This window comes from Moschus berezovskii, chromosome 4 (genome assembly GCF_049115385.1).
Source record: "Moschus berezovskii isolate FMDL1 chromosome 4, NW_MosBer_1.0, whole genome shotgun sequence".
Classification (NCBI taxonomy): Eukaryota; Metazoa; Chordata; class Mammalia; order Artiodactyla; family Moschidae; genus Moschus; species Moschus berezovskii.
In genome coordinates this window covers 38042266-38186444 of record NC_142463.1, presented here as the reverse complement: position 1 = coordinate 38186444, position 144179 = coordinate 38042266, and the positions used below count along the sequence as shown (strand labels likewise).

Below are 144179 nucleotides of genomic sequence, written 5' to 3'. Positions count from 1 at the left end.
CGCTGAAGAACATGAATAAAATGCTGGGCATAGAAAGACATCAGACCAGCAGAAGTAGGGAAAACATAAGGAGGAGGAATTGGCTTTGACCAATGTCTATAGGTGGAGATGATGCTTTACGCTTGATCTTAGCCAAAAGGCCGAGAAGCGATAAGGAGATGATGCTTTTTGGGGTGTTGCAGGCAGTGGGCTCAGTAAGAGCTGAGGCAAGGAGTATAGAGTGTAAGGTGCATCAGAGAAGGTGGTTGTCAGGCAAGACAGGGCAAACGCCTGTGTGTGTCTACAGTGAATGGGTACAAGATGTCATGGGAGAAAATCATGATGAACTTGTAGACATGCTGAAGATATGGGGCTTTCTTGGCAGGCCCTGAAGGGCCACAGACTTATTCAGAGCAGGGAACGAAAGGATCACATTCGAGTTTTAAATGATAACATTTATTGAGCCAAAGTAAATTTACAAAATTTACAACCAAAAAGTTCTCAGGTACTGACTCTCTCAGAGAAGAAAATTTCCCTCTTCCATTAGAATGTGCAAATATACAGACATTGATTTCTATGCCTGGATGAACACGTGTGGGGATGTGCACTAATGAGGAATGCTCTGGAAAACCAATCTGCCTCTTCTCTCCTCGCTTCCCCTTCTTCTTTTCCCTCTCTTTTCTCGCTGTCACTTACCACTTTCCAATTGTGCTTTGCGTGATCATGGAAATGGCCTGTCTCTGCGCTTGTACCCACTGGCCACATGGAGTCACCAAGCCCTTGGAATATGGCTACTATGGCTGAAGAATTGAATCTTAAATTTTATTTCAATAATTTAAATTTAAATAGCCACGTGTGGCTTTTGGCTACCATATTGGACTATGCAGCAACTTTTACTACAACAAAAACAGAGAAGGGACATATGGATGCCAAGAAGTTTTTAGACAGGCTGTTATGGCATATATTGTTAATGAGAATAGTCAGAATAGAGTGAAGATGGAAATGAGTCCTTCTGCTTTTAAGCCAAAAATGTGTGCTTTAACCTATTTGTGTCAAATGGGTCTCTTGGAAAGAGACATGGGAGCCAGGAGTTTAGGGTTCTCACCTTATTTTGATGGGTTACCTTAGACAAGTAAGTGCTAAGGGATGGATTAGAACTAATGTCCAATATACACTGTCATGTGTAAAATATACAGTTCGTGGGAAGCTGCTGTATAACACAAGGAGCTCATCTCAGTGCTCTGCGATGACCTACAAGGGTGGGATGGTGGGAGGGTAGCAGGGTGACTCAAAAGGAAGGAGATATACGTATACATACAGCTGATTCACACTGTTGTACAACAGAAACTAACACAACATTCTAAAGCAATTATACACCAATAAGAAAAAAGAACTAATGTCCAGTGAACATTAGTCAAGTATCAGGCATGGGATGGTAAGCTTCTTTACAGATGACTACGTTTGCAAACCTGTGAAGGAGCATTTTTATTCTTATGTTGCAGATAAGGAAAGGGATCCTCTTAACCTTCACTTGGTCCTCTTCACCTTTAGAGGGTAAGATTAGAGAGGTAAGCCATTTGCACGTCTGAGAATCCATTTCCTCCCTAAGGACATAGGACTCGCAATTCTCACCCTGTCCACCCCCCAAAAGGTGAAGGGGACCAAGTGAAGGTTAAGAGGATCCTGAAATGCTGACAAGGCAAAGGTGCTGAGTGTGCTCAGGGGAGAGAGGTGATGTTTCCTGAAGATACAAACAGGGCAATGTTCTGAGAAGATTTTGCCCTCTCACTGATATTGGAAATACCTTAAATTTTCCATTTAAGAAATGCCTGAGGCCTATTTCAATCATGTAAAAACCAATATCAATTTGGAAAGGTTATCACAGCCTTTCCAATTCCAGTCAACATTAAAAATGCAAATGTTTTCTACTTAAATATAGCCTTTGGCCACCAGCATTCCGGATGGAAGGTAAGCCACAGCCAGCTGCCATTGCCCACTGAGGGCTCAGCAGGAAAGAAGCAGAGGAGATGCTGGAAAGTCCATGTGGTACCAGGCTGATGGAACCACTTCCAGCCCCATGAAGGCCTGGGTCCTCAGAGGTTGTCTGGTTTCAGTTACTGAGTCAGGCAGCCATTCACTAGGAGCTGGAACACTGTTCATTTCTTTGTCCTTGTCTTCCCAGTACCTAGTCCAATGCCCTAAGAGCTCAACGGATATTTGTTGACTAGCTGAATTAATTCATTTATTGTCTCTTTTTTGGATAGCCTATCATGTCCCAGGCACTGTTGGTATTTACTTGCTAAGGCATGCCTGACTCTTCTATGACCCCATGGACTAGAGCTGGCCAGGCTCTTCTGTCCATGGGATTTCCCAGGCAAGAAAACTAGAGTGGATTGCCATTTCCTGCTCCAGGAGATCTTCCCCACCCAGGGGTCAAACCCATGTCTCCTGTTTCTCCTGCATTGGCAGGCAGATTCTTTACCATTGGGCCACCTAGGAAGCCCCTCAGTCACTGTACTACGCCTATACGTTGATACAGAAACAAGCCATTTGGAGAAATCAATCTCAAGTAATTTACCAGCTAAGGATGGTAAGATGTGCAAATAAATAACAATAACAGAAGCTAGTATCATTTCAACCTTACCATAAGTATTAATTCTGGAGGTCTGTCAAAAAACAGGTGTTTGAAAATGTGCCCGATGAATAATGCTCATGTTGTTGGGGATGAGGATTCTGGGTGCTCTGGGAGATGGAGTAGCTGGGCAGTGAGATCAGCAAAGGGAGGGTCCTGGAGGAGGTGCCAGGAACCATTCCCGGGATGGGCTCCTGTCCTTGGTGGTCCCCTCCACTCCGATTGTATGCTCCCTGAGGGCTGGAATGTAGCTTATTCAGCTCTGTACTCCAATACTTCACATGGGGCCGGACACATAGTAAGAAACAGCATATGCTGAAAAAATGAATGAATAAGTGAACGTTAGGAACCCGTAAGGAATCATAAGAAGAAGCATTTGTTGAGAGTTTAGTATGTACCAAACATTAGATATGCATATAAACACATACACAGGGGCCGTGTGTATATATACACACATATATATCATTGAACAATTCCCAGGAAACATAAATAGAATCTGGGAAATAAAGTCTAATTTTTTCCCCTTTTCCTTTGTGCTTAGTCTAGTTTCACCCACTCACAGGGTACTGCATGCACAGAGAGGCCTTATACCAGGCACTTCAGTTCCTTGTACAAAATGACTGCACTCAACACTTCAGCTTGGCAGGCTGTGTGCAGAAGTCCTGCCTACAACACCACACTTCAGAGATGCTGCACCCAGCACTTCAGTCAGGAGCTGCAAGCAGCACAGCTATGCCTGATCCATGAGAACTCTGTCCTCCCTACTGGCAAGAACCTTATAAAGCAGTCCCATTGACAACCTGTTGTGGGGAGCATGTCCTTTAAGGTCCAGGCTCATACCTCTCCAATTTTAAAGAATCAAAGAATAAAGTTTACCTTTGCTTCATTTTAATTTTTATTTTATTTTTAATTGGAGGACTGCTACTGCTGCTAAGTCACTTCAGTCGTGTCCGACTCTGTGCGACCCCATAGACGGCAGCCCACCAGGCTCCGCCATCCCTGGGATTCTCCAGGCAAGAACAGTGGAGTGGGTTGCCATTTCCTTCTCCATTGTATGAAAGTGAAAAGTGAAAGTGAAGTCGCTCAGTCGTGTCCGACTAGTAGCGACCCCATGGACTGTAGCCCACCAGGCTACTCTGTACATGAGATTTTCTTGGCAAGAGTACTGGAGTGGCTTGCCATTGCCTTCTCCGAATTGGAGGACAAATGTTTCAAAATGTTTTGTTGGTTTCTTCTGTACAACAACATGGGTCAGATATAAATGTACATATATCCCCTCCCTCCTGAGCCTCCCTCCCCCTCCATCCCTCGAGGTCTTCACAGAGGACCGAGCTGAGTTCCTTGTGCTAAACAACTGCTTCCCTCTAGTATCTATTTTACATTTCCTTTACTTCAGTATTCTTGCCTGGAGAATCCCATGGACAAAGGAACCTGGTGGGCTACAGTCCACGGGGTCACAAAGAGTCGGACATGACTGAACAACTTCACTTTCACTTTTGCTTCTGAACTGAACTCTAATTCTACTGGGGAAAGCAACACAGGGCAGGAGAACCCTTGTTGGGGATTAACTGAAAAGGTAACATATCTTTTAATTATTAGCAGTCAGGGTGAAACCAGGAGACAAAAGCCACCTTAGTTACTTTAACAGAGTGAATTCAAGATAATGGACTGTTAGCTAGGAAAAACACTGTTAACTAGATAACTGAACAGGTACAGTTAGAGTTATAAAGTGTAACAAAGATAGCAACTGCAGAAAGCAGCAATCACCCTAGGGATGAGGGACCAGAGGGGAAAAAGGTCAGAATTATTAAAATTTAGAGGCTCAGTAGAAGGATGCTGTGAGCTGAAACTCAGACCACTGAGGAGGGAGCTTTGCTGGGTTGGTGCTGACGTCTCTGACTGGATGTAAAGCAGCCAATTCTGTGTTAAAAATATTGCAAACTGGCTTCAGTTACTGTATGGGGAGGTTTCACTGCTACCAGGGTGAAAAAGCGTGGCTGTGGTGATGGTCATAACCATCCAATAAACTCCTCTCCATCCTTATCCAGTTCAGATATCACCTCCACTGAGATGCCTTCCTGATCTCTTCCTTCAGACAGGAAACCCACAGGAAGCAGACAGTAAGGAGTAAATCTCGTCATCCCCCTCCAGCTGTGCAGCCCATTGGCAGAACGCAAGTAGAAGTCAGCCTGTCTGGCAAAAATGCAATTTGCAGTGACCCAACCCCATCACCATAAATCAGAATACAGAGAGTTTTGGAGCTGAGACACCACAGCATCATATCTGGTACAGAAGTCCACCCATCAATGTTGTGATGCAGGAACTGCTATTACGGCCATTATACAGATGAGAAATGAGGGTCTAGAGAGGTCAAGGGGACTTGTCTAATAAGTCAATGTGGCAGCACCCTGATTTGAAGCCAGGTCTATCTGCTCTTAATGGCAATTTTATACCAAGTTTCCTTCACATTTTTATGTGAAGAAAATGTCAGAGGATAAAACAGTCTTGAAGTCCCACTGTTGTTGGGTTGGCATCTGGGGATGAGGTGAGGTGGGGAATTCAGGCATCACCTATAAACCAAGGATTCAGGTGTGGGGCCATCCTGACAAATGTCTCCCAAGGAGTGACTTTAATGTCTCACTTTATCGTCCTTTAAGAAAGTTAAGATCTTTATTCTTTGATTAAAACTTAGCCACCCAGCAAACTCCTTTCCATCCTTCAAGACCCAGCTCAGATGTCACTTCCTCTGAGAAGCCTTCATGATCTCTGCAAAGCTAGCCATGCCCCCATGGTTCTCCTGTGGGACTTGGTGCAGACACCAAGGTAGAGTTTACATGTCTATATGCCACACTAGATTGTGGGCTCTTTGAGGGCAGGCCTGGGTCTACATAGGCTCTGCTTGCTGATACTAATAAAGGCTTGTTTCTTTCAGAAGTGTGCTTCTGTGGGAGCGCTGGCAACTCCAGGACTGAATTTCTGACTCATTTTTCTGCTTTCCAGGAGTTCTCAATCTAGCAGTGAAGATATGTTGAAAAAATATTGAAAAACAAAATCCCCCAGGTTTAACTCTTTACCTCCTGCCTTTTCTAACCCATTCTTCTCGCATCAGTCAGAGGCCCCAGCTAAATCCTTCTGAAGGCTTTCATTGCTCTTAGGATGAAGACTATCTTCTCAGCATTGTTACATAGTCCCCTGACCTCTGTCCCCTTCCACTCAACAGCCTTGCATCTCCCAGTTCCCCTTCCTCCTGCTTCCACTCCACCCTCCCAGCTACTGAACCTCTTCACTTCCCCAAACTCACCAAGCTCTTTGCATCCTGGTGTTTGCAGGCAGGGATTCCTCTACCCAGAACCCTCTCTTCCTTTGCCTGAGTCTCTCTGACTTATCTTTTAGGTCTCGGTTGCTGAGTCACTCCCTCCAGGAGGTTATTGGCAGGGTAACCTGATGCCCCCAGGGCAGCCAGTTCCTGACCACGCCCCTCATCTACTGAATTGCGAAGGTCTGCAATGGCAAGCCACTCCAGTACTATTGCCTAGAAAATCCCATGGATGGAGGAGCCTGGTAGGCTGCAGTCCGTGGGGTCGCTAAGGGTCGGACACGACTGAGCGACTTCACTTTCACTTTTCACTTTCCACTTCCACACATTGGAGAAGGAAATGGCAACCCACTCCAGTGTTCTTGCCTGGAGAATCCCAGGGACGGGGGAGCCTGGTGGGCTTCCGTCTATGGGGTCACACAGAGTCGGACACGACTGAAGTGACTTAGCAGCAGCAGCAGCAGCAGCATGTGCTCATGGAGAAGGCAATGGCAAGCCACTCCAGTACTCTTGCCTGGAAAATCCCATGGATGGAGGAGGCTCGTAGGCTGCAGTCCGTGGGGTCGCCAAGGGTCGGACACGACTGAGCGACTTCACTTTCATACATTGGAGAAGGAAATGGCAACCCACTCCAGTGTTCTTGCCTGGAGAATCCCAGGGACAGGGGAGCCTGGTGGGCTTCCGTCTATGGGGTCGCACAGAGTCGGACACGACTGAAGTGACTTAGCAGCAGCAGCATTTGCTCAGAAGAGCAGCACCCTGCACAGGGCAGGTACTCTGTAAAACCAACTTTGACTGAATTAATTAAAAGCTTAAAGACAAGGAAAAACTAACAGCAGTCTCTCCAAACTGCTTTGGAAGTCATGGCTGCCTAAGACATGGTGAAATAACTCTTTCCCAGTATCTAGGGGCCTTGTGAAAACAGGAAGTCTGGAATGGGGTAGGGGGCTCTTGGGAGTCAGGAGATCAGGTTGAAGCCTCAGTGATCTGGGGAACAGCCAGTTATTGCTGGTTAGTCTGTATAATGGGTATTGTAGGGGAGGAAAAGGGGTGGCTCAGTGACAAAGAATCCGCCTGCCAATGCAGGAAATGTGGGTTTGATCCCTGGCTCAGGAAGATCCCTTGGAGAGGGAAAGGGCAACCCACTCCAGTGTTCTTGCCTGGGAAATCTCATGGACAGAAGAACCTGATGAACTGCAGTTCATGGGACCACAGAGTTGGACACGACTTAGCGATTGAAAAGCAACAACTACTAATGGGAGGAAAAAGCTTTTTCCTCTGTCCTCCTAGGCTTTGCAGCTGGGGCCCAGAAACTGATGAAAAGACAGATAAACAAGAAAAAAATTAGCACAGTTTATGAATGACTGCAGCATGAATGCGTGTGGGAGAAATTCAATGATGAGTGCCTCAAAGGGGCTTATATAGCATCTTAATGAAAAACTATAAATTTGTAGAGCAGTAATAAGACAAAGGAAAGCCTGCGTAGGCAAATACATAGGAAACTGATGGAAGATAAGGATTATTTTAGTAAGATGTGTAATGGAGAGTCTTCATGGTGCCATCTCTGAGCTGTTAAAAGTATAGAATTGTCTCCTGCAATTAAGAGTATAAGAAGTTGTCCCCCTGGGCCCTCATCTTCCTAGCACAGGAGAGGGAGACACCTTTGCAAATAGGAATTTATGTTCTACTTTTAGGCAAATAGAGGGTGAGGGCTTGCGTGCTTGCTAAGTTGCCTCAGTTGTGTTTTACTCTTTGTGACCCTGTGAACTATAGCCTGCCAGGCTCCTCTGTCCACGGAATTTTCCAGGCAAGAATTCTGGAGAGGGTTGCTATATTTCTACCTCCAGGGGATCTTCCTGACCCAGGGATTGAACACATATCTCCTGTGGCTACAGCATTGCAGGTGTTTTCTTCACCTCTGAGCCACCAGGGAAGCCCAGAAGGTGAGGGCAGAGAGATTTTTTAGTGTCTGCTGTTTCTCAATTGTCTTCAGCTCAAAATAATCCTTCTGCTAAAGTGGCATATTTTGAGGTGGCATATTTTGATCCCCTACAGTCTAGACATGCCTAACCTTCCTGATGTACAGGGTTGTGAAGGGATGGCACATATGGAAACTGGGCACACTGGAAAGTACTGTACAGATATCAGGCATAACCAGCTCCATGGACAAAATCCCCAGAACACTGTCTGGGCTGCAACCTCACTGACTTTGTTCACCACAGTCCAGACCTTAAGTTTTCCATCATCTTCTTTCCCAGGGCCAGTTCAGTTCAGTTCAGTTCAGTCGCTCAGTTGTGTCCGACTCTTTGCAACCCCATGAATCACAGCATGCCAGGCCTCCCTGTCCATCACCAATTTCCGGACTCTACCCAAACCCATGTCCATCGAGTCAGTGATGCCATCCACCCAGCTCATCCTCTGTGGTCCCCTTCTCCTCCTGCCCCCAATCCTCCCCAGCATTAGGGTCTTTTCCAGTGAGTCAACTCTCTGCATGAGGTGGCCAAAGTATTGGAGTTTCAGCTTCAACATCAGTCCTTCCAATGAACACCCAGGACTGATCTCCTTTAGGATGGACTGGTTGGATCTCCTTGCAGTCCAAGGGACTCTCAAGAGTCTTCTCCAACACCACAGTTCAAAAGCATCAATTCTTCCATGCTCAGCTTTCTTCACCATCCAACTCTCACATCCATACATGACCACTGGAAAAACCATAGCCTTGACTAGATAGACCTTTGTTGGCAAAGTAATGGCTCTGCTTTTTAATATGCTGTCTAGGTTGGTCATAACTTTCCTTCCAAGGAGTAAGCATCTTTTAATTTCATGGCTGCAATCACCATCTGCAGTGATTTTGGAGCCCAGAAAAATAAAGTCAGCCACTGTTTCCCCATCTATTTGCCGTGAAGTGATGGGACCAGGTGCCATGATCTTAGTTTTCTGAATGTTGAGCTTCAAGCCAAGTTTTTCACTCTCCTTTTTCACTTTCATCAAGAGGCTTTTTAGTTCCTCTTCACTTTCTGCCATAAGGGTGGTGTCATCTGCATATCTGAGGTTATTGATATTTCTCCCGGCAATCTTGATTCCAGCTTGTGCTTCTTCCAGCCCAGCGTTCCTAATGATGTACTCTGCATATAAGTCAAATAAGCAGGGTGACAATGTACAGCCTTGGTGTACTCCTTTTCCTATTTGGAACCAGTCTGTTGTTCCATGTCCAGTTCTAACTGTTGCTTCCTGACCTGCATACAGGTTTCTCAAGAGGCAGGTCACGTGGTCTGGTATTCTAGTCTCTTTCAGAATTTTCCACAGTTTATCGTGATCCACACAGTCAAAGGCTTTGGCATAGTCAATGAAGCAGAAATAGATGTTTTTCTGGAATTCTCTTGCTTTTTCGATGATCCAGCGGATGCTGGCAATTTGATCTCTGGTTCCTCTGCCTTTTCTAAAACCAGCTTGAACATCTGGGAGTTCACGGTTCACGTATTGCTGAAGCCTGGCTTGGAGAATTTTGAGCATGACTTTACTAGCGTGTGAGATGAGTGCAATTGTGCGGTAGTTTGAGCATTCTTTGGCATTGCCTTTCTTTGGGATTGGAATGAAAACTGACCTTTTCCAGTCCTGTGGCCACTGATGAGTTTTCCAAATTTGCTGGCATATTGAGTGCAGCACTTTCACAGCATCATCTTTTAGGATTTGAAATAGCTCAACTGGAATTCCATCACCTCCACTAGCTTTGTTCGTAGTGATGCTTCCTAAGGCCCACTTGACTTTGCCTTCCAGGATGTCTGGCTCTAGGTGAGTGATCACACCATCGTGATTATCTGGGTTGTGAAGATCTTTTTTGTACAGTTTTTCTGTGTATTCTTGCCGCCTCTTCTTAATATCTTCTGCTTCTGTTAGGTCCATACCATTTCTATCCTTTATCGAGCCCATCTTTGCATGAAATGTTCCCTTGGTATCTCTCAGTTTCTTGAAGAGATCTCTAGTATTTCCCATTCTATTGTTTTCCTCTATTTCTTTGCATTGATTATTGAGGAAGGCTTTTTTATCTCTCCTTGCTGTTCTTTGGAACTCTGTATTCAGATGGGAATATCTTTCCTTTTCTCCTTTGCTTTTCCCTTCTCTTCTTTTCACAGCAATTTGTAAGTCCTCCTCAGACAGCCAGTTTGCTTTTTTGCATTTCTTTTCCATGGGGATGGTCTTAATCCCTGTCTCCTGTACAATGTCACGAACCTCTGTCCATAGTTCATCAGGCACTCTGTCTATCAGATCTAGGGCCAGGCTGAGCTTTTTATGGAGAAGGCACATCAAAGCTGCAACCGAGGATTTTTATAGTTCAGTGTTGCACAAGTTTTCTTCTTGAGAGATAAGGAGTCTGGAGGAAAGGAGGGGAAGCTAATCAAAACTTTCTGCTCTCCAGTCCATACCCCCAACCCCCCGACCCCATGCCCGACTCTTTTAAGATGAAGCCTATAGGCTGCTGCTGACTTTGGTTTACATCATTCGTGATCCCCCTGCCCACAGTTTTCCTTTATAGGACTTTCTTACTGTTCTCTGTGGAGGTCAGAGAGACACATCTAATAAAAAGGACACAGGCATCCAAGTAACCCCAGATCCCCAGAGCCATGAATCAAAGGACAGAGCTCTTTGAACATTATCTGGCTGCAGGAGTGGGACATTCCAAAGAATTAACATCCCCCCTGACGCTGACTCCTTAACTGGGCAAAGATATCACGGAATAAATGTTAATGCATCACTGTATGTCAGGTACTTAACATGTTTGCAACACTTAAACCTTACATTAACTATCCTCATTTTATAGATGAATAAATTGGTGCTCAGAGAGGTTTTAGTTAGATGGGTAGGAGGATGGATAGATGGTTAGATGGATAGACAGGTAAATGGATGGGTGGGTGGGTGGCTGGATGGAGAGGTTTTTTGCCAGAGACAAGAGAAAGTGCATCTCCCCAGAAAGTCAGAGCTGCCAAGTCACATGTGGTTTCATATCAAAGCTTATCACAGGAAAAGGCTATGCATGTCACTAGACCAGTAGAAGATAAGGCCATGTGATGGCAAAGCTGTTCCCTGAACCTAAGATTACAGGGAGGATCTTTTAATTTTTAGTTGCAGTTTTGGAGTCAGAAAAATCTGAGTTTGGCTCTACAAAGTCAATAGTGTGTGACCACAGACAAGTCAGTGAACATTGCTGTGCTCAGTTTTCTCATTTGGAAAATGGAGGGCTACCTATCCTTACAGTGCTGTGAGGTTTAAATTGTACTACTCGAATATAAATATTTGTTAAATGTTTTAAACAGGGACTTCCCTGGTGGTCCAGTGGCTAAGAGTGCATGTTCCCAATGCAGGGGGCCCAGTTTCAATCCTTGGATAAGGAACTAGATCCCACATACTGCAACTAAGACCTGGCACAGCCAAATAAATAAATCAATAAAAATTAATAAAAATATCTTAAACAAATATTTGTGTTAAGGTCCGTCTAGTCAAGGCTATGGTTTTTCCCGTGGTCATGTATGGATGTGAGAGTTAGACTGTGAAGAAAGAATTGATGCTTTTGAACTGTGGTGCTGGAGAAGACTCTTGAGAGTCCCTTGGACTGCAAGGAGATCCAACCAGTCCATCCTAAAGGAGATCAGTCCTGGGTGTTCATTGGAAGGACTGATGCTAAAGCTGAAACTCCAATACTTTGGCCACCTCATGCGACGAGTTGACTCACTGGAAAAGACTCTGATGCTGGGAAAGGTTGGGGGTGGGAGGAGACGGGGATGACAGAGAATGAGATGGCTGGGTGGCATCACCGACTCTGTGGACATGAGTTTGAGTGAACTCCGGGAGTTGGTGATGGACAGGGAGGCCTGGCGTGCTGTGATTCATGGGGTCGCAGAGTCGGACACGACTGAGCGACTGAACTGAACTGAACTGATAAGTAAGCTTTCTCCTCTCTGTTGTGTAGGCAGTGTGAGAACCACTTGTGAGATGGGCTAAAAGTGGGTAGACGCTCCCCTGAGGGGATCCCAGACAGACCTGAGCTGCTCCATAGCAGGCCTAGCTATGTTCCTCTGGAACTGAGAAAGGAATCCTTTCTGTCCAGGGAGCCAAAGAGGAAATGAGCTTCCCCTGTTAGGAGGAACGTGAAGGTGACTCCAATTCTGAGAGCCTCTGAATTATGGCTTCATTTCAGTGGAAACTGAGAAACTCAGGTCCAGACCTGCCAGGGCTCTGTTCTTTCCACTGAGAGAGGAACAGGTAGAGGGAAGTGGAGGTGGGCACAGAAAGGGATGAGGGTTGGAGACAAAGCAGCCAGGAAGCTCATTTTCTTTTCCTGAGTTACCCTAAAGAAGGGTATAGAAGGAAAATATATTCCTTAGATAGTATCAGGATGGGAGTGTGTGTGTGTGGCTGTGTGTGAGAGGCTGTGTGTGTGCTTGTGGGGTATGGATGTGTGGGAGGGTGGGGGAGAAGACTGAGTCCAGGGGTGTGCAGAGGTTGGTGATGGGGTGGGTCAGGGTGTGGGGAGGGGCGTGGCCATGGGGTGTGCAGATGTGGGTAGGTTTATGAGGATGGAGGTGGTTTTGGGTGTGGTCTGGCCCACCACACTGAAGGAATGAGCCCCAGCAAATATATAAAATCATCCAGGTCTTACCATAGTTAATAAGATCTTCTTCACTGGAGCTTTGTAAATAAGTTTATTTTCCAAGTATTCACTCACTTATTTTCCAATTATCAACACTGATGTACCATGAGAAAAAATATATTGAAACCCCTGAGGAACTTATACTGTTGTTGGAGAAGGTAAGAGGCAATGAGTTCTGCAAGGACAGTGAACACAGTGCTGGGTGCAAGGTGCTGTTCTAAGCACTTTGTGTGCATTACCTGATGACCTGCTCACAGTGACCCTGCATGATAGGTCCTTTGGTGACTTTGGTCTCACAGATGAGGAAACCAAGGCTTATACTAGCTGGTCCAAGGTCACACAGCTGATGAGTGTGGCTAGGATTCCCATGCGTTCAGTTTGGCTCCTGAGAATGTGCTTTAAGTGTTGCATCAAATCTGCTCCCAGTTGATGTACAGGGCTAGGTTATGTCCCTTGTAAAGGACTGGCTTCCAGAGAGGAATCACCCCTTAGATAATTGGTGCTCTAGCATCTGTGAATGCTTACTTCATTACCCTAGGCCCACTGTTGTCTGGGCCTGATCTCTTCCCCACTTCCTCTCCCTACAGCACTATCCTCTTCTGGATCTCACCTCAAGCCTACAAAGACAGAGGAGAGGAGACCAGTGTAAACCTGAGAGCCCATCTGCGCACTGCCTACCAGCTTCGCCATGAGTTCTGGTGCAGGGTACTTGTCCTGTTGTATTTTTCACCCCAAAGTCCTCTGTCCTGTTGATCCTGGGAGGCAGTGCCCATGACAGACACCTGCCATGTGGATTCTAAGCCAGGTCAGACCCTGTTCCAAGTCTACTAGCCTCAGAGACCAGGACTTCCTGGGAAATAACTCAACCCCACGTCATCAAATGGAGACTGACGCAGAGAAAGACCTGCTATCTCTCCCCAGCTTTGCCCCAGTCTGTCAGCCTCCCTCATCCCCCCACACCCTTGTGCCTGGGTCCTGAGCAAAGTGACTGGAGAGGACAGATTGGAAGAGCAGATGCAATCAAGGGTCCCCAAGCCATCAGAGGTCAGAGCATGGTGATGCCCTTAAGTAACAGGTGACATAATTAGGATGAACGCCCCCTGTGATTGTTTCTTAAATCACCGCAAGGCTTAGGTGTGCTGAGGGGATCAGCAGAGGCAGCCCGGGGAGGCAGACAGCTGCAAAAACGCCAGTGCCAGAAGTGTGTGGGGCGAGAGGACAGAAGGCAGAGGTCACCATCTGAGAGCTCATAAAGGCAGAGAGACATTTTGGTGGGGTAGCAGTTTGAAACAGAACAGGATCGCTGGAGTGAGAGTCTGTTTACCCTACGTCATCATTTCTAGCAGTTAAAGCCCTTATTTATAAATGGATGTGAGACTTGGACTATAAAGAAAGCTGATCGCCAAAGAATTGATGCTTTTGAACTGTGGTGTTGGAGAAGACTCTTGAGAGTCCCTTGGACTGCAAGATCAAACCAATCCATCTTAAAGGAAATCAGTCCTGAATATTCATTGGAAGGACTGCTTCTAAAGCTGAAACTCCAATACTTTGGCCACCTGATGGGAAAAACTGACTCATTTGAAAAGACCCTGATGCTGGGAAAGATTGAAGGCAGGAGGAGAAGGGGACGACAGAGGATGAGATGGTTGGATGGCATCACTGACTCAATGGACATGAGTTTGAATAAACTCCGGGAGTTAGTTGGTGATGGGTAGGGAGGCCTGGCATGCTGCAGTCCATGGGGTTGCAAAGAGTTGGACATGACTGAGTGACTGAACTTGACCGAACTGATAAATGGCTCCAGAAGCCTACGTTCCTGCCTCAGGGCCCACGGAGGTTTTAGCAGCACAGTACAAATGTTAGCCGTTGTGTCTCCTAAAAGGAACAATTCAACAAATGGCCCCAGTTGAAAGAGCTGAGGGACATTCCTCGGCTCTGTTTGTCCCACTCCTGGCTTCCAGTACAGTGGGGAAGTCATCCAAGCCAACTCAGGCTGACTGTTTGCCTATGACCCGTGGCCCAGCCCATAAAGGGAGCCAGGCCAATCAGATTCCCACCTCAGGAATCTGAACCAAGAATGCTGAGGCGTTCAGGCAGTTAGCAGTGGGCTGGAGGACAGGAATGCATTGGAAGGTTCTACATGGTAGAGTCAGAGCTACCATGTGAGGAGAGACCAGGAGGAGACCTGGGCAAGAGAAGGTATGCAGTGAGAAGTGAGACGCTAGAGAAGATGGCGAGAAAGGCAGTGACAGGTGGAAACGACAGAGAAGCCCCTGGAGCCCTTCAGTCTCAGCTCCAGCCCTGACTCTACCACGCTCCCTTTCTGCTGAGAGGCTCTCTTTTTCTTTGAAACCGGGAAGCCAGAGTGTCTGATGGACGAGGGGTGACCTCCCTGCAGGATGGTGGGGGCGTCTGGGTTGAAGGAGACCCGATTTTCTGTCCACAGTGGCTTTGCAGAGTACAACCAGGCATTGAAAGATGGCATGAGCAAGGCACAGAGAGGCCGTGATGATCAGCTGCCTCCTGACTACATCTGAGCTGAAGCAAAAGGAAGGTGACTTTGAAAGCTTTCACACAACGAAATATGCCTCAGAGTGCATGCATGTGTGCTCAGTCCTGTCTCTTTGCGACCTCATAGACTGCAGCCTGCCAGTCTTCTCCGTTCATGGAATTTTCCAGGCAAGAATACTAGAGCAGGTAGCCATTTCCTACTCTAGGGGATATTCCTGACCCAGGGATTGAACTCATATCTCTTTGTCTTCTGCATTGACAGGTGGAATCTTTACCACTGGGCCACCTGGGATGCCCACAATTGTGCCTCAGGAAGGCAGGCAGATGGCAGAGAGGTTATTTCCCCAGGTTTGGCAGCTAGACTGCCTCAATTCCCAGCTTCTCTAACTGTGAGAACCTGGGGACAGGGGGTGGAATGTACTCTTCTAAGACTCAGTTTCCACATCTGTAAAATGGGCATAGAACAGAACCTGCTCCCTCAGGTTGTTGGTAGTCTCACAGGGGATTGTCCAGAAAGAAACTCACTCGGTCTTAGGTGAACTCTCTCCTTTGGCTGCTGTAATTATGTGCATAAACTCCTTCAAGAAGGGCCAGACCTGGATTAGAAGTCAAGGAATCTCTTTCCTTGTAGAATTTTCTACTTGTAATGACCAGCAGGGGTTTGTCTGGTGACAAGAGCATACCCTTCTTGTCACTCACAGGGCCTCTGTGGGGAAAGAGGCTTTCAGAGTCACTCTGGCTGCAGGCAGGCCTTACTTAGTTAGCCAGGCTTATTAATAGGAGTGTGTCCATTTCCGTCTTAAAATAGGCATAGAAAGTTATTTAAAATGAGCTTCTAGGTGGTTGGTCAGATTGCTTTTTATTGTCTTCCTCTCAGGAGAGTTCAAGAACTCTCACATTTTTCTGGTTTATTTATAGCAGAACAGTAATAACAGGAAGATCCATTGCTCTATGTGACTTCCTGAGTCAGACATACCCAGGCTGTCTGAGGGGTTCACAGCCAGGCGCAGCCCCCACTACCGCCCACCTCCCCACTTTACGGAGCTCTAGGAAAACAGTCATCTGCCAGGCCTGGGAGCTTCCTGGCTCCAGTGGGAGAGGCCTGAGGGCGGGGCACTGGACTTGGAGGGCAAGAACCTTGCTCTAGAACAAGGCCCCCACTGCCTACCTAACACAGGCACTTGCCTCTGTTCTAAATATGTTAAGAGAGTCTCTGCCTAGAACAAGGGTCTCTTCCCTGAACTCAAATTCCATGCCCCCCTCACTCCCACCATTTCTTGCCCTGATATTTCTGACTCACTCTATTCTCAAACCCTATTTAGCCATTGCACCCTCAGGAACCCTCCATCCACTGTGAACACATTGTCCCTCTATCCCCAGATCCTCTCATCACCTTCTGTTCTAACAGAAGTCTTTACTTTCTGTGTAGCCCTTCAGGACAAAGTTGCTCACCCACTCAGGCCCATACCCTCTGCCTCTGAGGCAGACACGGTGGTTGCATCGTCCTGGCTTTCCATTGTCACGTCCACACTCCTGCTTGTCAGACTCCTATCTTTCTTAGAGCCTCATGCCATCCAACATCTCTCCTTCCCAACCCTGAAAACTGTCCAGTGCTCACTCACTGACTCATTCATGGCCTGGCTCTCAGTATTCCTCTCCTGTTCAGGTCCTCTATCATCTGAAGAGATTTCAGTGCCCAGGCAGACAACTGACTGGACTGTTATTTCTTAGATCTCTTTAATACCAAGGGACTCACCTCCGCTCTGCTTCAGCCATCATTCCCAGACCCCATCTTGGATCTTGTCAAGACCCAGGGCTGAGTCATTCAGATTCTAGTAACCTCTTTTATGGTTGCATTCTCCCACTCTTTTGGTGACTTCATGATCTCATACCCATGATACCTGTACTCTGACCTCCAAGGAATGCTGACCCTTTGATTCTTCCATTTCCTTCGGTCAGTCATCCCCTGGGCTGGAAGTCCAGACTTGATAGATGATCCTGTGAACTGTACTCACACCAGTACCACCATTTTCCTTACATGCTATCCTGCTGTGCTTTCCTGCCCCAGCAAATTCCAGTTAGTTCTTCCAGTCTCCGTAGAGACCATTTAAGTCCAGCTCTTCAAGTGTGCCCTAGACCTCCCCTGCCATCTCCTCTGTTATAACCTCTCTTCTCTGCTTTGACTCTTATACTCCTCTGATATTTTCCTCTTATCCTATAAATCCGTCCAGTCTGCTCCAGCTGATAAGCACTCTCCTAAGCCCTCTTCTATCCTCCAGTTTGAGCTCCCCTTACTATAACCTATGTTTCCCCGCTTTCCTCACCTCTTACATGTTCCCCGACCCACTGTACTCTGGTGTCTGTACTAACTACTCTGTGGAAACGACTTTCTCTAAAAGTGATTGTTCTAGGTACTATTGTGTTGTTCTAGGTACTATTAGTATTGTGCTATGGAGAAGGCAATGGCACTCAACTCCGGTACTCTTGCCTGGAAAATCCCATGGACGGAGGAGCCTGATAGGCTACAGTCCATGGGGTCGCTAAGAGTCGGACACGACTGAGTGACTTCACTTTCACTCATTGGAGAAGGAAATGGCATCCCACTCCAGTGTTCTTGCCTGGAGAATCCCAGGGATGGGAGAGCCTGGTGGGCTACTGTCTATGGGGTCGCACAGAGTCGGACATGACTGAAGCAACTTAACAGCAGCAACAGCAGCAGTATTGTGCTAAGCGGTGTCTGACTCTTTGCAATCCCATGGACTATAGCTTGCCAGGCTCCTTGTGGGTTGCCATTTCCTTTTCTAGAGGATCTTCCCAATCTAGGAACTGAACCTGGATCTCCTGCTTGGCAGATGGATTCTTTACCACTGAACCACCTGGGAAGCTCTCTAGGCACTGTCACTGTGTAATAAATTACAAATTACTCCAAAACTTAGTGGCATAAAAGAACCATTTTATTATGGTTTTGCAGTTGGAGGGTTAGGAAGTCAGACTGATCACACAGTGTAGCTTGTCTCTGCTGCATGATGGTGACCAGAGACCTATGCATAACCTCTCTCTGTGGTTTGACTTCCTTGCGGCATGGCAGCCTCAGAGTAGCCTGGCTTCATACAGGGCATGCTCCAGTGTTTCAGGAAATGAAGTGGAAGAGGGACTGCTTGCTATGACTCAGAAATTGAGAGTTTTATAGCTTCAGAAGTCCCATAGGATCATTTACACCATGATTGTTAGTCAAAGTGGTCATAAGACCTCCCAGAATCAAAGGGAGATAATATTTACCCTCTCTCTAAATGGGACAAAGGTAAAGAGCATGTGGAATGGGAAATGTGGTTACAGTTATCTTTGAAAGATACAATCTTCAGTTCCAAGGGGTGTTGATCTCTGTTCTTTGAATTATTGTTGATCATTACCTGTTTTGTAAAACCATCAACGTCCATGCTTCTGGGTTACCACACTCTTCCTATTCTAGACAGAGGTCTGTGCACTTCCTCCTTTTCATGAGAACGTTCCCTAAGGGTCTATTCTCAACCCAAAAGCTTATCTCATTCTTTGTCTCAAGGCTTCAGTCACCGTAAACATTCTTTGGTTTCTGTCTCACGGCTTCAGTCACCATCTACATGCCATTAACTCACAAATCTATCCCACCACAGATCTCTATGCCGCAGGCTATAACACATCAGTCTGCTTGACGTGTTCAAAAATACCTCAATTTTGGTGTGTTCAAAGTTGAACCCACCATATTCCACTGTAAATGGTCTCCTCCTCTGGTCCTCTTTATTTTTTTCTCTCTTAGGAATATCCAGTTGTCCAAACTTTGCCTCTTCCTTTTCCCTCACCTCTCACATCTAATTATTCACTGAGTCATACTCTTTTTATCTCTTAAATTGTTCTACAAATTTTATTTATCACTTTACAAATGAAAACATTAAGAATCAGACAGGTTATTTCCCAAGGTTAAACAGCTATTATCTATTTATACTTCCATGTGTTAATCAAACATTTATTGAGTATAGCTAAATTCTGGGAACTGGAGAGATTGGCAAGTAAGCTGTAGATTACTATAATGTGTGATAAATGCTGTGATTCTGGGAAGTGTCGGGTACAACAGGGACAATGAGTCCAGCCTGGAGTGGGAAAAGTGAAGGTGGGGGCTGATTAGTCATCTATTGCTGTGTAACAAATCACTCCAAACTTTAGCTGCTTAAGGGTTTCCCTGATAGCTCAGTTGGTAAAGAACCCACCTGCAAAGCAGGAGAGCCTGGTTCGATCCCTGGGATGGGAAGATCTGCTGGAGAAGGGAAAGGCTACCTACTCCAGTATTCTGGCCTGGAGAATTCCATGGACTGTATAGTCAGTCCATGGGTTTGCAAAGAGTCGGACACAACTGACCAACTTTCACTTTCACTTAGCTGCTTAAAACTGCAAACATGTATTAGGTCACCATTTCTGTGGGTCAGAAATCTGGGTACTGCTTAGCTGATTCAAGGTCTCACAATGTCATCTGGGACTGCAGTCATCTCAGTGCTCAACTTGGGGAGGATTCCTCTTGAATCAATACTCCACTCACCAGGCTGTTGGCAGGCCTCAGGTCCTCACCGCCTGTTGTCCAGACATGTCAGTTTCTTGCCATGTGGGCTACTTACAAGAAGGCACTTGACTTCCTTGAGCAAGGGTTCTGAGAGGAGAGCGAGAGCAAGGCAAGAAGAGAGGGAGCCATGATGGAAGCCACAGTCTGTTTGTAACCTAGTCATAGAAGTGATATTCCATCACTTTGGTCATATTTTACTTGTTAGGAGTGAATCACTAGTGTGGGCCACACTCAAGGGAAGGGATTGCGCAGGGCATGAAGACCAGGAGAAGAGGCTCACTGGGGACCATCTCAGACACTGTCTATCACAAGGGTTAGGTGATATCTGCAATGAAGATCAGGAGAAGAGGCTCACTGGGGACCATCTCAGAGACTGTCTATCACAAGGGTCAGGTGATATCTGACTACACTCAGGGGTTAGCTGTATGATGAGCTATGTAAGACAGTCCCAGGCAGAGAATGGTATAAAGGAAATAACCTGGAGGTCAGAGAGAGATCCTGGGGTTGGAGGAATTACATGTTCAAGAATGTTGGAGTGGAGGCTGCTATCTGTATGGAGATTAGAATTCAAGCTAATGCTGTTGAGATGTGTTTGACAACTAACTCTGCCATCTAATGGATCATCTGTACTTCCCAACTTAATGACAAATTCCTTGCTTAATGTGCTATTGTCCACTCTATGAATTTAATCAAGTTTTAAATAATCGACATTGAATGTTTCACATACACAACAATGCTTCATTATATAAAAAGAGGGATTGAACTTGTAATCTCTTCCTCACAAAACCTCAAAAATGGTCAAAACAATTTTCCAGTAGAACACATTTAAAAATCATTACAAATGTGAAAAGCATGACTAGTATTTCCAGTTATCAGCGGGTAAAGATGACTTGACACTCTGGAATGTATTTATTTAATTTTTAAATAAAAATTTACATTTAAATATAACACACACAGAAAAGGGCACAAAGTACAATTCAATGAATTTTCACAAAGTAACACAATCTTATAAATATCACCCAGATTGGGAAAAGAAAAAGGACAAATTGCCCTTCTCAAAACTCCCTTGTGTTACCTCCTAGTTGCTCTCTCTTTTCCAAAGATACCAGTACACTGATTTCTTTCATTACAGCAATTTTTCCTGCCTTTGAAATTTATTAAATGGAAACAGACAGTCTATACATTTTGTAGCTGGTGCTCATTGTTCATGTCTGTGAAACTCATTCATGTTGTTTCAACGTCACAAAGTTTGGTTCATCCTCACTGTTGCATAGTATTCCATTGCATGACTAAACCACAGTTCATTTATCCATTCTGCACTGGATATAAATTTAAACTGATTCCAGTTTGGGGAAATTAAGAACAGTAGTGCTATAACCATGCATGATTATGCCCCATATTGTGTATATGTACACATTTTTTATTGGGTCTATGCCTGTGAGTAGACTGACTTACTGGGCCATTAGATTCTGACAGTTTTCTTTTTTAAAAAAATAAAAATTATTATTTATATATTTCACTGCACCGGGTCTTAGTTGCAGCACTCAGGATCTTTAGGTGTGTCATATAAACTCCTGGTTATGGCATGTGGGATCTAGTTCCAACCCCAGGGATCAAACCCAGGCCCGTGACATTGGGAGCTTGGAGTCATAGCCACTAGACCACCAGGGAAGTTCCCTGATAGTTTTCTGAGTAGTTTTTAGCAACTTACATTCCAGGAGCAATGTTTATGAATTTCATTTGCTCTATGTCCTGGCCAATGCTTTTTATTATTAACATTTTAAATAAAAGTTCGTCTGAAGAGTGTGCAGTGAATGAAGGGTGTACTTTACATTTCTCTGTAATTAGTGATGTTGAGCATTTTTTCATTTGGTTGACCTTTGAATATCTTTTTTCTTGAAGTGTTAGTTTAAACTTTTGCTCATTTCTCTATGGATGTTTTTTTTCTTATTGCTTTGTAGACATTCTTTATATATTATACTAATTTCCTTGGGGAGTCATAACAAAGTACTACAAACTGGGTGGTTTAAACAACAGAAAAGTATTGTCTCAGTTCTGGAGGCTAGCAGTCTGAGATCAAGGTGTTGGCAGAGTTGGTTCCTGCTGAAGGGTGGGAGAAAAAAATCTATTTCACGATTTTCTCCCAGTTTCTGGTGGTTTACTGGCAATCCTTGGTAATTCCTTGGCTTGTTAATCTCTGATTTCATCTTCACGTGTGTTCTCCCAGTGTACACGTCTCTGTATCCAAATTTCTCCTTTTATAAGGACACTAGACATATTGGATTAGTGACCCACCCTACTCTGATATGATTTCATCTTAACTAATTACATCTGCAATGACCTTATTTCCAAATAAAGTCACATTCTAAGGTACTAGGGGTTAAGACTTCAACATATGAAGTTGAGGGAGAGGAACACAATTCAACTGATAATTTTTTTTTTCATTTTTATTGGAGCATAGTTGCTTTACCAACCCACTCCAGTATTCTTGCCTAGAGAATCCTGTGGACTGAGGAGCCTGGTGGGCTGCCGCCATGGGGTTGCACAGAGTCGGACACGACTGAAGCGACTGAGTAGCAGCAGCAGCAGTTGCTTTACCATGTTGTGCAGTTTCTACTGAAGAGCAAAGTGAATCAGCTATATGTAATCCCCTCTTTTTTGGATTTCCTTCCCATTTAGGTCAGCACAGAACGCAAAGTAAGGTTCCTTGAGCTATACAGTGGGTTCTCATCAGTTATCTATTTCATACATAGTATCAATAGTGTATATATGTCGATCCCAATCTCCCAATTCATCCCACCCTCTCTTTTCCCCCTTGGTGTCCACACATTTGTTCCCTATGTCTGTGTCCCTATTTCTGCTTTGCAAATAAGATCATCTGTATCATTTTTCTAGATTCTACCTATGTGCATTAATATATGATATTTGTTTTTCTCTTTCTGACTTACTTCACTCTGTATGACAGTGTCTATGTTCATCCCAGCTGATAACGTTTCTGAGCATTAGTTCCCATCATCTGTGGCTTGCTGTTACATTCTTAATGGTATTGTGGTAGATTAAAGATGATTATAAATTCTTTTTCATTCTCCCATTGAGAATTGGTGTTTATTACCCCCTTCCTCTGAATCCAGGCTTGCCCTATGACTGCTTAACTGATAAGACATGTTGAAAGCAATGCTGCTGGTCCTAGCCTTTGAGAAGCTGGGCAGTTTCTACTTCTTCCCTCTTGGAAGACTTACTCTTGAGACTCCAGTCTCTGAGAAAGCTGAGCCATGTGGAGAGGCCACGTGGAGGTATTCCGAAGTCAATCACCCTAGCGAAGCTCCCAACCAGTAACCACCATGGATTGACCAGTCATGTAAAAGAGCCATCTTGGATTTCTAGCTCAGATGAGCTTTAGACACCTCAACCCCAACCAGCATCACATGGAGCAGTAGATTTGCCCAGCTGAACGCACTCAACCCCTTCCCTAAGAGGGAACAAAATGATTGCTATTTGTGTCAATAAGCTCTGATGAGTAGAGCTTCTTAAATTTAATGTATCCAAGTTTATCAATATTTCTCTTAAGGGTTAGTGCTTTGTTTAAGAAATATTGGCCTCTTTCTAGGACAAGAGTCTTCTGTGTTATATTCTAGAAGCTTATTTGTTATCCTTCACATTTTAATCTACATTATCTAAATGATTTTTATGACTGCTTTAATGTAGTAGGGACATATTCCTTTTGGATTTAATAATAATGATAACTTTTATGAATTTATAATTATTAATAAGTGTGTGACAGAAAATCCCAACATACTAGTAACTTAACATCACAAGTAAGTAAAAGAAAATCTGAAATCCCCATCATTATTTTGATTGTTCAAAACCTATCTGCTATCCTATCACTCCCCAATGGGTCTCAAGACAATGGAGATTTAGTTACTTATTTAGTCATAAAATATTTATTGAGAGATTTACATTTATATGTGCCATATTCTGAACTAGATGATGAAATACATAAAAGGAGATATAGACCTCTCTTCATGTAATTACAGTCTTGTGGGAGAAATGGGCAATAACACGTAATTTAAATTGTGCTGACTGTTATGAAAAAAGTAGAGATGATATTGGAGACCAGGAACTCTTAACTTAGTCCAGTGGGAGGTTGGGGTCCATCGGAGAGATTCCCTATAAAAGTGATGTTTAAGCTGAGACTCATGGTATGACTATTAATTATCCAGACAAAGAATTTGGAGGAAGGAAAATTCCAGGCAGAAGAAAACGCAATACACACAGAAAACTCCAGGCAAGGAAGAACCTGGGGTGTTTGAGATACTAAGGAGATTATCACGTGGCTAGAGGAGAGAGGATGAGTGTGACACAAGAGGAGCATGGAGAGGTAGGAAGGGGCTAGACTCAAAAGCCTTCTTAAAGGAATCTAGACTTTATCCCAAGAGCAATGGGATGCCATTGAGGGGATTAAGCAGGAGAGTGGTGTGTTCAGAGTTGTATATTTTGAAGATCACTAAGCTGCCTTGTAATACAAGGCAGATGTTAGGCTGTACCTCTCTAACCTGCAAACCTTGTAATAGCCCAGCTGCAAGGTCAAAGAAAGAACCTAGGGACAATGACAGAGACATTAATTATACACTGGATAGCATGTGTTCTTGTGGGTTCAGTCATGTCCGACTCTTTCAGTCCCATGGACAGTAGCCCGCCAGGCTCCTCTGTCTATTGGATTTTTCAGGCAAGAATACTGGAGCAAATTGCCATTTCCTACTCCAGGGGATCTTTCTGACCCAGGGATCAAACCTGCGTCTCCTGCACTGGCAGGCAGATTCTTTACCACTGAGCCACCAGGGATGCTGTATTGGAGGAAACTGTACAAGTCCAAAGTGAAGTCCTGGTGTGGCACCCCACCATGTACAGCAGACACGGGCAGGACAAAATGGCTGTCTTCTGGTTTGGGGAGGGAACCTACCAGTTATGGGAAGTTCATCAGTTACCAGGGAAACCAACAACTGGGGTAGGGGTAAGCACCACAGGTCATTACATTAAGCCATATAATTAACAGGATTTAATAGTCATGTGAGTAGGGAGTAGGTGAAGCAGGGACTGGACAGTAGGGGATGTACAGAGAGCAAGACAGTAGCCATCTTGAGTGGCCTGACCACACAGTAGAACATGAGTGGTGTCTGAGGTAGGCTTTAAAATGACACTGTGCTCCTAAGGATGGAGGAATTCCATTATTGGGGCATCAGGAAGCCCTTTATGGAGATGGTACAGTTGCATGGCTGAATTATTCAGACATGGGAAGACAGCGTGTGTGCATGTGTTGGTAGGCAGATAATAAAGAGTCCAGGCATAGCGAGTGGCCTGCACTCAGTTACAAGCTAGATAAGTGTGAGACATATTTGGAAAATGGTTAACTGTCCAGTTTGACTGGAGGATAATGGAAGATAAACCTTGAGGGATAGCTAGCAAATATTAAGGTTGGAGGGCACACATGGATATATACGTGTATAGCCATTTCTCATAACGTGTGGATTCTATATTTGCAAATTCACTTACTTGCTAACATTTATTTGTAACCCCAAATCAATGCTTGCAGCACATTGCAGTTATGTGCAAAATTTTTACCAAAATTTTGAGTCATGTTCCAAGCAGAGGTTGCAAGGTGACCCTCTGCTTTCATATTTTAGTCTCATGCTGTAAGCAAGCATCCTATCTGTGATCTATTTGGTGGTGCTTTTGTGCATTTTCATGCCATTTGCAGGTGATTTCAATGTTTAAGACAGCACCACAGCAGAGTGCTAAAGTGCTACCAGTATTCCTAAGCATAAGAAGACTGTTTCTTGGAGAAAACATGTGTGTTGGTAACCTTTGTTCAGGTGTGAGTTATAGCATTGTTGGCCATTAGTTTAATGTTAATGAACCAATGATATATATTCAAGATATAATGCGTGTGTGTGTGTATATATATATATAACATAAAACAAGGCTATGTCTTAAAATGTGCCCTAACCTTGTATTTCTCCTGGGATCAATTGTTCAATACTAGCAATTTCAGTGTTTGCTGCCACTTTACAGAACTACCTCCAATAATGAGAATTGACTGTATCTATGCACACATTTCCCCCCTGGAAGCCAGTTACTAAACATTATCAACACACCATTGACTGGGGTGTCCTTTCTCAAAGAAGGATCTGAGTGACCCATCTCCAGGTTGGCTGTAATTTCCAGTCCCCCAGTTAGAGAGGATTTAGTCTTTGGAGTCACCAAGACCCATGTTTGACCCCCATCTCCCCATCTTACTAGCTGTGTCCTCAGGCAAGTGATACTGTGCCTCAGCATCCTTGAGAGGAGAATAATATTAATAATATTAATAGCCATTTCACGGCTTATCTTGTCCTAGTTAGATCATGTATGTAAGATCCTTGACCCAGAGCCTTGCATATTCAAGGCAGATGATGAATACTTGGTAATCCTTGGTAATACTGAGTGTCTGTGTAATACTGAGTGTTTGTGTGTTAGTCACTCAGTCGTGTCTGACTCTTTGTGACCCCTTGGACTGTAGCCCGACAAGCTCCTCTGTCCATGGGATTTTCCAGGCAAGAGTACTGGAGTGGGTTGCCATTTCCTTCCCCAGGGGTTCTTCCAGACCCAGGGATTGAACCCATGTCTCCTGCCTTGCAGGAAGATTCTTTATGGTTGGAGCCACACTTCTTCAAATTTGAGCAAAAGGTTCAAAAGGTGCAAGGAGGCACTCCATTCTCTGCCTGTTGCTCAGTTCCTTGATTATGGAGCTCCAGAATCCAGCAGGGTGGTGTTTTCATTCTAAATCAGATTTCAGACTCACTATATGAAAGGCCCAGGTTGGGTCTTGCAGTTCCGTTCTGTTCAGTCGCTCAGTTGTGTCCGACTCTATGCGACCCCGTGGACTGTAGCCTACCAGGCTTCTCTGTCCATGGGATTCTCCAGGCAAGAATACTGGAGTGGGTTACCGTTTCCTTCTCCAGGGGATCTTCCTGACCCAGGGATCGAACCCAGGTCTCCCACATTGGAGGCAGACGCTTTAACCTCTGAGCCACCAGGGAAGCCCCGGGTCTTGCAGTGGAGATGCCCAAACCTGAGATTCTAGAAAACCAGATGTCTTTGAGGGATCCTCTCTCCCCAGGACTTCCAAGGGTCCACTTTTTAATGTAACCCTTGTTGCTTTCCTAGTCATGACAGGAAAAATAGGCAGCGCTGTAGCCAGTGTCTCTGTGTCCATGGCTTCTGATTTTGTGAGGGGCTGGGGGGGTGCGGGGGTGGATGTATTTGCTTAGTTTCTTTCTCATCCTGTTTCTCAATCTAATCTGGGATTTAGAAGCCGTGGCTGTCCTAGTTCAGGCCTTGTTTTCTCTGACTCAGCTTTACCCTCAAGACACAGCTTCATCTCTGAGTCATCAGGCTGAGCTTTCGAGGACAGCAGTCTGGCACTCCAGCTTCATCTTCCCAGGAAAGGTGCTATGTCTCCACATCCTAGTGCCAGCCCCATGCCGAACTTGGTTCACAATGCCTAGAAATCAGGTGGGGGTGGGGGGTGGGTGGGGGTGGGTGGGAGAGAGATGGTAGTGAAAATCTTGAGATCAGAGGATGCAGAAAGAAAAGGCTCCAAGATCAGGACTCAGACTGCCTAGCTTTCACTTTCAACTGTAGCAATTAGCTTGTGCAACCTTGAGCTACTTAGGGAAACCTCCTGAACCGGGGTTTCCTCTTACACAAAACGTAAATAGTAATCTGTGTTGGGTCCATCCTATAGGGGCCATGGAAAGCCTAAATGAAATCCTGTGAAGTACCCAAGGGGCACCAACCCCTGCTGCATGGGCTGGATCTGTTCCATAAACTAATTTCATTTGACTTGAACCATGTTGACCTATGGGCTTCCGAGGTGGTTCTAGTGGTAAAGAACTGGCCTGCCAGTGCAGGAGACTTAAGAGAGGGGAGTATGAACCCTGGGTTGGGAAGATCCCCTGGAGAAGGAAATGGGAACCCACTCCAGTTTTCTTGCCTAGAGAATTCCATGGAGAGAGAAGCCTGTCTGTGTCCTACATGGGCTACAGCCCACAGGGTCTCAGAGAGTCGGACGCGACTGAATAGAGTTACTATAGCACAGCACACGTTGACCTGTAAATCAAGTGCTTAGCATTTTCAAAATGTTGTTGTTCAGTTGTTCAGTCATATCCCACTCTTTGCGACCCCATGGACTACAGCACTGCCAGCCTCCCCTGTCCTTCACCGTCTCCCAGAGTTTGCTCAAACTCATGTCCATTGAGTCCATGATGCCAAACAACCATCTCATCTTCTGTTGCCCCCTTCTCCTGCCCTGTCCTTCCCAGAATCAGGATCTTTTCCAATGAGTCAGCTCTTTGACTCATTTCCAATAAGTGGCCAAAGTATTGGAGCTTCAGCTTCAGCATTAGTCCTTCCAATGAATATTCAGGGTTGATTTCCTGAGTTATCAATAAATTGGGAAAGTTGACTTAGATATCTGGATTTACATCTTCTCTGTGTCCATCTGGTCATATTAACTTATTGCCCTGAGTGGCAAAAACTGGCAAGAGTTGGTTAGCAGCAGCTCCTTCACTTGGGAAGGAGCTTGGAGCTGCCCTCAAGTTCACCACCCCCTATCATTCCCAGTACTGAGGCCAAGACTGCACCATTTACTGTGACTCCAGGGCCATGGATTTGTTTTTAAGGGCTCCCTAGAGGAAGTAAAGCATCATTATAACCGTGTTTCCATCAAAATGTGAAAAAGAAAGTCCCAGAAGTGTCCCTTGCCCCAAATTATCTCCCCTCCTCACAATTTCAATCTCAAAAATGAAGCACCTTTGATTAGGTTTTACCTGGCACCAATGGAGCCTTCGAAAGGTGCGCATAGTGGCTGAGTGCTGGGGTCTGAGGTCCCACAGACTCATACATTCTACCCCTACCATACTTGCTTGTCCCCACTCGCAAAATGGGGCGGTAGCAACTCGGTTCTCCTGTTTGTCCTGCAGAGTATTGTACTCAGTGAGCAGGTCATTCAAGGTTAGTGACTGAAATGCAAATATTTCGAAGGTGTTGTGGGCAGTACAAGTGTGAAGTGAGAGAGGCCAAAGCAACGGCTGGAAAGCAGAAAAGCATAAGGAAAAGGAAGTGACTTAGGAGAGAGAAAAGTTGGGTTACACTCACTCCCACCTTGCTTCCACTTCTGCAGTGAGAAAACCCCAGAGCGATGTATATCCCCTCGCTGTACCCCGTTACCCAGATTGGGTTCTAGTCCTGGTTTGGTCAAATGATTACCCTGTGTGATGGTGACTTCCCAAACCTAAGAGGATAGAAATGCCCCAACAGTTAGATACTGTTGCAGTGAAGATGAACTAAGATAAATACATACAAAGGCGTTTTGGAAATCTGCAAAGCGTTATAACAGGTTAGGAGTTTTGGGGTCTTTTTTCAAAAAGTTTTTCTTCCAAACTCCATCCAAAAGCTTTTTGAGTTTCCCAAGGCTAAGACCCTCCCCTCGGTTTCGCAATGCCGCCCCTTCCTACACACCAAAGCCCGCGCCGCGTCAGGAGGCTTTTTTTTTCCCCCTGGCGAAGGCGGGGACTCGGTTGGTGCTGGCAGCCGGAGACGCCGGGCGCAGCTTGGGCTGCCCGCGCCCGGCCAGTCCCGCAGCGGCCGCGGTGGGTGTGCCCCGCGGGGTGTGCGCCCCGGCTCAGGCCGAGACCGCCGGCGAGAGGGCGTCCGAAGTGGTGAGCACCCCGGACGACGAGGGTGCGCCAGCCTAGGGGAGCGCGCCCGGGACGCGGACTGTGCACCCGGAGGCTGCGTGCGCCCCGAAGCCCCAGGCACAGCCGGCGCCCCCCGCAGGACTCCCCGCAGCTCAAGGTAAGGCGCTCGGCCACCCTGGCCCTGCCCGTGCCGGCCGGCGCGACCCGGATCTTGGCCCTGGAGCGCGGCCGCCCCTCTCTGTCTGTCACCCGCCTCGTCCCCTTTGCGCGCCGCAGCCCCCGCGCCCTTAAAGCAGAGGCTGCGGCAGCCAGGCGCCCCCGCCCGAGGTCCGAGACCGCGCGGGGAGGGGGCTGTCCACGGGCAGGCGCCACTCGCCTTCCGCCCCGCCCGCTCCCCGCGCCCCTGTGTCGGGGACCCGGGAGATCGAGGAGGATGGGGGAGGCCGCGTTGCCCTTGCGGCTCGGATGGTGCAGCCCCCGCCCAGCGGTCCGGGATGCAGCGTGCCGGACTGGGGCGCCCTGCTGCCGGCTCTTTTTTGTACCTGGAATCGAGCTCTTAGCTTCCCTTCTTCCGCAAAAGCTGGCCCCCGGCTCCTGCCCTGGTCCCCCTCGGCCCCTGGCTGAACTTTCCAGCGCTCCAGTAGGACCACGACCTTGGGTGGAGGCAAGGGGGCCTCTTGCGGGGCCGGATGTGCTGGCCGCCGCCCCTCTGAGGTCGCTTTAACCGAGCCTGCACGCCGCTTGGTGAGATTCCCTCCCTCTCACCTCTCCCTTAAGGTCAAACTTTTGACCCCAAGTACTTTGAACCTGCCGAGTGGCCAGTTGCTTAGCATGGGACTTGGAAAGTCGAACCCCGTGGCCTCTACACCAGGTCTGAATTGGCACTTGCCCTGAGCATCTGCCAGGGCTGCAGGAACCAGAGATTTTAGTTGTCAGACGCTCTAGGGTTCCGGCTTGGCGGGTCAGGAGGAGGAGAGGCAGAGGGAGTCGGAGACCCGTCCTCCTTCTTGGAGGATGACCCGTTGAAGCAGGGCAAGGTCCTGTTGACCAAGTAGGTTCAGGGAGGATGGGATGGAGCCATTGACCGTCTGAGGCTTGGAGAGAAAGCATCTTAAACAGGGTTCCCAGGGATCATCCTTGGTAAACCAAATGTGGGTTCTTTTAGAGTCTTTCAAGACAGGACAAAGGAGAACACAGAGGCAAAAGGAGAACGTTTGGAACAGAGGCAAAGTTCACTCTGATATTGCCTTTTCAAGTCCAACCTTCCCGCTCCTCTCCAAACCTCATCTTCACTGGACCAAAATGTGAGTTATGGGATATGTGAAAGGCAGTGAGAATGGGGAGTGGCTCATGGTCCACACCAGTCTATAATTCAGTCAGCATATTCTTGCTCTGTGCCAGGCACCGGCAAGGGAGTAAGATACAGAAATGTCTGGTCTCACGGAGCTTGCGGTCCAGAGCCGAGAATAAAATCACTCAAATAAATATAGAATTACAAATTGTGCTGAATTGGTTGAAAGGAAAGGATAAGGTGCTATGAGAATCTGTGATATATACTGTAGTCACTCACTCAGAAGGCTGATACAAAGTATGTGTACGTATAGCTGATTCACTTAGTTGTAGCCCAGAAAGTAACAAAACACTGTAAAGCAACTGTATTCCCATGAAAAAGAAGAAGTAACTACTTGAAGAGGGTGGAAAGAGCCTTCTTGGCAGAAGAAGCAGCATGCGAGAGAGCTTTGAGGCAAGTAGCAGAGTCCTTTAGATCGGCTGAAAGACTGTTTACCAAGTGATGACCTGGGGCCCAAATGGGCACGTGCTTTACTTCTGAACCCCATCACCTGGGCTGGTCACTACCTTCCTTTCTCAGCTATAATCACCAGCAGTTGGAGTCGTTCAGTCTGGGAGAGAAGAGACTGACATGCCAGTGCAGAAAAGATGTGGAGGGAGTGGGGTTCTCTCTTGCTGCCCCTGGAGCTCTGGCCTGCCTGCCTCCTGCTTTCTGCAGCAAGACACGTGCTTCAGGCAGCTGGGCCCATGCAATGCCTTCTTATCTGTGGATCAGGATCTTCAATGATTCACTAACTCATGCATTCATCAAAACTGCACTGAGTCTCTGTGTTGTGCCAGATACTCTGCTGATTGCCGTTTATAAGGAAGGGTCATGGATGGTGAGTCATGCATGCACTGACAACCAGCACCTTTGCAGACAGCCCATGCCCACTCAGATTGCCAAGAGGCAGCAGTTCTTTCCTCTAGTTGCTCCCTGTTACCCACTGTGCTCACAAAGGACTAAGGCTTCTGCCAAAATTCATGAAGATTCATTCTGATCATGGTAGTTCATCCTAGACTTTTAAAACTAGAATGAACTCATTGGCTACCATGTAAAGTTTTTTTAGGTTGGTTTATATGGCATTTGCTAATCTGGACCCTCCTTGCCTTTCCAGCCTCATTTCTGGCTTCTATCTCTCCTTCCACCCACCCCTTCCCTCAGTGAGCATCTTCTTTGTCCTACTCACAATTATACTTCAGTTTCTGAAACAGTTGCTGCCCTTTTGCTAAAATACTCTTCCTACTTGTTCACCCAGTGAATGCACACTCAACTTTCAATATCAACATTTAACCTAGGATTCCCCCAGGACCCTGAAGGCCTTTTCTGGACCAGAGTCAAATGCTCCCTCTTCTTTGTTTCTTAAGCTTCTGTCACATCTAGCAGTAAAATGCTCTGAGCTTCGTAAGGACTTTTCCTGTCTTATTTGTGTCTCAAGTACTGAGCACAGAGAAGGGCACATAGAAAGTGCCGAGTAACTGCTTATTGGATGAAAACCATCTAGCCTAGTATTTCTTAACTTTTTTATGGAAGGTGTTGAGTGTTACATACATCTTTGAGATTCTGATGCAAATTATGGATCTGCTCTTCCAAATGCATATAACCTAAAATGTCTTGCATACAATATCATATGATTCACAGCCCTTCTCCCCCCTCACTGACCCCACGTTCCAGAACTTTGGACTTCGATTTTATAGGAAATGGAGGCCCAATGAGAGCCAGTAACTGCCTGCCTACCTACAGCTGGTCAGAAGTATGGACACACACCCCCCCCATCCCAGTCTCCACACATACCACGTCATCCCCCTCCACTTCCTGATTCTCAGGCCAACACCCCTTCCCTCTGTCTCTGCTTCTTGTAGTCAAGTAGCCTCTTTTTGTCCCCGGCCCCTTGTGAAGGCCACTGCTCATAGCTGGAAGATGGATATCTTGGTTTTGCTTCAGTTGAGTAGCAGCCTAAGGTGTGACAGGGAGACAAATCTTGTTATGGGCAGAGTTGACAATTAGGAAGACAGATGGGCCATCTCCCCAGCCTGTTCACTGCCCTTTGCCTGCAATGTTATTACATCTATTTTAGCTGGAGGAGGGTCACGTGTGTGCCACAGTTGTCTTCTGGGCTCTGGATTGAGCCATGTAGGCCAGGTTTGGAAACACTTTGGACAGGACTCTTGAGATCAGGGGCCCAGCTCTCCATCTTTTCAAAGGCTTCATCCTTGTAGAGCTGGCTGGGTGAAGGCATGGAGGGAGTGGGGTTTTCTCTTGCTGCAATTGGAGCTCTGGCCTGCCTGCCTCCTGCAGCTGTGTCTATGCAATGCCTTCTTATCTGCAGATCAGGATCTTCAATGAGTTACTAATTCATGCATTCTTCAAAACTGTATCAAGTCTCTGTGTTGTGCCAGGCACTGTGTTGACTGCAGTTCACAAGGAATGATTGTGGAGGGTGTGCCAGTTATAGATGATGCTGCTCTGTAGGGGAAGGGGAAAGAGGTAACCCTTCTAATTCAAGTCTTTCCTCAGGGAATGGGTAAGAAGGACCGTTAGGGCAGCTAAGAATGTGTTCACTTTTAAAACTCTGGTCTCATGCAAGTTAGGTCATCTCTGGTTTTCTTAACTGTAAGATGGGTTTGATAACAATCTTTTCTTGCTAATCTCTGGGTTGCTGTTTGGATACAGTTATCACATTTCGAATGGCAGATACACTCACTTCTATATGTGAGACAGGAGCAATACAATCTAATAACAGGGTCCATGTGTGTCAAGCCATGGCACATTTCATGCATGCAGTTATCCTAGAGATAGTTGCAGTCGTAATCTCAGATGTATAGGTGATGAAAATGAAAGATGTTAAATGACTTGCCCAGGTGTACAGAACTAATAAATGATAAAATTGGGACTGGCAGAGTTCTCTGTCTCTGGAGGTCACTTGGTGCTATTCTGTAATAGAGTATGTGGGAACCTCCAGGATTGGAGCCTCGATCTACTGCTAACCAGCTGTGTGATTTTCAACTGGACCGATAACCTCTCTGTGCTTCAGAATGCTAATCATCCAGACCCAGAGTTTAGACTGTTTAGTCTAGATTTAGATAACTAATAATAAGCCTTTCTGTGAAGTTTCCAGTCTACATGGATAATATTTCAAAGTACAATTAAAGGAAAGAAGTGCCTTCCCAATGAAAATAGGATTGTCACAGTTTCCTAAGATTTCAAGTAGATGCTTAATGTGATATACTCACAGTTATAGATTGGTGGTGTCTGAAGAAGCTAGCTGAAGGTTCCTTCTCCAAGGGAAAGAAGTCTGTTTTCAAAAGGAATGCCTCACTACCTTGCTGGGCCTCTGGGGCCTGGGGCTTGGCCCTCACTTAGCTTTCTGGGGACACAGGCTCTGTGGGAAAAGACACAAATCCTGATTCTCTTTCTCCACCCATGTTTCCTCCAAAGTAAATAAAACTTATTGGCTGGGGATTATGTGTATATATATATATGTATGTATGTCTTCTTTTATGTTACTATGGCTTTCCCTCCATGGCGTGGAAGGATCTTTGGTGTCTCTTTTGGTATGTGTATGTCTTTCTAGCTTGTTGCTTTGACGTCAAGGGATGAGGAGGAGAGAATTATGACACTGGGGAGAATTCGCTCCATGCAAAGATTAAAGAGCAGCCTTTGGTACCGGTTCTCCTTCACAGCTTGGTTTCTGCCCAGAAGCCAGAGATGCTGACTCTCAGTGAAATCGATTTGGATTTTCATAGCAGGGCACCAGACAGCAGGGTTGAGTGTTTCCACGTGCTGTGTTCATTGGCTGGTCCTTAACACCCCACTGTCGTCCGCCTTGGAAAATATAGCCATCCTACAACTGGGGAAAGGTTTAAAAGACAAGGAATGTCAAGCTGGGTGGTGGCTGAGGAGAGCCTACTGGGGTCAGAATCGTACTTCTTAGGGCAGTACAGATGTGGAGCAGAAGGACATTTCAGCAGTAATGGCTATGTTTTTTAAGAGACTGTTTTCATTTATCATTTGTGAGATTTTAGCTAGATAAATAATAAAGGCCATCACCTCTCTCTTCCTCAGAAAAGGATTACTAGCCCTGTGGGCCCAAGCAAGTGACTCCTGTTGACTGAATTTCAGCTTCCTCCTCTGTACTTGCTGTTGATGATACTGACTCAGGGCTATTCTGATACAGAAAAGAGACCCCCTTAAGCTGGTTCTAATGAAGAGAGTGAGGAACCATGAAATGCAGTATGGTGTCTAAGCAGAGGCCTGGAAGGAGGTCAGGGGTCCTCAAGATGTTGGTGGGAGGTGTGGGGGGGTGGGGGGCAAGGTTCTGAGTTTGCGGTTATTCCCCTGGAACTGTTGGTCACTGGTCTTCACTCTGAGTGCCATCGGCTCAATTCAGCACCTGCACTACATCTGTCTCCTCCTCTCTGTGCCATCACACGATCCTCTCCTTTGTCTCTGAGTTCAAGTTTCAGGGAGAATCCTATTGTCTGAGCTTGATTCTCTGGAAGCTGAGGCTTTCTCTCCAGGCAAGTCTCTGGTCAGCTTTGGCCAATCAGCTGGGAGGGGAGGCCAGAGGAGGGTCATATATGCATAACTTGACCTTCTGAGGCAGGAAGGGCTGTGTGGGTAAAAATCCCTTGAGAAGGAGATGAAAGCGAGCAGGAACTCAGGGATATACCCAGTACAGATACGTATTGAGTTATGAAGGCTCTAATAGAGATTCTTAACTTGGGGTTTGTTAACTTGAGGCTCTATTAGAGCCTCAAGGGGCCCATCTGTGGAATTCAAAGGAGTCTGTGAACTTGAATGGGGAAAAAGTATAGCATCTATTTAGCATTTTCTTCGATGATGAATGTAGGCAACAGAGCAGAGTATTTACAGTACCTGTGACATTGTCACCAGGAGAAATCACAGATATTTTCATATCACATTTCAGCTGCTGCAGATATCTGGAACTATGATTTATGCTCATTGCAGCTTTGAAATTATAGCGGTTATTATACCTGCCGCTAGAGCTTGTTATTTAATGCATTAATAGAGAACATATACTACTGTATTGTGCACTCATTTTGTAAAAATTAAGTTATATTTCATTGTAATTGGTTTCTTTGTGGTCAAGCTATTTTTTTTTTATTTTATGTATTTTAAAACGTTCTGAGAAAGGGTCCAGTAGGCTTACTCAGTATGCTAATGAAGTCCATGGCACACAAAAGGGCTTAGACCACCCCCTCATGGAAAGTCAGTAAGCTTTAGTTCCCAATTTCCCACCCTCCCTTGCTTTAATCTTTCATATACCCATCTATCTCTGTCTAATTAGTACAAGACATTCTTGAGAAGCAGTAAATTTCATTTAATAGTTTGGCAAATTTGCCAAAGCACATAATTTGTGGTTTGGGTAGAAGGTTTTAATATATATCCAAAGATAAATTTACAAATTGCAGGCACACATGGGCAAGTAGTTCAGTAATTGCTATTAGCAGACCCACCAGCCTGAGCTTTGATCACCAATCCCATGCAAACCTGTCCATTGAAGCAGTCACAGAATGGACAGTTATGTTCTTGAGAAGTTAAGAAGCTTGTGTAGATTAAGTGATGAATCACTCAATCAAATGCAAGCTAGGATCCTAGGAAGAAAGAGAAGCAGTGGGAAAGATAGCTTTGAAATGGGTTCTGAAATGGCGGGAATAGAAGAAGGCTGAATGGAGGAGGGAGGGAGTCAGTGAGGATGTGGGAGGACTGACCGGATATTGATTTTGAGGAGGAAGCCTGGAGGGAAGAGGGTCACCAGGAGCAACATTAGACTAGTGGTTGGTTTTTTTTTGCTATCTTTTATTGAATGCTTACCATGTGCCAGACATGATGCCAAGCCCTTTAAACAGAGCAGTGATTTAATCTTTACCAACTACTCAGTAAGGGATAATGGTTATCATTCCCATTGTATTGATGAGTAAAGTGAGGCTCCAAGAAGTTGAATACTTGCTCTAGGTCACTGGTGGAGCCTGGAGTTTAGCACTTATCTGCCTGATTCCAGAATCCTGTGCCCTGAAAAACCGCCCTAGGCCATCGCAGGAGAGTCTGTTTGGAAAAACTATGGCTGCCAATTTGTTTTGGTAAGAAAGTGCTTACTATCCATTCCTGTCTTCCCCACCCTTCCCTCTGGCCTCTTGCCTGTTTTCACACCTCCTTCCTTCCGCTTTCCACCCTGAACCCACTCACACACACACATGCTCCAGGAGTGAGGACAGAATAAAAATGAAGAGGAAAGCTGTGGGGTCAGGGAGAACCGTGTTCTAACTCCGGCTCTGTCACCTGGCTCTGATTGTGCCGACTCTTGGTTTTCCTGTCTGTGAAATGGGGGTAATGGTGCACCCTTCCTAAATTTGCGTGTCTTCTCTCTAGTGCTTCTTTTTGGCTAAGTGCCTCCTCTCTGCTTACAGCGGGACATCGTCCCCATTTTCTTCGCACACGGGCTTTTGTAGAAGGCTTCCCTGAAGCCCCCAAACCTGGCCTGTGGGCAGCAGGCGTCGCTTCTCTTAGTGGAGAATTCTTGAGTGTCACTTGGGTACACGCTCCCTTCCTTTTCCGCGTGCTTGGCGCAGCATCTCGTGCAGAGTCCTTTTCAGTAGAGCCTAGATGAAAGCTAGTGAACATTGTCCTTCAGTCCCCTTTCCAGCATCCCATTTCCCACCCTTAACACTTGTTCTGGGTCCCATCACCTGGAGCTGGTCTCTAGGAAACCTCAGTGGTTACCTGGACCACCCCCCTCTGCTTGCAGAGAGGATACTGAGGACTGCTGTGGGCAGGGTACAGGCCCGGGAGTGTGGACCCGAGCTGGAATGAGACCACAGACCTCTTACACCAGCTCACTGCCTGGTCCTGACAGTAATGCTGGAAGTGTCTCTTCCACGCTGGTGTGCGGGCATGCATGCTAAGTCGCTTCAGTCGTGTCTTTGTGACCCTATGGACTGTAGCCTGCCAGGCTCCTGTGTCTGTGGGATTCTCCAGGAAAGAATGCTGGAGTGGGTTGCCATTCCCTTCTTCAGAGGATCTTCCCGACCCAGGGATCGAACCCACATCTCAAGTCTCCTGCACTGGCAGATGGATTCTTTACCACTAGTGCCACCTGGGAAGCCCTTCCACTCTGGTAAGCAGGCTAATGTTTTTGGGGTGAGGGGACATTTGTGGAGCACCTGGAATCACTTGCTTCTGCAGTTGCTTACTTGCCCCACACTAGTCCCTGCCTCAGGCCTGGCCTTCTGACCTCATCTTCTCTCCCATTCTACCCCCTTGCCCTGGGCTTTGCCAGCTGCTGAATGGAGCCCCGTGTTAGCCAGGCCTGTAGGTGGCCGCCTTCGGGTGATGCCTCGTGGTGCCAAAAGGCTCTTGCTCTAAGAACTCTGCCCACTGGCAGAGCTGAAACCCGAAATTCCTGGCATTAGAGTCATTTCATTCCTTTGGATTACTTTGTCTTCTCCAGAGAGCTATTGTTAAAATGCAAATATGTTACCCTGAAGGGTAACCAGTTACCCAACTACTGTGGCCCCTTGGAGGAGCAGAATGTCCCAGGGCTTTGGTTAAGTCACACTCTCCTTGGCTTCCAGTTTCTCATCTGTAAAATGTAGACAATAAGAGCCTGCTTATGGGGTTACCCCAAGAATGAAATGAGATAGTACGTGTAAAGCGTGTACACATAATACATAGTCAATAAAATTAGGGGGGGTGGTTGTTTGTTTTTTTTTAAGCAGTTAGGATTATCTGTTTAGTTCTCTAGCTAAAGTTTCGGCTCTTATTTGTTTGGTTTTTAAAGTATCTTGTTTTAATGTAGTCTCCTTTCATTTTAAGATATTTTTCCCCTTTCTAATTATAAGATGGTTTTGACCTTCATTTTCTTACTTTTAAAACAGGGTAAAAGATCCTACCTTATTGGTTTATTGAGGATTTACTGAGATAAAGTGCTGACTATGGGTGCCAGGCCTGCCCAAGGCTCTCACTTAAACTGGAGGTGGGCTTGAAAGCCCCTGAGGGCTTGGGGGAGCATCTGGGTGGGTCACTAGGGAGGAGATGGGGGAGAAAGGGGAAAGAGGGGGACTCTGCTTCCTCTGCCCCAGCTGCCTGGAAGTGGAGTCTGGGTGGGAGGGGCCGGGGTGAGGGTAGACCAGGTGACCCTCCCTGGATCAGAAGATCCTTTGCCTTCTAGGCAATTTCTCTGAGGTTATGCATTCCCAGGAGGAGTGGCATCCTTGGCCTCCCTCCCTGGCTCAACTTTGGTGGAGTGGTGGTGAGAAGACCAGAGTTTTTTTCCTTACCCTTCTCGTCTCACTGAGTGGTATAAACTGCTCCTTTGAGAGGCAGTTGGGCTTCCGAGAACATCAACCCAGGTGAGATTCTCTGCAGTGTCTCTGGAGAGCAGGATAGTTCTCTTCGGGCTGGGGCAGGGAGAGGATCCAGGAGCAGAAGCATCTTTGGCCCAGCCTCCTGGCCTGTGAATGAGGAGGGGTGAATGGGTGGGGGGCACAGGAGTTTCCCAGCAACTCCCAGAGCAGGGCGCCATACTTCCAGGGTTCTGGGAACAAAGACAGTCTTCTCCCCATTGTCTGCTGGGTGGTGAGGATTGTCAGCCCTTCCTCGTGCATTGGCCTTCTCCAGTGTGCTTTCCTGCCAGCTTCTGGGGAAGACTCATTCCCACTCTCAATCCATCAAACTGGAGTTATCCTTCCAAAGCAGAGCCTGGCTGATGCAGAAAATCACTTTCCCTCGAGCTGGAGGCCATGATTAAGAAGTAGAGGTGAATGCTGGTTCTTGGGACCCCGAAGCCAAGCACAACCTGCCACCTTGCCACCTGCCTGCCCCACTGTGGGAGTGGGAAAGAAGGGGCTGCAATGGACGTCTTCCGCTTTGAGGCAGAGCACAAAAGAGCCGGCGTCAATTCTAGCCAGAAGTGGGGCTTGCAGTTGTGAAGTTCCATTACACCTCCCATGTGTTGGTGGTCTATGGGCTGTTACTATCCTTTTTATTCTCATTCCCTTTTTCCTCCTCCCCTCCATCATTCCTTCCCTCCTTCCAGCCATCCAATAAATACTGATCAGTTGCTCTGGGCTAGGTGAAGTGAAGTGAAAGGTGCTCAGTCATGTCTGACTCTTTGCGACCCCATGGGCTATACAGTCCTTGGAATTCTCCAGGCTAGAATACTGGAGTGGATAGCCTTTCCCTTCTCCAGGGGAATCTTCCCAACCCAGGGATCGAACACAGGTCTCCCTCATTGTAGGCAGATTCTTCACCAGTCAGGCCACCAGAGAAGCCCAAGAATACTGGAGTGGGTAGCCTATCCCTTCTCCAGCGGATCTTCCCAGCCCAGGAATTGAACCGGGGTCTTCTGCATTGCAGGTGGATTCTTTACTGACTGAGTTATCAGGGAAGCCCTAAGTACCTGGGCTAGGTACTGGGCTGAATAAGAAGTTTCCAGTTCAATAGAGACAAAGAATTAATTAGCTAATGGCAGGACAGTTTGCTGAGTGCCCTGATGGATGTTCTTACAGGATGCTTTTGGTACATAGAATTTGGGGGACAGGAACCCCTCCTGACTGGTGAGTGGAGAAGGGAAGATGCTGGTAGGTAAAGCATCTTGGGATCTTCCCTGGTGGCTCAGACGGTAAAGCGTCTGCCTACAATGCGGGAGACCTAGGTTTGATCCCTGGGTCGGGAAGATCCCCTGGAAAAGGAAATGGCAAACCACTCCAGTACTCTTGCCTGGGAAATCCCATGGACAGAGGAGCCTGGTGGGCTACAGTCCATGGGGTCGCACAGAGTTGGACACGACTGAGCGACTTCAAAAAAAAAAATAAAAGCATCTTGAGGGCTGAGTAGGAGTTACCAAATAGAGAAGGAAGGAGTAAGATTTTGTGTAGAGGGAGCAGAAGGAAGTCTAGAAGATGCACAGCTAGAGGATGTACAGAGAGCTCAAGACCGCCACTGATTCACTGAGTTTCGGTTCTCTCTCCTGTAAAATGAGTACCAAAGTCATAGCTGGCACACACCAAAAAAGTCCTTCCTTTCTTCCAATGTATTTTATTTTTTTACCAGAAAGATTTAACCATGCGGGAAAAATGGCAATGAGAGGCAAAACATACTAAGTGCTGGAGTGAATGGAAATACGATGGCAGGATGTAGCATTTTGGAGGATGGGCATTATTAATTGAGGTTGATATTTAAGATTGGGAACAGTTGGCACAATCTAGGCAGATCCTGGAAGGATGGGAAGGATGCTGGTAGAGAAGGCAGAGAAGGGCGTGTTAATGGGCTGGTACAAGGTGAGCCAAAACACGGAGGTGTTCAGGCACAAGGTGAGGTGTGGGTGCACTTTTCAGGGCCAGAACAGTTGAGGGTGAGGCTGGAAAAGTGGGCTGAGACCACTGTGATCTCTAACTGGTGGTACATAGATAATATCTGGTTTTCATGTGAGTTTTGTTGGATCTGCACAATATTTTTTCTTTTTTTAAAAAAGATCAGATTTTACATAAATCCACATTCCTGACTTCTTTTGAAAAAAAAATAAATCAGATCTGGCAACCCTGGCCCCATGTGACAACACCTGGCTGGAGGGTGAGTGGTGGACGTTCAGGATGACAGTCTTCAGTCACAGGTTGCATCTCCCGCTGGCCAGTTAGCTTGAAATCTCCATCATTCCAATCTTTAAACAGTATGTTCAGAAAACTCCTAATAAAATGCATTACAAGGAAAGATAAAGAAACTAAGCCATTGTAATTCCTTACTAGATTAGGGAATGAATTTTACTACTCCTTGGGTAAATTTTAACTGTGGAGTAGACATTAGGTGGGGAAAACGCGATGCTTGATGCATGATAGCCTGAGAAGGAAACTCTAGGAAGTGAAGGGTGGAAGTGGACAGCTGGAAAGATGGAGGTGGTGGGGCCCTGGTGTGACTCATTGTACCCACTCCTCTCAGTCGTGGCAAATTCTGTCTTTGCTGGGGAAGGACACCAGGACACTTGTCCTTGTCAAATATTTATTGCATTTTAAGACATTTGCTACCTTAGTTTTTTGACTTTTAATCTTAAAAAAATTAGACTCTTGAAGGGCAAGGTGAAATTTGTGTGTTTTTTAAATTGATAAAGAAAAAAAGTGGAAAGGAAAAAATTTCTTCACTTTTTTGAATAATTTTTGGAGTGTGTGTGTGTATGTGAGTGGGTGGTCTTTATACTTTGAAAGGCTCAATAAACTCTACTGTTTCTGTTATTTTTCAGTCACTTAGTCATATCTGACTTTGCTTTTTAATTATTTAAAATATTATACCAGTTAGTCGTAAACATTTAAATTAACGTAAAACCATATGAAGGAAAGAACTCCATTAACTGTCAAAGAATGGTGGTTAGGACATATGGGAGAATTTGGAGTGTCTTGTTCTAGACTTGGATATGGCTATATGTGAGGTGCAAGCTTCCCTGGTGGCTTAGATGGGAAAGAATCCGCCTGTAATTCAGGAGACCCAGGTTCAATCCCTGGGTTGGGAAGATCCCCTGGAGAAGGGAATGGCTATCCATTCCAGTATTCTTACCTGGAGAATTCCACAGACAGAGGAGCCTGGTGGGCTGCAGTCCTTGGGGTCTATTGTTCTAGACTTTGATGTGGTTATATATGAGCTATAGGTATGTCCTTGTATGTATCTAGGTAAATGCTGACATAGATATTTGGATAGAAATTTTTAATAAGAAGGTTTTTACATACTGTCCTGCTATGTGTTTCTCTCAAACCTCTATCTTGAGCATGTTATAGGGCATTACATCACCTCCAGGCCTATGTAAGGAGAGTCTGCAGTGGAAAAGACCACTGGATAGAAAGCGCTCGTTTTGCATCCCCTGCTGTGTTCCTCTGAACCTCACTACTCTCCTCAATCATTCCTTCCTTCCGAGAATCGAATGAGGGTTAAAGAGGACGCTAATGTACTCAGCACAGTTCATTGGATATCGGGTCACCAGAGCCCATTACACCCTTGAGAAGATGTCTTTCATTCCTTGGACTCCTTATTCTCCACCCTTCGCCCCCTTGGGAGAGAGGTGGTCGGGAGTTGGGAGAGATGAAGGTGAATCTGGGGTGAATTACAGCTTTTCTCAATGGAGTTTAAAATCCCCTTTTCAGTGCTGCTGCTACTGCTGCTGCTGCTGCTAAGTCACTTTAGTCGTGTCCGACTCTGTGTGATCCCATAGACGGAAGCCCACCAGGCTCCCCCGTCCCTGGGATTCTCCAGGCAAGAACACTGGAGTGGGTTGCCATTTCCGTCTCCATTTCAGTGCTGGGTAACATTAAAATCTCAAACAGTTCATTAGCAGATGCATTCCAGTTTTGTTTAGGAAGTTTTCTCTGGACTCATGTTTATTTATTCAGCTGCGGGAAAATTCCTGAAGCCAGGTATGTTGGTAGGAGGGTATGTCTGATAGGAAGGCTGTGACCTGCGCCTGTCCTTTGTGGGGGCGTCTTCTTGCTAGTGGGGAAAGTCCGCTGCTCTTAGTACGAGGAGGATTCATACCTTGTCTTTTCAAGTGGCATACCCTCCTGCTACCCAGTTCTCTCTTCCACTTCTCTCCTTCCCCTTCCAGCATTAGATTACCATATTCTCTTTCCTTTGTGTAACACATCGTTAACAAAGACTTCTTACTCCTGATATCTCATGAATCCTCTAGCAAGTAATACACTTAGGTCCGTATAATGGACAAAGGAAGCAGTGGAGGCCCAGAGGAGCTATGATACGACTCGAGCGCACACAGCAGAAACTGGACAGATCGGGATTTCCTGGCTCGCAGTACATGCTAGTCGTGCTGTATCATGTTGCCTGCTTGTCTAATTGTTGGCAGGAGGCTCCTGAAAGGCGGGGGCTGCGGGAGGGGCTCTCATTCTGGCCAGTGGGGAAGACTCTTTGGAATGCATGCAGTCGTGGGGCTTAGTGTACTGGGAGGGACTGCTGAGAGCAGATGAAGGGGACAGGTTTGGAGGTCACCCCAGGGTCAGTGGAGGCTGGGAGCTGGCAGGTTGAGAATAGCCTGGTGCAGAGCCTGGACGGCAAAAGGGAGGCTGGCCTTTGTGGTCACTTGCAGGTCTGTGGGCTTTCCAACCTGATGCAGTCTCATTTTGGGTGTTTAGCCCTTTTTTGGGCCTTGGTCAGTAGTGCACCGTAAAAATCCTCTTCCACATCCCATGGAGCATCCCTTTCCTAATTTAGCTTGCATCTCCTGGGCCCTCTATTCCCATATCCAACAGATCAAAACTAATCAGTTCTGTTTCCCATTCTCTCAGAGAATAGCGGAGAGAGATCTTCAGATAACCTCATTTGCTTCAGTGAGAGTCCTGGCTGGTTCCATTTATATAGCTGTGTTTAGTATCAGAGTAGCCTTATAGACCAGCTCTTCCCAATGGAAATATAATGTGAGTCACATTTAAAATATGCTAGTAGCATATTAAGTAAAATAAAAAGGAAACAGGTGACATTAATTTTAATAATATATTTTTATTTAACCTAATAACATCCAAAATATCATTAATATGTAATCAATAGCAAAAAATTAATGAGACATTTACATTTGTTTTCTCATCTTAAGTGTGTATTTTACATTCAAATCACATTTTAATTCAGACTAAGTGTTAAGTGTTAGTCGTTCAGTCATGTCCAACTCTTTGTGACCCCACGAACTGTAGCCTTCCCGGCTTCTCTGTCTATGGGATTCTCCAAGCAAAAATATTGGAGTGGATTGCCATTCCCTTCTCCAGAGGATCTTCCCAATCCAGGGATCGAACCTGGGTCTCCTTCATTGCAGGCAGGTTCTTTACTGTTTGAGCTACAGGAAAGTTTTAAATTCAGACTAGCCACATTTCAAACGCTCAGTAGCCACATGTAGTTTGTGGCTATGGTTTTGGCAAGTGTAGTTATGAGGCCTTATTCACTGTTAAACCAAGAAGGCTTATTTTGTGATGGTAATGGGGCGCTCCTGGGCACTGCCCTATCTCTTCTGCAGTCCACTGAAGTAGTGAAGAGTAGCCCCACCTGCAGCTTCTACCCTCTTGTCAACTCCGGGCATCTTCCCCCTGCTTTGCTGACACTGAGCTCATGGGTTTTCTCAAGACTCAATACCTTTGGGTGTTTAGGATGCAAGCCACACTGGTTCTTCTTCCTCCCCTGCTCCTCACTGGACTTTTCCCACATTCCTCTCCTGCTCTCTTGCTCTTCACTCCCACCACCTTTATAACCATCACACCAATCATACCAATATGGATGACTCTAGAAGCTACACTCTTGTCTTCAAGCTTCTCCCCTGCTCCAGGCCCACCTTTTCTACTGTCTGCTGGGTCATCCTTGCAAGATAAACCCTTCTCTTTGGGTGAACACACTAGGCAGACACATTCGTTCCTGAGGACAAATGGTCCAGCCTCCAAATGGACCATTAACAAATGGTTAAGTCACTTCAGTCGTGTAGACTCTTTGCAACCGCATGGTCTGTAGCCCGCCAGGCTCCTCTGTCCATGGGATTCTCCAGGCAAGAACAGTGGAGTGGGGTGGCCATTCCCTTCTCAAGGGGATCTTCCTACCCAGGGATTGAACCAGCGTCTTCTGCATTGACAGGCAGGTTCTTTACCACTCACGCCACCTGGGAAGCCCAAGCATTTTGCTATACTTCATCCCAATTCATCTGTACAGCCCTGTAAGGAGGAAGTTGTGGGTGTTTGCTTTTGTTTTTCTGTTTTCTGTTTGTGGACACTGGGGCTGGCTGAGTTTAGGGAATTTGCTGAATGCGTGCTGGTAAGTGGCAGAGCTGGGAATCGAACTCAAGCCTGCCTTATTCTAAAGCCCACATTCCTGATCTTCATGCTCTCCTGCCTCTAGCAGTTCCAGCACTGGGCTATGCTGTTTTCAGAACTGAGTATGTACTGTGTATATACATACTCATCCTTAGAAGAACACATCCTTCTGTGCCTATGTTGTTTGCGTGTTGTTGTTCTACCTGCTCTTATTCAGGCTCATCGCTGGTTTATTTCCGAGTCTGTGCCTTAACCTTTAGTGTTAGTACTTGAAAACCTTCGCTGAGACCAAGTCCCCTGGTGTGAAGTGTCAGAGCCTAGAAGCAGGAATGTGAACACATCTTCCAAGAGGTTATCTGTTTCCCTTTCTGAGGTCTTAGGCTCCTCATCTGTAAAATGAGACAGTTGCTTCAGTTAATTGCAAGAGCCTGTCCCACTCTTATGCTCCACGAATCTGTTTCATGGTTCTGCTTCCCGGGGGCCTACTGTGTGCTCAGCACACGATGGATGCTGTGGGCTGTGCAGAGAGAGCACAGAGATGTCGCCCCAGCTGTCAAGGAGTTGACAAAACTATTCTGGAAGACAAGCCAACATTCAGGAAACTGCCAGCAGTATAAGACATTATGTAATTATGCCTGCAATCTCAGATTATATACATTTGTGATGGTTCAATAAAGGGGAAGAAAAGCGGCTGTTTTCTTAAAAGAAAAAAGAATACATACATAAAAGGAGCAGTTAGTGGAACGCATGAAGTCTGGCCAGCCTGCTCGTCAGATTTGCTCCTCTCTCTTTCCTCTTGAAATCATTCTATAAATATTTACTGTCTACTAATGGGCCAGGCTCTGGGGACACACACCCTCCCTCACTGTAGCTGGAGTTGTATCTGAAACCCAGCCTTCATCTGGTTTCTTCCCTGCAGAAGAACCTTTGCAGCTTTCCAACTATCTAACAGAATAAAACGAGCTGACCTCGAGCTCCTGCCTTCTTCCTTCTGGGTCCCTCACACCTGCAGGTTAGGCCCGGGGCACTGGTCATTCCTCAAGCCCAGTATACCTGTTTTCATCTCTGGGATAGAGGGCTGCTTTCCCAGCCTGCCTGGCAAACTTCTATTCATCCTTCAAAACCCAGCTGAGATACTACACTGTTATGCTTCTGTGGTCCTCCATCATGCCTTTGCCCACTGCTGTGACACCATGTGTCTTTGTTTAGGTCTTCACCTCTTGTTTTGAACCATGAGTTCCTTGAAGGATCTTTATTCCCTGGCTTCTTGATCTGTGAATCCACAGAACCTAGCCCTGGGCCTGAAGAATAGTTTCTGATCAGTGGCTAATTGAACATCATCCATAGAGGCTGGTGTTTGAACAGGAAGCTTCCCTTTCCTTCTCTCAAGCTGCTTGGCTGTTTAACTCCATGCCTTGTGGCTTGCGAAGCAGACTGGATGGCTGAGAAAGCATCACTACTTCCTGTCTCCACACAGTAGTGGGGACACCCCACCACAAGAGCCTCACTATAGCCCTGGAGGGGGACTCTCAAAGGCAGCAGCTGCTGACACTGCACCCAGCAGAGGGCTGCGGTGAAGGAGGCATTTGTGTTGGGCTTGGCAGGCAGGGGGCTTTGTGCTCCAGAGCACAAGTGGGTAAGTATGTCGGGCAGGCTCCAGGCTGCACACGCCCGCCCAGGGCCTGGGCCTCTAACGCCTCCTGCCCTGGGAAGAAAAGGAGGCATTGTGTGCACTGGCTGCCCTCCAAGGGAAATATTCCTGTTGTTCTTCTATTTTGAACTGCTCCCCTTTTAAAGCGGAAAAGTCCAGAAGTGAAAATCTCTCTCCACTCTAACACATCCTGTCTACCAATTCCAGATCAGTTGCTGCCTTTGAAATATTAATTCGTCCATCAATTGATTCATTCCACTGTGACATCTTCAAGGAGCACGGCTATGGGTCATTGCTGTCCTGGGCATGAGGGACACAGCCCTCATCCCTTTGAGGCTCTATTCCTGATTGAAGTGAAGTGTTAGCTGCTCAGTCGTGTCTAACTCCTTGTGACCCCATGGACTGTAGCCCTCAGGCTCCTTTGTCTGTGGGATTGCCCAGGCAAGAATACTGGGGTGGGTTGCCATTTCCTTCTCCAGGGGATCGTCCCGACCCAGGGATTGAACCCGGGTCTCCTGTAATGCAGGCAGATTCTTTACCATCTGAGCCACCAGGGAAACAAGTTCCTGATTGCGGGGTGTCCACATTCTTGTGAAGCCTGGCCCTGTTCCTTCTCTGGGGCCCGATGTCCTTCCTCAGCTTAGCACTCCCACCTCAAGGACTCTGTCTGTCCTACCTGTCTGCCTCCTCTACCACCTAGTCCTGCATAGTATCATCCCCCCAGATGTATGTGTTTTCAGCTAACCACCCTTCCCTCCATCGAGGGCTTGCAGGCAGGTGTGGACAGAACTCAGTCTGGGCATAGAAACTTAGCAGGAAGACCTGATTCAGCCTTAGCTCTGCCTTTCACTGTCTTTGTGACTTGAATCAAGCTCCTCAAGCTCTCTGAACTTCAGCTTCCTAATCTGCAGAACAGGATAAATGACACCTGACCTCGCACACAGAGCTGTTGGGGAGGACGAAGTGGTATGGTGCTGCCTGGCACAGGGCCTGTCCTGCCACGTGGCAGCTCTCAATGAATAATGGCCAAACAGGGAACAGCTATTGAGCACTTATTAGTCCCTTCCTTCCCTCAGACAGCACAGCAACCACGGCTTATGTTGGAGTGTTTTCTGCATGCCAATGCTGTGTTAAGTGCAGGCATGTCGCCATCAGAACATCAGCCTCTAAGGTGTGTGCCACTTTCTATACCCTTCCACAGCTGAGGAAGCTGGCTCCAAGGTAGAGTGACATGGCCAAGGTCACACAGCTTGCAAGCATGGAGTGAGGAATTGTGCCGAGGTCTGTTGGATACCTTCCCATCCCTTCCCAACCAGACAGACACCCGTCACAGGCTGGCTTCTTGGTGCTGGGATCTGCAGCATCAGCATCTTTTGAGAGCTTGTTGGAAATACAGACTCTCAGGCCCTACCCCACCCGCACTGACTCAGCATCTGCATTTTATCAAATCTATTGGTGTTGAATGTGCGTAATACAGTTTGAGAAGCACTGAACTGAGTCCCAAGGTGTTTTTTTAAAAAGTAAGTTAGAGCTGCTGCTGCTGCTAAGTCACTTCAGTCGTGTCTGACTCTGTGCGACCCCATAGACACCAGCCCGCCAGGCTCCCCCGTCCCTGGGATTCTCCAGGCAAGAACACTGGAGTGGGTTGCCATTTCCTTCTCCAATGTGTGAAAGTGAAGTTGCTCAGTCATGTCTGACTTGTAGCGACCCCATGGACTGCAGCCTACCAGGCTCCTCCGTCCATGGGATTTTCTAGGCAAGAGTACTGGAGTGGCTTGCCATTGCCTTCTCCCTAAGTTAGAGCAGGACTTCTCAAACTATAGAGTGCCTAAAAATCACCAGGAGGGCTTGTAAAACATTGACTCCTGTTCCAGAGATCCTGATTTTTGTATTCATTGTTTGTTCTAGTCTTAAAACAATTTTTTTTTATTGGAATATAGTTGCTTTGCAATGTTGTGCCAGTTTCTACTGTACAGCAAAGAGAATCAGCCACATATATACACAAATTGTTTCCCTTTTGGATTTCTTTCCCATTTAGGTCATAGAACATTGAGTAGAGTTCCCTGTGCTATGCAGTAGATTCTCATTAGTTATCTATTTTATACATAATATTGATAGTGTATATACACCAGTCTCAATATGCCAGTTGATCTCACCCTCCTACCTTCTCCCTTGGAACCCATATGTTTGTTCTCTATGTCTGTGTCTGTTTTTCTTTGGAAATAAAATGAAGATCATGGCATCTGGTCCCATCACTTCATGGGAAATAGATGGGGAAACAGTGGAAACAGTGTCAGACTTTAGTTTTTTGGGCTCCAAAATCACTGCAGATGCTGATTGCAGCCATGAAATTAAAAGACGCTTACTCCTTGGAAGGAAAGTTATGACCAACCTAGATAGCATATTAAAAAGCAGAGACATTACTTTGCCAACCAAGGTCCGTCTAGTCAAGGCTATGGTTTTTCCTGTGGTCATGTATGGATGTGAGAGTTGGACTGTGAAGAAAGCTGAGAGCCGAAGAATTGATGCTTTTGAACTGTGGTGCTGGAGAAGACTCTTGAGAGTCCCTTGTACTGCAAGGAGATCCAACCAGTCCATTCTAGAGGAGATCAATCCTGGGCGTTCATTGGAAGGACTGATGCTAAAGCTGAAACTCCAATACTTTGGCCACCTCATGTGACGAGTTGACTCACTGGAAAAGACTCTGATGCTAGGAGTGATTGAGGGTGGGAGGAGACGGGGACGACAGAGAATGAGATGGCTGGATGGCATCACCGTCACTCATGTGGACATGAGTTTGAGTGAACTCCGGGAGTTGGTGATGGACAGGGAGGCCTGGCGTGCTGTGATTTTTGGGGTCGCGGAGAGTCGGACACGACTGAGCGACTGAACTGAACTGAACTGAACTGATACCCCTTTTCTATATTCCACATATATGTGTTAATATATGATATTTGTTTTTCTTTTTCTGACTTACTTCACTCTGTATGACAGACACTAGGTCCATCCATGTCTCTACAAATGACTCAATTTCATTCCTTTTAATGGTGGAGTAATATTCCATTGTATACATGTACCACATCTTTATCTGTTCCTCTCTGGAAGAACATTTCAATTGCTTCCATGTCCTGACTGTTGTAAATCGTGCTGCAGTGAAGATCAGGGTGCAAAGTGCATGAGTCTTTTTGACTTATGGGTTTCTGTGGGTATTTGTTCCATTCTTATCTATTGCCTTCACTTCGTGGGTTCCTCAGAATAGGTGTAGTGGATGTGAGTAGGATCCAGGCAAACTTCTGGCTCACGTCTTGGCCCAAAGCTGCTCCTGGTTTATGTATGTGGAGCCATGAAGGGGAATCTGGGCTGGACTTGGGTCCTGCACTGAGTCTTTGGCAGCAGCATCCCACTACTTTGGGGGGAACTGTTCCACTCTCAGAAAGGGCATCTCTCTCCTGAGTTATATGAGGAAGGAGCTGTGGAGCCCTGCAGCAGCCACATCACCCCCCCAAAAGAAAGGAAATTAATTTGTAACCTAAAACTCTGAAAATACATGTTTGTAATGGAAATTTCGACAGAGCAATAGATCTGCAAAGAGCATTTTCTCTAAAATTGACATCTGTGTAATTTGACTGCTGCTATCTGATTAAATAGCAATTAAATGTTTCAAGACTCCTTGGAACTTTCAAAGATTATTTGAAAAGTAATTGTATTGTATTGATTGAATAATTTTAAGTTAAGCAGAAAGACACTGAATTTCTCAGTCTATTCCTTTGCAAATAAATTCATCTTATTTATAGATCTATTGCATGCTCCCCAAATGTTGTTTATATGTTAATAATCATCTGATATTTAATGAGCATGGGTGGTGATGGAATTAAATGGTAAATTTGTTCCTTTGCTAAATCCTGTCTTGTTCCTTCTCTTTCTATTCTAACTCCACTGGCAACTCACTTCACAGACAACTGCAGAACTAAAACCTGAAAGTCAGAGACCACTGTGGTTAAAAGCTTGGTCTCTAGAGTGAGACATACCTCAATTTGAATTCCAACCTGCAGCTTACTAGCTTTACGTCCTGAGTCTATCATTTGTGAAAAGGATATAATAGTACCTACCAAATATGGTCATTGTGAAATTGAACATTATCACTGTACAACATTGGACAGTGTCTGGCTAACAATAATTTTATTATTATAACAATAGGAGTAGTGACTATTATGATGATGATGCCCCAGTTTTTGAATCTCTAAAATGGATGTGACGGGAAATTAAAAGTGTAAATGCGTGAGTATTCAAAACTTCTTCTTTGCCCATAGAGCCTTCAAGTAATTCCCTTCTAAGAAAACTTCTGGCATAGCTTGCTTGGCTCTTGCCCCTCCATTAGTATGCCAACTGGGGTCATCCAGTGATGAGAAATCTCTGGACAAATGGAGCCAGTATTAGGACTGGGACAAGGAGAGAGAGAGATGGCAGAAGATGGGTGAGTGGATGCCAGAGGTGAGGGAGGGGAGGGAGGGAAGAGCCAGGTGGAGAATTTGCCAAGGGATGCTGGGGAACAGAGCACATGGCTGCTGGAGCAGTTGCTTCGCTGGAAATAGATACTGAGAACAGCAGAGACAGGAAAGAAAAACTTTAAGACTTTGGCTTTGTGCTAAGAATGCACTTCCCCTTTCGTGTTTTCTCTAGAGACTGCAGTGAAGCTCTGGACTGCCTCCAGTTCATTTTTTTCTACTTAACTGCTGTTTCTTTGAACACATCCCGAGCTGAGGCCGGGCCATGAGGTGGCCATCTTTACTTCATTTACAGGGGAGTTGAGCTAGTACCGTTCCAGGGCTGAATGAGGATGGGTCGAGGAACCCAGTACACAAGATGTGCCTAGTCGCCAGTGGCAACTATTTCCTTTGCTGTGCCTGTGGCCACAGGCTGCAAGCAAAGGTCACCAATAGGAGTAAGAGCAGTTCACCTGCTCAGTTTACCCACATCAGTGCATTATCCTCTGTTTAGACTGGGGACACCAGCCACATTGTTTGTTTTCAAAGAAGCCATCAATGTGGTGTCCTACAATGCTACACTGCAGACCAGGGCCATCAGCACGAGGTTTATAAAGGAAAGCAGGAGGCTAGGAGGCAGAATCTGACCTTGGCCTTGCTGTATGGTATGGGCAACTCCTTGAGCTGCAGTTTCCCCGTTAGTAAATGCAGATAAGTTCCAAGGTCCTGTGTCGTGTTTCTCGGCTTCAGGTGCAGTAGATCATCAGAAGGACTAATTGCACACTCCACCACCTGCATTGCTCTGAGCTAGTGCCCTACAGGAGACCCAAAAGTATAAAAAAGGGGCCTCAATTAAAAAAAAAAAACTCCTAAAATCTGACTGGAAGAAAAAATGTGAACATCTTTGTGTTTTTTTTTTTTTAAATTGGAGTTACCTAATGAAAGTCCAACCAGTCCATCCTAAAGGAAATCAGTCCTGAATATTTGTTGGAAGGACTGATGCTGAAGCTGAAACTCTAATACTTTGGTCACCTGATGCGAAGAACTGACTCATTTGAAAAGACCCTGATGCTGGGAAAGATTGAGGGCAGGAGGAGAAGGGGAAGACAGAGGATGAGATGGTTGGATGGCATCACCGACTTAATGGACATGAGTTTGAGTGAACTGCGGGAGTTGGTGATAGACAGGGAGGCCTGGCATGCTGCAGTCCATGGGGTTGCAAAGAGTTAGACATGACTGAGAGACCGAACTGAACTAAACTGAAAGGAAGTCTGGGCTTCCCTGGTGGCTCAGATGGTAAAGAAGTCACCTGCAATGCAGGAGACTCACACTCAATCCCTGGGCTGGGAGAATCCCCTGGAGAAAGGAATGGCAACCCACTCCAGTATTCTTGCCTAGAGAACTCCATGGATAGAGGAGCCTGGTGGACTACAGTCCATGGGGTCTCAAAGAGTTGGACACAACTGAGCGACTAACACTTTCACTTTCAATGAAACTCTACCTGTCGTATGCTCCCAATGTGTAACCATTTTGTGACACCTTTGAGCTGCTATGGGGTGATATAAACATGGGATGTCAGTTCTGAAAACACCTTTCCTTAATGACTTTAAAACAAAACACATCAAAACAAAACCTAAACCAGAATAGCGTATATCCTTCCTTTGTATTGCCAGGTGGCACACTGGCAATGAACCAGTCACCAAGGAAAGTTGAGGTTGATAGAAGTTTCTCAAGCCCTTCTTCTCTCACTGCCTCTCTCTGCTTCACCTTTAATGATGCCCAGCCTGTCTTCAGCCACGTGCTGCTGAGGTTGAATGTTCATTGCCCTTGTCTGACCCACATCACAGGTGCCCGCTCCTTTATCGACTGTGTTAGCTAGAGGGCCAGGCGGGACCTTGTGAAATAATAATAAAAAGCCTTCCAACTTGCCTGAAAAGTTTGGAAACATCACTGGCTTCACCCAGGTATCTGGAGATGACTTACCAGGTTCAGTTTTGTTTAACGGACTTCCTTGTGCCAAGAAAAATCTTCCTCCCAACCCAGAAGGCAGATGCCGCAGCCCACACGAGCCCTAAAGTGTCTGCACCTGCAGCCGTGTTCTGAAGCCAGCCTGATGCCTATGAAGTCTTCCGCTGGACCCTGATCAAGATCGTGATGCTGGGAGTGGGGGCTGCGCAAAGAGGGTGGGTTCAGGGGCACCCTACTGCAGAGGGTGTACATGTGCTTGCTCTTATGATGCTTTCACTGAAGTGACGCAGGAGGGAAAAGAGGCTGAATTCCTTGATTTACTCCCAGTTGTGGTTCCAAGCTCTTTGGACTGTGGCCCAGTTTGGCCAAGCAAAAGACCTTGTGGCCCACAAGGTCCTTAAGCCCAGTGATTGTCACTTTTGGGTGAGAAAGAATTTGGTAATAAAGGACAAAGGGGAAGAGAAAAATCATCAACATGGTCATGCAGTAAATCCTCAGGACAAAACAGTCAGCAGGAACTCTGAAGAGTAATTCTCCAAGTAATGTAAATTAATGGAATAGAACAATTAAAAACCCAGCCAACGCTGATGCCTCATTGTAGAAGTCAAGGGTCACAGTTGCAAACAACGGAACTGATTCTAGCAAGTTTACGTCAAAGAGGAATTTATTAGAGGATGTCAAGTCACTCCACCACCCTCCCCAGAACTGCTTGCCTTCAGCCCTTGATTTTCCAGGGCACTTCCAAGCTGAGGCCTGGCCTGGGAGCCTCAGCATGTTGAGTGCAGGTCCCACAACGGTGTCCTAGCTGTAAAAGAGGCTGGCACTGTAAATTCTGTGTTCTGCCTTGAAGATGTGGAACTCCTAAGGAAGGAAATAACCCAGACATAGGAAGGGTGTTCACATGGTGCTGGGTAGCCCAAAAAATATCTTTTGCAGTAATAACAAAGCACCCTTCCTGAAAACTGCAGGATTTCCAGCTCTTTGCCTGCTTGTGTACACCCTAGTTCTGCAGTATTGTTTACTGATGGATGGAGGTCATATTTTTTTGTAGAACAGAGAATTAATATTCTCAGTAAACTCTTCTAATAAACTAATTTTCATGTATGAATGCCAAGGTTTATTAATTCTCAATAATTCATTATGTTCTTAATTCCGTATAAAAATGAAATCCCATGTATGAAATTTCCTTTGAGGGTAATGAAAAAGTTTAAAATTTGATTGTGGACTTTTCAATAATGAGTTCTGGCAATATTTGAATATTCACATTCCTAAGAATGAAACCTTTATCTTAAGCCTCAAAATGGTTCAAAATCCTAAACTTATAAGCTAAAACTATATAGCTCTTAGAAGAAAACATTGAGGAAAATTTCTATGGCAGTGAATTTGGCAATAATTTCCTGGACGTGTTACCAAAGCACAGGCAACAAAAAACAATTTAGATAAATTGAACTTCATAACCTTTGTGCATCAGAGAACACTGTCAAGAAAGCAAAAAGACATCCTACAGAATGGAAAAAAATATTTGCAAATCACATATCTGATAATGGGTTAATGACATTAGTGATACTAACCCATTACCAGCTATGTGATAAAGAACTCTGACAACAAAAACAAACAACCCAGTTGAAAAATGGACAAAAGACTTGAATAGACATTTTTCCAACTAAGATATACCAATGGTCAATAAGGACATGAAAAGATGCTCAATAATCATTAGTCATTAGGGAAATACAAATCAAAACCACACTGAGTTAACACTGCACACCTACTATACTTACTAGGATTCCTATAGTGATTTTTTTCAGTTGGAAAAAAAAAAACGTGTTGGTGAAGATATGGAGAAACTGGAACCTCCATGTGTTGCTGGTGGGAGTGTAAAATGGTGCAGCTGTTTTGGAAATACTTTGGCAGTTACTCAAAATTTAAACATAGAATTAACATATAACTCAGCATTTCCTTCCTAGGTATATATCCAAAATGAACAAATACTCGTACACCAGCGTTCACAGCAGCATTACTCACAATAGCCAAAAGATGGAAACAGAGCAAGTGTCAACTGATAGATGAATGGATAAACAAGATGTGGTCTGTACATATGATGGCATATTCCTCGATCATCAAAAGAAATGAAATGTCGATGTATGCTGTCACTTGGATGGGCCTTGAAAACATGCTAAATGAAGTAAGCCAGACATAGAAGGACAAATATCACATAATTCTACTTACAGAAGTTACCTAGAATAGTCAAGTTTATAGAGACAGAAAGTAGATTAGGTCTTATCAGGGCTGGGAGCAAGAGGGAATGGGGAGTTATTGTTTAATAGGTTATAGAGTTCATGTTGGAGATGATGAAAAAGTTTGGGTTATAGATAGTAGTGATGATTACAGAGCATTGTGAATGCCACTGAATTCTACATTTACAGATGGGTAAAACAGTAAATTTTATGGTATGTATTAACATATTTTGGGCTTCCCTGGTAGCTAAGTTGGTAAAGAATCTGTCAGCAATGCAGGAGACCCCAGTTTGATTCCTGGGTTGGAAAGATCTGCTGGAGAAGGGATAGGCTACCCACTCCAGTATTCTTGGGCTTCCCTTGTGGCTCAGCTGGTAAAGAATCCATCTGTAATGCGGGAGACCTGGGTTCGATCCCTGGGTTGAGAAGATCCCCTGGAGAAGAGGAAGGCTACCCACTCCAGTTTTCTGGCCTAGAGAATCCATGGACTGTATAGTTCATGGAATCACAAAGAGTTGGACACAACTGAGTGACTGAGCCCACACACACAGCATGTTTTACCACGGACTCCACTTTACGGCTCAGTCGTAAAGAATCCACCTGCCAATGCAGGAGACGTGGGTTCGAACCCTGGGTCAAAAAGATCCCCTGGAGAAGGAAATGGCAACCCACTCCAGTATTCTTGCCTGGAGAATTCCATGAACACAGAAGCCTGGTGCGCTACAGCCCATGGGGTTCCAAAAGAGTCAGACATGACTTAATGACTAAACAACAATATTTTACCACAATTAAAAAAATTAGGTTGTGGCAATGTTTCCACAACTCTGAGTATGCTGCAGCTATTGTATAATTTTTATGGGTAAATTGTATTGTATGTAGATTATATCTAAATAAGGCTATTAAAAAATCCTTTCCAGCTCTGGCAGTCTCTATGATGTATCCATTAATCTGTTTATTTATTCATTAATTCAACACAATTTTGTTGCGTTCCTACCATGCCAGCTGTTAGGAATAGGGAGATAAATAAAATAAATGCAATTCCTGGCCTTTCCTTGCTTAAAACACTGTGGGTTTTAAAAAGTAATCATAGCTAACATTTACTGAGTGTTCACTAAATCCTGAGCACTGGCAAAAGCACTTAAATATACCTTATCTCATGCGGTTCTCCCAATTGTGTATTGAACTGGGCTTTTCTTGAATAAGGACATTTTCTCAAGGTCACACAATCAGAATTTGAACCTGGTCTATCTTACCTTGAAATCCTTGCTCTTAATCATTCATCACCACGTGTGGCAGCTGGGTTCCAGCACCCGAAATTGGGGTATTCCCTGGTGACCTGCCCATAGGCCTGTCTGACAGGCTGCCTGATCTGAGTAGCATTGCAGGGAGGGTTAAACTTAGAGATGAAATGATCTCCAGAAGGAAGTGGGTTTGGAAAATAAGGGCTAAGTCCATGGAATCTTGCACAGCCATTTACAGTAATCACTATAAATCGGGTATCACTATATTTTCTAAATGTTACATGATAAAATTTTAAATACAAAATCAAATTCATAATTAAATTTGTATCATTACGTTAATGGATAATATATTTATCATTTATTAAACAGACTATATACCAGCCTCTAAGCTGCTGACTTGTACTGTTATCTTATTTAATTCTCTGATCTCTGACAGATCAATGATGTGTACAGTGTGTCACTATTCCTATTTTACAAGTGAGGTGGCTAAGGCACAGAGCAGTAGTTAGTAGTTAGTTGCTAAGTCGTGTCCGACTCTTGTGACCCCATGGACAGTAGCCTGCCAGGCTCCTCTGTCCATGGGATTCTCCAGGCAAGAATACTGGAGTGGGTTGCCATTTCCTTCTCCAGGGAAGGCACAGAGAGTTTAAGTAATTTGTCCAAGGTTGCACAGTCATTAGCGGAGCTGGGATTCTAGCCACGGTTTTTGACTTGGAGTCCAGACTCTTAGCCACCATAGAAATTGCTCTTCAATTATGTTAATATATGCAACATAGATGGACATGAAATGAGTTGTATCAAGATGGGGGGATGATGGTGATTTCCCACTTGCCTCCCACCCCAGTAATTTATTGTTTTCCAAGAATACGTCATAATAGTGGTGACTTTTTTAGACCAACAAAAGAAATCGCAGGTCGCTGTGACCTTTTTCATCTTCTTACTTCACTGTTTCATTTTGTTGTATTTGATTTTGCAGTTGCCTGTGCGCATGCACAGACTAAGCCAGAGCAGTTGCACACACAAGCCGGGTGCTGGGAGAAGCCTGCCCCTCTGTGGGCTGCAACTGCCCTGACTCTGCTGCCATCTTCTGGGAAGGGGAGGAGAGTGTCCCCTTATCACACTTTTCAACACTGAGGACCTCTCTTTAAAAAAAAATTGTTTTTCTAACTTGTGAAAGAGTCTGTGTCATACTGTGGTTGAAAGCAAAATGATACCTGGATTCGAATCTTGGCGCCGATGGTCTCAGTAGCTGGGCAACTTCTTTAAGCCTCAGCTGATTGCAGCCATGAAATTAAAAGACGCTTACTCCTTGGAAGGAAAGTTATGACCAACCTAGACAGCATATTAAAAAGCAGAGACATTACTTTGCCAACCAAGGTCTGTCTAGTCAAGGCTATGGTTTTTCCCGTGGTCATGTATGGATGTGAGAGTTGGACTGTGAAGAAAGCTGATCGCCGAAGAATTGATGCTTTTGAACTGTGGTGTTGGAGAAGACTCTTGAGAGTCCCTTGTACTGTAAGGAGATCCAACCAGTCCATTCTAAAGGAGATCAATCCTGGGTGTTCATTGGAAGGACTGATGCTAAAGCTGAAACTGCAATACTTCGGCCACCTCATGCGACGAGTTGACTCACTGGAAAAGACTCTGATGCTGGGAGGGATTGGGAGCGGGAGGAGACGGGGACGACAGAGAATGAGATGGCTGGATGGCATCACCGACTCAATGGACATGAGTTTGAGTGAACTCCAGGAGTTGGTGATGGACAGGGAGGCCTGGCGTGCTGTGATTCATGGGGTCGCAAAGAGTCGGACACGACTGAGCGACTGAACTGAACTGAACTGATACCTGTCCTCAAATAATGGAAATAACCAGTACTACTGTATAGGGTCATTGTGGGAATTAAGTTGGCTGGTTTCAAAATGGACCTAGAGTGCCCGGCACAGTGTAGGGTAGGTAAATTGTATGCCGTTCTGATGTTTCTCTGGCATCTTTTTGATGATTAATTCATGTGGTTAAATATTTTTCTAATAGTAAACACCAGTATTTCTTCTTTCCTGAATTGGTTGCTTCCTTATTTATCTACTGGCCTCTTGATTTTACAGTGTGTTTGAGTCAGAGACTAAGAGCATTCTGGAAGGGTCTCAGTGAGGGGAGGGATGAGGAGTAGAGGTCTCTTCCCTGGGACCCTGATACCTTTCTTTTTCTCCAAGGAGTATTGTTTACTGCAGCCTCCTCACTCCCTGCAACTGGCCCTGTTTCCTCCCTGAGAAATTTTCATCTGCCTTAAAGGGTCAGTCAATTGAACAGCTGATTCCCACTGGACTGCTACACCCACCGATCTCCCACGGGTGATTTCTTTCTGTGTCCGGTGAAATTGTGTTCCGTCAGAATGGCTGTAACCAGTCTGCTCTGAGGCTGCTTCAGCAGCACGTGTCCCTAAGCAGTGTGCTGCTTCCCAGCCCTGTGAAACCGCACAGACTGCCAAATAGCTGACCTCTCTGGGCAAAGTGCAAAAGCCTAAGGAACCGCTTAGATACAAGGCACATTCTTCAGATAGTTCCACCTCTTTTCCCTCTTGCCTGATGCCATCTTGTCTGACTTAGCTGCCTACCTTTCCTTCATCATGGAGCAAAAGGGACCTGGGCCATATAATTTGGAGGTTTCTAATTGCAAAAGGAGTCAAACCTCCCCCCAGACAAATGATCCCTGATGGAAAAGTTTTCTTGGATAAGCGTGTCTGGTCCAGGGGAATTTTCTGGGTAGCTTGGTGTTAACATGAAATTGGCTACTAGTCTTAAGATAAGTGTCTGAGTCAGGTGTAGGGGTAGAGACATGCCAGTATCCCAACATGGTAAGGGCCAGAGGCTATGGAGAGGAAGCTCAGATTTCCTCTCCAAAGTTGTTGGCTTTTCCTATGAAGACCTTCCCTAAATGTGAGATCACCTTCTGCCTTGAGAGCACTAGCATTGAAGCTTACATCCTGGAGTCCTGTGTCTCCTGAATTCACCTACATGCCCAGTTCAGGCTGTGTGATTTAGAGGAAAGAGTATTAGAGTGGAAGACAGAATATCTGGGTTTGAATTGAGGCTTTGCCTTTTCTTAGCTTTGTAACTGTGGGAACCAACTTTGTTTTCTCATCTGGAAGATGGGGATAAGATTCCTGTTTCTGCTCACCTCTATTCTAGACCATGGAATAAATTGTGTATACTGGGTAAAGGCAAAAGACGGAAAAGATGGAAGAATCTCCTCTCCTCTTAGAGACATAGGCAGTCAGCACCGTGCCTGAACAAGTACCTTGTGTGGAGCTCAGAGAACTGAAAGTGCTGCCTGTCTTCAGGAAGAGATCTGGAGGAAGGGAGACTTACGAGGTATACGTGTGTGCGTGTATGTATTTTCCTGTGACTCTGCTGTCCTGGCTCCTGAGCCAAGCTGATCTGTGGCACTGCTAGGGGCTACTATTTCCTTCCCTCATTCTGCTGAGTTTTTTGTTTTTTCAGTCTGATGAGAGGCCTGGCACCTGTTGGAAAGGAGAGGCGCTTTCTTGGTACCTGAGGGAGTATCTGAAGAGGTCACCTGTGTTTATAGCCGTTGGTATCGTGGATAAGTTCAGTTTGACAACCTTTATGGAATGTCGAGCTCGTGATGCTGGTCTGGGAGACAGACAGAGAGGCAGCAATTAGAATTCAGGTGATAGCTGCGGTAATCGAGGGCCGACAGGAGCAGTGGAAATAGGCTGGCTACAGCACTCGGAGGGGGGGTGGCGGGGGGATGCTGAACAGAGCTTGAGGGGACAGATGGGAACTGGCCAGTGCTCCCAGAAGAATGTTGGTTGCTTCAAGAAAGGCTCAGTTCTGCGAGTAAGCCTCTCACTATTTTGTCTTGAATAAGGAAGAATTTATCTTGGGAGAGGAAATGGGAGGGCTTACCTCTGTCACATAGAAAAATCGGAGAGGCAGAGTGGGTGGCTAGAAAGTCATGGGACAGGTGAATGGAGAGCTCTTTTTAACTCAGCTTCCTGGTGAAATGTGTTATGCTTCTAGCCTTTCTCTAGCCAATTCTGAGGGGATGGTTGATGGTCATTTAAAAGCTATCAGAGAGACAGTTTGTGCCTCTGTATATTTTTTCATATAGCCGCAAAGTATATTTCTGATTTATTTTGATTTATTTAGTTTTGATGGTTTGGTCTGCATGCTAGTTAAATACTTTTAACAGTTGAAACAAGTGAATGTTGGTGTTTCCTAGCCTCATGCATCACATCATCCCATGCCCTTCAGTAAGCTTTTTAACCTCTGCCTTGAGCAAGATGCTCTAGAGCCTTCCAAGGAAAGTAAGAAGTGTGATCCAGTGTAGTGGGAAAAACACAGAATTCTCTCCCAGGAATCTTCATTTTAATCCAGATTCACTCGTGGGTGAGCCAAAGAAAGTCACTGTTTCTCACTTTCTTCACCTGTCCAGTGGGGACGCTCAGCCCTGCCCGGCTGCCTTAAGCTGGAGGTGAAGTGCTTTCCCAGTGTCCTGGGCTGGATGCAGTCATCACTTCAGGGTGACACTCAGCACTGGCATCAGTTTCAGTGTGGGTTAAACAGGAATCCGCCCTGGCCTCTGAGAACACATCCTGACAGGCAGTGTCTACAAAGGTCAGAGCTGCTTCGACATGTCTTCCTGATGGGGCTTCATTTCCAAGGATAGCCTCCTTTGGCTATAGCCACGGAAGGTCAAGGGGATAAGGTCCTCTAATCCTTTTGCTGAGATTGTATTTGGGAGCCCAGACGCTTTTCTGGCCCGTTTGGACTGCACCCACCCCCCTGTATCTCCTTCAGGTCCAGTGGTGGTGCTAGATTTGCAGAGCGTCTGTGCCTGCGCCTCACACCTGCCTCTGCTCCAGAGAGCTGCGGCTGCAGTGGGCTGGCCGAGCCTTTTCACGGCGCCTGCCTGGGACACCCTGAGACCTTGCTCTTGCACAGCTGCCTTCTCCCCGGCTCCTGCACCCGCCCTTCTGAAGTCACTGGTCCGCGCTACAGTTGGAAGCCCTGCCTGGAGCTGGATCCTTACAGAAGGTACTTCCTTGCCTTTCTCTTTCTGCCAGAATTGGGTGCGTATCAGTGCTGGGGCATCAGATTCGTAGAGCAGCAGGAAGTGGGGGCTGCCTGTCTGGCCCCAGGAGCTCACGGGTCATTGTTTCTTCCAGCTCTGCCCCATAGACTTCCAGTTGCTGATTGATGAGGGTAGTGAGCAGTCTGGGGATTGCTCACAGAAGCCTTGCTCCGCTGTGGGATCCAGGAGGCGGGTGGGAGGGGGAGGAAGTTTCTAAGAGCCTGGAAGAAAGAGATGCACCAGTGGAGGGTTTCAGCTCTTTAGGATGCTGTGTTCTCGTTAGGAACAATTTTATTAACGAGCCACTCAGGTGCAGGGAGGGAGGAGGAAAAGCATAATTAATTATGACCCCTGTTCCAGTTGAGCGCCTAGCTCTGGGAGAGTCCAGGGAGAAAGGTGTGTGTCATTTCAGCATCTTTAGATGCATCCCTCTAAACTGCTAGCAGCTCTGAGGACGAACTTTCTAATCGAATGATCTGTGCTTTTTTCCTCTTTCTGCAAGATCTAGTATCAGCTTATTGAGCATCACATTCCTTTCTGACCCCAGTCCCCTCTTCCTGAGAGCCAAAATGAAGTCAGTGTTTGCTTTTCCAGCAAGGTCACAGATCATCTGACCAAATCTTTAACAGCTAGGGAGCCAGTGCTGCTGTGCTGAACTCAGGAGCGATCAGCTCCCGTCCAGCAGCAGAGCCCCAGGGAGGAAGTGACTTCTCTGGCTCCAGGCTGGGGTGGGGGGAGGATGCCAAGGGAAGGTACTGTTGTCACTGCTTACCTCCTGATAGTTTTCTCTTCTTCATGAAGCTCAAGATTCAGCTGCTGCAATGCAGACAAAAATGACAGACACGTGCAGAAAAATGTGGGAACGGAGTTAATGAGATTGTGTTAATGTGTTATTTATTGAGCGTGAATTATCTCTTTGTTTCCTGGGTCGGTGGGAAGCGAGCCCGCTGGAGAACTCGGTTGGTGGAAGCTTTTCCAGGAGTGTGTCTCACTCCCTGGGTGCCTGTGCTTCGGCCCTCTTAAGCAGCTCTGTCAGATGCCTCCACATTCTTAGCACAGGGGACATTTCCACTTGGAGGCGTGGGGCCCTGGAGTGGGAAAGCGGGAAGCTCTCATCATTTGGGGAGATCGGTACCAGGTATAAGTAATATTTTTTCCTCTTTTGGAAAGAGTATTTTTGTCTCTGCAAGAGGTCGTGCAGGGATTGACAGATCGCTGTTGGTGCACTACCTTGCTAAATATTTGACTTTGTTAGGTTGAATTCTCCAAGAATTCTCATGGCAATAAGGCTGTGCTTTGAGCCAAGTTTTCTTTTTAAGGAAATCCAAGGTGCTATTTATTTTGGCATGCAGCCTGTTCTGGGATGAAATATGGCATTTTTATTATTGCAGAATAAAGAGACGTTTGAAAGGAACACAAGTACAGAGCTAGGTTTCAGTTTCAGGGCTAAATAGAGGAAGGTTTCTTTGTATTTGGATTTGAGGTTAAAAATAGTATCATTACAGAGAATCAGTGTGGAGGGAGAGGGTGTGGGGATATACTGCTGGAGCTGGGCTGACCCAAGGAAATCCATGCTCCTGGGCATGGGCCGTGCTGGAACTGTTTCTAACGTGGCCAAGTAGTTACACATGGGCCATCACTGCTGTCTGCCCGTGACTGCCTCTTTGGCCGATTTTGAACTGCAAGCCTCAGGCCTCATCTCTTCACTGCACATTGGCTTTGAGAGGCAGGGTGGACTAATGGAGTCCTGCCCCTAATTAACTGGATACATTTGGATTGCCCGCATAGCTTTTTTGTGTCTTTGTTCCTTATCTGTAACTTGGAGATGATCTGCCACATGTTAGGATGGAGGTGGACGGGGGTGGCGGGGAGTGTCTACAGAAATGAATTGTGTAGGAGTTCTGACCTTCACAAGCTTAATAGGGGAGAAAAACTAGAAAAAGATAAAGTTGTGTATACTCAAAACATCTAGATTATGATGAGCTCGTGAGAGAGGTTGGAAGCTAACTGGGCATACTTGATCCTGGGATAGACCATAAACAAATGAAAAGTTACATAACATCACTACGTATTACAAGGTAGAACGTTGGGCAGACAGTTTAACAGAACATGTAATAAATTGCTTCTATGTCAAAATATTAAATGCTCCAGGAGGTTGCAAAATTCCATTTTAAAGGGGAATTCTAACAAAGCTCTTTTTCATATTCTGTTGTATTGCAAACAAAGTAGCGTGTGTTGATATAGTATTTAGTCTTTGATTCCACTCCCCGAACCACATCAAACATCCACTCACTCGGAGAAAACTCCCTTAGCTAAATTCTGAGATGTTCACAGTAAGGACCCTGGGCCAAAGTGGAGAAGGCTGGGGTGGGTGGGGCTGGAAGTGGCATGATGTGGACTTGACAGTACCCCCTTTTCTTTAGAGCTTTAGAATGAAAGCTTGCTTGGCCCTGTTCTTCAGAAAGTTGGGGTATCAGCTCCATTTAATTTCTCTTGCCTTGGAATGATTAATTTTAGCAAAATTCAAGTCTAAGAGAACAATTAGAGGTCTCTATAGAGTTCTTTTTTAATGAAATTTGACCCCAAGTGTGCTGCAAAATTATCTGAAGCTCTATGACCTGGTATATGAAGGACTGAATTGTAATTCTCACCAAGGGCAGTGGGTGTGACTGAACTCCTTGAGGTGATGGTGAGTTTCTGCAGCCGGAGGTTCACCTGCAGCTTCTTTCATAGGAGGAGCTTTGTTACTTGGTGTCCAGCCTCGGAGAAGCAGATCACACTTGGCCAGAAGGACTTACAAAGGGAGCCGTCCTCCTCGTGCTTGCCCAGAAGATGCGTCATCCGCACTGGAGGGAAACGCAAGGAAGCAGAGTCAGGAACATTTTCCCTCACAAAAGAGAGCTAGGGATCAGTCATCAGGCTTGCTTATGTTAGAGGACAAATATTTACAAATCACTTTCGTTCCCAGCACAGGCTTGGAGTTGACGTGACTTAAAAGCAAATCCTACACCAACACTGGCCCGTTAGGTAACTTGGGGCAGGCCTTTAAACTCTCTCAGCCTCAGTCTCCCATCCAAGTACTAACCAGGACCGACGCTGCTTAGCTTCTGAGATCAGATGAGATCGGGCGCATTCAGGGTGGTATGGCCTCAGTCTCCTTATCTGGAAAATGGGGACAATAATAACCCTCTTGGGGTTATGGTGAGGCTTGCATGAGGTAATCTGAGTATGCCAAGTGCTCTGAGCTCTGCCTGTTACTCAGTAATGTTATGAGGTGGGAGGAAGAGGGATACAGAGGGAGAGAAGAAGCTGTGATGATGAATGGGCCACACACAGATCTGTTAACGGACACATAGGCTGTTTCAGAACTTCCTCTTTCTAGCAAGGGTGACACTGCCTCACCCCTGCTTAGGACCTTCCATGACTTTTCATTGTCTGCCTCCTTAGTGGCCACTCTTAGCCTCCAGGACCATCGACATTTATCTTTCTTCTCCCTAATTTCTCTACTCCAGCTCCATGCTGCCCCCCAATTCAAGTACTTGTTGCCACAGGGTAAGTGACTTAGTTTCTGTGATCCTTCTGTAAGGAGTGTCTCTGCCTATGGAAACCCTGCTCCCCTTCCAGGTTCCATCACTCTGCAGTGGCAGAGGCCCTCTGGCTGCTGAGTGGACTGTGGTTACGGGAGAACCAAGACAGGAGCAGGTGATGGCTTTGCAGACAGTGCTCGCTTACAGAAAGAGTGTACACCAAACTTTCCGTCAGGCAGACTTCAGACTTCCTTTAATTTGGCAGGCCTCATATTTCCCAGCCCTCTTCTCCAGTTTGCTTGTTTGTTCCCCATTTTTTATCCTGGGTTGCTGGGGGCTTCCTGTCATCCTTTTCTCACTTCCAATTCCTCCCAGCCTTTCCCTCATCCCTGGTACGTTTTTCTGATGCAGAGGTTGTGGTCAAGCACATCGGAATTCCTAAAACAACCCTGCTTCCACTGCTGAGGTGTCACAGATTATTTATTATTCTGATGTGTGTGGAGTTACAATCATAAAAAGCCAATTTCCTGGGTGATTTATTGTATTGGGGGCAGGAGCCAGGTTGTTTACCTTTTGAAGAAATAATTCTGGAAAAGGATTGAGACTTTGGGGTGAATTTACGATCAAATCTCAAGGGACTCTAATTCAGAGTCAAGAGAGTATTCTGCTTGCATAGTCATCGATGTCTTCTGGCCACCTAGGTTGAATGAATGCCTCCTTGTTCTGCCCATGGTTAGAAATCACACTGAACTATCAGCTCCTCGTCGTTCCTTCCAGTTAGTTCATCTTTGTCTTGAGTCTGATTGGGATGTCACAGATCATTTGAAGGTTCTCTGGTTCCAGTTTTCCACAAAATGGTTTAAAATTCCTTCTCTGTGATGGAAGTGAGTGGATTTCAGCTCCTGATATTATGGGTAGCTGCTTGTTGGAGCCACGGGACCAGTTTCTTCACTAATATGCTGAGAGGTGTTGCACAGAACAATTAACCTCTAAGCCTCAGTTTCCTCATCTGCCCAGTGAGGGAGTTGGACCAGAGACTTCCTTTGGTGTCAACCACTGCTAACATCCCATGAAGACACACCCAAGATTGGACTCTCGGTATTGTGTAAAGGCTTTTAATCTCTCTCCTTGGAGGGCTATGAGCTCACGGGCACCCTAGGAGAAAGGTAAGGAGGGGTCCTCTATACTTATTCTAACTGTAATGAAAATCTCCACTTTTCCTTCCTTCTTCCTTTCAGAACTCTCCAACGAATTTTACAGACTTACCAGATGAAGAGTGCCTGAGAGACTGGTGGTCAACAATCCCTAAGATGGAGAAGACAGATGGTAGGCAGTCTCTTTTGTATTCCCTGGTCTACAGTGAACACTTGGGTTGGAAAGAGATTATTACCATAAATCCTGGATAACTTAGGGGAAATATGGGAGACCTTCCCCATATAGGCGGTGCTGGGAAACCCAAACCATGTATTTCAGGCATGAACAAGAGAAGGTAGTAGGGAATGAAAATGAAACCTTATGTTTATATTGGACTTGTTTGATTTTTGGAGTGTTTCTCATCCTTTCTTGGCACCAAGAAGGGAGCAGGATGACCTTCCTCATTAACCTCATTTCAGAGATGAGGCATGATAGGTAAAAGAGCCAACATTCCTACCTTCGTGATCCTCCAAGGCATTTCACTTCTCTGAGCTTCACTTCCTTCATGTATCAGTTAGCTCTGATGCATAACAAACCACTCAAAAAAAATATTGACTTAAAGGTATTTATTATTTCTCAAAAGATTCTGTGGGTTGGCCGAGCCTTTGTTCTGAACTGGGCCAATGTGACTGATTGCTGCTGGACTTGTTTGTGTGTCCATGGTCTTCTGGGTGACTTGTCCTGATGGTTTAGGATGGCCATATTCACATGTCTGGTGGTTGACTCCACATCACCTGGGACATTGGTGATGATTTGGCTGTGTCTTTTTTGTTGTCCAGCAGGCTGGCTGAAGTATGTTTACCTGTTGACAGAAGGGTTTCCAAGCACAGTAAGAATAGACCAACTCCTGTGTGCAAGCAACTTTCAAGACTCTGCATATGTCACATTTGCTGTTGACCCACTGGCCAAAGCAAGTCACAAAGTCAAGCTAGGATCAGTGTGGGAGGGAAGTACACAAGGGTGGGTGATAATTGTGGCTATTTTTATTAATAGTCTGCCACACCTCATCTATGAAGTAAAGTGAAGTCGCTCAGTCATGTCTGACTCTTTGCAACCCCATGGACTGTCGCCCACCAAGCTCCTTGGTCCATGGGATTTTCCAGGCATGAATACTGGAGTGGGATGCCATTTCCTTTTCCAGGGGGTCTTCCTGACCCAGGGATTGAACCCAGGTCTCCTGCATTGTAGGCAGACGCTTTACCGTCTGAGTTGCCACACCTCATCTATAAGCAGATACTAATACCTACTTCACAGGGATGGCAAAGGACTGAATGAGATAATGTATGTAAGGTTATTGAGTAATCACTATCCAGCCCCACAAATGTCTCAAGGAGTGTTCCTCCTTTCCCCTGTCTAGGAAATTTGCCAAATGTCATCGACTAGACCCCGATCCCCTGACTTCAAATGAAATGTTTTTTTCCAAATCACTGAATGACAGGAAACAGGAGAGCCTAGATGGCCCTTCCCTGGTGTAGGGCTTAAATTCTGGACAGCAGCTCCAGCCCCGCCCTATCCTCCTTTCCAAATGCAGTTACCGTCTATTTCAAAAGTCTGCCTCTCTCCCCAGAGAGCTGCCTTTTCAGTGCATCCCTGGAAGTGGTCCCACAGAACCCCAGCTAATTCCCTTAATGCCCGGGGGGCCTGTCATTTCTGCTTGCCTCATTTGTCCCTGCTCAGCATCCTCAGCACAGCTGCTTGCCACGTGATCACCCACAACCAGCTAAGAAAGGCACCCCTCCCTTCAAGCCCACACATCTCACAAAATAAAGGCAGAAGAGGAAAAAGAGTTTCCGCTGTCTTGGCCTTTTGAGGAGGCTTGTTTAATTCGTCTTCTTTCCGGTTGTAGTTTTGGCCATTTTCTCTCTCCTTTCTGTTTTTCCCATTTCCTTCAGAAACTGAGTATAGACTTTTGGACTTTCCCCATCATTTTAAATGCCTCTAATGGATTCACTTACCTGCCCTGCACTTCACTTTGTCCCTCAGGGCAATGAGTGTGGCACCTCCCTCGTTTCCTTTTCTGCTTCTGATCTCTTTTCTCATGTCTGTGTGCAACTCTTAGGCTCATGACTGCGTCTGCAGGTTCCTTTTCAAGGTCTGGTGATCTGGGTGCTTTCAGACCAAGACTCTCTAGGGAATTCTAGGTGGCTCTGAACCTCATATTTGTTGCCATTTAGTTGCTCAGCACTGTCTGACTCTTTTGAGACCCCATGGACTCTAGCCCTCCCTGCTCCTCTGTCCATGGAATTCTCCAGGCAAGAATACTTGAGCCTCATATATCCTCGGAGAAGGCAATGGCAAGCCACTCCAGTACCCTTGCCTAGAAAACCCCATGGATGGAGGAGCCTGCTAGGCTGCAGTCCATGGGGTCGCTACGAGTCAGACATGACTGAGTGACTTCACTTTCCCTTTTCACTTTCACACGTTGGAGAAGGCAATGGCAACCCACTCCAGTGTTCTTGCCTGGAGAATCCCAGGGATGGGGGAGCCTGATGGGCTGCCGTCTATGGGGTCACACAGAGTCGGACACGACTGAAGTGACTTAGCAGCAGCAGCAGCATATATCCTACTTTTTCCTTCTCCCCTGACTCATTTCCCCAGTTTCTTCAGAGTTGTTTTCTTGGACTCTCACCCCGCTTGAGGCTGTCATCCTAACACAGAGTTAAATACTCCAAGAGAGAGCTCAGTCTCAGTGAAAACCCGCTGTCCTGTTTGGAACCAGCTCATCCTTGTTGTTTGGCCCCTTTGTTGAGTACCTGTGTCATGATCTCTGCTGCATCAGTGCCTACAATCACAACTCTTTGAGTTAGGCATCGTTATTGCTGTGTTACAAATGGAGAGATTAAAGCGTAGGGAATTTAAGTAATTTGCCCAGAATCACAGAGGCAGGAGATGACAGAGGCAGGATTCAACTCCAGCCAGTTTGGCTATGTGTTGGTGTGTCTGATCTGAAGTTCATTTCGAGAAGACAGCCCTTCTAATTAATTCTTGCCCTGGCCCAATGCCTGGAATTCTGAGCTCCTGCATACCTATCACCAGGTAGAATTAAAAGGGGCAGAACTTAATGTGAACACAGATCTCCCAGTATATCAGATCAAGATCCTTCATTCAAGGTCCAGCATTCCTCTTGCACTGGGAGAAAGAGAAGGAGCACAGAATGGTAGGTGGCAGGCAAAGCAGCACAATGTGCTCGTGTGTCTCTGTGTGTGTGTGTGTGAAAGAGACTGAGAGAGAAACATACCCCTACCTTGGGAAGCACCTATTAAAGCCATCATTGTGGTAACTACTCAGTCTTACAGACTTTTTTGGTTCACCCCAGTCTCGCTTGTGGAATACTTTCCCTTTGAATCTGCTGTCTCTCATTTGATGCCTTTTTTGTATTTGTGCTCTGGCCCTGCTCCCAGAGGCTGATGGGCAAATCACTGCATTTCTACCGAATTGAGGCAATAAGCAGATAAATAGTGCAGCCTCTCCTCTGTAGTGTTCTTTGCCTTCTGGGTCATAAATCTGCTCTCTATTTAACTTTAGACAAATACTTCCTCTCTGATTTGGCTTGTTCCTGAAGTCCAGGAGGCTGCTAAGTTGACCAGTAGACTTAAGAGTATAGCAAAGTGCAGCTGGGAAACTAACAGAGAACAATTGCTGTCATTTATTGAGACTACCAGTGTGCCTCTTTGAGGAAAAGTAGGTTGGTTTAAAAAAAAAAAATTATGTGGGTGAATGGAAACTTAGTTGGAATTTTTTGGATGCTGGGGGAGTGTTTACTCCTTTTCTGCCTAGAGTCCAGGTATTTGAACAGAATCTCTGGAACCCAACTTAGACCTAACCCTGTAGATCAGCACCAATGCCTTGTTCTGTTCCCTGTTGTGACTTAATTGCCCACAGGCCCTGAGATTTTACTTAGCATTGAGGCTGGTAGGGTCGACTGTGTCAGTGTTCAAGGGTTCAGACTTCGTGTGTCTACTTGACTTCTTTAGTTTTTTGGAGATAATTGTACTTCCATAAACACAGTTCCTGCACCCCAGGCATGTGACACTGGCCAGAAGGATAGATCACACAGGCAAGTGGGAAGAGCTCAGGCCTAATATGTCATCACCTTTAAGGAAAAAGCAGTCCTATGTGCCCCAGGTAATGCCAGGTAATCCATTCCCTTAGCTTGTTTCACCTGGATCATGTCAGCAGTCTCCCAACTGATCCTTGGGTTTCTGGTTTGTCCATCTTCTAATCCTCTGTGAGAATGATCATTGTGAAGTCACATTTGATCAAGTCACTCCCTTGTGTAAAACTCTTTGATGGCTCCCACTGGCTAGAGAGTAAAGTCAGAGCTTGGTGGCAAGCATACAAGTGGCTCCCCGATCTGGGTCTTGCTGACCTTCCAATTTTGTCTTTTCTTACTCTTCACCCTTCTCTTCCACATTTTAAGTTTCAACCATATGACTGCAATTACAGAACCCTGAATCACCATGGATTTTCACACAAGGGGCTTCCTTTGTGGCTCAGAAGGTAAAGCATATGCCTGCAATTCAGGAGACCCGGGTTCAATTCCTGGGTTGGGAAGATCCCCTGGAGAAGGAAATGGCAACCTACTCCAGTATTCTTGCCTGGAAAATCCCATGGACGGAGGAGCCTGGTAGGCTATAGTCCATGGGGTTTCAAAGAATTGGACACGACTGAGTGACTTTCTTTCACTTTTCACACCTCAATGCATTTGCTCATTTTCTGACATATATCTGATCTGTCCTGGCTGTCTATTGCTGCATAACTAACCACCCCAAAGTTCAGTGGAGTAAACTAATCATGCATTATTAACACAAGCTCAACTGAATGGTTCTCACTTGGAGTCCCTCCTGTCAATGAAGTCAGATGAGGGCTGAGGCTGGAGTCATCTGGAAGTTCTTTTACTTATACCTGGCACCTGAGCCAGGATGTCTGGAACAGCTCAGGCTGGCTAGGCATCTCTCTCCCTCTCTCCACATGAACTCTCTATGGGGCTACTTGGGTTTCCTCACAGCATGGCAGTCTCAGGGATGCTGGATTCCTTTATGTGGCATCTGGCTTCCCACTGAGTGTGCATTCTAAGAGACCCACGTGGCACTTAAGAGGCTTCTTATGAGCTAGCCTTGGGATTCTCTCAGTGTCATTTCTGCCATTTTCTTTTGGTCAAAGCACTCACAGGCCAGCTGAGATTCCAAAGGGTGAAGAAATAGATGCCACGTCTTCATATGGGATTCCCTTGCCTATCTGGAGAAGGAAGGAATTGATAATGGCCATCTTGGAAATATATGGCCACAATGTCCTTCACCCCCTTATTCTCCTGGAAGATTGCTCTTTATTCATTTAATACCCAGTTACATGGGTTCACTCTTGTGAAGTCATCTCTTTCCAACCAAGGCAGAATTAACCTCTAAGTCCAAGAAAGTTATTCTGGAGAAACTAGGAAAATAAGTCAGGAAGGAAGACTGACCCTTGAGCATGTATCTGTTGCCATCCTTGTCACGTTGCATCATACTTGTTGGTGTTTCTCCTACTTGACCATACTTTTTTTGAGAGCTCTGCTATATCTGATTTATCTCTAGTGTCCTTAGGATCTATCTTAGCAACCAACACAGATGCTCAATAAATTAGTGGTTGAGGTAAGTGAACTGAATTACTGCTATTTTGTCATTTTTGCCCCCAGGGCCTATCACTCTTAGAGTCAAGCAACCTGTTAGATACAAAAGAATTTGAGGATCCCCTCCTGTGTACCCAGCAAATCAGCTTCCATTAGAGGGCTTCAGTTCTCTATGATTTGGGCTTCCACAAAGATAGTAACTACAATATTGAGTGTGTATTGAATATTTATCATGTGATAGGAATTGTTCTAAGTATGTTATATGTATTAATTAATCAGTCCACACAGTCTCATCTTCCCTATTATTATTGCCATCTTATGGATGATTAGATGTAGGGAGGGTAAGTAATTTCCTCAAGGTCACAAAGCTGAGATATAGACCAGGCTTCAGGGTCTATTCTTGGCCTCTGTGCTCTTCAATAATGTTCTCTCCTGAGCTCAGAGGATGTCCAGAGGATGTTTAGCAGAATGTCACAGAGATAATAAGGGGTGTCACATGAGGATCATCAAAAAAGCAAAGACTGTTTAACCCAAGGAAGAGGTTACTTGGAGACAAATCCCTACAGATTCAGATCATCAAAGAACTGACTTGTTCTTAGCATCCTCTGTTGGAGTCAAGATCAGTGGTACTTTGGTATGATAGAGAACTTTTCATTGTGCTATTCCCTGATACTTTGGGCTGGCCTGAAAAATCATGAGTCCCACACCTCTTGGAGGATGTTTGTCAATGTCTATTTTTACATTAATTGTCCTGTATTCCTCCACCACTTTTTTTTTTTTTTTCCAGTTTGTGGAAAATGTGATATTTCCTTACCTGGTGTAAGTTTTTGAAAGTAAAACTTGTTCGTTATGCACCATGCAGTTTTCTGGTGAAGAGAGTATAGGCTGAGTGTAACCATATGTTCCCTTTCCTTCTGAGCTTCACATACCTAGAGGCTCAGCCATTACAGGAAGCTTAAATAATGTAGGAGGCATGACTCCTTGATATCTCTGGCTTTAGCAAGATTTACTAGTACCTATTTGAATAATGAAAGGTTCTCTTTTTAATGTTGATAAAATTGTGTATCTCATACTGTGAAAACATCCATATTCACAATTACCAATTAGTACCCTTATTTGGCAAATTCCTGGCTACTTCAATTCAGCAATTACATGACTCAAACCACAGAAAAACAATATGAGACTATTTTATTTTTCTGATTTGCAGGCCCATTCCACAGTCATTGCTGAGATGACATAGTGCAGATTGGAAACTATTCCTTTCACCTATTTCCTTGCAGACATTGACTAAGTCCACAGTGATTTAATAACAGGGTTTCTCAGCACAGCCAAAAGTCCGTGAACATCTCAGCATAATTTAGAGGCTGGAACATTTAGGAGAACGCTCATACAAGAGCAGTAAGTCAAAATCACACGTATTAGGTCTCACCGTCCTGCATTTCTTAATAACTTTGTGCTTCTTTTTTTACGTCTTCTGTCTCCCAGCCAAAGACCAGCCCTCTCAGGGGGATGAAGAGAAAGACCCTCCAAAGAGCCACCCCTACTCAGTGGAGACCCCATATGGCTTCCATCTGGACCTAGACTTCCTCAAGTATGTGGATGACATCGAGAAGGGAAACACCATCAAAAGGATTCCTATCCACAGAAGGGCCAAGCAGGCCAAGTTCAGCACTTTGCCCCGAAACTTCAGCCTTCCCGACAGCGGGGCTCGCCCCCATGCTGTTCTTTCCCACCCGAACTGGTCCCCCACGGTGTCGAGGAAAGTGCTGGGGACAGAGGCCCGAGCCCAGCCACTGCCCCCCGGGGATCAGCCACAAGCCCCACAAGCCGCCAGCGGCAGCGAGGTGAGCTACCACCGGAAGGCCCTGCTGACGGAGACGGCCAGACAGCTGGAGGCGGCTGCTGCTGCTCCCGGGGAGGCTGAGCTCACCTCCGGGAGTGGACGGCCCCAGCTTCTGAGAGCATCCAGCATGCCGGCCACGCTGCTGCAAACCAGGGCCTTGGAGGACCCAAGCCTAAACTCAGGACCCCCCACCCCTCCCGTCCTCCCCCCACTTCAGGGGGAAGGCGTTGTCTGTGACAGTGCCTTTGGGCCCGCGGAAGGATTTGCAGGTATTTCCAACTCCACTTCGCGAGCAGCAACCCAACCGGAAGTCAGAGAGTCTGGAGACCTAGTGCCAGGGATTCCGGAGCTGATCCAGGAGGGGCCTGAGCCTCCAGAAAGCGAAGAAGAGGTTCCAAATCACCTCTCTTTTCCAAGTCCACCTTTCTCGTCCCAGAATGCACTTGTGGTTCTAGAGGATGCAGAAGTCCAACAGGAAAGCAGAGAAGCCCAGGTGGTGGTCACAACCCCCAGCTCTCCAACACCAAGCCCCCCACCTCTGCCGTCACCCATCCCTGAGAATGAGCTCCCCCTAGAAGAAATCGAGCTCAACATCAGTGAAATCCCACCACCACCACCTGTCGAGGTGGACGTGAGAAGCATCGGGATCCGCGTCACGGAGGAAAGCCTGGGCCTTGCCTCCCTGGATCCTGGCAGCATCTCCAGCCTGAAGCAGCAGATCTCTGACCTTGAAGGCGAACTGTCTGGAAGAACTGAGGAACTGGCCCAGGTCAGAGCTGCCCTCCAGCGGCAGGAAGAGGAAATCAAGGCGAGGGGGCAGAGGATTCAAGAGCTAGAGTGCACTGTAGCTCAACTGGTAGAAAAGCTTAGCGGTGGGAACACCAAAGCTGCTCAGGGCCAGAGTGATGCCATGGTCAACACTGAACCCCTGCTCTTGACCAGACAGTCGTGTGACAAGAGTGTTGGGGTCAGCCTTCTGGGCAGCATGGGATCTGAAAACTCGGGAGCTAGGGGAGAGGGGAATGGCCTCCTGTGCAGGCGGGAAAGTCACAAACGAGGGGATGGGAGCCCAGCAGGACTTGTGTCACCACCCCAGCTATCACTGCCACAGCGCTCTGAGACAGTCCTCATGCCTGCTTTACACAGCTGCCTCTCTACTGAACTCAGGATTGAAGAGGGAGGTTCTGAGCAGGCAGGAGGTCCTTCGGTGGGGATTAAGGGTCTGGACAGGGGGGTAGGAGGATCTCCAGGGAGTGGTGAGAGAAAGGCTCCCCCATCAGGGAGGGAGGAGGCTGGTCCAGAGATGTTGGGGAAGGAGCGCCCTGGGAGGCCACCAAGCTCCCCCACTGATGCCACTATTGGGCAATACGTTAAGAAGATCCAAGAGCTCCTACAGGAGCAGTGGAGCTGCCTGGAACACGGGTACCCTGAGCTGGCCCGCGCCATCAAGCAGCCTGCCTCCAAGCTCAGCAGCATCCAGAGCCAGCTACAGAGCTCCCTCAACCTGCTTCTGTCTGCCTACTCGGCCCAGGCTCCAGCCCAGAAGGAGCCCCCAGGCCCCTCCTCTTCCCCACCGATGGGTAAATACTGGTGCCTGAGACTGGGAACCATTTCTCCTTTACTTGAGGAGTCAAAGGGGAAAAAGGGTTTTAATTGCATGCATATGTTTTTTTAAAAAGATTTAAACACATCTGGGAGCCCAATGGAATAAAAACTGATCTCTGTAACAGTGGAGGCTTGGGACCCCTCATCTTGTCCTTGCTCAAACGCTGGGACTGACTGCAGGGCCACCACGTACAGCTGTTCAGATAGCACACGGCACAAAGATGCCAGAGGGTAAATGGGAGCTGAAACTCAGCCCACACTTGCCAAGCCCGCAGCACTGTGTCTGCCCAGAGGGGTGCCTCATCCTCATTTGCATTGTGTGCAGGCCTCCCTGGCCCTGGCTGTGAGTGCTTTAAACCTCTGCCTTCCTTAATTGTTTCTTGGGCTTTTGCATTCCTGCGGTCCTCCCTAGTTCTTGCACATTAGAGGTTTTTTGTAGCCTTGTTTTGGAAGTACATTCTATTGAGATCTGAAATATTTTACTGAATTTCAGTGTGTGTGTGAGAGAGAGAAAGAAAGAGAGACTTCCATACTCACATGTGCAAGTCGACCCTTTGGCTGAGCAGCACTTCTTCCTGTAACAGATCACACACTCTTCCTTGTTAAGTGGAACCATATTTTGCTTTGCTTAACGGGCAGCAACGTGTTAGTCTGCTTCCTGCCGCAGAGCACAAATTGGCTTTCTCATTATTTCGGTGCTAGTTCTAGTCTTAGCCCTTGTGAATTGCCCCCTGTACCTTTGAGAACGGCAAAATAAGATGTGTGCTCCTGCTCATGTGTTTTCCATGCCTGCCCCACATCACAAATATTAACTGACTTGTGAGCCAGGAAGGGCCTCTGAGGTGCAAAAGTGGGAGCTGGATCAGGGGTCGGGAGGCCCAAGTTCTGCTGCTGCTCTGTCATTCACTCAGCACCTCTGAGCCTCAGATTTCCCCAGCCTGAGATGGGGCACAATAATGGCACCCACACCACATGGTTCAATAACTCTCCAGTAACTCTTCTCTGTCATCTTCATGTAGAGGGTTTGCAAACAGGAACAATTTGACTAGCATTGATCAGAAGGCCGGTGCCCCTCAAAGACCCTCAGAATATTTGATTTATATTGTCTAGTTCCTGTTCTACCCCTTCACACACCTCCAGCCTGTGTCCTCTCAAAGCAGGGGTCACGGTTCTGTTGCACTCGGGGGTATTCCCAAGATCATGCTAACCTGTGATGTTGTGTCTGCCTAGAGATCTCCCCGTCGACCAGCCTTAAATCCATAATGAAAAAGAAAGACTATGGCTTCCGTGCAGGAGGTAATGGGACCAAAAAGAACCTTCAGTTTGTTGGGGTTAACGGTGGGTAAGCATCGCTCGTGAAGCCCAGACTGCCCTGCGCACCACCTCTCCACTGCTGTCCTGAACACTTTTCCTAGGGGGAAGCATCTGGTTTTCATTCTTCTTCAAGGGAATTAATCTCAACGGCCCTTTAAAACTCCCTCTCGGGTTTGCATATGTTTGGCTGCCTGCCAGACGTGGTAGTTCTGTTGGATCCTGTGCTCTTAATATGTCTTGACTTTGGTGTCCCCGGGGCCAGGATTCAGTACCTTCTGTGAGTTGGGGGACACATGAGCCCTTGAAGGAAGACATTTAATCTGAACCACAACACTGAGTCGACAAACCCTTAATCTGTAGAATTTAAAATTTCATCCTTTTAATTTTTTCCTTCCTTTAACTAACTTATGGCAAATCAAACTGACGTGTTTTAGGATGAAGAAAAACAACCAATGTCTGTTGACTCAGAACTTGAACCAGACCTTATATGGGGTAAACAGTAAACCACTGGATTTAGAATACTTTCTCAGTCAGTCATTTAGCGAACGTTTATTAAATACCAATGATGTGTTTGGTGGTAGGGATAAAAAAGTTGAAATAAATCATGGTCCTTGCCCTTAACTCACAGTTTGGACCTGGGTAGAGTTGAAACAAAAGTAAAGAGAAAACTTGGACAGGCTGAGCTGAACTCTAGTTGAGAAAGAAGCAGAGGATGGTAGGAAAGTCCACAGGGATGTGCCTGGGAAATGCCCAGGAGAGATTGGAACCCTGGCTAATTTGGGTTAGACCACAAAGAAGACACCACATTCAGACAAGGGTGTCATCACTGCTGTTCCAGGTTCTGTGAGGGAAACATCAGAAAAGATGAAATGGGGTCATAGGTGGGTTGCTGTTCCCACTCCTGCAGCTGTCAGATATTGTGGCCCAGGAGAAACCACTTTTTTCTTTTACCAACTTGTGTCCAGAAAGGAGAGTCAGCCTAATCTCAAGGCCTAAAGCAGGTCCTGCCTCTCCCCCTGCTTAAATACTTGCAAAAGTGCCAGCTTTGTGCCAAAACCTGGAAGTCTGTCTTGTGACTATGGCATTTCTCGCCCCCTCCACAGGCTCTGGCCTTTCTTCACTCAGACACACTGGGTCAGGCTGAGCTCGGGGACTTTGTATTTGCCTTTCCCTCCACTTAAAGAGGAGGAAGTGGCAACCCACTCCAGTATTCTTGCCTGAAAAATCCCATGGACAGAGATACCTGGTGGGCTACAGTCCATGGGGTCGCAAAGAGGTGGACATGACTGAGCAACTGAGCACACACACCATTTAAAGTGCTCCTTTCTTTTTTTTACACATATGTTTAAATTATTTTTATGCATTCTTTTAAAAATATTCTTTTCCATTATGGTTTATCCCAGGATATTGAATATACATATATATATATATATTTAACGGAGAAGGCAATGGCAAGCCACTCCAGTACTCTTGCCTAGAAAATCCCATGGATGGAGGAGCCTGGTAGGCTGCAGTCTGTTGGATCGCTAAGGGTCGGACACGACTGAGCGACTTCACTTTCACTTTTCACTTTCACACGTTGGAGAAGGAAATGGCAACCCACTCCAGTGTTCTTGCCTGGAGAATCCCAGGGACGGGGGAGCCTGGTGGGCTTCCGTCTAAGGGGTCACACAGAGTCGGACACGACTGAAGTGACTCAGCAGCAGCATATATTTAAAGTGCTCCTCTTGCAGATAACTGTCAGTACATGTCACTCTGAGGTGATGGTTCTCAACCTTGACTGAACCTAGGAAACCCTAGGGGAGCCTTGAAAAATATCAATGCCTGAGCCCCTCCCAGATGGAAGACTCTGGTTTAATTAGTCTCAGGTGCAGTACAGCTATTGGAAATTTTAAGTACCCTCAGATAGTTCCAAAATGCAGCCAATGTTAAAAAATTCTGCTCTAAATAAAGTGGCCCCTCCTCCCATCACAGTATCCCATGGCCCATTACTAGTTTATTCATTGCTCTTACGATTATCTGAATACATTATTCATGTGTTTATTTTCTCCCACCCCCTACTTAGAGTTTCAGCTCAGTTAGGACAGGGATTTTGGAGTTTTCATGGAAACAATTCTAAGATAAAGAACTGTTTGGTAAATTTAATGTGTCCCCCCACTTTCTTAATCACAAAAACAAAAGGTTGTTCCAAGCACAGTAGAGGAAGAAATATCTGGGGTTTGAACAAGACAGAATGCGAGCTTACCAGCGAGCAGGTTGGGTATGCAAATCCAGTCAGCACAGGGGCTTTAAACAGGGACCACTATTGAGAGAAGGAGCATGAGGGGGTTCACTAGAAATAATGGCACTGGTCTCGCCTCGTCTCTGTGGAAATGTCCAGTGGGTCAAGAATCTGAAGTCTTCATCTTATCTGGAGCATCCTCCATCAGAGGTCTCTTGTTGACCATCAGCAGAGAGACCAAAAAGTCTTCCAGGACTTTCCTCCATGGTGTCTGGTCTACCACCTCAGTAGAGTTGCATATAACTGAACATAAGGGTCGTTGTTGGGGAGGGAAGGCCACGAGTCAAGTGACCTACACCCACACTTTTGCGCTTCCAAGCTGTGGATGAAATAGCAACTGAGAAAGGCAGGTGCTAGGTTCAGGATTCCCAGCTATTTCCCAGGAGTAGACGCAGATGGTTCCTCCCTTGCCAGGGGTAAGCTGGGCTAGAACAGGGGTCTAAAGGGAGGCTTCACTATCATCCAGAGATGTGAGGATTTGTTAGGCAATTCAGAGAATTCAGGGTAGGGGTCGGGGATGTTTGCCTACATCTGGTTTCCTCTCTGTACAGGACATTAGGATTCCAGAATCAAATGCTTCCATGAGAACCTTGGATTGCCTTTCTGAATCATCTGAATGCGTGGCCAGTTAGGCCATGGGCTATTTGTATGTTTGTTGCAAAGAGCTTAGTTGATTACCTTTACTCCCCAAATGGCCTCTAGTGTTAGAGCTCTTAAAAGCATTCTCCTCTGACAGTAAATTTCCTGGGAGTCCCCTTGCCCAGGCCTGCAGGTGTAGACAATGAAGGGCAAGGTTAGTGAGCAGGCCAACGTTATCTAAAGTCCACTGAGTTATCACCTGTGTTGACATCAGCACTGGGCAGGGAGCACGGAATGAGTGACCCTGTCTCCTTCCGCAGCTATGAGTCCACCTCCAGTGAGGAGACCAGTGGTGAGGACAGCTCCCCAGAAGACTTGTCTGACAGCGAGGCTGAGAAGAAATGTGATGGCCCAGAACCCAGGCAGGGCAAGGATGCCCACCTCAGCTGTAGGGTGGGCCAGGGCACCCCCGAGGGCACCCAGGAAACTGGGCCTGGCGAAGAGCTCCCCCATCCCAAGACCGAGAGGTAAGTTAGATGGGGACCAATGGGGCACATGATCCTTTGAGAAAGAGCAAGTGTATTTCTTCACCTTTGTATCCAGTCATTTGTTTATTTGTTAATTCCTTTAGCCATCTATTCAACGGTATTTATTTGAGTTTCTAGTCTATTCCAGGTACTATGCATTGGTTGAATGAAATAGATCTAACTCCTGCCTTCATGGATTATACTGACATAGACAGAACTCTGCATATGAAGCTAACATGGTCCTTGCACTGAAAATGTAAAGGACTTGACATGCATTTTCTTGATGTAATTAATCCTTTTAACAATCTGTAAGGTAGTAATTATTAGAAGACCCACTTTATAGATGTAGAAAGAGAGGCTTAGAGAAGTTAGGTGACACAACTAGCAGAGTGAGTATTTCAACTTTGGTTCTTTCTTTTGGGCTCCTCTGGGTCTTTATTGTAGCATGTGGGTTTTCTCTAATTGTGGTGTGTTGTGGCTTCTGTTGTGGAGCACAGGCTTTAGAATGCACAGGCTCAGTAGTTACATGGCATGGGATAAGTTGCCCCGTGGCTTATGGGATCGTATTTCCCTAACCAGGGATCGAACCCAAGTCCCTTGCATTGGAAGGCAGATTCTCAACCACCACATAACCAGAGAAGTCCCTCGATTTAGATCTTTTGTAATTCTCCCACATGTTTTTCTGCCTCTCTCATTGGCCATGCTGACATAACCTGGTCTTTTAAAGTGATGAGAGGTCATTTGGCATGATGACGAGAGTACTGTCTTTGGAATTGGACATACGTGCTTCAAATCCTACATCTGCCACAGTATTACTTTAGACAAGGTACTTAAGCTGTGGTCGCCTCAGTTTCCTCATCTGTAAAATGTGGATAGTAGCAACCTGATAGATTTGGTCTGAGGACTGAATGAGAAAAAGTATGTAAAATGCCTAGTGCAGTGCCTGCCACATAGTAGACTCCCTGAAAATGGGAGAAATGAGAGTAGTTAGCACCATTCATTATCATTATCACCATCCCCAGCCTGGTTGCTGAAGAAGAGACAGGAGTGAATGGCAGCTGACTGTCCAGCAGGGCCATAGGGCTGCTCCATCATAGCAGTGCTGTAAGGACTTGATAAAACTGGAGCGTCATGGTGACCAATGCCATTGACTCCCAGCCTCGGCCTCTCAGTGCTAAGCCTGGCCTTTTACCGGTGCAGCAATAACGCGTATCATTGAGAGTGCACTGGTGCCATCAATGTTCATTTGATTGACTCTATTAGTGCTTACTGTATCCTTCATGGAAGAATAATCTGAAGAAATTTGCTGCTGTGGAGTGGGTTCTTCGGATTTTTCAAGTCACTCAGGCGGAAAATGTTTGCTCCAAAGTCAGGAAGATAACCCTCCCTTTCCCAGCATGTCAGGAATGACAGTGGGGTCCATGGCCCCCTAAAATGTTTTGGTGATCTGACCTCATCCCCTGGAAACAGCAGGATTCAAAGGGAAATATGCTTGGCTTGCTCTTCAGAAGAGTTCAGAAGTCAGCCCTGTTCGACAGGAGGCTGTTTTCACTCAGTGTTTCTGAGGAATGCCCCTGACCCTGAGAAGTTACCTAGTTTGGGTGTCTGGGTTGCTGAGAAGTGAAAAATGAGAGTGAAAGTCAAGGTAGGGGATTTTTTTTTTTTTATCAAGATGGAGACTAATATATATGTATATATGAATTAATTTTTTTCTTTAGATATAAACCCTCAGAAGAATTCCTTAATGCATGCCGGGCATTGAGCCAACATCTGCCAGAAACTGGGACGACCACTGACCAGCTCTTGGTACTCTGATTTGTCATCGTCATGTAAAGATTTCCGTACTGTTTAAGTTGTCATTTCTACCCGGGCGGCTTGGGTCTTGCAACTGAGGCAGCTTTGTGGGTGTGCTTGGGATCCCTCTTTGCTGTGTGCTGTCTCATTTGCCCAAACTCTGCTGCCCAGGGTGATGGATTGTGTTGAGAAAGTGGAACCCGTGCGTGTGCGCAGGAACCAGGGCTGGGGCTCAGAGGCATTTACCACGTGTTATTAGGCATCCCACCCTGAATATGTCATGGAATCATTGTGGCTTAGGCTCAACATTACCTCACAGTTTGATGGAACTGTGGGTAGAGAGGCAAAGAGCAGGTGGAATAGAAACCATGGTTCTGTTCCCCGGACTGCCGTCTGTGAGATGCTGAGGGAGTCAGTTCAATGCTCAGGGCTCTGGTTTCCTCATTAAGAAAATGAAGGTGGTGAACTGCATGTCTCCACTTCCTAAGGCCCTGGCATTTTGTTCTGTAGTCCTGACTGTTTTTCTTGAAGTGCACCTGTGGGTCAAGAGACCAAAAGCAAGCAAAGACATCTGTTTGCTCCCTAACACCATCATGGCCCACAGAGATTTAAACATTTAAGGATTAATTTCTGCTTGAATCAAGAGGTACTGATACAGACGCATTTTCCCGTTTTGTGAGAGCCCAATATGTAACAATGTGTAAGCATTTTTAAAGCCCATTTTGTTCTCCTTTGCAGAAAAGCCTTAGGAGTAAAAACGATCGATTAGTCCATTTTCATTAGTATTTTATCTTCGCTGATTTGGCAAATAACTTGTTCCCAGATTGTTAAAGAACCAATATGTGATGTGGATATTGATTAAAACTCCTGCTACTTATTCTTCAATGAATTACAGAGCTAAGTTATTTCCTAGATCTTCAATTAAAATCTTCCACCATGTTCCTTAATATTAGGGTCTTTCTCCATATTCTCCTGAAGATTCCATAGGTAAAGGAGATATTCTGATACATAAAAATTGTTTCAGTCACAAAAGAGTCCACTGTTTCTGCGTAGAAAAGCAATTAGAGGACATGCAAACCTGACATCACACACATGTTAGGATCAAAGCACAGAACACCCCTCCCCACCTTAGAGACAAAGCAGGATGTGCAGGGACCTCATTCGGCAGAGCCTGAGAGGTTGGAAACCAAGTCCTTTTTTCACCCTCATTTTATAGATAGTACGAGAAGGATTCAAAATGTATTAGGACTTCCAAGGTCTTGCAGCTGAGCCAGGACTTGAGCCTGGCCCTACAAGTTTAGTGACTCCCAATCCAGTGCCATTTCTGGAATGAATATGAACCCACCTCTTACAATCATAGCCCCATTGTTTCTCCTCCCCTTTAGGAAAATAATCTAATCATATTCCATTTAAAACACTTAGGTCATGTCACGCGCAGAGTTGGTGTCGTTTGCTCTGGGACTCTCCTTACTTGGAATACTGCAGATAGTGGGATCCTGCCACGGGCGGTTTAACCATTTTCTCTGAAGGTCCTAGCGAAGCTTGAAAGCCAAAAATATTTCAAGCACATCTGTTTGGATTTTACTTCATGTATGTGTTGGGCATGTTGTTTGTCTTAGCTTTCAGTGTGCATTTTTCCCATTAATGTTGTGACTCTCCAGCTATGCCTGTTAAAAACATGCAGGTGCCCCAGTGGAGTCTGGGCTAGAGTCAACGCAGGCTGCTGTCAGTGTGTGAAGGAGGGGCTCGTGGTTATCCTGTGCTTGTGGGGAATGTGATCTAAATGTACAGTGGACTCAAGCTGTCCCCAAGTAAAGTGTCGTGTTACTGGCTGTTGTGCTGCTCTCCCAGACCTCTTGTCTACCTCACACGATGGGGGAGCCAATCCCACAGGTTCAAAGAGTGGTGCTGCGTACCCCTGCACCCTGCTAGCTCTGAGCCCTCCAGGAGTAAATCGCAGTGAGAGTTGGAGGGAATTGAAGGGATATACGTGGAAGGAACCTAAGCTGACTTTTCCCAGTGGAAACTGACACCCCAACTGGAGCACCTGGGTAGGTAACCTTCTGGAATTGGAATGTGTTGATATTTCAGAAGCAGAGCTTGAACACCATCAGTCAAGAGTGGTTCCGCATCACCAGCCGGAAGTCATCCAGCCCTGCTGTAGTGGCCGCCTACCTCCACGGGGTCCAGCCTCACTGCCCACACTTGCTAAAGCTGCTTGTCAATCTGGCTGATGGCAATGGGAACACAGCTCTTCACTACAGCGTGTCCCACTCTAACTTCTCCATCGTGAAGCTGCTGCTGGAGACAGGTCAGAAACACGCGCATCTGTGCCGACTGGGTCCCTCTGTGAAGGGCAGTTCTTGTCACCACTTCTTTGCAGCAAGGAGCTTTTTCACTGTTCTGAATTCCTCCTGTACTCTAAGGGCTGGGCCAGACTATTTTGCCTTTATTATATCATGTATTCTTCACAACACTCGTGATGTGGGTATCGTTATTCTCATGTTACAGTTGAGGAAACTGAGGCTCAGGAAGTTATAAAACTGGCTCAGATCACAGTGCTGGTAAGTGGTCGAGTCAGACTTTATATTCAGTTTGCCCAGCTCCAGTGCTATACCACACTTCCTCTAGGAAAGGTCACATTTTACCATCTTCATAGTACTTTTTAACAAAGGCCATGCAAATGTGCACACGGACATTCAGTTGTGTCCACCTCTTTGCTCTGGACTGCAGCACTCCAGAGTTCCCTGTCCTTCACTATCTCCTGGAGTTTGCTCAAATTCATGTCCATTGAGTCAGTGATACTATCTAACCATCTCATCCCCTACCACCCCCTTCTCCTTTTGTCTTCAGGCTTTCCCAGCCTCAAGGCCTTTTCCAGTGAATCGCGCTTTACATCAGGTGGCCAAAGTATTGGAGCTTCAGCTTTAGCATCAGTCCTTCCAATGAATATTCAGGATTGATTTCCTTTAAGGTTGACTGGTTTGATCTCCTTGCATTCCAAGGGACTCTCAAGAGTTTAAGGCCATAGCTCCATTTAATCAATTTGACTCAATTTGATTCACTCATCCTTCCTCAGATACGTGTAGACTGTGTATGATGTCCATACTGCCTACCAACAGAGATGTGACCTACATGGAGCTCTTGCCTTCCCAGGAGTTTACAGCTTGACAGTCAGGATGGAGCAGGATGATGGCTCCCCAGAGAGAGGTATAGAGTGTGATTTCAGGACTGAAAAGAAGGGAGATAACATTCTGCTGAGAGAGCAGGAAGGGCTTCCTTGGTGGCTCAGATGGTAAAGAATCCACCTGCAATGCAGGAGCCCTAAGTTTGATCCCTTGATCAGGAAGATCCCTTGGAGAAGGGAATGGCGACCCACTCCAGTAATCTTGCTGGGAAATCCCATGGATAGAGGAGCCTGGTGGGCTATGGTCCATAGGGTCACAAAGAGTCAGACACAACTTAATGACTAACACAACACTTAGAGAGCAGGGAAGGTGCACTGCAGTGGATAGTTTCCTGCAGAGAGAGAAATGTCCCAGGCCAATGAAGAGGATCATGTCAAGAAGGAAAAAGATCGTTCATTGGGTCAAATACTGTACTGTAGTGTCTCTGGAAGATGACGCCAAGATTTGGCAGGTTTGGAAAGAGGTCACTGGTGACTTTGGAAACAATTGTTTCAGGGGGTTGTTAGAAGGAAACTGGATTGCAGAGACATGAATATATTTGTTGTCTGAGAAGAATTCAAGAGAGACACACAGAGAAAGAGAGAGATGAAGAGAGGAAAAGAGAGATTAAAGATACAGCGGAGAGAAGATGCTTGATGGAGCATGGTCTTTCAGGAGCTGGAAAAACCTGGAATCCACAGCAAAGACAGATAAGATCAGCCCAGGCAAGCTGCTAGGATATTTATTTTTTCTGAGATGGAAGCAAAAGGAAAGGAAGTGGGCGAAGCCCAGAGAGATGTTGAGGAGGAGAAAAGGGAAGTGAGCATTAGGTTCTTAATTGTTCAGGATCTGGAGAAAGGGAAGACTCTTCCCTCTGGTGGAGAATCATTGCAAATGGCCTTGACCCTCTTAGGAGCTGGAAAAGGCAGTTAAGAGTCAAATAAGATCTTTGTGTCTGCTGATATGATACAACAGGGCTTCTAGTGGAGTTTCAACAGAGTGTGTGACAATATCGAGCAGTCTGGAAGTGGTGGTATGAGTGCAGGGTGATGGGGATGACTGAAGGTGTGCGGGTCCCAGTCAAACTCATCTGTGAGTTTAGGAAAGCTGTATGAAGGATTTTTAGGATGGTACCTACAAGAGATATAAAACCCCAGATGATCTCCATGGATTAGGCCCTCCCTCTACTAAGCATCTGGCACCTGAGATCTCATTTAGTCTTCATAACTACCCCGTTAGTAGAATGATTATCCCTTTTGTATAGACAATGAAAGTGATGCTCAGAAAAGTCAACAGATTTGCTGCAGATCACGCAATGACTAAGCGCATTGCTGGGGTTTGAAGTCCATACTGTGGAATCCAGGAATCAGAGCGCATGCTAGACATGTAATCCTAATTTAGAGGCCACAGGGGACGTTGAAACAGGCATCAGGAAGTCCAGATTCCAGACCCAACAACTTTCCTGCAATGTGTATCTTATTCCCCTCACCCCTCCACTGACTTCCATCCCTCCCATGGCTTCCCCTTGCTCTTGGATCAGAAGGTGGCTTCCTCAGCCTGGCCTTCAGGTATCCCAGATGGTCCAGGCCTGTCTGCCTTTCCTTTCTCTGCAGCCACCATGTACCCTCCTTCTTTCCATTCCAGCCACATGGCCTCAGAGTCACCACACTCATTCCCACCTTTGGACTTCTGCATTTTCTTTCCATCTGGATCCTTTCACCTGGAACTCTCCTCATGACTGGTCCCTTCTCATTGTTCAAGTCACAGCTTAGATGTCACCTCAGAAGGTGATCCATCTAAAGTGGCTGCCCCATCTCTCGCTAGTGGAACATCCTGCTTCTTTCTTTAGGTGATCTCTGCTTGTTACTTCTATCTGAGTTCTAATAGAACTGAGCTAACCCAGGAGAGGCTCTGCCTGTCTCATTCCCTTCAGTATCTCCAGCACTTGGTCCACTTTCTGGCTCATGGTGGGTGTTGAGTGAAAATATTTGTTAGACGAAAGAGTGGATGGATGACCCCTGGGAGTTAGATTAAATTCCAGTAAGTTTCCCATTCTTCAAAATTCTCTTAAGTAGCCTTGAGGCTCTTAACCTGTATGAAAGGTGATGTGTGTAATGATAACCTAAAGTTCTCTCTGCATCCCACATCATCAGAGGAAGATAAAGTTACATTTCTAACATTCTTCATGGATTCATGGATACCATCAAAATGGTAGCTCAGTTGAGAAAGGCACTCACCTATGCCTCTGGGTTCCATTTACTGTGTTCAGTCTTAGGGGTTTTCATTATGGAACATGTATAACAACAACACTACTGCTTAAAAGGCTTCGTGGGTGGTGCTAGTGGTAAAGAATCCTCCTGCCAATTCAGGAGATTCAAGAGACGTGCATTCAATCCCTTGGTCAGGAAGATCACCTGGAGAAGGAAATTGCAACCCACTCCAATATTCTTGCCCGGGAAATCCCATGGACAGAGAAGCCTGGTGGGTTACAGTCCATGGGGTCTCAAAGAACAGATCACCTTTGATTTGGTTATTATAAATTGCTGCTGATGTTTTCTGAGATCCAGTCAATACTCATCAACCATAAAGTGGTTTGGAAGCTTTTCCCTTTAACATGGTGAAATAACTAAACAGCCACAAGCATAAAGAATAGAGTAGGTTGGTTGGGGAGATGGTCTGAAAGTCCCATTCCTTTCCCTCACTGTAGAAGGGGTGTTGAGGAGCGCAGATCTGTCCCACTCCCTTCCCAGTCATTTGTGCAGAATCTGGAAAGCACATTACAAACTGTAAAAGGGTGTACCAAAGTGACTCACCTCCACCAGCCTAGTCCCTTGTGAACTGTACTCTATTTTACCATGACACCTCTGCAGAGGGGAAGCTGGCTGACTCGGAGAATGTTCAGTCAAGAGTCTGCCCCTCACCTCTGGGGCGGGCTAGTTTGCTTACTGGAGCTGCTTAGAAGCATTGCTTTGAAAGTGGGGTGTCCTCAGTTTTTTCAAAGCCTCTGGGGAGGAATTAGTCATTCTGCTGAGTTATACGCGACGTTTCTGACAAGAGCATAACGAGTCAACCTGAGGCTCATTTACACATCTTAAAAGCAAACATAGAATAGTCATGGGGTAAAAATGTTAAAGTCATTAACCAGGCAACACAGACAGATATTCCCATCTTGATCAGAGCAGGGTTATAAGGCATTGAATGGAGCTGATATTTGCCTTTCATAGCTCAGTTGGTCACGACAGTGGTCAGAGAAGCTTCAGTGAGGAAACTGCTGATTCATGAGCACAACCGTATCCATTGGCATCCTGGTCCATCATGACACATTTCTGAAAAATTGTTTGGGGTAGAGGGACTGTCAGCCAAATATTATTTTTTCCTCTTGCACAGAACTTATGAGTAAATCTCACTGATGTTTTGTCATAAACCAGATTTGTTTTAATGAATATCTGAGTCTTCAAGAGCAAGTAGCAAGGATGTGATGATAAGAATACCATTCTGGACAATAATAGCAGTAACAGTTAATGCTCACTGAGTGTTTATTATGTGCTAGCCATTCTAAGTGGTCTTAATATATTAACTCATTGACTTTCACAGGAACCTTACAAGTTCTTTTATTATCTTCCTTTTACAGAAGAAATGCTAAGAAAGTCTCATACTTGCTCTACTGAGATAGTTTTATTACTGGCCTAAAGAGAAACATAGTTTTTCTCCTGAGTAATAGTACAGGGAAGATTTAGTTTTTCATGCTGTGTGTGTGTGTGTTAGTCACTTAGTCATGTCCGACTCTTTGTGACCCTGTGGGCTGTGGCCCACCAGGCTCCTCTGTCCATGGGATTCTCCAGGCAAGAATACTGGAGTGGGTTGCCATTTCCTTCTCCAAGTTATACACCCCTTAAAGGACTTCCCTGGTGGCTCAGTGGTAAAGAGTCTGCCTGCCAATGCAGGAGACATGGGTTTGATCCCTGGGTCAGGAAGATCCCCTAGGGATCTGGAAATGGCAACCCACTCCAGTATTCTTTGGCAGAAAGTTCCATGGACAGGAGCCTGGTGCGCTACAGCCCATGGGGTCACAGAAGAGTTGGACACGACTAAGCAACTAAGCAACATCAACAACTGCCCTTAAAAGGTGGGAGCCTTCAGACAACAGGCTGATGATCTCCTCCATCTCCTTTGGTGGGGACGGATGTGAATGCATATCCCCAGGGTTATGAAGCAGAAATTTCCCTTGAGTTCTCATGTAATACTTCATCTTAAAAATATGCCAGTTTTTCATTCTCTTGTGAAATGTATACTCTTATTTGTTTTACTATAAACATTTGCGAAGTGTTTTTCTATTGTGCTTCTCAAATGAGTTGGTTATTCCCAGAAGATTTCTGTGTTTATTCTGGGGCATTTTTCATGTCCTCTGGTCCATTTCACAAGATATCACTAGGCCTTTAAAGGACCTAGAACTACAGCCAGTAGTTGATGAATTATATGGAGACACAGAGCAAGACCTGAAGTGCACACCTGAGGGCGACATGCGGCTGCAGGAGTGATGGGCTCTAGCGGCAGGTAGACCTGACGCTCAGTGAGCGGGTCCTGCTTGCGACTCTCCTTCCCCGGGGCATTCATACAGTTTCACTCACCTTCTGTGTTCTCATCTGTAAAATATGAATAATGTCCCACTTTAGGAAATAAAGTCAAGGTCATAGGCCTCGGTCATCTGTGACTCTCCTCTGCGCCTTTTTTGCTAGGTGTCCTCAGAAAAGTTGTAAAGGAGGGTAGCCACTGTTAAAGGCTGCTAAAATGTAGAATACAGATTCCACCACTGGGAAAGAATTGCTCTGTTCTGTGGCCCTTTAACCAGTGGGAAGCCTCCTGTTGAACGGGCTAAAGCCCGGCTTCTGGCATTCTAAGAGCTCTTCCAGTTTCAGTGTTTCTCTTGCAGGTGTCTGCAACGTGAACCATCAGAACAAAGCTGGCTACACTGCTGTGATGATCACTCCCCTGGCTTCTGCCGAGACCGATGAAGACATGGCTGTTGTCTGGAAGCTCTTAAGAGAAGGGAATGTGAACATCCAAGCTACTCAGGTAGGAGGAGTGAACATGATCTCCTCTTTAATGAATGCGGACTCCTCCTAGTTTTATTCTGCCAGTGGGGTGAGGAACTCCATGCAGATCCAGTTTTTAGCCCGAGAAGTCTGGGCACTCCAAGTGGCATCTATCCAAAGATTGGACTTCTGGTTTCCTTGGAGCCTCCTGAGGCCCAGACAGGTTGGGACAGAGGTTGTGAACTTGTAATCTATGTTCTGGGCTGAAACTGGTCAGATTCCTTCTGGACCAGACTCTTGGAACTGAAAGTTTCCACAGATAGCATCCGGACAAGGCATTTGCTAGTTGTGATCTGGAAAGCCCCTGGAGATGATACATAGAGGGATCATGAATCACAGAGCAGTTCAGAGGGTTGGGTTGTCTCTGTTCAGCTGCAGGGCCCTTCTACTTGAGAATATGGAACAAAGGTATAACCCTTAGCCAGTAGGGCTTTGAGTCAGATGGAGCTCCATATGGAGCAGTGGGAACTCTTCAAAAGGCCACTTGCCCATCTTTGACCAAGAGGAGAATAAGTGGAGTGCATTCCACTCTCCTTTACCCCCTAGAGTGATCATAGGTATAGCCCTACTCTAAAGAACTATGAAGGGTCTGAGATTGTACTCTCCCTTAAAGCTAACAAGTTAGCTGCCACAGTGTCATGGATGCCGGCAGAAGACACAGGACCCCTATGCCAAAGGACAGTGTGGTACTCACAGTGGCAACAGTAGTCAGAACATCGCTATTTATACCTGTTCCCGGAGTCCCGATAGCTACAGGGCAGTGTGAGGGGGAGCAGATCCCTGCACACAGAGGGGGCTGTGTTACTAGAGAGAAACCCTGAGCTTAGGGAACCTGAATCTTCCATACTGGGTAGTAAGCGTGACTACCCTCTGTTCTGAAGGAACCTCTGTCTCCCAATGCTGTTCACTGTATGTATTTCCTTAAAAAGACAGTGAAACAAAAGGCCAGATAGTGCCTCACTGACAGAATTGCAGCAAACCAAGATACCATAGAAAACTGTCTCCCAGCAATCCATTTAACTCTGCTACCACTCCAGCCCAAAGTGACTGCAGCTAAACCTGATGGCAAAGTCATTTTGTCCACTTCACATAATAGCAATCCTATTGGTGGCAAGAATCAGACATTTATAGCTTACTTTCTGGTTTTTAAAGTATTTTTACTCACCTATAGCTTACACCGTAGGACTCAATAAAGCTGTTTTCACTTCAAATAGTTTTCCATAAACATTGTAAATCTTTTTTTCTCAATTGGCCCTCTTGAAGGCAGAATGCTCACTAATGATCAAAAATATATGCTCTTCTTGTAGAGGAGAAACCCATGCTCTAGGAGAGTAAGGGACCCATCCCACGTTGCCAAGGGAAGAAAGGGATTACAGTGTAGCTGTGCTCTTCAGCGCCCCCTGGGGGTTTTAGGTATTAAGGGGGCCGCAGGCAATCCTGGGTGTTCATTGGAAAGACTGATGCTAAAGCTGAAACTGCAATACTTTGGCCACCTCATGCGACGAGTTGACTCACTGGAAAAGACTCTGATGCTGGGAAAGGTTGGGGGCGGGAGGAGAAGGGGACGACCGAAAATGAGATGGCTGGATGGCATCACCGACTCTTGGGACATGAGTTTGGGTGAACTCCGGGAGTTGGTGATGGACAGGGAGGCCTGGCGTGCTGTGATTCATGGGGTCGCGGAGAGTCGGACACGACTGAGTGACTGAACTGAACTGAACTGAACTGAGGCATCAGGGTAGATAGGAGTGAGCTGGGAGGCCAGAAGTCTCCTGGGCTAAGCTACCTATTTCTCTTGTATCTCCAGGGTCAGCACTGCACCGCACTGATAACAGTGTTCTGTAAATGTTTGTTGAATTAAATGGTATGGATCCAGATCAGGAGGGAGGTGAGGAAGGAAAGGGTCCCAAATCAGGCAGGGGGCAGTCAGGAAGACATCTGTCTACAACATCTGGCTTTCATACCACTTGGAGAGAGGGTCCTGGAGGGACAACTGTGGTCTGGTTAGTACAGTCAACAAGCATTACCTCAGGACTAGCTATAAGCAAACCAAAGATCAAAGAGTCTTCTCTGGAAAGATCTGAGTTCCAGAGAAATGGGGAACCAGGACATCTAACGATACATTCCCACGGTGGTCAGACATTATCTCTAACACTCATAAAGACAATAATAGCTAAAATGTATACAACATTTGGGCTTCTCTAGTGGCTCAGATGGTAAAGAATATGTCTGCAATTCAGGAGACCTGGGTTTGATCCCTGGGTTGGGACAATCCCATGAAGAAGGGAATGGCTACCCACTTCGGTATTTTTGCTTGGAAATCCCACGGACAGAGGAGCCTGGCGGGCTGCAGTCCATGGGATCACAAACAGTGGGACACAACTGAGTGACTAACACTTTCACACACGTAAAATTTGGGCCTCATGAAGGTCCCACAACAGCCCCAGGGGGTAGGTAATATCCTTAAGCATTCCTGTTTTACCAGATCAGCAAAAATCGCCAAGAGGTTAACTTATCCAGACTCACATAAGCAGTATGTGACAGGGCCAGCCTTTTTCTGATTGCAATCCCCTCACTTTTCTCTAAGCCCCAGCCTTCTGGGCAGGGAAACATAATCTATCAGTGACTGCATTTTGGAGCCTTAATCAGTGAACACATCAGCCAACATGTGTAAGACACTGCGCTCAAAGCCACAGGGGATTTGAAGGGAGAGAAAACAGAGCCCTTACCTCATTCTTACAACCTTACAAAGCCTGACATTCAGTCAGAGAGACCCGCCTGACCAGCCTGGAACCCAGGAGAGAATCATGAGTGCAAAATATATAATCAAGTTGTATAAGAGTACTGTGCATATACAGGAAAATCCAGGGGAAATGATGATAAATTTGTTATCAGAAAAAACAGCTACCACACATTTTTATATTTATACCCTTTATTTCATTTGACTTTCACAAATACTCTGACCAAGATTGACCAAGATTCTGGGACACCAAGTGACGTGGCCAGCGTCACACACTAGGAAACAGCAGAACCAGAGCTTTGTCTCACTTTCTGACTCTGATCCACTGCCATGTGTGCTGATTATTACAAGCAAGTGAAAGAGTGTTGTCAATGGCTGTGGGTTAGCGATGACCACAGTACCGTGCAGAGAGCTTGGTGAGAAAAGAGGGCTCTGGGTATCATTCAACTGAAAATATCAGAGGCGTTCAGTGCAATCCCAGGCTTCCTCGAGGAAGTTAGGCTGGGGCAGGCAGTCAGAAGTCATGCTGCTGACTTTTAAGCCCTTCGTTTATTCCATCATTCAACATTTATCAGCACGTACTTGGTACTAGGTGCTGGAGAAAGAGATGAAAAAGACTTAGTCCCTGCCATCAAAGATGTCACAGCCCATGAGAAAGAGAGAGGTTGACATGTTGCAGAACCAAATGGTAAGTGCTGTTATGAAACCTGTGCTTGGGGTATAAGTAGAGGGCTTTAGAGAGGATGTACATTTGACTAGTATCTTGGAAGAGGAGTAGAAGTTTGTAGGCTAAGGAAGATATGTCCCATACCACAGAGATTCAGATCAACTGTCATTTTCCAGAGAAGTCTTTCCTGCTTACATGTAGGCTATAGAGAGGGTCCTTCCCATCAACCACAACCTGACCACACCCCTGCTCTCTGTGTGCAGGGGGGCCAGACGGCGCTGATGCTGGGAGTCAGCCACGACAGGGAGGACATGGTCCAGGCGCTGCTGAGCTGCCAGGCAGATGTCAACCTACAGGACCATGATGGATCGTCAGCCCTCATGCTGGCCTGTTGCCATGGCAACACCGACATGGTACGGCTGCTTCTGGCACATCCAGCCTGCGACAGCAGCCTGACTGACAAGGTGAGACTTATAGGCAATTAACAAGTGGGTGTTTCACTTTCCTTCCTGAAAAGTACCTTGCCAGCCAGCAGAATTCAAGGAAGCATATGGCAGTAGCAACAGAATTAACCTCATAAGGCTGTTATTGGGTTTAAATGAGATGACCCATGTAAATGCTGAGAGACTTGGAGCTGGGAAACCCAAAACTCTAGCCTTTTACACCATTCTGACGGGTTATGTCCAGACCTGCTCTCAGCCCTGAAGCACATCTGATCACGGCAATAACAGTATGTGTCCTTTGAGGCACAGCTTAAGCAAGGAAACTCTGCTGCCCATGGGGCTCCCAAAAGGCAGGAGGAAGGAACCGTGTGCAAATCATGTCCCTTCTTGGACAGTGGCCCACCTTACAGAGGGGCCCGTTTCACGGAGACACCCTGCCTGAAGCTGCACTGCCAGACACAGTCTTCTTGTAAGGTGATGGTGATGGCAATGATGAGGATGGCCATGATGGTGGCGGTGACCATAATGAGATAACAGTAGTGAAGAGTTAACCTGTGCCTTGTGCTGGCTCGGTGCCAGGTACTATACCAAGCAGCGACCTCAGACCATCTTGTTTAAATCCCACAACTACGTTATGAGGTTGACTCTTGATGCCACCCATTTGCTCATGAGGAAATAGAAGCACCAAGTGGTGAAGTAACATATGCAAGGTCACACAGCTAGCTGGTAGAACCAGCTCCATCAGACTCCTAAGAACACTCACAGAAACTAACTCTTTCTGTGCATTACCTCATGAATCCTCTCAATAATCCAGTAAGCGGACTTCCCTGGTGATCCAGTAGCTAAGACACCATGCTCCCAATGCAGGGGGCCTGGGTTTGCTCCCTGGTTAAAGAATCAGATCTCACATGCTGCTGTTAAAAGTTTTCATGCCACAGCTGAAGATCCTGTGTGCCAAATGAGTAAATAAATGAATGAATCAATCAATAAATATCAAAAAGATCCAGTGAGGTAGAGCCTGCCTTCCCTGTTTTGCACTGACAAGGATGCAGAGGCCTTGAGCGCTTATGTAGCAGTCATAAGTCCCAAGCTTCTTATTCTTGGAGTGAGAATGCAAGCCCAGGTCTGACTCCAGTGTCCTTAACGCTGGCATTATAATTTAATGCTTTAAACAGACTTCTCTGTATTTTCTTAGCATTCACAGTTCAAAAGGGACAAAGGCCTGGGAAGGGAAAGAGAGCCCCCTCCCCACCCAGGGACAGCCTGTCTTACTAGGCTACCTCTGAACTCCCCACCATTATTCCATCAGTGATTCAAGCTGCCAGTTCCCTCCCACCACACTCAGGCAGCAGGTAGGCCCACCCCTTATCTTCAGGTCCCCTGAACCCCAACTCTGTCCAAAGTCATTTCTGTGATCAGTGGAGAGCACAGACCCTCTTGAAATGCCTGTGGGAACAGTGGCGGGCTCTGGAAATAAGAGCCTCCTTTTCCAGATGGGATACAGTCAGACAAAGGCTCTGTGTCAATGAGCTCCCTGAAGGGTTGGTCTGGGGCTGAAGTAGGTAGCCCCTTAATCTGGGACAGGCCCAGGGCCCTTTTACGGGTATCCACAGCAGTAGAGGAGGCCTGAGAGGGCAGGCCTGCAGGACGGGGGACAGAAGCTTTGCAAATTCCTGGTTAGCGGGTATCATCAAGCAGTGAGACTGAGGGTATCTTGTGGAGTCTGCCACAGACTAGAGAGCTCAGTGGCTGCTTTCAGGAGGTGGAGGAAGAGCCATGGCAGGAGGACTCCAGGGTTCTTCCAACAAATTGAGTGACGGTTAGAAGCATGGACTTTTAAACACCCATGAGTTTGATACTGGGCTGTGTAACTGTGTGCCTTTGGGCAGGTCACCTAACCACTCTGAGCCTCAGTATGCTTGTCTGTAAATGAGGATAGTAATAGACCAGACCTTAATATGGTAACATTTATAAAGCCCCTATTAGACATCTAAGAAATATTTAGTTAATGGCAACTGTTATTGTTGTGAATAGGTGAACTGTGATAGCAAATACAAAGCAGCCACCGCATGAATGAGTAGGGACCAGGGCATTTGCGGGCAGTGTCTGGAGGGAAGAGGGAGGATAAAGGCCTGGAGTTAGGAGGGGCCAATCAGAGAAGATTGACCCTCAAAGAGAGACATGGCTCTCATTCGGGAGTGATTTTCCCTCCAGGGGAGATCCTACAGTGTCTGAAAACATTTTTATCTGTCATAAGTATGTGCAGGGGTCAGTTCTGGCATCTGGTGGGTAGAGGCCAGGGTTGTTGCTGTACATCCTACAATGTATGGCAGCAGTGAAGAATTACAAATTATCTGGCCCAACACATCAGTAGTGCCAAGGCTGAGAAACTCTGGTATAGGTGAATACTGAAGTACTGAACTTCTTGGATGAAAAGTCATCCAAGTCAAGTGCTGGATCAGGAAGAGCCCGAGCGGGGTTGAGGACCAGGCTGGCTGCAGTTTGGGGGAGGGCTGGAAGCTGGGGAAGTAGGAACGGGGCAGCTAAACCGGAGGTGGTGACAGAAGCCTGTCCTAGGGGAGGGTGGAGAGGGTTAGGTGGTGCCCAGCAAACACAGGGTTGCCCGGGCAGTCAGACAACAGGCCCACAGAAGGTTCTAGATTCCAGCTTACAGAGGTCAGTCACCTACTGCCTGCTGAGGTTTCCCAGCAGAAATTTCCCAAATTGACTTGGGTGAGAAATGTCAGTGGGAGATAGGGACAGCTGACTGGGGACCCAGCAAGCACCAAGCCCTGTGCCTCCTGCTGTGCATGGAGGGGTGGCATCCAGCCCTTATCATGATCACCATTTGGTTTCAATGTTCAGTTTCCTGTGGGGACTTAGGTGCTCCATTGGAAAACTGAGAGAGAAATCATGTCTTGAAATTGGGTTCTGTCATCCTGCCAACATTTAAAGGTTGCTGTGAATGTAGAACCCCCAGAACAGCCAGCAAGGTGTCTTCCCCAAGTTTGGAAGGTAATTGGAGAAACTGATCACTCAGTCTTTTGGGGCAGCTAGAGTGATAAGGATGCAGAGGTGGTGGTGAGGATGGAGGCCTGCCCCCCACCCCGAAGCTCACCCTTGGAAGGGCTTGTTTGAGCAGTGCCTCCAAAACACTTATCAAATTGAGAACTTCCAATGGCAAGCCACTCCAGTACTCTTGCCTGGAAAATCCCATGGATGGAGGAGCCTGGTGGGCTGCAGTCCATGGGGTCGCTAGGGGTCAGACACGACTGAGCGACTTCACTTTCACTTTCACACATTGGAGAAGGAAATGGCAACCCACTCCAGTGTTCTTGCCTGGAGAATCCCAGGCACAGGGGAGACTGGTGGGCTTCCATCTATGGGGTCACACAGAATCGGACACGACTGAAGTGACTGAGCAGTAGCAGTAGCAGCAGCAGAGGGCAGAGACTATGCCTTGCCCATCTTTGCCTGATGTGCAGTGGCTTCTTGTTGAGTTCTTGTCATATTGAAAGATAACCCCCCACCAGACACACACACATACACACACACACACACACATAGGTGTACTGGCTGCCCGAGCCCCTGCCATCTCTCTGGGCCTGCAGTGCTGCTGAACAGGGACCTGCCATTCCTCACTACCACCAGAGCTGCATGCCATGGACTTGTTCCCAGTGCTCAGGCAGAGGCATCTCAGGGACACACCCTCCCCAGGTGGTCTCTCTGGCCACTCTTTCTGAACTGAATGGGGCCCCCACTTCCTATGTCTGTAGTTGAAGAGCCCATAGATGTAGGCTGTCGTCTCCGGGTGGGCCCTGTCAAAGTTGCACATGTCCCCTGGGACTGGCCCTGTGACTCTTGCCCGGTTAATCACACCGTGTGTTTATGTGGAGCCTCCAGGTTGATGAAGTGCAGCAGGGGACAGGCCTAAACAAACCCCAGGTGCCTCTGTGGGGCTTTCACAAGATGCCTCTGAGGAACATCTTTGCTTTCTTCCAGACTTGTTCAGTCTAGGAACATATTCGTTAGGCTTCAGGTGGCTCAAGTTCTTGATCAACTCGAATACTCTGTTATAATGTCACTGGCATTCCCTTTTTCAACAGTGCATATTAGGACTGACCAGACTGCAGGCATGGGGCCAGTGGCTGGGCCAGCAGAACAGGCCAGATCCAGTGTCTGACCTCTTGGGGACTGAGATGTCAAATAACCCCACAAATATCAAGTTACAGAGACGGATAAAAACAGGGCACAAGGAATCATGAGGCCTTTTCAGGGAAAACTTCCTCTTTGTCTGTTTGGGGAAGCCTGTCTGCTGAAACGCCACTTCCTCTGCCTGTCCCTCACCCTTCCCCCATACACACAGCGTGGTCGTCCTCTCTGGAGCTTACTCTGCTTCTCTGCTGCTTGTTTGGCCTCTGGCCATGCATTGTAGTTATTTTCGTGTGTGGGGGGCCCTGGTGGCAGCCGGACTCGTCCTGAAGCTCAGAGAAGAGACTGAAGGGGTTTTAGCTGAGTGTGAACACTTCCCACCTGCTTCTGTGGAATTTCCACATTTTAAGAAGTGGTTTTCCCCATCTGCAGTAGAGAGCACTCTAGTGGATCTTGGGTGGCCCTCATGTGTCAACTTAAATGTTTATGCCACAAGATGTAAAAATATTCACACATTTAAATGGGCTAAGGACCAGAGATAACCTTTGGTTGGATTTTGCCTCCAAATGAGTTGCCAAAGAATTGGGTTTTGGAGCTATTTTGGTTTCATAATTCTGGGTACGGGCTGGAGCCCTCATGGAGCTCAGCGTCTACTGCATCATGGCAGCCCTTCCCTTCATCTCTGTGCAGAGATGGTGCCGCCTATTGAGAGTCACTCTGCCTGCAGCTTCTTTAGATAGCAGGATGCAGCTCCCTGCACTGCAACTGAAGTGAGAAAAGTAGCGTGGTATCAAACTTCAAGAGGTAAAAATGAATGTGCCCTTCCTAGTTGCAAGCCCACTTCAAAGAATTAATCCTTAGGAAATAATTAGGAATGGGAGCATGCTTTCTGCACTAAGTTTATGATGGTGAAGACTTGGAAACAACCTAAATCTCCAGCAGAAGGAAAATAGTTCAGTAAATAATGGGATATTATAGAGTGGATAAGAAAAATGATCTGTTCTGATGACTGTGTAAGAGCAGTGAAAATCTCATAGCATATCATGGTGAGTTAAAAATAAAAGGAACATTCAAAATTGATACACATGATCATTCCTCTACATAAAAACCAACAACATATTTGCATAGAAGAAAAGATTGGAGGGAAATTCACCAAAATGCTAACTCTCATTTAGGTCTGTGTAATGAAATAATGGAAGAGTTGTTTTCATTCCTCTGTTTTCCGATTTAAAAAGAAAAAGTGTTAAAAACCAAGTGACACTTCTTTTATTTTCATTGGTACAGATTTCCCAGGAGTGAATGCTGTTTCTACAGAAGGGAGCCCGTTTCTCTGACCCACATGTCATTGGAGTCTCCTCCTCTCCTCTGAGAATGCTTGAAACAGACTCCTGTGCCCTGTGTATATCCCTGGCTCCCAACTCACCCTTCCTTTCTGCGGTGGGAAGCAGATGGGATAAAAATTTGTTTTTCCTTTTCTTTCTCTCCTGTAGGCTGGCCGAACGGCTTTGTCCATCGCTCTGAAATCGCCCGCCCATGTGGAAATTGCAGGGCTGCTTCAGGCCCACTCGAAGCAGGGCAGGTCCCTGGGGCCATAGGGTCTGTGGAAGAGCTGGCAGCTGTGAACAGAAGAAGCCTTGTCTGGGCTCCTCCATCACCCTTGGAGAGGGCATGGGTCATAGCCAGAGGGCTGCCCCTGAAAAGAAGAAACAATGTCAAATATGCACATACATTCCTGTTGTATAATTTTGCTCATTAGGATGCTTTGTAGTTTTTGCCTTAGGCCAAGCCCCAAAACTCTGGGCTGTAGAGGGGTGCAAGGTGCAGGATACATTGGTGTCGGCTAAAAAAATTCCCAAACATTTTCAGCCTCGGATTCCTCATGACTCTACCCTTTGCCACACCGTGTAGTGAGCAAGCAGGCAGGAGCACAGTAGCAAAGCAATACTTTTTACATGGAATTTTAAAATGTACCGTCTTTTTGTTTTTTAATCAATTATATATGAAGATGTCCTATTGGACATGCATGTCTAGAGAGGAGGGGTGGGGAAGGGGTGGGATTTAAGCAGCTGCCCTGGCAATCGTTCTCTGGAGGACCTTAGGAGAATCACCGTGTAGGCAGGTGAAACTGAACAAATCCCACTGGGGCCTTTGTTTAGTTGGGGTTGACAGATAAATCTTAAATTCAGATGAGGTAGGAAGAAGCACATTTGTGTCGGTGCCAGAAACACAGTCTTGACCATTTCCAAGTCATCAGGTGGCTCCACTTTGCTCCAGGGAAATTGAAATTAAGCAAATAGTTATCCAAACTAGTGAAGCACATCACATGTATTTAGGCAGAGCCCAGTTACATAAGCTCTTCTAAATCTGTGAAAGAAACAAATGAATCAGAATAAGCTTCCTTCTCAGGGTAGGTTCTTGGCATCTAGAAGCCACCTCTTTTTTTTGTAGTAGTAGTATCCTTGGTGGTTTAGTTGCTAAGTCTTGTCCGACTCTTGTGACCCCAAGGGCTGTAGCCGACCAGGCGCCTCTGTCCTTGGTCCATGGGATTTCCTAGGCAAGAATACTGGAGTGGGTAGCCATTTCTTTCTCCAGGGGATCTTCCCTACCCAGGGATCGAACCCAGGTCTCCTGCATTGCAGGCAGATTCTTTACCCACTGAGCCACCAAGGAAGCAACAGTACCCATGGTCCTCGCGGTAATCCTGGATCATTTCCACTCCACCTTTATGAGCGGACTATGAGCCCTCATGAGATTCTGAGGTTTCCAAGGCTCTTGGATGCAGAACCTGCCAGTGTGGGCTGCAGCAGGAATGTGGAGGCTGGGCCCAGTACGACCTGTTCTGCACAGACATATATCTCTTCTGAAAAGCTCTTTCTTAGACTTCCATAATTCCAGGGGCCACCATGTGCATGGCTTTATCTATGAATTTGTTCTTTTTTAAAAATCTCTCATGCAAAAAACCCCTCTTGTATAAAAAGGAAAGACATCATAGTTGGGTGAGCCTCACAACGGCAGCTCAAAAGCTTGAGTTCTCATCTGATTCAGATACAGATTTGCTTGATGCCCCTTGAGTGAGTCATGGTCCCATTTTCATCATCTCTAAAAATGGAAGTTATCATACAACCTAACTCCTGGGGTTGCTGGGCAAGGAATAGCCGATGGAAGTCTTAGAGTCCAATTTGTAACCCATAAAGACTGTCTACTCAAATGGCACAGCAAACGTCAGTACAACTTGTGATTCATAAGAGAGGCTCAAAAGTCTCAGAGCAGGACACTGATGTGTGACAGTGTTGCTCAGAGAGACTGGAGCAAAGAATGATCTAAAATGCTTGAAATGGGTTTGTTTTGACCTCAGCGCGTTTTAAGAGCAGAACCCCACATTAATAATGTGCTAGCCCAGTTCTTCTCAAACTTTGATGTGCATACGAATCACCTGGAGATATTAGCACTCAGTCAGTCTGGGAGGGAAGGGGGCTGGAGAGTCGACATTTCTAACCAGTTCTCAGGGGACGCTGACACTGCTGGGCCACACCACACTTGGAGAGCAACACTCTGGCCTAACCTGACGGTTTATGTATTAAAATGCTGCCTCTCGATCTTTTGTCTCAAAATTTCTTTGCATTTCTTTGTTCTCAGCCTTTGGGAACTTGCAGTGTGAGTCTTATCTTCTGTTGTGGTTCTACAGAGAGCAATAAGGGGTCCATGTCCCATGTTGCCGATTTAGAGTCTGTTTCTGCATTTCATGTTGGGTGGCAACTTGCATTTGGTCACATTTAAAAAAATTATCTCATTTGAGTCCAGCTATTATATTAAATACTGCTTATTTACCAGAGAAGGCAAACTGGTTTTCTCAGTTTGAAGCCACTGAATCATTATCGAAAAGATCTTGTCCACCCTTTCTGAGATTTTAAATAAGTTTCTTTTCATATTGAGTCTGGAATGTGAATACAGGTCACCATGTGACCTCAGCCCTTATAACCATGCCATTCTGTTGAAATGTCTGAGCCCAGAACATGGTGAGATGAACAAGCACAGCTTGCCTCTTTACATTGTCACTGCTCTAGAATTCATTCCTCAAATATCTTCAGAGACTGACTAGGTGCCTGACACTCTTCCCAGTACCGGCTTTTAGAAAGCAGCTGTGGTCCCCTCTTGAAAACCAGTGTCTGAGGTTACCATGATCCCAGTCTCAGGTTTTGGAGGACTTTAAGCCATGGTTCCACTGATTAATACCATTATCAAGTATCTGATGGCACAACCTTCAAGCAGCATAAATCAGGCTCCCTGGAGACAGGTATTAACCTCCGGCCTAGGGAGGGACCCACAGGTACTTCGGCTTCCCTCACTGCCATGCAGGAAATTCTTGCAGTCTACTTTTGAAAGACAAGACATACTTGCTAATAGTTCATTTCACAAATATTTCTGGAGTCCCTATTTTGGACAGGTGCTGGGCTCAAATTAGAGACATCGGAGACACAGTTCAGATGGTCATTGCATCTACTTGGGGAAACAGAGTGGTGAGAAGGAAGCCCAGAACACACTACAGGGGTGCCCGTGAAGTGCACCAGAGCTGGTCTTAGGTGGAGGCTGCTAGAGAAAGAGGGGTCTAATTGAAAACACAAACATTATTAGATGTTAGAAAAGGAAGAGGAGAGAGGAGAGGAGAAAACCGAATCTGGCAGTTAGACCAGTGTTGCCAAGGCAGAAAGATTTGAGAGCCAGCATCGAGGACCTTCATTGAATTTGATTGAACTGCCGTGCAGAGTTTGAGAGAGACCCTGAGACCAACGGGTGGATTTGGAAGAGATGAGACGGAAAATACATGGTAAGCAGATCATAAAGGATCTTAAAGCTGTGATTTCTTTGTACTAAAGGCAATGAAAAGCTATTGATTTATGATGGAGAAATTAATTTGTCTAACTTTGATTGGACATATATTTCTCAGGTACTTACTCCCTTGCAAGCCTGTGTTTGGGGTTAGGGACATGCTGGTAGGCACAGGAACTTATACGTTAGTAGGCAAGAGAGACAAGTCATTTTGGCCCAGAATGATGCATGCTGCCACTTGGAAAGTACAAGGTGTGATGGGGACACATTGGTGGGACCCTCAGCCTAGTCCGTGGGTGAGGAGGGGATCAAGGAAGGCTTTGAGAAGACTGTGTAAGCTCTCTGAAGAATGACTAGGCATTAGTCTGGCAAAGAAGAGCTGAGGAAGTGTGCATTAAAGACTCAAGGGAGAACACATTCGGGGCATTAGAAGAACTCCAGTGTTCCTGGAGTAGAAAAAAAGGAGGGATTGCAAGATGAGACCAGAGAGAAAGCCACTGTAAACAAGACATGAAGGAAATAGGGACATAATACACAATGCTCAGATTTACATTTTAGAATATTCCAGGCTTGAGGGCTTGAGTGACATTGTCTCAATAAACATTTGTAGACTGTTTATGCTGGGTCCTAGGCTCCAGAGTTCATGATTTGGTGAAGGAGAAAGACATAGGCTGACAGCAACTAGGATGAATAATGGAAGTCTAAATAGTGCTGGGGTGACTGATTGGCCAGACCAGAGGGAGTGGAGAGGACTCCAGAGGGGTCAGCTTTTAAGCTAATCCATAAGGATGTGAAGGAGTTTGCCCAGGAATTCCAGTTAGAATAGTAGGCATAAAGACATGGAGTGTGAAAGAGCAGGGTCTGCTCTTTCAGAGTCATTTCAGGAGGTCTTGGGTTTCGGTTGCACAGGACAAGTGTCCAGAAAGATGTGAGAAGAAGGTTGGTAGACACAGCTCACCTTTTCATTGATAAGGGATTTAAACTTGAGCCTATAACTTGGGGATTCACGGACTCCTTGAATCTGAAGCTTTCTCTGGAAAAATGCACATGTGTGCCAAATATGCATATAATTTCAGGGATTCAGTAATCTGCAGTTAAAATCTCACTCCTCTGAGCCATAGAGCCTTTGAAGACCTTATCACCAGTGGAGCCGTACAATCAAATTTTCACTTTAGAAAGATCACTGGAGGAGGGTGGAATGAGACTGGAGGCAAAAAGATCTGCTAAAAAGTTCTCATAAGACAAAAGGTATGAAGCTGTAAGGGCCATTCCATTGTGGTATCGGCAAGGATAAAGACTAGGGAAAGGCACCAGGAGTGGTCATGGGCCAGGATGTGATGACAAATTGATTATGGAGAAGGGTTAAAAATGAGTTACAGGGAAATGTTGGTGCTTCTGTCCCCAATATCTATTCTTCCCATCATTCTTAGTAGTAGAATCCCCAACTTTTAACTGGACACATCACTACCCAGAACAGACTCCATCTCCCAGCAATCCTCACAGCTTGATATGGCCACTTAACAGTTAGCTGTTCAGTCATGTCCAACTCTTTCCAACGCCATGGATCGTAGCCTGCCAGGTTCCTCTGTTCATGGATTTTTCCGGACAAGAATATTAGAGTGGGTAGCCATTTTCTTCTCCAGGGGTTCTTCCTGACCCAGGAATCAAACTGGGGTTTCCTCCATTGCAGGAAGATTCTTTACCATCTGAGCTACCAGGGAGCCTTGCAAACCCTGGCTCCTGCATTTAAAGAGTGGAAATGCATTTCTCCCTTCTCACTGGCTGGAATGTGGTAGCGATAAATCTTGATCCGTGAAGATGAGGCCAACAATCTAGGGATCATAGAATAAGTGATTCTGTGTGCTCCTATTACTCCCCATCTGCTATGTGAGTAACAAATAATTCTCTAACTTCTCTACACCATTGCACATTTCTAATCTGTTTCAGGAGAAATAGGACAAATACACTGAGCATCCCAGGGCAGTCTAAAGGGTCTAAAATGAGATTATACAGGCTGGGAAAAAATATTTGCAAGTGATGCTATCAACCAGGGCTTAATTTCCAACAAACAGCTCATACAACTCAAAGAGTCAGACACTACTAAGCTGTTAAGCACACACATATACAACTCAATAACAAAAAATAAAAAAAATGGGCAGAAGACTTAAACAGACATTTCTCCAAAGAAGACATGCAGATGACCAATAGGCACATGAACAAATGTTCATTATCACTAATTGTTAGAGAAATGCAAATCAAAACTACAAGGAGGTACCACCTTATACTGGTCAGAAAGGCTATCATTAAAAAGTCTACAAATAACAAATGCTGGAGTGTGTGCAGAAAAGGAAACTTTTATACACTGTTAGTAAATATATAAATTGGTACAGCCACTGTGAAGAACAGTATGGAAGTTCCTCAAAAAAGTAAAAATAGATTTGCCATGTTATAAAGCAATCCCACTACCCAGACCAAACTATAATTCAAAAAAATACATGCACCTCTGTGCTCATAGCAACACTCTTTACACTAACCAAAAAATGGAATCAACCTAAATGAGCATTGACAGATGAATGGATAAAGACAGATGAGAGATAAAGAATATATATGAGTGTGTGTGTATATATATATATACTTATTTCCATATATAAAATGGAGTGACTCTCAGCCTAAAAAACGAATGAGATAATGCCATTTAAAGCAACATGGATGGACTTAGAAATTATCATACTAAGTAAAGTAGGTCAGAGAAAGACAAATATCATTTATCACTTGTATGTGGAATCTAAAATATGACACAAACGAGCTTGTCTATGAAACAGAAGCAGACTCACAGACACAGAGAACAGCTATGTGGCTGCAAGGGGGTAAGGGAGGAAAGGATTGGACTTTGGGATTCACAGATGCAAACTATTATTTGTAGGATGGATAAACAATAAGGTCCTATGTGTAGCACAGGGGACTGTAGATCCAGAACAGGGTGGGAGCAAAGGCCAGGACCTGTCTCTGCTCTGGCTTCCCATAGAGAGGATGCACACCTACTGCTGGCTCAGCAGGACAGGCCCAGCCATGCCTCACTAAGGGACTAAGATTCTGATAACCAGTTCCAGCGTGCGGGATGTTCCCCTCATCCAAACCATTCTTGGGCACCAGCTGGGTGTCCTACCTTTCAACTTAGATCTGATACTATGTACCTGGAAATGGAACCAGATATCAAAAGTTAAGGGTTCAGTCCCACAAGACTGCCCTGCACTTCAGATGCCAATCACAAACCTAGGTTGTCACCTGTGCTTTTGATTGAGTGGTTGTAGCTTAGAGGCTCTCATGACCTCCTCTTGGGTTCAATTAATTTGTTAGAGGATCCCACAGAACTCAGAGAAACATTTACTTCCTAGATCACAGGTTTATCATTAAACGATATGACTCAGGAGCGACCAGATAGTAGAGACGCATAGGCTAAGCAGTGGGAAAAGGGCATAGAGCTTCTTTATCCTCTCAGAGCATGCTACTCCTTGCATCTCCATGAACTCACAAACCGGGGAGCTCTGTCAACTCTGATCCTTGGGTTGTTATGGAGGTTTCGACACAGGCACGACTGATCAAATCATTGGCCAATGGTGATCTCATCTCCTCGGAAGTTAGGAGGTCAGAAGAGTATGACTGAAAAGTTCCAACCCTTTAATCACAATGTTGGTTCTCCTGGCAATTAGTCCCCATCCTTAGCTGCCATCCAGAAGTTGTTCATTAGCATACAAAAGACCCCTTTATGGCTCTCGTCACTTAAGAGATTCCAACAGTTTTAGGAGCTCTATGCCAGAAATGGGACAAAGTCTGATATATATTTCTATTATAAGTGACAATATCACAGGAACACTAGACACTGAGGTCTCTGCCTGTGACCAGAGTGAACGTGGGATTCTGGGTTCAAGTGTGAGGTACTCACTGTGTACATTTAAGTCATGTCCTTCTCTTCAGCTGTGATCAGTAATAAAGTTGACATCTCATCTCAGGGTCATTTCCCTGAACTCCTGCCCCAAGTCCCCCACACTCACTGGTCAGCGCAGTGGTCTTGTGGATGTGGCCAGCTCTCATCCAGTTGGTGAAGTGGGGTGGAAAAGAAGGGCAGGGGTCCAGGAGCAGAGAAGGAATCTTGTCTGAAGGAGGCACTGCCACACTCAAAGGATGTTTGAGCCTACAGTGACACTAATCACTTCTCTTGCACAACTCCAGGGGTCGTCATCTCAGTGTCCTAGTAGCCGACACCTTCTGCCTGGTGTTAAGGAGGTACCATTCACAGATGGCACAATGTTTTCCTGGATGGCTGCAACACGGTGCTTTGAGTCAGGGAAAGGCAGGACAGAGACTCACTGGTGGGTAATTTGGGGTGTCTGGGTCTCAGGGTTCAGAGGTCTGGTCAGGCAGGTTGCAGAACTGAGATACAAGTAATTAAAATCTTACCAAAGGGCAAGGTTTGCACACCAGGAGCCCATCTGGGACTCAGGAGGATGGAGTCAGTGGTCTAAGGGGGCTCAGTTAGGGAGCAAGGAGGGTGACAATTCAGGCTGGCATGATTATAAAGCCACCTGAGTGTGACCCCCCTGTCAACACAATCTAGGTTTAAAAGCAGTAACAGCCCAGCAAGGAAGAGACATGTGACCCAAGGGATGAGGTCAGCCAGGGCTTCTCTCCCAGGTTCTGGGGGCCTCAGGCACTTTTTGGCGTCTGAAAGCATGACTCCAATCTCTGCCTCCTCCTTCATGGGCCACCTTCTGCTTGTCATCTCATCTTCCTTCTGTGCATGTCTATCTCTGCGTCCAAATGTCTGTTATTTTTTTTATAAGGATGCCAATCATATTGCATTAGGGTCCACACTCAGTACCTTATTTTGATGGACTGTTCTATGAAGACCTACAAGACCTTCTAGAACTAATACCCAAGAAAGATGTCCTTTTCATTATAGCGGACTGGAATGCAAAAGTAGGAAGAGATTCATGGAATAACAGGAAAATTTGGCCTCGGAGTACGTAATGAAGCAGGGCAAAAGCTAATAAAGTTTTGCCAAGAGAACACACTGGTCATAGCAAACACCCTCTTCCAGCAACACAAGAGAAGACCTACACATGGACATCACCAGATGGTCAATACCAAAATCAGATTGATTATATTCTTTGCAACCAAAGATGGAGAAGCTCTATACAGTCAGTAAAAACAAGACCAGGAGCTGACTGTGGCTCAGGTCACAAACTCCTTACTGTCAAATTTAGCCTTAAATTGAAGAAAGCAGGGAAAAACACTAGACCATTCAGGTATGACCTAAATAAAATTCCTTACGATTATACAGTGGAAGTGACAAATAGATTCAAGGTATTAGATCTGATAGACAGAGTGCCTCAAGAACTGTGGGCGGAGATTAGTGACATTGTACATGAGGCAGTGATCAAGACCATCCCCAAGAAAAATAAATGCAAAAAGGCAAAATAGTTGTCTGAGGAGGCCTTACAAATAGCTGAGAAAAGAAGAGAAACTAAAGGCAAGGGAGAAAAGGAAAGATATGCCCATCTGAATGCAGAGTTCCAAAGAATAGTAGGGAGAGACAAAAAGCCTTCTTCAGCAATCAATGCAAAGAAATAGAGGAAAGCATTAGAATGGGAAACACTAGAGATCTCTTCAAGAAAATGAGAGATACCAAGGGAACATTTCATGCAAAGATGGGCTCAATAAAGGACAGAAATGGTATGGGCCTAACAGAAGCAGAAGATATTAAGAAGAGGTGGTAAGAATACACAGAAGGACTGTACAAAAAAGATCTTCATAACCTAGATAACCATGATGGTGTAATCACTCACCTAGGGCCAGACATTCTGGAATATGACATCAAGTGGGCCTTAGAAGCATCACTACCAACAAAGCTAGTGGAGGTGATAGAATTCCAGGTGAGCTATTTCAAATCCTGAAAGATGATGCTGTGAAAGTGCTGCACTCAGTATGCCACCAAATTTGGAAAACTCAGCAGTGGCCACAAGACTGAGAAAGGTCAGTTTTCATTCCAATCCCAAAGAAAGGCAATGCTCAAACTACTGCACAATTGCACTCATCTCACGCTAGCAAAGTAATTCTCAAAATTCTCCAAGCCACGCTTCAACAGTACATGAATTGTGAACTTCCAGATGGATTTAGAAAAGGCAGAGGAACTAGAGATCAAATTGTCAACATCTGTTGGATTATCAAAAAAGCAAGAGAGTTCCAGAAAAACAACTGTTTCTGCTTTATTGACTATGCCAAAGGCTTTGATTATGTGGATCACAACAAACTGTGGGACATTCTGAAACAGATGGGAATACCAGACCACCTGACCTGCCTCTTGAGAACTCTGTATGCAGGTCAAGAAGAAAGAGTTAGAACTGGACATGGAACAACAGACTGGTTTCAAATAGGGAAAGGAGTATGTCAAAGCTGTATATTGTCACTCTGAATATATGGGTGACAATATTTAACTTATATGCAGAGTACATCATGAGAAATGCTGGGCTGGAAGAAGCACAAGCTGGAATCAAGATTGCCTGGAGAAATATCAATAACCTCAGATATGCAGATGACACCACCCTTATGGCAGAAAGTGAAGAAGAACTAAAGAGCTCCTTGAAGAAACTGAAAGAGAGTGAAAAACTTGGCTTAAAGCTCAACATTCAGAAAACTAAGATCATGGCATCTGGTCCCATCACTTCATGGGAAATAGATGGGGAAACAATGGAAACAGTGAGAGACTTTATTTTGGGGGGCTCCAAAATCACTGCGGATGGTGACTGCAGCCATAAAATTTAAAGAGCCTTGCTCCTCAGAAGATAAGTTGTGATGAACCTAGACAGCATATTCAAAAGCAGAGATATTACTTTGTCAACAAATGTCCATCTAGTCAGGACTATGGTTTTTCCAGTGTCATGTATGGATGTGAGAGTTGGACTATAAAGAAAGCTGAGCACTGAAAAATTGATGTTTTTATTTTTTATTTATTTATTTTTTTAAAATAACTATTTTATTGTATACAGACTATATTCAAACAAACCGCCCGCTCAGAAAACAGCAAGTTCTGGCTTTCCCCAGAGCCCCCAGAAGAATATAAACTGGAGCCTCTGGGAGACTGTATCTGCTCCAAAGTGAAATGTGAGAGAGCGAGAGAGTGAGCGCGAGTGTGTGCGCGTGCGCGAGCGAGTGTGCGTGTGTGCGCGCGCGCACATGCATTATAACGTTTTGATTCCATGGGGTCTGGCTGGCCTCATGTAGATGCACACCCCTCCTTGTTTCTCTGGTCCAAGAGGAAGCCTCAACCTGGGGCAGGCATAAACCAGTCACTCAACCTCCATTTTATTCTTTTGCAAAGAATCAGTGAAGGCTTGCCACTCTGCTGGGTAAAAACGCTTGTAGACATTAATCTTATTCCGAATTTGTTTTGGGGTATCTTGATAATAATTCTTCTCGTCCCGGGCCATAGCCTGATAGTTCTCCCCATGGTTCTCCACCATGTAGCGAACATAGTCAATGAGATCTCGTGACAGTGTATTTCCTTTCTTTTCTGGAAGGCTGGCTTCTGCCTCCAGGTCATTAAGCACATAAGGCTTCCGCACAACCTCCTTAGGCCTCTCCTCTACATCCACTTCCATGGCCTTTACCTTTCTCTTAAGAAAGGGGCACAGCCCTGTTGGGGTCCATAGCCAAACCCATCTCAGTCAGGTTCTGCCGCACCGATTTGGTCTGGTCCCAGGCATGTCGGATGTGTGAGCATTCGATCCGCGGCGCTGCCTTCCATCGAGCATTCCGGTTCAGACGCTTCCGGTTAACATTATAACCGAACTTCTGCCTCCGAGTCTTTCCCTTGGCTTTGGGCATTGCACTGGCCACCGGGTACTAGACTCTGCTTCTCGCTCCAACTACCTCCAAATTGATGTTTTTAAACTGTGGTATTGGAGAAGACTCTTGAGAGTCCCTTGGACTGCAAGGAGATCCAACCAGTCCATTCTAAAGGAGATCAATCCTGAATAATCATTGGAAGGACTGATGTTGAAGCTGAAACTCCAATAGTTTTGCCACCTGGTGCAAATAACTGACTCATTGGAAAAGACCCTAATGCTGGGAAAGACCAAAGGCAGGAGGAGAAGGGGGCGACAGAGGATGAGATGGTTGGTCTGCATCACTGACTTAACGGACATGAGTTTGAGTGAACTCCGGGAGTGCTGATGGACAGGGAGGTCTGGTGTGCTGCAGTCCATGCGGTCACAGGGAGTCGGACACAACTGAGTGACTGAACTGAACTGAACTGAACTTGGCATTGCCCTTCTTTGGGATTGGAATGAAACTGACCTTTTCCAGTCCTGTAGCCACTGCTGAGTTTTCCAAATTTGGTAGCATACTGAGTGCAGCACTTTCACAGCATCATCTTTCAGGATTTGAAATAGCTCACCTGGAATTCTATCACCTCCACTAGCTTTGTTGGTAGTGATGCTTCTAAGGCCCACTTGATGTCATATTCCAGAATGTCTGGCCCTAGGTGAATGATTACACCATCATGGTTATCTAGGTTATGAAGATTTTTTTTGTACAGTCCTTCTGTGTATTCTTACCACCTCTTCTTAATATCTTCTGCTTCTGTTAGGCCCATACCATTTCTGTCCTTTATTGAGCCCATCTTTGCATGAAATGTTCCCTTGGTATCTCTCATTTTCTTGAAGAGATCTCTAGTGTTTCCCATTCTAATGCTTTCCTCTATTTCTTTGCATTGATTGCTGAAGAAGGCTTTTTGTCTCTCCCTACTATTCTTTGGAACTCTGCATTCAGATGGGCATATCTTTCCTTTTCTCCTTTGCCTTTAGTTTCTCTTCTTTTCTCAGCTATTTGTAAGGCCTCCTCAGACAACTATTTTGCCTTTTTGCATTTATTTTTCTTGGGGATGGTCTTGATCACTGCCTCATGTACAATGTCACTAATCTCCGCCCACAGTTCTTGAGGCACTCTGTCTATCAGATCTAATACCTTGAATCTATTTGTCACTTCCACTGTATAATCGTAAGGAATTTTATTTAGGTCATACCTGAATGGTCTAGTGTTTTTCCCTGCTTTCTTCAATTTAAGGCTAAATTTGACAGTAGGGAGTTTGTGACCTGAGCCACAGTCAGCTCCTGGTCTTGTTTTTACTGACTGTATAGAGCTTCTCCATCTTTGGTTGCAAAGAATATAATCAATCTGATTTTGGTATTGACCATCTGGTGATGTCCATGTGTAGAGTCTTCTCTTGTGTTGCTGGAAGAGGGTGTTTGCTATGACCAGTGTGTTCTCTTGGCAAAACTTTATTAGCTTTTGCCCTGCTTCATTATGTACTCCGAGGCCAAATTTTCCTGTTATTCCATGAATCTCTTCCTACTTTTGCATTCCAGTCCGCTATAATGAAAAGGACATCTTTCTTGGGTATTAGTTCTAGAAGGTCTTGTAGGTCTTCACAGAACCATTCAACTTCAATTTCTTCAGCATTACTGGTTGGGGCATAAACTAGGATTACTGTGATATTGAATGGTTTGCCTTGGAAATGAACAGAGATCATTCTGTCATTTTTGAGATTGTACCCAAGTACTGCATTTTGGACTCTTTTGTTGACTATAATGGCTACTCCATTTCTTCTAAGGGATTCTTGCTCACAGTCATAAACACAATGGTCACCTGAGTTAAATTCACCTATTTCAGTCCATTTTAGTTCACTGATTCCTAAAATGTTAGCATTTACTCTTGCCATCTCTTGTTTGACCACTTCCAATTTGCCTTGGTTCATGGACCTAACTTTCCAGGTGCCTATGCAGTATTGCTCTTTACAGCATTGGACCTTGCTTCCATCACCAGTCACATCCACAACTGGGTTTTGTTTTTGCTTTGGCTCCGTTTTGTCATTCTTTCTGGATTTGTGTCTCCACTACTCCAGTAGCATATTGAGCACCTACCGACCTGGGGAGTTCATCTTTCAGTGTCCTATCTTTTTGCCTTTTTGTACTGTTCATGGGGTTCTCAAGGCAAGAATACTGAAGTGGTTTGCCATTCCCTTCTCCACATTTTGGGCCACATTTTGTCAGAACTCTCCACCATGACCCATCTGTCTTCGGCTGCCCTACATGTCATGGCTCATCATTTCATTGAGTTAGACAAGGCTGTGGTCCATGTGATCCGATTGGTTAGTTTTCTGTGATTGTGGTTTTCAGTCTATCTGCCCTCTGATGGAGAAGGATAAGAAGCTTATGGAAGCTTCCTGATGGGAGAGACTGACTGAAGGGGAAAGTGGGTCTTGTCTGATGGGTGGGGCTATGCTCAGTAAATCTTTAATCCAATTTTCTGTTGATGGGTGGAGCTGTGTTCCCTCTCTGCTATTTACTGGGGCCAAACTATGGTGGAGGTAACGAAAGTAATGGTGACCTTGAAAAGATCCCATGCATGTACTCCTACACTCACTGCCCCCAACCCTGCAGCAGGCCACCACCGACCCACGTCTCTGCTGGAGAATCCTGGGCACTCCTGGACACTTCCGGGTAAGTCAGGGTCAGTCTCTTGTGGGGTCACCGCTCCTTTCTCCTGGATCCTGGTGCACACAAGTTTCTGTTTGTGCCCTCCAAGAGTCTATTTCTCAGTCCTGTGTAAGTTCTGACAACTCTATGGTGGGGTTAATGGTGACCTGCTCCAAGAGGGTTTATACCATACCTAAGTCTGCTGCACCCAGAGCCCCTGTCCCTATGACAGTCTACTGCTGACCCAAACCTCCACAGGAGATGCTCAAACACAGTTCTGTTTTAGTTTCTGTGGGGTCCCTGGGTCCTGGTGTGCACAAGGTTTGTTTGAGCCCTCTGAGCATCTCTGGCAGGTATGGGGTTTAATTCTAATCAAGAATTCAGCCCTCCTATCATCTTGCTTGGGCTTCCCCTTTGCCCTTGGGCATGGGGTATCTCCTTACAGCTGATCCAGCACAGAGCAGCCACCGATCCAGCGCCTACCGTCTTGCTGGGGTTTCTCTGACCTTGGACGTGGAATATCTCCTCATGGCTGCTCTAGCGAAGTAGAGTCACAGCTCCTGACCTTAGACGTGTGGTATGGGGCAATGTCAAAGAATGTTCAAACTACTACACAGTCTCATTGATCTCACACGCTAGCAAATTAATGCTCAAAATTCTCCAAGCCAGGCTTCAACAGTACATGAACTGTGAACTTCCAGATGTTCAAGCTGGATTTAGAAAAGGCAGAGGAACCAGAGATCAAATTGGCAACATCCATTGGATCATTGAAAAGGCAAGAGGGTCCCAGAAAAACAATTCTTATTTTATTGAATATCCCAAAGCCTTTGACTGTGTGGATCGCCACAAACTATGGAAAATTCTGAAAGAGATGGGAATACTAGACCACCTGACCTGCCTCCTGAGAAATCTGTATGGAGGTCAAGAAGCAACAGTTAGAACTGGACATGGAACAACAGACTGGTTCTAAATAGGGAAAGGAGTATCATAAGGTTGTATATTGTCACCCTGCCTCTTTACATTATATGCAGAGTATATCATGCAAAATGCTGGAGTGGATGTAGCACAAGCTGAAATCAAGACTGCCAGGAGAAATATCAATAACCTCAGATATGCAGATGACACCACACTTATGGCAGAAAGTGAAGAATAACTAAAGAGCCTCTTGGTCCCATCACTTCATGGGAAATAGATGGAGAAACAGTGGAAACAGTGTCAGACTTTATTTTTTTGGGCTCCAAAATCACTGCGGATGCTGATTGCAGCCATGAAATTAAAAGATGCTTACTCCTTGGAAGGAAAGTTATGACCAACCTAGATAGCATATTAAAAAGCAGAGACAATACTTTGCCAACAAAAGTCCGTCTAGTCAAGGCTATGGTTTTTCAGTGGTCATGTATGGATGTGACAATTGGACTGTGAAGAAAGCTGATCACCAAAGAATTGATGTTTTTGAACTGTGGTATTGGAGAAGATTCTTGAGAGTCCCTTGGACTGCAAGGAGATCCAACCAGTCCATTCTAAAGGAGATCGGTCCTGGGTGTTCATTGGAAGGACTGATGCTAAAGCTGAAACTCCAATACTTTGGCCACCTCATGCAAAGAGTTGACTCACTGGAAAAGACTCTGATGCTGGGAGGGATTGGGAGCAGGAGGAGAAGGGGACGACAGAGAATGAGATGGCTGGATGGCATCACTGACTCACTGGACATGAGTTTGAGTGAACTCCGGGAGTTGGTGATGGACAGGGAGGTCTGGCGTGCTGTGATTCATGGGGTCTCAAAGAGTCGGACACGACTGAGCCACTGAACTGAACTGAACTGAAAATGTTGGCTTAAAACTCAACATTCAGAAAACTAAGATCATGACTTCCGGTCCCAACCCAACATGATCAATAGATGGGTAAATAATGGAAACAATGAGAGACTTTTTTGGGGGCTCCAAAATCACTGCAGATGGTGACTGCTGCCATGAAATTAAAAGACGCTTGCTCCATGGAAGAGAAGCTATGACCCTATGACCAAAAATAGGGAAATATAAAAGCATATAAAAAAGCAGAGACATTACTTTGCCAAAAAGGTCTGTCCAGTCAAAGCAATGGTTTTTCCAGTAGTCATGTATGGATGTGAGAGTTGGACTATAAAGAAAGCTGAGCACTGAATAATTGATGCTTTTGAACTGTAGTGTTGAAGAAGACTCTTGAGAGTCTGTTGGACTGCAAGGAGATCCAACCAGTCCATCCTAAAGGAAATCAGTCCTGAATAATCATTGGAAGGACTGATGTTGAAGCTAAAACTCCAATACTATGGCCACCTGATGCAAAGAACCAACTAATTGGAAAAGACCCTAATGCTGGGAAAGATTGAAGGCAAGAGAAGAAGAGGACGATAGTGGATGAAATGGTTGGATGCCATCACTGACTCAATTGACGTGAATTTAAACAAGCTTCAGTAGTTGGTGATGGACAGGGAAGCCTGGAATGCTGCATTCCATGGGGTCACAAAATGTTGGACATGACTGAGTAACTGAACTGAAGTGAACTGACCTCTGTAAAGAACCTATTTTCAATGAGATCACACTGTGAGGTACTAGAGGTTAGGATTTCCACATGTGTTTTGAGGGGGGAAAGGAGGACACAATTCAAAATATAACAAATACTTTTCTCTCTCTCTTCTGAAGATGCTTTTCCCTTAGCTCTCACTCTTTCTCACAGCTAATGCCTATCATTTCTTAAAGCTGTGCCTCAGTGTAACCTCCTCTGGGAAAACTCCATGACTTCCGTGACCTCCTGGTGGCTCCCGGATCCCCATAGATACTCACAAATCTGGAGGGATGATGTGCACTTTTCGTGAGCTCCACATCAATGCCATTCAAAACGTGGCTAGAAACTTTACAACAATTTGACATTGTGCACTCTGTGGGCTTCTATTGAGTCTTTAATTTCATTTTCCTGTGTATTCATGTTTATGGATAGTGTGGATTGAATGGCAGTCTTCAAAGAGATGTCTTTGTCCCATTTCTTCTAACCTGTGAATGTGAACTTTTTTGGAAAAAATCTTGCTGATGTGATTAAATTAAGCATGGCAAGATGAGATCATCCTGGATTTTCCAGGTGAGCCCTAAATGCAATGTTGAGAGTTCTTAGGAGAGTTACACATATTGGAGGCAGAGGTTAAAGTGATGCAACCACAAGCCAAGATGTTGCTGAAACTGAAGTTCCAATACTTTGGCCACCTAATGCAAAGAGCCAACTCATTGGAAAAGACCCTCATGGTGGGAAAAATGGAGGGCAGTAGGACAAGGGGTTGACAGAGGATGAAATGGATGGCATCACTGATTCAATGGACCTGAGTTTGAGCAAACTCTGGGATATAGTAAATGACAGGGAAGCCTGGAGTGCTGCAGCACATAGGATCCCAAAGAGTCGGACACAACTTAGTGATTGAACAATGACAACAACCACAAGCCAAGGAGCACTTGGAGCTATAAGAAGCTGGGAGAAGCAAAAACTGATCCTCCCGTAAAGCCCCCAAAAGAGTATATCCCTACCAACATCTTGGTTTCAGACGTCTGGTCTCTAGAACTGCCAGAGGTTGCATTTCTGTTGATTTAAGCCACTCAATTTGTGCTAATGTGTTGTAGCAGCTGTAGACAATGAACACAATGGCATTTTATAATAGTACTGATCCACAATGGATTTGGAGGTAGAGAGGGATTTCTTCTTAAATACACATTGTTTAAGAAGCATTATTCTGCATAATACCATTGCACATAATACAATGTACTTTGTTTTAATTTCTCTTTCTCACTAAGGAGATGTGGACTGAAGGCAGACAGGGAAACTCCATGTAACTTCACCTTTTAAGTCCCATTGCCTAGTCTCTGATCTGACAAAGAGCAGACAATAATACATTGACTAGGACTTCCCAGGCGGCTCTGGTAAAAAAAAAAAAATCCCACCAGCCAATGCAGGAGACACAAGAGACCCAGGTTTGATCCCTGGGTAAGGAAGATCCCCTGAATAGGAAATAGGAAATCACTCCAGTATTCCTGCCTGGAAAGTTCCACAGACAGAGTAGCATGGCGAGTTACAGTCCTTGGTGTCGCAAAGAGTCAGACATAACAGCGACTGAGCAGCAATAGCAGCAGGACTACGTTGCATACACATGTCGGGCCAGGCATGTATGTTATGTATGTCACCCTGGGTTATGTATGTTGAAGATAAGACTAAGGTCTTTGTACTGCTTGAACAGAGCACCCATATCCCCTTTGAGTGAATTCTAGATGGGTTCCGGAACTTGTGGGGAGGTGGAGATGACAGATGAGATTGTCGAATGCTGCCTTTCCCCCAAATAGCATCAGGACAACCTGTTGTTAAGACAAGCCTGAGTTCATTCTTTTCTCAGTGAGACAAAATCTTAGTAGTGTCTTGGAGAGGAGAAGGCAAAGTCAGGATGTCTATAATGTTCTGGAGTCTGTTTCAGAAGTTCTTTCAAGGAAGGGCTTGGTTAAGATGGCAAAGATCACAAAATAAGAGTTTAAGATTGATGGCCACAGCAGGAGAAGCAGCAAGGATTCAAAGAATTTTGGAAAGTAAACTGTCAGTTGATGTTTTCTTTTGAAAAGTTGAATAATTGAATGTTCATTTAAATCATTTTTTTTGGAAACTTGCAGGAACAAGCAACTTTCATCTTCTGGGCAAGAGTTCTCTGAAATAGTCAACTCTTGTTGATGCAGAGAGTAGAATAGGAAAATTCTGTTACTGTAGATAGTCTCTGGGTGGTTGTAGATGGTTTCAGCTTTCTTGAATCAGGTGACCCACCTTAGAGAGGAGACAGTGGGGGATGCTCAGAGCTGGAAGGCCCAGACATGATCAGCTGCTTATCAGGATGCTAAAAAATAATCTTGCAACAGGAAACCCTTGTCCTCATAGCCATATAACACAATAATGTAATTTGAATGTATGCACACTGTTCTCTTGGCATTAACTTTTCATCACTGACCCCAGAGGGATCCCTTTGTTCTCTCTCCTCCACCTTCCCTTTCCTTCTGGCCATGGTGTAGCCTTGACTCAATTATGGGGCTAGATAGGTGTCTAAAATCTGGTTGCTGCTGCTGCTGCTGCCAAGTTGCTTCAGTCGTGTCCAACTCTGTGCGACCCAATAGATGGCAGCCCACCAGGCTCCTCCGTCCCTGGGATTCTCCAGGAGAGAAATTTGGAGTGGGTTGCCATTTCCTTCTCCAATGCATGAAAGTAAAAAGTGAAAGTGAAGTCACTCAGTCGTGTCCGACTCTTAGCGACCCCATGGACTGCAGCTCACCAGGCTCCTCCGTCCATGGGATATTCCAGGCAAGAGTACTGGAGTGGGTTGCCATTGCCTTCTCCAAAACCTGGTTAGGCTTCCCCTTTTTGTTCCAGAGCCCACCATGGCCAGTGTGAACATTTGCTGGTAGGTAAGTCACAAAAGACTGAATGGGTGACATTTTCCATATCTCTCCAGGGACAAGAGATCTTCCCAGAAGCTTCCAATGTGATTATCCTGCTGCAGACATCAGGAAAAATGAGCAGGCTTAGAAGGGATAAATGCTGTGCCTGGCCCCAGACAAGAAGATCTAATTTGATTTGTAAGCAGGGAGAAAATAGCTCCCTCTGAAGAAAAACCAGGCCTGATTTGTCTAGATTTGTATTGGGAGGGGTACATGGGGTGGGTGGGGGTGGGTGGGGGTTGTAGATAACTAACATTGATTGAGGGCCTGCAAGCCATTTGTATACACATCACATCATGGAAAACACAGCATATTCACAATCTTTGAAATCAAATAATATTTTAGTACTCTTACAAACCTCTGTTTAAAATAAATTTGTAGCAAATCTTTTCTAAAATTAGAACGTCTGCTTGGTTTTATTTTTTTTTCTAGTTGACTTCTCTTTGACAAAAGACATCAATTAATATCTTCCACTGAACACATGCTACCCAGATAGGTAAGGTGAAGTTTGACCTCCCAGTCTCAATAATAGCAACAATTCTCTAATATTTTGTTTGTTAATTGTGAATAAAATGAAAAGATCCGAAGGGTGAAGAGTCCATTTTCTTCAGAATTTACTTCCCACCAGTGCTTCCATTTGGCTCTCTAACCCTCACTAGTTTAGTATTAGCAGTGAGGGCATCCTCTAGAAAGAGGGGTCTTTACCTCCACCCCACCCTCCTCCACCTGTGTTCAGCTTCGCTTCCTTGTAGCTCAGCACGGCTCTGCCCCTCAGCTTCTATGACTGATCTCCATGGTCTCCTCCTCCAGATCCCCTTCTTGGGCTCCTCTGTTTAAATCCCTTTATATACAGTTTCATCCTTGACTCCTCCTCTCTTCCCTTCTCTCCCTTAGAACATCAGGACTCCTGTGATTACTTTCATGCAAACCACCTCAGTCCTGCTTCTCTGTCCTGACCCTCAGAGCTCTGTTCACTCATTCATCTCACCTGACTTAAGTTCTGATCATGCAGGCGTCCCTGGCATCTTGCTCCATCCACTGAACCTGACATCCTAGTCCTAGCATCTCCAGAACCCCTTCTGAGCTTGTGGCATGCTACACTAAAAAAACCTACCACCAAGCACTTCCCTCAGACTATAGAAATTCTTTAGCCTTGTAGTCAACTTTAGCCTTGTATTCAAGATCCAGTTGGTCTGGCTTCCAAACGTCTACATGTGTGCTAAGTTGCTTCAGTCCTGTGTAGCTCTTTGCAACTCTGTGGACTGCAGCTCACCAGGCTCCTCTGTCTATGGGATTCTCCAGGTGAAAATACTGGAGTTGGTTGTCATGCCCTACTCCAGGGGATCTTCCTGACCTAGAGATGGAACCCACCTCTCCATCAGCTCCTGCATTGCAGATGGGTTCTTTACCACTGAGCCACCAGGGGAACCCCTCCAAAGGGCTCCAATAGGGCACTACCCTATTGCCATACATTCCAGCTAGACAATACCCCCAATCTTTCCCTATATCTGAGAATTTCTTACAATTTTCCTCAGTTATTACAATCTTTCATGTGCAATTTGTGCATGTTCAGATCTCACCCAGCATTCTTATCTAGTCCTTTGTATTTAAAGTCTCTTGGAAACTACTTATAATAAATATAATAAACATGCAAAATAAATCCCAAAAGCTATCTCCAGTGAGTGTAATATCCTGGACGTTAAACAGAAGATGCATATCCACTACTTCACTGGAAAGCCCAGTTATATTAATTGCCATTAAAGAGAAAAAATACATGAAGGGAACTCTCCTGGCAGTCCAGTGGTTAAGACTCCGCACTCCCAATGCAGGGGGCATGGGTTTGACACTTGGTTGGAGAACTAAGGTGTTGCATACTCCATTGTGTGACCAAAACAAATAAATAAAGTATAAAAGGACTCACCTATTACTATTTCAAGAAGTTAGAAAAAATAAAATAAATTCCAAAGAAAGTAGAATAAGAAGACAGTAAAGTAAAATCAGAAACTAATGATTAAGAAAACAAAAAAATGTAACTCTAAAAGCTATAACTTTGTAACTCTAAAGTTTGAATAGCTGAAAAATATGGATGGTGGTACTACCTTTAAGGAAGAAACAGGAGGGAAAAAGCACAGCAAAGAGAAAGCTGCCCCATATGCAGAGGAAGGATAGATAGATGTGAGACTATTATGTACTAATATAATTCAGTTCAGTTCAGTTCAGTTCAGTCGCTCAGTCGTGTCCGACTCTCCACAACCCCATGAATTACAGCACACCAGGCCTCCCTGTCCATCACCAACTCCCAGAGTTCACTCAAACTCATGTCCACAGAGTCGGAATTAGCCTACTTGAAAATACAAATAAAACTGATGCTCTTCTATGAAAATATACCTTACCAAAATTAGATTAGAAAGACATGGAAAACCTGAAAAAGTTAAGACATAGAAGAAATTAAGAAAATTCTCTATGACCCACCTCCCAGAGTAATGGAAATAAAAGCAAAAATAAACAAATGGGACCTAGTTAAACTTAAAAGCTTTTGCACAATAAAGGAAACTATAAGCAAGGTGAAAAGATAGCCTTCAGAATGGGAGAAAATAATAGCAAACGAAGCAGCTGATGAAGAATTAATCTCTAAAATATACAAACAGCTCATGCAGCTCAATACCAGAAAAAAATAAACGACCCAATAAAAAAATGGGTCAAAGAACTAAACAGACATTTCTCCAAAGAAGACATACAGATGGCTAACAAACATGTGAAAAGATGCTCATCATTACTCATTATCAGAGAAATGCAAATCAGAACCACACTGAGGTACCATCTCATGCTGGTGAGAATGGCTGCCATCCAAAAGTCTACAAACAAATGCTGGAGAGGATGCGGAGAAAAGGGAACCCTCTTACACAGTTGGTGGGAATGCAAACTAGTATAGCCACTATGGAGAACAGTGTAGAGATTCCTTAAAAAACTTGAACTAGAACTGCCATATGACCTAACAATCCCACTGCTAGGCATACACACCGAGGAAACCAGAATTGAAGGAGACAGTGTACCCCAATGTTAATTGCAGCACTGTTTACAATAGCCAGGACAGGGAAGCAACCTAGCTGTCCATCAGCAGATGAATGCATAAGAAAGTTGTGGTACATATACACAGTGGAATATTACTCAGCTATTAAAAGAACACATTTGAGTCAGTTCTAATGAGGTAGATGAAACTAGAGCCTATTACACAGAGTGAAGTAAAGCCAGAAAGAAAAACACCAATACAATATATTAACACATATATATGGAATTTGGGAAGATGGTAACAATGACCCTATATGCAAGGCAGCAAAAGAGACACAGAGGTAAAGAACAGACTTCTGGACTCTGTGGGAGAAGGCGAGGGTGGGATGGTTTGAGAGAATAGCATTGAAACATGTATATTACCATATATGAAAGAAAAAAAAAACCAAACTCCAGATAACCACAACTTGGGACCACAACATCAAGTACCTTGGAACAACTATGCAATACTTGACAATCCTAGACTGGTGTGCATATCTGTGTGTGATAGTCCTGATAACCCAGCTAAGAAGCAGTAAAATCATAGTTCAAAGCAGGTCCTGGCATAGGGTCAAAATTGGTCCTAGAAACTGCAAGGTGAAATAAGTCTACATGAGCAGACAAAACAAAGTAGAATAAGCAGGTGCAGGAATAGATAAGATTCACAAGCTTCAAGCTTTGTGGTGCTTAATTCTAAATAACGAAACATTTTAATTTTACACATAAGGGAAAAGACTACATTTCCCAAGATGGAATGATGATCTACTATGGAGTCTATTACTGGAAATTGGGGTGGGGAGCACCTTGGATTACCATCTGAGCAAATGTCTAGAGTTTATCAACCCATTGCACCAAAAAGCTGGTTGAAGCCAGTAAGTTAAACATGCAACAAATAAAAAATAGATAAATACCAATAGTTATTGGCACCTGAAGCATGTCTAAGTATTATTTAAGGTAAAATAATGGTGCCACACAAAGAAGAGGCATTTTAACTTTGGACTTTAATAAAAGAGTAAATTCAACAAGGACCTACTTACAGCACATAGAACTCAATGTTACGTGCGAGCCTGGTTGGGAGAGGGGTTTGAGGAAGAATGGATGCATGTATATGTATGGCGGAGTCCTTTCACTGTTCACCTGAAACTACCACAACACTGCTAATCAGCTATACCCCATTACAAAATAAAAAGTTTAAAGTCTGAAAAAAAAAATCGCCTTCCGGTGCAGAGGACCTGGGTTTAATTCCTGGTCAGGAAGCTAGGATCCCACATTCTTCCCTAAGCCTGCTCCCCTCAACTAGAGAGAAGCCCAAGGGCCACAATGCAAGATCCTGAGTGCTGCAACTAAGACCAAAAGTAAAGAAATAATAGTAATATTTTAAAAGGCAAGAAGAAGGGATTCCCTAAGTGTTGGATACAGAGCAATAGCTAAGGTTACGTGGCCTTCAAGAGGACCAGAGACGGGCTGTAGAGCTGGTGTTTCAAAGCCCACAGGCCTGGCATTTAATGAGGACCTGGGGCTGGAGCCAGGACCAAGCTGCCATCCACAAACAGGAACCTGAGTGTCCTGCCACTCTCCCAGGTTCTCAGCAAGAAGAGAGTTAGTCCTCCAAGGCTGGAATCATATAATAGGAATCTTGGGTCTGTACCACATACATGTGGGACCTGCATTCTCAAAGTAGCAAAACCCAAGCCAATCCACTAACATAAAAAATGGTCCTATCTGAGTTAGGGGACTCAAAATAGTACCTTAGCAGAGGCAACCAAATGGTGCTTCCCCAAACGGAGATCCTCCCTACAAGCCAAATCACATGAGAAGAAATCCCTTGAGCAAGAATTATACCTGTGAGGAAACCCAATGCCATTTAAGTACAAGGTATACACTCCTGAAGAAGTAAAGCTACTAGAACAATCTAAAAGAGAAATTAAAATAAATACAATAGAGATGTGAGGATAAAGAAAGAATAGCATCATTAAGCATAAATAGGAGGTGATGTTCTACTTCTTGGTAGCTCAACTGGTAAAGAATCTGCCTGCATTGCAGAAGACCAAGGTTTGATCCCTGGGTCAGGAAGATCCCCTGGAGAAGTGATAGGCTACCTGTTCCAGTATTCATGGGCTTCCCCGGTAGGTCAGATGTTAAAGAATCTGCCTGTTATTCAGGAGACCTGGTTTGATCCCTGGGTTGGGAAGATCCCCTGGAGGAGGGCAAGGCAACCCACTCCAGTATTCTTGCCTGGAGAATCCCTATGGACAGAGGAGCCTGGTGGACTGCAGTCCATGACACTGCAAAGAGTCAGACAGGAATGAGCAAATAAGGATGATTCTACCAGTGTGACTCAAGCCAATAAGGCTTCCACCTTAAGTCACTTGCACTGCCAGAATCTTTTCTCTCTGACAGTTTTCTAAACCAGATCCCCATGGACTCACATGCCTGGTCCCAACTCCTTCTCTGGTGGCTCAGTGGTAAAGAGTCCACCAGCCATTGCAGGAGATGTGGGTTAGATACCTGAGTACTGGGTACCAGGCTCCTTTATCCACAGAATTCTCCAGGCAGGAATACTGGAGTGGGTTCGCCATTATCCTCTTCAGGGGATCTTCCTGACTCAGGGATTGAACCTGTCTGAGCCACCAGGGAAGCTCATATTATAGTAAACATATTGCCTAAAAGCTGAGTCTGCCTTACAAAATCAAGAAGAATGGCGTGGTGTTATCTGCTGACTTGAGAAAGCCACAGTTCTGTTCCCAGGATTGGCATGAGGATTCAGCTCTGCAAGCTGAGACCAGATCCATGGTGACTCAGCACTTTCCAGTCCCTGGGAACCATGGCTGGCAAAGCCTACCTTACTCCAATTTTATTGGATCCAGTCCTTTTTGCTAGAAAATTGTCTCATTGGTTTCATCTGAGCCCAAGATGTCCAGTGCCCTCTGATTTTGTATGTGTTCTGCTGGGCCAGCTTGATTTCTCCAGCTTTCATTAGCATTCACCCTAGCCAGTCCTGCTGGTTTCCCAGACAAGCAGCAGGTCTGGAAAAGGTTACCAGTGTCCTTGCTACAACTGCCTCCTCAGGCACACAAAGGGTACACAGACTCTACTGTGACACTTTACTTGGTGCTAGTCTGATTTTAGTTTCTAGCTTTGGTTCTGTGAGATGGAATTAAGGCTAAGCTGGGAGGTGTGGAGAGAGGGGCAAAGACACGGAAGCTGCAAAGGGACCACATAGTCTCACAGTTCAGGCACAAAGTCATTGCTCAAGAAAATTAAGAGCTCCCCAAAACACCTCTGATTGTGTGTGTGTGTGTTTCTTATGGAATTTAGAGAAATCAGATTGGGAGTGCAGATGAGAGTGTGGACTTTCTGTTTTCAGGAAGTACTTTTTAAAAGTGCTTCTCTAGGAAATTGACAACTTGTCACTAATCAGACCCTACTTGGCTAGCAGGCTTCTGATGGGGCCAAAGGACTCTCACCTGCCATCTCAGCAGCTTGCCTGGTTGGGGCCTATCCTGACCTCAGACAGTATTAAGAAATTCCAGCCAAGTACCCTGCTGTCTATAAGGGACCATCAATCTTTCAGGTCTTCCTCCATGGCCCTTCAGTTACTGATGTCAGGGAAGGGGGAAAATTCCCTTTCCTCTCTTCTTGAGTTCTTCAGTTCAGTTCAGTTCAGTTCAGTCGCTCAGTTGTGTCCGACTCTTTGCGACCCCATGAACCACAGCACGCCAGGCCTCCCTGTCCATCACCAACTCCCAGAGTTCACTCAAACTCATGTCCACAGAGTCAGTGATGCCATCCAGCCATCTCATTCTCTGTCGTCCCCGTCTCCTCCTACCCCCAATCCCTCCTAGCATCAGACTCTTTTCCAGTGAGTCAACTCGTCTCATGAGGTGGCCAAAGTATTGGAGTTTCAGCTTTAGCATCAGTCCTTCCAATGAACACCCAGGATTGATCTCCTCCAGAATGGACTGGTTACAGCTAGGCTAATAATAAAATTGACAGAACATATATTCACAGGAGAAAAGGAAACAAATTTTAATTCACATGAATGGAATCTCATAGAAATGAGAACTAAGAAGTGGCCAAAGCAGGCAGCTTTCACAATATTTAGCCAAAGAAACAATACATTTGTGAGGAATTGACAGTACAAAGAAATTTAGGCTTTGGGTGCTTAATTATTAATAGTGATGAATCTGAACAGTTTTGTTTTGTTGTTGTTTAGTTGCTCAGTGTGTCCGCAACCCCATGGACTGAAGCCCACCAGGTTCCTCTGTCCATGGGATTTCCCAGGCAAGAATATTGGAAAGAGTTGCCATTTCCTTCTCCAGGGAATCTTCCCAGCTCAGGGATTGAACCTGCATCTCCGGCATATCCTGAATTGTCAGGCAGATTATTTACCACTGAGCCACCTGGGAAGCCTGAACAGAGTTTGGGCTTGGGGTAGTAAATTCAAATAAGTTACAAGATTTGTTTACACAGGTTTCTCAGCTATGAATTCCCTGTCTCTTATGATAAGGGTTTCCTCCTACCTCCAGATGGAGGGAGTGCACCTTTCCCAGGAGAGATTCATTTCTTGTTTTTCAGGGAGACAGAGAGCGGTCAGAAATTCCTACTTGCATTGTCTGCTTCTCAGGCAAGTCTGATTCAAAATGATCAATATGCCATTGTGACAGATTTGGGAATGGCCCACCCTGAACCTCAACACTGAGTACTTGCTTCCAGCCTGAGGGTTAAAGAGAATGGAAGGACCATATGATCTTAAGCCTCATGTACAGCTTCCTGGAGGAGATGAAGCTGACTACTTTATAGAACTAATTTCCAGGTGATGAGGAGAACAGATTTTCAGGAGTAGAAATAACTTACGGACCAGGCAGAGGAAAAGAGAATACAGCACATTCAGAGAACTGCTAGTTCTGAGAGGCTGTGAGACAGAAAGTGGGTAGGGAACAACTTTTTAAAAAATGACTTAGGTATTGAAGACACAACACAAACTGGCTAAAACCAACTAGGTCCAAAATGGGGGACAAGTCAGCTTCCACTAGACCTTAAGCCACAGTATACACTCATTGTAATACATCATCTGGTAAATGACACACCCACAGGCACCATGACAGTTGCAAGGGTGACCATAAAGGTCAAAGAGTGGGCATTGGCCCCAATTCCTGGAAATCTCTGCCCCTTCCTAAAATAAATGGAATACTCCTCTCACTCATTAACCTATGGATTTACCCACCCTGTAAATACTGTCAACTTTGCCCTCTGGTACCTCTTGCCATCTGAGATGGCCCACAGTCTGTCTATGGGGTGTGTATCTCCCTGAATAGACCTTCTTTTGCTTTACTATGGCTCATTCTTGAATTCTTTCCTAGGTGATGCTAGGAACACACACTTGGGATGTGTCCAGGGATGTGCCTGAGATCTGGGATGTGACCCACATGTGCCTGAGATCTGGGATGTGACCCACATGTGCCTGAGATCTGGGATGTCACCCTCTCATACTCTACTTTGTTTTCTTCTCCAAACAGTTGGACAGAGAAGTCCAGGGAAGAAAGAAAGAAGCCAAGTATTCTCTTTTAAAAGTCTCTGTTGTCTTAAGTTTTACACTTGTTTTAGCTGTCTCGTCAGCACATATAATTTTTTAAAGACCCTGATAGTTAGAAAGATTGAAGGTAGGAGGAAAAGGGGATGACAGAGGATGAGATGGTTGCATGGCATCATTGACTCAATGGACATGAGTTTGAGCAAGCTCCGGAGATGATGAAGGACAGGGAACTCTGGCATGTTGCAGTCCATGGGGTTGTAAAGAGCCTGACATGACTGAGTGACTGAACAGCAATTCAGCCCACACCATCCATAAACATGAATATGTAGGAAAATCAAATTAAAAACAAACACAATAGAAGCCCACTGACTGCACCATATCAAATTACTGTAAAGTTTCTAGCCACGTTTTGAGTGGCAATGATGCGGAGCTTATGAGAGCTACTGGTCATCCCTCCAGATTTGTGAGTATCTGTGGTGGTCCTGGGGGCAGAGGTCATGGAGGCTTCTCCATGAAGAGGAGGTTACACTGAGGTGCAATTTTAAGAAATGGTAGGCATTAACTGTGAGGAAGAGTGAGAGCTAGAGGGAAGAGCATCTTTAGAAGAGAGGAACAAAAATATGTGTTATATGATGAATTGTGTTCCCTCTTCTCCCCCCAAAAAGATATGTTGAAGTCTTAACTGCTCGTACCTCGCAATGTGACCTTTCTGAAAATAGGTTCTTTACAGAGGTAGTCCAGTTAAAATAAGGTACTTAGGGTGGGCCCCAATCCAATATGACTGGTGTCCTTATAAAACTAACATTTGGACACAGAGATAGACATGCACAGAGGAAGCTGATGTGAAAACACAGGGAGAAGATGGCCTGGCCTTTGCTTCCACCCTGCTCTGGCTCTACAGTTCCCTGTTCGACACATAGGACCTTGTTGTTTATCCATCCTACAAATAATTGCATCTGCTCATCCCAAACTCCTAGTCTTTTCCTCCCCTACTCCCTTGCAATCACATATCCATTCTCTATGTCTGTGAGCCTGCTTCTGTTTTGTAGATAAGTTCATTGTGTCATATTTTAGATTCCAGATGTAAGGGATATCATATGGCATTGTGTTTCTGTTTTGTAGATAAGATCATTTGTGTCATGTTTTAGATTCCGCATGGAAGTGTCATCATATGATATTTGTCTTTCTCTTTCTGACTTTCTTTGCTTAGTATGGTAATCTCTAGTTCTATCCATGTTGCTACAAATGACATTATTTCATTCTTATGGCTGAGCAGTGTTACATTATATATATATATACACATTTTCTTTATCCGTTCATCTGTCATTGTTTCCATATCTTTTGTAAATAATGCTGCTGTGAACAAGAGATGGATGTATCTTTTCAAATTATAGTTTTGTCTGGATATACTCCCAGGAGTGGAATTGCTAGATAATATGCCAACTCTCAGGTGGTGCTAGCGGTAAAGAACCTGTCTGACGTAAGAGATGCGTGGTTTCAATCCCTGGGTCATTACAATCCCCTGGAGGAGGTCTTGGCAACCCACTCCAGTCTTCTTGCCTGGAGAGTCCCATGGACAGAGGAGCCTGGTGGGCTACCGTACGCAGGGTTGTACAGGGTCAGAGACGACTGAAGCGACTTAGCACGCGTGCATACCAACTCTACTTTTAGCTTTTTGAGGAACCTCCTGCTCTGTACTGTTCTCCACAGAGGCTGTACCAAGTTATATTCCCACCAACAGCACAGGAGAGCTCCCCTTTCTCCATACTCTCTCCAGCGTTTATTATCTATAGATTTTTTGAAGATGATCATTCTGACCGGTGTGAGGTGGTACTTCATTGTAGTTTTGATTTGCATTTCTCCAGTGATTAGTGATGATGAGGATTTGTTCATGTACCTATTGGCTATCTGTATGTCTTTTGTGGAGAAATGTCTTTTTAGGTCTTCTGCCCATTTTTCGAACAGGATTTGGGGATTTTTGTTGCTGACTTATATGAACTGTTTGTATATTTTGGAAATGAAGCCCTTGTTGGTCGAATCATTGGCAAATATTTTCTCCCACTTGGTATGACCTCAACTTTAGACTGTTGAGACTGCCATGGGATGCTGAGTGCATTTTTCCAGTTCCTCCTGGAACAGAGATCCCAAACATGCTGTGGAGTAAACAAGCTAAAGAATTATTTCTTGTTCACATATCAAACGGGGAATAAACAGTCAGAAGCAGAATCAATGGCTTTACAATGTTGAAGGTCTAAGCTCTATCTGACTTGTCATTCTATGATCCCTAGATTGCTGACCTAATCTTCATGATCAAGATTCATTACTACCACATCCCAGCCAGTGGGTAGGGAGAAATGCATTTTCCTTCTTCTTTAAATGCAGGAGCTAGAGTTTGCATGCATATATATCACTTCATTCATATTTTATTAGCAGGAGCTTAGTTACATGGCCATGTCAAGCTGTGAGGGAAGTTGGGAGCTGGAGTCTCTGTTCTGTGTGGTGATGTGTCCAGCTAAAAGATGGGGGTTCTATTACTAAGAATGATGGGAAGAACAGATATTGGGAATGGTAGCACCACCATTTTTGACTCTTCTCCATATCCATTTGCCATCACATCCTGGCCCTTGCCCACTCTTGATGCCTTTCCTTTTCTTTATCCCTGCTGACACCGTGATGGAACGGCCCTTACAGCATCGTACCTCTTGTCTTATGAGAACCTTTTAGCAGATCTATTTGCATCCAATCTCTTTCCACCCTCCCCCAGTGGCCATTCTAAAGTGCAAATCTGATCATGTGGCTCCACTGTTTGGAAATTCTTCAAAGGCTCCATTGCCCAGAGCAGTGAGATTTTAACTGCAGATTTCTGAATCCCTGAAATTATATGCATATTCGGCACACATGTGCATTATTCAAAAAGTAGCTTCAGATTCTTCAAGGAGTTGGTGATTCTCCCTCACGTTATAGGCTCAAGTTCAAATCACTAATCAATGTACAAGTGAGAAGGTGTCTACCAACCTTCTTCTTAAATCTCCTCTCCAGTCACTTGCCCTGTGCAACAGAAACCCAAGACCTCCTGAAATGACTCTGAAAGAGCGGGCCGTGGTCTTTCACACTCCACATCTTTATGCCTGCTGTTCTAACTGGAATACCTGGGCAAACTCCAGTTCATCCTTATGCATGTGTGTGTGTGTGTGCGTGCTCAGTCACTTCAGTTGTGTCTGACTCTTTGTGACCCTAAGGGCTACAGCCTGCCTGTCTCCTCTGTCCATGGACTTCTCCAGGCAAGAATACTGGAGTGAGTTGCCATGCCCTCCACCAGGGGATCTTCCCAATCCAGGGATTGAACGCATGCCTCCTGCATTGCAGGAAGATATATTCTTTACCCCTGAGCCACCAGCTAAGGCGCTTGCCTCCTTATGTGTGTGTGTGTGCTAAGTCAGTTTAGTCATGTCTGACTCTTTGCAACCCTGTGGACTGTAGCCCACCAGGCTCCTCTGACCATGAAACTCTCCAGCCAAGAATACTGGAGTGGGTTGCCATGCCTTTCTCCAGGGGAGCATCCCAACCCAGGGATCAAACCCATGTCTCCTGCATTGTTCTTTATCAAGTGCCACCTGGGAAGCCCCTTATGCATCTTTATGGCTTAGCTCAAAAGCCACTTCCTCTGGAGGTTTCTCTGACTCCCTCTTGTTAAGTCACTCTGTAGCATAATTCAGACTTCCATTATTCAATTATTCCACTACTGCTGTCAGCCTGTCTGTCTCCTCCACCATACCATGAACTCTGGCGCCTAGGACCCAGAATTGATAGTCCACGAATGTTTACTGAATAAATGTCATTAGTACCCCCAGAACCTGGAGTGTTCCTTGTAAGATGTAAATCTGAGAATTGCTTCCTATATTCCGATTCCTTCAATCCAAACTTGTTATATAGTGGCTTTCTCTTTGGTCTCATCTCACAATCCCTCCTTTTTTCTACTTCAGGAACACCTGAGTTCTTCTAATGCTCCAAGTGAGTGTTCTCCCCTATCTTGAGTCTTTATGCACACTCCCTCAGCTCCTCTTTGCCAGCTAATGCCTAGTCATCCTTCAGATAGCTTACACACCCCTCACAAAGCCTTCCTTGACTCCTCCTCACCCGCAGTCTAGGCTGAGGGTCCCACCTATGTGTCTCCATCACACCTTGTAACTTCCGAGTTGCTACACGCATCATTCTGGGCCAAAATGACTTCTTTGTCTCTTTTTTCTGCTAACCTGTAAGTTCTGTGCCTAACTCTTTGCCTACCACCATGTATGTCCCCAGCCCCAAACACAGTGCTTGGAAGCGAGTAAATACCTGACAAATCTGTGTCAAATGAAGGTTAGATAAATGAGTTTCTCAATCATGAATCAAAAGGTTTTCATTGCCTTTAGAACAAAGACATCACAGATCTAGGGTTCTTTACGACCTGGTTCCCATCTATTTTCAGTCTCATCTCTTCCAAATCTACCTTTTGATCTCAGGGTCTCTCTCAAACTCTACATGGCAGTTCTATCAAATTGAATGAAGGTCTACAAATGCTGGCTCTCAAATCTTTCAGCCTTGGTAACACCGGTCTCTCTAACTGCCACACTCCCCTTTCTCTGAACCTCACACTCCTCTTCCTCTTCTGGCTAACATCCACTAACCTTTGCATTTTCAACTAGACCCTTCTTTCTCTAGCATCTTCCCTTGACTAATGAGCTCTGGTGCACTTTGTTGATATCCCTGTAGTATTCTGGAGTTCCTGCTAACTCTTCTGTTTCCCCTAGCACACGAAGTGGCTGTCTGAACTGTGTCACTGTGATGTCTGTAATTTGAGCCCAGCAACCGCACACAGTGGGCACCCTAAAAATATTTGTGAAATGAACTGTAATTATCAGGTCTTACTGTTTACTATTAGCAAGTGTGTCTTGTCATCTTAAAGCAGGTTACAAGCTCCATGAAGGCAGTGAGGGAAGCTGAAATACCTGTGAGCCTCTCCCAGGCCTGAGCCTAATACCTGTCTCCAGGCAGCCAGATTTATGCTGCTTGGAAGCTGTCAGGAACTTGACAGATGTCTTAATCAGTGGAACCTTGACCCAATGTCCTGGTTAGCCTGGAATTCAGATCATGGTAACCTTAGACACTGGTTTTCTAGAGGGGACCACAGCTCCTTTCTAAAGGCCAGTACAGAAACAGTGTCAGGCACTTGGCCAGTCTCAGCTGTTATTTGTGGAGTGAGTTGTAGAGCAGTGACAGCGTAGGGAGGCAAGCTGAGGTTGTTCATCCCATCTTGTTCTGGGCTCAGACATTCCAATGGAATGGCATGGTTATAAGGGCTGAGATCGTATATTTATGTTCCAGACTCAAGATGAAAAGAAAGCTTATTTAAAATCTCAGAAAGGGTGGAAAAAGTCTTTTTGATACTTCCTCAATGGCTTCACATTCTAGGAAAATAGTTTCCTTCTATAGTAAATAACCTATATTTAATGGCTGGACTCAAATGAAATAATTTTTTAAAAATGTAACCAAAAACAATCCAATGAGATGCAGAGTAGTTCTAGTTCAGTCACTCAGTCACGTCCAACTCTTTGTGATTACATGGACTGCAGCATGCCAGGCTTCCCTGTCCATCACCAACACCATTACTCAAACTCACGTCCATCAAGTCGGCAATGCCATCCAACCGACTCATCCTCTGTCATCCCCTTCTCCTGCCCTCAATCCTTCCTAGCATCAGGGTCTTTTCCAATGAGTGCTCTTCACATCAGGTGGCCAAAGTTTTGGAGCTTCAGCTTCAGCATCAATCCTTCCAATGAATATTCAGGACTGATTTCCTTAAGGATGGACTGGTTTGATCTTCTTGCAGTCCAAGGGACTCTCAAGAGTTTTTTCCAACACCACAGTGCAAAAGCATCAATTCTTTGATGCTCAGCTTTCTTTATAGCCCAACTCTCACATCCATACATGACTACTAGAAAAACCATAGCCTTGACTAGAGGGACCTTTGTTGGCAAAGTAATGTCTCTGATTTTGAATATGCTGTCTAAGTTGATCATACCTTAAGTTCCAAGGAGCAAGTGTCTTTTAATTTCATGGCTACACTAACCGTCTGCAGTGATTTTTGAGCCCCCCCAAAATAAAAGCTCTCACTGTTTCCATTGTTTCCCCATCTATTTGCCATGAAGTTATGGGACCAGATGGCATGATCTTAGTTTTCTGAGTGTTGAGTTTTAAGCCAACTTTTTCACTCTCCTCTTTCATTTTCATCAGGAGGTGCTTCAGTTCTTCGCTTTCTGCCATAAGGGTGGTGTCATCTGCATATCTGAGGTTATTGATATTTCTCTCAGCAATCTTGATTCCAATTTGTGCTTCATCCAGCCTGGCATTTCGCATAATGTACTCTGCATAAAGTTAAAAAGCAGGGTGACAAGATACAGCCTTGATGTACTCCTTTCCTGATTTGGAATCAGATTGTTCCATGTCCACTTCTAACTGTTGCTTCTTGACTTGCATACAGATTTTTCAGTAGTCAGGTCAGGAGGTCTGGTATTCCCTTCTCTTGAAGAATTTTCCACAGTGTGTTGTGATCCAAACAGTTAAAGACTTTTGCATAGTCTATAAAACAGAAGTAGATGTTTTTCTGAAACTCTCTTGCTTTTTTCATGATCCAACGGATGTTGGTGATTTGGTCTCTGGTTCCTCCATCTTTTCCAAATCCAGTTTGAACATGTGGAAGTTCATGATTCATGTACTGTTGAAGCCTGGCGTGGAGGATTTTGAGCATTACTTTACCAGCGTGTGAGATGACTGTAATTGTATGGTGGTTTGAACATTCTTTGGCATTGCCTTTCTTTGGGACTGGAATGAAAACTGACCTTTTCCAGTCTTGTGGCCATTGCTGAGTTTCTCAGTGTGGTGGTTTGAACATTCTTTGGCATTGCCTTTCTTTGGGACTGGAATGAAAACTGACCTTTTCCAGTCTTGTGGCCATTGCTGAGTTTTCCAAATTTGCTGACACATTGCGTGCAGCACTTGTTCAGCATCATCTTTTAGGATTTGAAATAACTCAATTGGAATTCCATTACCTCCACTAGCTTTGTTCATAGTGATGTTTTCTAAGGCCCACTTGACTTCCCATTCCAGGATGTCTGGCTCTAGGTGAGTGATCACACCATCATGGTTATCTAGGTCATGAAGATCTTTTTTGTGTAGTTCTTCTGTGTATTCTTACCACCTCTTCTTAATATCTTCTGCTTCTGTTAGGTCCATGCCATTTCTGTCCTTTATCAACCCATCTTTGCATGAAATGTTCTCTTGGTATCTCTAATTTTCTTGAAGTGATCTCTAGTCTTTTCCATTCTATTGTTTTCCTCTATTTCTTTGCCTTGATTGCTGAAGAAGGCTTTCTTGTCTCTCCCTGCTATTCTTTGGAACTCTGCATTCAAATGGGCTTATCTTTCCTTTTCTCCTTTGCCTTTAGCTTCTCTTCTTTTCTCAGCTATTTGTAAGGTCTCCTCAGACAACTATTTTGCCTTTTTGCATTTCTTTTTCTTGGGGATGGTCTTGATCCCTGCCTCCTGTACAATGTCATCAAATCTAATCCCTTGAATCTATTTCTCACTTCTACTGTAAAATCATAAGGGATTTGATTTAGGTATACCTGAATGATCTAGTGGTTATCTTTCAGTTCAGTTCAGTCGCTCAGTCGTGTCCCACTCTTTGTGACCCCATGAATCACAGCATGCCAGGTCTCCCTGTCCATCACCAACTCCCGCAGTTCACTCAAACTCATGTCCATCGAGTTGGTGATGCCATCCAGCCATCTCATTCTCTGTTGTTCCCGTCTCCTCCCGCCCCCAAACTTTCCCAGCATCAGAGTCTTTTCCAGTGAGTCAACTCGTTGCATGAGGTGGCCAAAGTACTGGAGTTTCAGCTTTAGCATCAGTCCTTCCAATGAACACCCAGGATTGATCTTTAGAATGGATTGGTTGGATCTCCTTGCAGTCCAAGGGACTCTCAAGAATCTTCTCCAGCACCACAGTTCAAAAGCATCAATTCTTTGGCGATCAGCTTTCTTCACAGTCCAACTCTCACATCCATACATGACCACTGGAAAAACCATAGCCTTGACTAGATGGACCTTTGTTGGCAAAGTAATGTCTCTGCTTTTTAATATACTATCTAGGTTGGTCATAACTTTCCTACCAAGGAGTAAGCGTCTTTTAATTTCCTGGCTGCAATCAGCATCTGCAGTGATTTTGGAGCCCCCCAAGATAAAGTCTGACACTGTTTACACTGTTTTCCCGTCTATTTCCCATGAAGTGTTGGGACCATATGCCATGATCTTTGTTTTCTGAATGTTGAGCTTCAAGCCAACCTTTTCACTCTCCTCTTTCACTTTCCTCAAGAGGCTTTTTTGTTCTTCTTCACTTTTTGCCATGTCTGTTCTCTGGTGGCTCAGACGGTAAAGCGTCTGCCTGCAATGCGGGAGACCCAGGTTCGATACCTGGGTTGGGAAGATCCCCTGGAGAAGGAAATGGCAACCCACTCCAGTATTCTTGCCTGGAAAATTCCATGGACTGAGGAGCCTGGTGGGCTACAGTCCATGGGGTCGCAAAAGAGTTGGACACGACTGAGAGACTTCACTTTTTGCCATAAGGGTGGTGTTATCTGCATATCTAAGGTTATTGATATTTCTCCCAGCAATCTTGATTCCAGCTTGTGCTTATTCTATGCCAGCAAATTTGGAAAACTCAGCAGTGGCCACAGGACTGGAAAAGGTCAGTCTTCATTCCAATCCCAAAGAAAGGCAATGCCAAAGAATGCTCAAACTACCGCACAATTACACTCATCTCACACGCTAGTAAAGTCATGCTCAATATTCTCCAAGCCAGGCTTCAGCAATATGTGAACCGTGAACTCCCAGATGTTCAAGCAGGTTTTAGAAAAGGCAGAGGCACCAGAGATCAATTTGCCAACATCTGCTGGATCATGGAGAAAGCAAGAGAGTTCCAGGAAAACATCTATTTCTGCTTCATTGACTATGCCAAAGCCTTTGACTGTGTGGATCACAATAAACTGTGGAAAATTCTGAAAGAGATGGGAATACTAGACCACCTGACCTGTCTCTTGGGAAGCAACAGTCAGAACTGTACATGGAACAACAGACTGGTTCCAAACAGGAAAAGGAGTACGTCAAGGTGGTTTTCCTTACTTTCTTCAATTTCAGTCTGAATTTGGCAAGAAGGAGTTCATGATCTGAGCCATAGTCAGATTCTGGTCTTCTTTTTGCTGACTGTATGCAGAAACAGACTCTTAATTTGGTAGCATGGGACATGACCCCCTACTGCTCTCTTCAGAACCACAACAGAAAATAGGACCCACCTTGCAAATTCCCAAGAACTGAGAGCAGAGAAATACAAAAAAACTTTTGCAGAAAAGATTGAGAGGCCACATTTTAATACATAAATGGTCAGGTTAGGTCAGAGTCTTGCTCTCCAAGTGTGGTGTGGCCTAGCAGGGTCAACTTCTTCTGAAAAATGGTTAGAAACAGAGACTGTCCAGCCCCCTTCACTTTCAGACTGACTGAGCTCTAACAAGATCTTCAGGTGATTCATATGCACATCAAAGTTTCAGAAGCACTGGACCAGCACTTTATAAATGTGGGGTTCTGTCCCTAAAATTCACTTTGAGGTCAAAATAAACCCATTTCAAGCATTTTAGATCGTTCTTTGCTCCATTCTCTCTGAGCAACACTGTCACACGTCAGTGTCCTGCTCTGGAACTTTGAGCCTCTCTTATGAATCACACAGTTATACTGACATTTGCTGTGCCATTTGTGTAGACAGTATTCATGGACTACAAATTGGATTCCAAGACTTCCATCGGCTGTTCTTTACCTAGCACCCCCAGGAGATCGGTCATATAATGATTTCCATTTTTACAGATAATAAAACTGGGGCCCAAGGAGGTTCCATGACTAACCCAAGGGGCATCAAGCAAAGTGGTATCTGAGTCAGATGAGAAACCAAGGTTTTGAGTTGCCAATGTGAGGTTCACTCAACTTTGATGTTTTTCCTTTGTGTATAAGAGAACATACATTTGAGAAATTCATAGGTAAAGTCATACATATGTGAGCCCCTGGGATTGTGGAAGTTTTAGAACAAATTTCCAGGTAGAGAGATATGTCAAGGCAGAGTGGGCCCTGCCCAGCTCAGCTTCCCCATTCCTGCTTCAGTCCAGGAATGCTCTGTCTCCAGAACCACCAACCTGGTCCAGGGCACCATCATTTTCTGCCTGGAGCTACTTCTAATTGCTCTGTCAGTTTTCAGTCTTTCAACCTTCAATTCATATTCCATTGAATTGAATAACTTTTTGAAATGTTCATAGGCCTTTGTAACTTCTTCCCCACCCCTGCTTCAAACACTTCATTGACCCTGGGATAAGTTCAGTTTCTTTTAATGTGTCCTAGAATGATCTGTTCTCATCAGCATTTCCCTTGCTGTTGCAACCACTCTTTCAGTTCCTCTTGTCTGAAATTCCTGACTCAGGACCTGCACTCAAGGTCTTCTTCCCACTTTTGTGCCTAACTAACTTCTCCTCTTCCCTCAACTATCGATGTCATGTCTCTTCATAACACCAGCATAACCTCCTTATCCTGGTATTATTATTTTTATATCAATCCTTGGCTCTTTGTCATTAGTGCATGCATGCATGCATACTCAGTTGCTTCAGTTGTAGCTGACTATGGACTGTGGCCTGCTAGGCTCCTCTGTCCATGGGATTCTCCAGGCAAAAATACTGGGGCTGATTGCCATGTCCTCCTCTAGGAGATCTTCCTGACCCGGGATCGAACCCATGTCTCCTGTGTCTCTAGCGTTGAAGGCAGATTATTTACCACTGAGCTTCTCTTTGTCTTCAGTACACTTAAGCAGTTGTGTATTTAGTGTTTTTGTTTCTTTATTGTATGACTCCCCCACTAGATTGCAAATGTGGTGGGCATGGCTTAGTTGCTAAGTCATGTCTGACTCTTGCGACCCCATGGACTGTAGCCCACCAGACTCCTCTGTCCATGGAATTCTCCAGTCAAGAGTACTGGAGTAGGTTTCCATTTCCTTCTTCAAAGGATCTTACCAACCCAGGGATCGAACCTAGGTCTTCTGAATTGCAGGTGGATTCTTTACCAACTGGGTCACTAGGTAAGTCCATATTTATACTGGCCTCTACCCCTATCTGAGGTGAGGAAACAAAGTAAAAAGACCATCTCACTCTTCCAAATATCTCCTAAAGTGGCAAGTCTCAGGAAGGGGAATATGTCTCACTTCCTTACAATCCTTCACAGGTGGGCAAGGTCAGGCTATCTCCCTGAAGCAGGTTATCGGGGACCAGCCTTGATATGGCCCAGGGTATCCTCGGGATGAACGGCATCGGCGTCAGAGAGAGAGAGAAAGAGAGAGAGAGAGAGACAGGGGCTGATGATTCCTTGGTTTACGCTGGAAACCAATAAAACCCCAGCACGGGGTTTGCTCTGTTTACGTAGGCCGCAGGCGCCCTCTCGAATCACTGGAGGCACCCCACCAGGGCACCCCCTCGAGTGGGTCTTAGAAGCCCAGGCAGATAAGTAAACTCAGAGGGCCCAGCGCTCCAAGGATCTCAACCAGAAAAAGGAGAATAGAGAAAAGGACCGAAAAAGAGAAAGAACGACATGGTGAGACCAAGCTTCAGTGAGCAAGGCCCAAAACTTTATTTTCCAGTGCTGCTTTTATACCCTAAGTTGTGCACATAAAAAATAGAGAAAGAGAGGTATAGAGTCACGCCAAAATCACGTGGGGTCAGCAGTCTTGACCCTTATCAGATCAGGGCTCATTTTTGTATGTCTTGTGATATACAAAAGTTTTGGGTGGTTTACATCATCTTCTGGCCAGGTGGCCTGCTAACAGTTTATGGCCCTCTCTCCTAACAAAGGTTAGTTAGCTAGAAAAAGTCTTATATTCTTTTAAGATGATTTTCCTAAAGTCAGGTGCTAGACACATGACAAAGTTACATTCCTATAAGGCACAGGTGTAGTGAGCTACAAGAAAGGAATTTATTAACTTAAGATCTGATGTGGTTAAATCAAAGGCTACTACTTATATTCTCTATATGTGATTAATATATTTCCAAGGATACAATAGATAGAGGAAACTTTGCAGCAAGCATTGATTCAACAATGAAATCTTTTTTAGTACTATTCTAATGATTTTAACTTCTTCAACAGATTCCTGTATTTTAGAATATTAGGCTTTCTGTCCTTGCATAGCTGGGAGGCTATAAACAGTCACACTCATAGTTGTAAGAGCCCGGACAAACTTGTCATGCAAGTTAGAAAGCTATCAGAGGGGCTTTGATTGGAACATTCCTATTAAGCCAAGGAGAACTTTTTAACTACAGCTCTGAAATAATGTTTTCAGAGAAAGGTGGTTGGGGGGAAGCCCCCGTAAGTATTAGAGGACTTGATAAGAGGCGTAAGATAGTAAGGCAGTCAGACTCCGGTTTTCTTTGGGGTAGATGCTCAGGTAAGTCCAGGGGGTTCCTCGAGTCCTGATTAGCCTTTGCCCGTCAGGCCTCTTCCCCAATTGACCTTTGCCACGGGTAGGATTTCCCTCGCTGGCTCCTGGCAGCAGGTCATTATGTGTGCCTACAATAACGAAAGGGGTAAGATAAAGGATAAATTCACAGAAGCAGATCCAGTATGAATTCAAAATTACCCCTCCCTGGTTACACCATCCTTGATATTACAGAGGGACATTACTGTTTAGTTGTTATGTGCATGGACTCTGGGGCAGGAACACTTAGATTCACATCCTGGCTCTTACATCTTTGAGCAAGTTCCTCTGCCTAGTGTTTCCATCTGTAAATTTGGGGAGATGATGATGATGATAATAATAATAATAACTACCTTATAAGATAACATAGGTGCTAGTGGTAAAGAACTCGCCTGCCAATGCAGGAGATCTAAGAGATGTAGGTTCCATCCCTGGGTTGGGAAGACCCTCTGGAGAAGAGCATGGCAACTCACTGTATTATTTTTGGCTACAGATTTCCATCCATATACAGAGGAGACTGGGGGGTGCGGTGGGGGTGGGGGCTATGGTCCCTATGGTTGAAAAGACCTGGACATAATTGAAACAACTTTGCACACACAACATAGGATAACATAACAGAGAATAGTTAAATGAGTTGACATAGATGTAAAAGTAGCTGTGCTTCAGTTCAGTTCAGTTCAGTCGCTCAGTCATGTCCGACATTTTGTGACCCCATGAATTGCAGCACGCCAGGCCTCCCTGTCCATCACCAACTCCCAGAGTCCACCCAAACCCATGTCCATCGAGTCAGTGATGCCATCCAGCCATCTCATCCTCTGTCGCGCTCCTGCCCCCTATCCCTCCCAGCATCAGTGTCTTTTCCAATGAATCAACTCTCCGCATGAGGTGGCAAAGTATTGGAGTTTCAGCTTCAATATCAGTCCTTCCAATGAACACCCAGGGCTGATCTCCTTTAGGACTGACTGGTTGGATTTCCTTGCAGTCCAAGGGACTCTCAAGAGTCTTCTCCAACACCACACTTCAAAAGCATCCATTCTTTGGGGCTCAGCTTTTCTCACCGTGCAACTCTCACATCCATTCATGACTATTGGGAAAACCATAGCCTTGACTAGATGGACCTTGGTTGGCAAAGTAATGTCTCTGCTTTTAAATATGCTATATAGGTTGGTCATAACTTTCCTTCCAAGGAGTAAGCGTCTTTTAATTTCATGGCTGTAATCACCATCAGCAGTGATTTTGGAACCCAAAAAAATAAAGTCTGACATTTTCTCCACTGTTTCCCCATCTATTTCCCATGAAGTGATGGGACCAGATGCCATGATCTTAGTTTTCTGAATGCTGAGTTTTAAGCCAAACTTTTCGCTCTCCTCCTTCACTTTCATCAAGAGGCTTTTTAATTCCTCTTCACTTTCTGCTCTAAAGGTGGTGTCATCTGCATATCTGAGGTTATTGATATTTCTCCCAGCAATCTTGATTCCAGCTTGTGCTTCTTCCAGCCCAGCGTTTCTCATGATGTACTCTGCATATAAGTTAAAGAAGCAGGGTGACAATATACAGCCTTGATGTACTCCTTTTCCTATTTGGAACCAGTCTGTTGTTCCATGTCCAGTTCTAACTCTTGCTTCCTGACCTGAATACAGGTTTCTCAAGAGACAGGTCATATGGTCTGGTATTCCCATCTCTTTCAGAATTTTTCAGTTTATTGTGATCCACACAGTCAAAGGCTTTGGCATAGTCAATAAAGCAGAAATAGATGCTTGGAACTCTCTTGCTTTTTCGATGATCCAGCGGATGTTGGCAATTTGATTTCTGGTTCCTTTGCCTTTTCTAAAACCAGCTTGAACATCTGGAAGTTCATGGTTCATGTATAGCTGAAGCCTGACTTGGAGAATTTTGAGCATTACTTTACTAGCGTGCAAGATGAATGCAATGATACGGTAGTTTGAGCATTCTTTGGCATTGCCTTTCTTTGGGATTGGAATGAAGACTGACCTTTTCCAGTCCTGTGGCCACTGTTGAGTTTTCCAAATTTGCTAGGGAGGGATTGAGGGCAGGAGGAGAAGGGGACGACAGAGAATGAGATGGCTGGATGGCATCACCGACTCGATGGAGGTAAGTTTGAGTGAACTCCGGGAATTGGTGATGGACAGGGAGGCCTGGCGTGCTGTGATTCATGGGGTCACAAAGATTTGGACATGGCTGAGTGACTGAACTGAACTGAACTTAACTGAGTGAAACACTTTCACAGCATCATCTTTCAGGATTTGAAATAGCTCAACTGGAATTCCATCACCTCCACTAGCTTTGTTCATAGTGATGTTTTCTAATGCCCACTTGACATCGCATCCCAGGATGTCTGGCTCTAGGTGAGTGATCACATCATCATGATTATCGGTAGTGAAGATCTTTTTTGTGCAGTTCTACTGTGTATTCTTGCCACCTCTTCTTAGTATATTCTGCTTCTGTTAGGTCCATACCATTTATGTCCTTTATCAAACCCATCTTTGCATGCAATGTTCCCTTGGTATCTCTCAGTTTCTTGAAGAGATCTCTAGTCTTTCCCATTCTGTTGTTTTCCTCTATTTCTTTACGTTGATTGCTGAGGAAGGCTTTTTAAATCTCTCCTTACTATTCTTTGGAACTCTGCATTCAGATGGGAATATCTTTCCTTTTCTCCTTTGCTTTTCACTTCTCTTCTTTTCACAGCTATTTATAAGGCCTCCTCAGACAGCCATTTTGCTTTTTTTGCATTTCTTTTCCATGGGGATGGTCTTAGTCCTTGTCTCCTGTACAATGTAACGAACCTCTGTCCATAGTTCATCAGGCACTCTGTCTATCGGATCTAGTCCCTTAAATCTATTTCTCAGTTCCACTGTATAGTCATAAGGGATTTGATTTAGATCATATCTGAATGGTCTAGTGGTTTTTCTACTTTCTTCAATTTCAGTCTGAATTTGGCAATAAGGAATTCATGATCTGAGCCACAGTCAGCTCCTGGTCTTGTTTTTGCTGACTGTATACAGCTTCTCTATGTTTGGCTGCAAAGAACATAATCAACTGATTTCAATGTTGACCATCTGGTGATGTCCATGTGTAGAGTCTTCTCTTGTGTTGTTGGAAGAGGGTGTTTGTTTTCAGCAGTGCGTTCTCTTGGCAGAACTCTATTAGCCTTTGCCCTGCTTCATTCTGTACTCCAAGGCCAAATTTGCCTGTTACTCCAGATGTTTCCTGACTCTCTACTTTTGCATTCCAGGCGCCTATAATGAAAAGGAGATCTTTTTTGGGTATTAGTTCTAAAAAGTCTTGTATGTCTTCATAGAACTGTTCAACTTCAGCTTCTTCAGTGTTACTGGTTGGGGCATAGGCTTGGATTACTGTGATATTGAATGGTTTGCTTGGAAACAAACAGAGATCATTCTGTCA

At 45.4% G+C, this 144179-nt stretch overlaps 1 protein-coding gene and 1 pseudogene across 2 annotated transcripts; one reads left to right on the top strand and one right to left on the bottom strand.

Annotated features, from left to right (window-relative positions):
- Positions 1-29448: 29448 nt before the first annotated feature.
- Positions 29449-102451, top strand: KANK4 (KN motif and ankyrin repeat domains 4). 2 transcript variants are annotated; one of them, XM_088835350.1, is made up of 10 exons: positions 29449-29563; positions 66969-67056; positions 74018-75955; positions 77211-77322; positions 80475-80681; positions 82400-82487; positions 84567-84786; positions 90573-90715; positions 94406-94606; positions 100228-102451. In XM_088835350.1, exons 2-10 carry the CDS (start codon positions 67041-67043, stop codon positions 100330-100332), a joined length of 3030 nt encoding a protein of 1009 aa, XP_088691476.1. In that variant the 5' UTR covers positions 29449-29563; positions 66969-67040; the 3' UTR covers positions 100333-102451. The 2 variants fall into 2 exon arrangements, with proteins under 2 accessions (XP_088691476.1, XP_088691475.1); XM_088835349.1 differs by lacking the exon at positions 29449-29563 and adding an exon at positions 62028-62166.
- Positions 102452-110820: 8369 nt separating this feature from the next.
- On the bottom strand, positions 110821-111490 carry LOC129541010 (nucleolar protein 16 pseudogene; annotated as a pseudogene).
- Between the last annotated feature and the right edge of the window lie 32689 nt (positions 111491-144179).

What these genes read in the sequence shown, in the direction of transcription:
- KANK4 (XM_088835350.1), top strand. An exon ending in CTCCTCTTCCCCACCGATGG is followed by an intron (nt 75,956 to 77,210) that starts GTAAATACTGGT and finishes GTGTCTGCCTAG; the next exon opens with AGATCTCCCCGTCGACCAGC. An exon ending in GAAGCTGCTGCTGGAGACAG is followed by an intron (nt 84,787 to 90,572) that starts GTCAGAAACACG and finishes TTTCTCTTGCAG; the next exon opens with GTGTCTGCAACGTGAACCAT.